Here is a 124164-nt window from a genome sequence, read left to right as displayed (position 1 = left end):
CCCTACAGCCTGGCTACAGAGCCGTGACGGCTTCACCACCACCCTGGGGCAGCAGCACCCTATGGATGGGGACAACACCCCCAGGTGACCCTGGCTGGAGGCCCCAAGGTGGTCCCTGTCCCTGTCCCCAACCCCAGTAGAGGGAGGGGGTGCAGCGCAGCCCCCCAAGCCGGCTCTGAGCCAGCTCTGTCCACCTGGGGACAGACAACTGATGGCAAATCTGCAAAGGGCCACATTTGTGATAGCGGGAGGGGGACAAGGGACACAGCTTGGAGGTGACAGCAGTGGCTGCAGTGGCAGCGGGGGCTGCAGTGGCTGCGGCTGCGGCGGCGGCTCTGCTCGACGCCAGCCGCTGTTGTTCCTCTGCAAAGGTTGAGCAAACAGCAGCGCTCACAGAATCGATGCGCAGCCGAGCCCCCGGCTGTTTGCTCTGGCAGTGTGACGCGGGGAGGTGAGTGGGCGATGCCGGGGGGCCCTGATCGATGCTGCGGGGCACAGGTTCAGCCTGGGGGGTGGATGTTCCCCCCCTCCCTGCCTGCTGCTCACTGGGGAGCTCATTAAGGGGATTTGGGAAAGGGTGAGGGCAGCCAGGCCAGGCCAGGGGCTTTCGTAGGGCTCAGCGCTGCTCCGTGCCTCAGTTTCCCATCCCAACACTGTGGCAGGGCGGGACCTGCTCTGCAGCTGCGCCACAGATGCTGCCCGTAGGACCACGCATCGCTGGGGGGGACATGGTGTCTTGGGGACACTGTGCCCGGGTGGCACCCTGGCACCTGCTGCCCAGCCCCTGCTGAGCAACAGTAATTAGGACTCAGAGCCTGAAATAACTAACGAACCCGACGTTGGCCCACACGGACGAGCTTAGGGAGGGAGCTGGTGTTGGCAAGCTGTCCCTGATGATTTTGGGTGCTGTCCTGCAAAATCATGCCGTGTCCTCAGGGTGGGGCCCAGGAGGGGCTGTGGGAGGGAGACACCCAGCTGTGGGCAGTGAGGGCAGGGCTGGGCCCTCAGCCCCTGGCCGGGGCTGGCAGGACCCCCCAGGGCAATGGGAGCCTGGGCTGCACAGGCTGGGGCATTGCTGGGAAGGCGGCCAGGTCCGCTGAGCTCCCACCTGGGGCTTCCCCTGCTGGTTCCCACTGCCTTGATGGCATCCACCCATCATTCCATCCATCCATCCATCCATCCATCCATCCATCCATCCATCCTTCCATCCACCCATCCATCCATCCATCCATCCATCCATCCATCCTTCCTTCCATCCATCCACCCATCATTCCATCCATCCATCCATCCATCCATCCATCCATCCTTCCATCCATCCATCCATTCCTGCATCCAGTAGCCCCCCCCGGCAGGACCCGGTGGCCCCTCCTGTGCAGGCTGTGCCCCGCTCTCAAGGGAGGACACCAGCCCCTCCAGCCACACAGCCTCCAGCCCCGCGTCCCCTCCATCCCTGAGACAGGGCACCACGGCCGCCTCGCCAGGAGGCAGATCATTAAAAGGAGGCATTCCCAAGGAGTTTTCCAGGCTGTTTGTGCCCGGGGAGAGGTGGCGCCAGCACAGGTCAGCGCGGCCCCATGGACCCATCCTGAGGTGGAGATGGTCCCGGCAGGAGCCAACACCTGCCTCTTGGTGCCAGGCTGGGGAGAAAAGGGGTCAAACCCTCCAGGGCTGGAGGTGCCTCTGGCCAGGGCTGGGCTGGGAGGTGTCCGGTGCCCCGCTTGCTGTGATGAGTGTGTCAGGGCTCAGCGGGGTGGCAGGGACGTGCCACTCAACACCCAGCCCAGGAGATGAGGGACACCTGGGGACAGGGCTGCAGGACAGAGGCAAGGGCGAGGCGGGTCCCAGCACCCGCCACAACAGGGGCAGATGGTGCTCCTGGTTGGCTGCCTGCCCACTGGCTGGTTGGCTGGCTGGCTCTTTGGGTAGCTGGCTGGTGGCCAGATGGCTAGCTGGCTGGTTGGACACATGGATAGCTCATTGGCCAGTCGGCCAGTTGCCTGCCTGGCTAGCCACATAGCTAGATGGCTAGTTGGATGCTTGGGCAGCTCCTCGGCCAGTTGCCTGCCTGGCTAGCTGCACAGCTAGATGGCTGGTTGGCTGGCTGGCAGGTAGATGACTGGTCAGCTGCTTGGCTGACTGGTTGGCCAACCAGCTGGTTGGCTGGTTGGTAGAAGGCTAGGTGGTGGGTTGACTGACTGGCTGGCTGGTTGGTTGGCTAGCTGGCCAGCTGTCTGGTTGATTGCCTGGCTGGCTTGTTAGCTAGATGGCTGGCTGGCTGGCCAGTTGACCAACAGGCTGTTTGGCTAGCTGGTTGATTGGCTGGCCAGTTGACCAGTTGGCTGGTGGAGGGCCAGTTGACCCAGGGGGTTTGCTGGCTGGCCAGCAGCAGACTGATTGGCTAGCTGGCCAGCTGGGTTAGACCTGGCCTCGGGGACAGGGACATGCCAGCACCCCCAGCCCAACGGCAGGCACCATCCCTTGCCCAGTGAGGGGAGCCCAGCTGCAGGCAGGGGGACAAGGTGGGGGCGGCACATCCCCCCTGTCCCTGTCCCCATCACGCTGCCTCTCATTACGGACACGGCAGGGCCGCCACCCTCCCGCCGTGCAGCAATTAAGGGCTGCCAACACGGCTACTTAATTAGAGCTGGGCTGATGGGGTGGGCTGGTGAGTGATGGGAAGTGGCTGCTCGCCTGGCAGCCGGGTCCAGCCATGGGGCCACTGGACAGAGGGGACAGGCTCGGGGACGTGGGGTGGGGATTAGCGGGCACTTGGGCTGCTGGCACCTGCGGGGCTGTCCCCAGGGCGCCCCACGGCTGGCAGGGATGGCGTGTGACACAGCTGGGGGATGCGCAGTGACACTGGGTGACAACCCACGGGATGTGCAGGGGGTGGCACTGGGGTGTACCCTGTGCAGTGACAGTGTGTGACACCCCAGGCCATGCCGTGACAATAACACCCGGTGACACCCCGTGGGCCACGCGGCGACAGCGACACTGGGTGATACGCTGCGGGACAGCAGTGACAGTGACACTGCGTGACACCCCGTGGGCCATGCAGTGACACAGCGCTGTGTGACATCCCGTGCACCAGGCACTGATGGTGACTCTGTGTGACAACCCACGGGACCTGCAGTGACACTGTGTGGCACCCAGCGGCCCCGCGGTGACAATGACACCCTGTGCACTGCGCGGTGACAGTGACACCGTGTGACACCCCAGGGAGCAACAGTGACACTGTGTGATACCGCAGGGCTGCGCAGCAGCACCAGGTGACACGAATGGGACTGTGCAGCCATGATGACATGGTGTGACACCCCAGGGGCCGTGCAGTGACAGTGACACCGTGCCACACCCCAGGGACCGTGCAGGGACAGGAACACCTGTGACACCAGGGGCCATGCAGGTCCCTGCTGGGGGTCCCTCCCTCGTGGGTATTGGGGCCCCCACCCAGCCCATACCTGGGGACAGTCCCCACTGCGGATGTCACCCTGTGCCTGCGGAGGGAGGACCTGCCAGGTCCAGGACACCTGCACCCCCCCACCTGCCCGGTGGGTGCCCCGTGATGGGTGCTGGGGAGGGGGTGCACCAGGGAAGGGGTGCTCTGGGGAGGGGGTGCCCAGGAGAAGGTGTACACTGAGGAGGGGGTGCTCCAGGGAAGGGGTGCACAGGAAAAGGGGTGCACTGGAGAAGAGGGTGCTCTGGGGTGGGGGGGTGCTCCGGGAAGGGGGTGCACCAGAAAAGGGGTGCTCCAGGGAGGGGGTGCACTGGGGAGAGGGTGCACCAGGAGGGAGTGCTCTGTGGAAGGGGGGCTCCAGGAAGGGGGTGCACCGGTGAAGGGGTTATTCTGGGGAGGGGGGGCACCAGGAAAGGGGGGCTCTGAGGAAGGGTGTGCTTCAAGGAAGGAGGTGCTCTGGGAAGGGGGTGCTGCAGGGTCGGGGTGCAGCAGGACAGGGTGCTCCAGGAGTGGGGTGCTCCATGGAAGGGGTGTTCCAGGGAGGGGCTTCACTGGGGAAGGGATGCCCTAGGGAAGGGGTGCTCCAGGAATGGGGTGCGCAGGAGAAAGGGTGCGCTGGGGAGGGGATGCACAGGAGAGGAGCAGCCGTCTGTCACGAGCCCCCAGCAGCCGCAGCGGAATTGATCCGGCCGCCAATTTGCAGCAGTTAAATATTTGGGTTGCGCGCGGCCGGGCCGGCTCCTGCTCAAACAGCCCTCGGTGAGAGGAGACGGATGGGCCACGGCGAGCCGCTGCTCCAGACACGGCCCGATCGATGGCGGGAGGCGCAGCGAGAAGGGGCGGCCTCAGCACATGGGGCTGGGGGGATGCAGCGGCGATAGGGGATGCGGCACAGAGCCCTCGGGCCTCCGCTGGCACCCGCGGGCCACTTGGAGCCCATGTGGCGGCAGCATCCGTGTCACAAGTGCAGGGGTCTCAGCCAGGGGGTCCCTGCTGGGGCCGGACAGGCGCTGCCCTTCAGGCCCCCTCCACGGCCATCGATTGAGCTATCGAGGCCACCCAGCAGCCTGCGGAGCAGAGCCATCAGGCACCCGCTGGGTACAGCTGCGGGCTGAGCCAGGTGGCCACCGGCATGGACACAGCGGGTCCTGCCAGCGGGTCCCCAAGGGGGGTTGGCTGGGGACTGCCCGGGAGCGGGACCCAGGCAGGTCTGCAGGTGCCATGGCCAGGTACCAGGGGGCACCCACGGGAGGCACTTGGTGGCCAAGCACCAGGCTGAGGAGCCTTTCCCGGGTGGGTGCCAACACCCAGGCACGCAGCCCACCCATGGGCTCACCCCCAGCTCAGCCCAGGACACTGGGCACCCCCAAACCAGGCACCCCAAGGCCACACCGGCCCCACGGCCAGAGCTGTGGGGAGCCCTGCGCCTCGCCACCCCCCTGAAATCACTCACCCCCCGGGCCCTGCTAAACTCGTTAGTGGCCGGCAAACGTCAGCAGGGCAGGAGCAAAGCGCCAAACGTGATTACAGCGCCCGTCTCACTTTCTCCTTCCCCCCCCCGGCCTCATCGCAGCCCCATTTATCGCGGTGGCGAGCCAGGAGGGAGGAAGGCAATCAGCGCTTATCTCGGGCTGAGGCTGTCCTGCTCCAGCCCTGATTTATGGCTGGCTGCGAGGGGCTCCCGGCACCACCACCGCAATTAAGGGAGCATTAAAAAGCAGGGGAGGGAACCGGCAGGGGGTTATCGCTTGTGTACGGCTCCTCCAGCACTGCCTGGAAAGTTGGAGTACCCAGGGTGGGTGCCCCAGCTCGGGGATGTTCTCCTGGGGCTCCCCAAGGGCCACGGGGTCCCCCTGGGTGAGTGAGACACGGGACCCTCGGGCGCAGGGCTGGGTCAGAGAGGGTGGGAAGGGTGCCTGGGGAGCAGGGCTGGGACACCCTGGGAAAGGTCCCCCACAGGCTGGAGCTGGGGCCAGCGAGGACCCTGCCTCGCTCTGCGGCATCCCTGCCTGCTGGGCCAGTAGCCCAAGCACCCCAGAGGGCCCCAGGGACCACCCACCTTTGTCAAAACGCCAGGACAGGGGGGTGGCAGCAGGACAAGGGGGTGGCAGCAGGACAAGGCTGCCCCGGGGTTAAAGCGCTGGCCACAGAAAACCACAGCGAGTCCAAGGATCACATCCTGGGAAGCCAGACCCGCACCGTGGGGTGCCCGGAGCCGGCAGGAAGCCACGGCCCCCCACAACGAAGCTCACGGCAGGAGCCGACGCCCCAAGAAGCTCCCTGGGAGCAGCTGAGGGATATGTACTGGGGAAGAAGCACGCTCGGCAGCTCTGCTTGCGTGCAGTGAACTTTACAGAGCGCAGCCGTGCCCCGGCATAGAAACGACCTGGGAGCCGGGCAGGAAAGAGCAGCGCTCACAGCCTGCAGGTTGCAGAGCCGCAGGGAGCCGGCTGCTGCTTAGCACTTTATTAAAACAAACGTGAAGAGCCAGCACCCGCTTCGCCCCAACTCGTGCTCTCCCACAGGGAAACTGCTGCCAAAAGAAAACTCAAACAGCAGTAAATGAGTTTCAGCGAGGCAGGTCCTGGGTCTCAGCCTGCCCCGGGGATGTAGCAGACCCTCAGATCCAAAGCCAAGGGTGACCCACAGGTGTTGATCACAGAAAGAGGGTGCAGGAGTGAGGGCGAGCAGCCAGCTGAACCCCTAACCCATGGGAAATGAGGTGCTGTCTGTCCCTGGCCAGACAGATTTAACACATTTCCATTAAATCAACATGAAAGAAAGGAAAATTCCATATCTAAATTCATATTAGCCAGGGCTGTGAGGGATCAACCTGGGGACAATGGGCTCACAGCAACAGGACTCGAGAGGTCACCCCTGTGAAGAGATTGTCCTGGAAGGCATTAAAGAGCCTAAATTCACTGTAGTCCCACTGTACGTACCCACGGGGGACAGAAGGCCTCGTCCCCTCCACGGGCCGCAGCCACGCAAGGGGAACATCCCACCCCATGGGCACAGCTGGGGGGTAAGAACCTGAGCAGGAAGAAAGGAGAGGGGAGATGATGCCAGAAAAAGCCCCACTACATTCACCTTGGGGAGTCGGCAAGGAGACGCTTCGTCCCGCTGTCTGCATTCAGCTGGCAAAGCTCATTAAAAGAGGTGGCCTTTCACTGCCCTTTTCAAACCTGGAAATTCAGGCCTCTTCCATGACAAAAAGGAAAAGGTGAATTAAGAGATGAAATGCCGGAGGAGAAGGTACACCAGCCCTCCGAGCCCGACTACAACCGTGCCTGCCGCCAGCCGTGCCCAGAGGAAATCCAGGGAAGCCTCGAGGTGGGCATGCAGGCTCAGGACCTGCCGGCGCGTGCTCTCCCACTCCCCGGAGTTGTCAATGACGTGAGTCGCTAACTTGCGCTTCTTGTCCAGCGGCAGCTGGGAGGCGATGCGAGCTTCTGCCTCGGCCTGGGACAGCCCGTTCCTCTTCCTCAGCCGGGACAGCTGCGTCGGCGGGTCACTGCCAGGACGGGAGAGAAGGGGGGGTTTGCCTGCCCTCCTTGGCACAAGGGGGAATGACTGGGGTAAAGTTGGGGGCAGAGATGGTCCCTGCTTCATTTTGGGACCAGCGCAGGCATCCTGCCCTCGGATCAGCAGAGCCACCCCTGCAGCGCTGCCCACGGCGTGTTGTGGGTGTTCCCACAGCCCGTAACACCGGGACAGTGCCCCAAACCCTGCCCCAGCCAACGGAAGGCCCAAAGACAGCGATTTCCCCCGTACAACAGTGCCGGGCTTCAGGGACACCTCAGCAAGGAGCCCCTCGTGCACTGGGATAAAGGAAGGTGTTGCCCTCCCACCTACAGAAAAGAGGCGGTGCTGTCGAGAGGCTCCGCACCAGGGCTGCGGCCAAATCCCCCCCAGAGCCGGAGGGACGTGACGGTCCCCTCCAGCCTCCAAGAGAGGTGGCAGAGTCCCAGCCCTCACGGCACTTACCAATAAACCAAGACTGTGTATTTCATAAACTTGGTCAATCTGTTGGTCTCAAAGAGCAGAGGGATGTCGAGGATCACGTAGCGGCAGCCTGCAGGAATGACCAAGCCCCCACCCAAAGGGAACAGTCACTCGGATTCCCAACCCCCTCGTGCCACACACACACCGTGGCCACAGCGGCTCCAGCAAAGCGATGGGAGAGCTCTCAGCTCCACGGCTGAGCCGAGGGCCCTCCTCCCTCTCGTGAGCAGGAAATGGTTTTGTTCCAGGCTTCCAGAGAAAAAATTAAAAACAAAAAAACAGAAAAACCCTAACCTGGATGATCTCAGATCAAAGGTGAAGCTGGAGAAATATAATGAGGAGCTCAAACAAGAAGCCCAAGTGAAAGCGCCTGTGCCTGGCTGGCGAGAGCGGCAGTCACGCCGCCGCTGGTGGCCTCTCCAGGGGAGCAGAGCCCACAGCAGAGCTTGCTCTGTTCTCTCACCTGTCCCACGCTGCCGTCATTTGACGCTTCCCAGCTCAGTTTGGTTTCCTTTATGGAAAGCTTTGGCTAAACACTTCTATTTTTCCAAAGAAATCCCTGCAGACCTCTCAGAGCTGGGACACTGAAACATGGGGGTGCCTGCAGGCACAGCCCCAGGGCCTGACCTCACCAAACCTGGCCAGGTTTGGTTAAAAATTGTTGTCACCAGGTGGAGCAGGTGGCGGAGGAGAGCTCATAACCACCAGCCGCCCTCCTCCCAGACCCTGCAGCCCACCCCAGGCTCTCCACGTGCCCCCACCCTTCGCAAGCACCAACTGCCCCGGCAGACAGCAGCGTCTGGGGACATGGGGGTACGCTCTGGCGAGCCTGGGGGAGCGGCAGGGGGTAGGGAAAGCTCTAAGTCAGGGCCTCACTCCCCTGTGTGTCCCCCAGCTTCAGGGACACCTCCAGTTTTGCTGGTGTCCCCCCTCTTTATAACCTGAACCCCACAGCTGAGCTGGCCATGGCAATAAAAGCCTTGACAAAGACATCATCAGCCAATATGCCACCATTTTACCAGCATCTCCACCCAGAGAGACTTCTTGCGGCCCTACGGTTTGATCGATAAGAGCTTTCCTTACACAGCGATCCTTAGAGACAACATCCAGCTATCCCAAATCATTAAAACCTGACTAATGAGGACAAAGCAGCCTGCTGAAGACACACAGAGCTCTCGCCAGGGGCAGGACGGCATCCGCCTCCCGAGGCCACAGCCCCAAGTACAAGACTCCATCTCTGGCTCCCGGCTTTCCTGCCTGTTGCTTCCTTTGTGCTTTCTCCTCCTCCTCACCCCACAGCAGAGAACGGCCCCCGCAGTGCCCCAGCACAGGCCTATTCAGCTGTCACAAGGCTCAGCTTTGATAAGCTCCACGAAACCAGACTGACTCTATTAAGAGATCCTTCTGTCTACACGGAGACCTCCAAAACAGCTGGTGATCTTATCTGGCATTTGAGTAGACCAAGTTTGACAGCTGTATTTGTTATATTTATCAGGGGAAAAAGCGGGACTTTGGAAACCACAGCTGTCAGCCCATTTCTCACCTTATCGAGACTGAAAGGGCTCCACAGCTTTCATTGAAGCCGGGGAAGGTTGGGGGCAGAGAATATTTGGCCATTTCAGAAGGTGTGACATTATCTAGCACGTAATCTCAGAAGAGGCCTCACAATGCTCTTCTCAGGCCCTACAGATGTACTTTAAACCCCAGAAGAAGGAGGTGGTGAAGGGCAGCAGCGAAAGGCAGGAAGGAATCCTCCAAACGCCAGGACGAAAGGCCACGGGTGGCAGAGCACAAAGGCCGCCAGGCAGCGTCGTTCCCCTTCTTCCCCGTCCCTCTCCCCACTCAGAACCAAAGGCCCCGCAGGCAGGGACAGCTCCTGCCTGAGCAGGAGTCCCGTGTGCTGGGACAGGGCCTCTTACCTAGCACAAAGTGCTTCAAGATCTGCTTCAGCATCTCCTTCTGGATCTCCGGGTGGGTGATGGAGTTCAGCAGCTGCCGTTTCTCCGGGTGGGAGAAGATAATGTTTGCTAGAGCCTCACGATTTATCTCTCCGTTCTCCAAGAGGATCTCGGTGCCAAAGTAACGCACGATCTGCTGATAGGCCTTGAAGCGGGGCTGCACCACTGATAACGTTAAACAGCCGGAGGTTAGAGCCAGCTCTGCAGCACAGTCGGTGTTTGCATCAGCGATCGGCCTCAAATGAGTTTTGTTCATTAAATAACCGAGCTTGATTCTCCTCGGCGGGCAGCACATCTGCCTGCCAGCACAGGCTGAAGCGAGAGCGGCGCGGCTCAGCGCTGCAGCCCGGCAGACACCTGGCGTCGGTGCTGCAGGAAAGCAGCTGCAGAAAACCCGCTCAGGCCAAGGTCCCTTCGAGGGCTGACGCCCGGGTGATCGAAGCATCCTGCAAACATTAATTCAGCGCCACAACCCTCCCTCGGGCGTGCTGCTGCTCGGGGTTAGAAGTCAGCCGGCGGGCGGGGGCACTTGCTGACAGCTCCCAGCCGAGGTGCGGGCAGGAGCGGTGCTGAGCCCGTTCCCACTGCCTGCAGGGCCAGGAGCCGGGCAGGCAGATCCTAAAGGGACCAGGGCAGCGCCAGCTTTATTTTAGCTGGAAACTTCAGCACTGGGTGACTACAGCCTGGCTGCTACAAGCTGGCTCTGACTGCTACTACGGCTTTTTACTGTCCTTTGCCTCTGTCACCAAGTTCTTCATGAGAATGAACACAGAAACCTTCCGAGATCAGTTCCCAACAGGTATGTGCAGGGACTCTGACGTTACATGAGCGTGTCATTTTAAAGCCACCAAAAAATCACTAACAAGCAGTAATAAAACCATAATTAAGATCAAGCTGAGCCTAACCACAGAGAATGACAGACCGTATATAATTTTTTCTCCAAAATCCAGGAACATTGCCACAGGTTGTAACCTCAGGCCAACCTAATAAAAGTCTTTAAGACCAATTTCTTTCTCCTGTGGAATTTCACATCGAGGCAGTTTCAGGATGGGTAAAATCCATAGAGTAAACAAACACATATAAAAAAGGAATTGGAGAAAAATGAAGTGATTGGTAGAAAACTGACACTGAGTATCTGCAGTGTTTTCCTATGGTCTCTGAGGGCTTTTAGCACCTCCAGCAAATTTTCTGCACCTTGAGGGGAATTACAGTGCAATAAAACGTTAAGAGCATCACAGCTTTGCACGGCTACAGGGTAAGGTCTTCACCAAACAGCAAAGTGCAGGCACTTCCGAATGACACTGCCTGCACCACTGCTCAGCTGCAGACCCGAAACCTGCTGCATACGAAATCAGCAGCCCCTCCTGGAGCAAGCGCTGCTCTCCTCGTTATCCCGGTGGCACGGAGGGATTGACATCTTGTGCCGCATCGCACAGGTAATCAGGGCGAGCAGGGTCTGCTCCAGTCCTGCTGAGGCAACAGATCTGGATTTCTGGGTCTTTTCTGTAGCCAGGGCAGCACATTCTGGGAGCAGCGAGAGGCAGGTGTGCTCTGCAGACGCACAGGCTGAATTCCCTCTGATCCGGGATAGCTGCAGCCTCTTTTTCCTAAGTGCATTAAGGCACAAGTAATTTTGTGGACCAATCTCTCAGTATTACCCAGCAAGCCACAGCCAGCACGGAGGGAAATTCTCTTCTGTCAGTGATCCCACCAAACATAACCAAATTACAGGATGGGCGTCCTGGGGCTTAGCAGGGACACGAGATCAGCCGAGGGAACCCGCTTCACAGAGAACCGTATTTATTTTGCCCGGAGTTGGCTTTCAAAGCCGGCAAGCATTGCACTCCAGGAGAGGGAAACTCAGGGCAAGATCTCCCCACAGTGTTTATTAGGACATGATTTTATTTTTTTCTTTATTAGAAATATATCCTAGTTCAAGCGAGACGATGAGGCTCCACGCAGCCTCATCGGCTGGGGAACTGAGGGAAACACTTCTGTAACGGAGCCAGAGCACCCTCTGCCGTCTGCGCTTCCCCGCATCAATCCCAGTCGTCAGGGGAAACTCGGGGAGAAAGATCAACTATGCAGAACTCACCCTCTCTGGCAATAACATCGGCATCAATCACAGCACAGCCCAGTTCCCGGAGTACGGCCACCACCGTGCTCTTCCCCGACGCGATTCCACCCGAGAGTCCGACCAGGAACATTGTGCTCTGAAATGGAAAGAAAAGAGCTGGAAAACAGGCCAGGACAGGGCTGTTTTGTTCATGCTGTGCACATCAAATGTTTATCCTAAACAGACAACTCCATTCAAAGCTCATTTTCAAATGTTTTCAGGGCATCACCGAGACATTAGCACGATTTTGGCACCGCTCTGAGCTGGCTACCCCTGTTTTACAGGCTGAAAGACAGCAGTGGGTTAAATGAGGCTTCCCTGGACCCTGCTCACTCTGGATGTGCAACTTGAGCCAGCCCTAAATTCCTCCAGCTGGTTTAGCTGCAGCTCCACACAACTCACTCCCCTTTAGCATCTGCACCCATCAAGCCGCAGGCTCACCTGCAGCACCCTAAATCAGAGGAAATTTCTGGCAGGGTTGCCAAGCATCAGTGGCAAAGGGGAAGAATTCAGACAACATCTCAGCCTGGACCAAGAAACACCAGGGCAGAGAGGGAAAAACCTGCTTGATCCCTACAGCTGGGGCGTGAGAGGAGATAAGCTACCTCTGACACAACTGGGATGCAAAGCACACAAGGCAGTAAGGAAACTGCATCCCTGTGCTACCTGGAAGCCAGCACGGTCAGCGGCAGCCCAAGAGACACGAGAAATCAGGGCTCTGAGCAGCAGACTTGTGCCTGTTAGCTTGAACACAGAGTCTGTGCTTGCCGATGAACTCGAGGCTGGGAGGGCACCGGTAACCCCCCGACCCCGAGCAGACAAATTCTCTCCCAGTTTCTGCACTGAGATCTCTCCCCACTCAGTCCAAACCCTGCAGCCCTCTAGACCCCCTTGCGCCCTTTCAAAACCAAAACGCTCAGCGATGCAGAGGCAGCTCTGGGTGGGAGCAGGGACTCCTGTGAGCAAGCTGGTATCTGCATCCCCAAAAAGGCAACAGCCACAGCACGTGGGGAACAGACCCCAGCGTCCCCTCTCCAGCCCCCATGGACCAACACCAGCCGCAGCCAAGGGTGCTCAGGGCTTTGTGCAGCCCAGTCCTGCAGATCCCTGAGGCCCCAACTTTGCTGTCACCTTGTCCAGGGTGACACCACCCTCACAGGATAAGCCTGAACCACCCAAGCCCCAGCTTGTGGCTGTTGCCCCTTGCATCTGAGAAGAAACTGGCTCCATCATCTTTGGCCAAGAGCCACAGGCTGCTGGTAGACACCCCACAGCTTCCTCTTGCCCAGGGAAAGGGAGACCCAGCTCCCACTGCCACTCCCAGTGAGCCACGCACCCCAAAACCCAACGATCTCAGCAACCATCACTCTGCCTAACCTGGTTCTGACACCTCTCTCCAGACACCACGAGAGGTGGCCACCAGCTCCCAAAAAGCTCTGCACACACAGCAACCAGGCACCTACTGCCCACACCGTCCCTCACCAACAGGGACCAGCCGCCTTGCACCCAAGGGCAGCAGTCAGGAACACGGGCCTGCAGGACGGCTGAAGGTGCATGAAAACACAGCACTGCTTCCTTTTTCTTAGAAAAAAAAAAAGACAGTTTTGTCATAACTTGGTCCTACAAACAAGACGCAGACCCACAGTCTGGGGGTGAGGAGCGGGGGGATTAAGTCCTTTGGCAGCTGGAGGCAATTCAGCAGAAGCAGGAGTGAGAGCAAAAGCCAGCAGCGTCGCAAAGCGACTTTTCCTCATGGCTGCCGAGAGCCGACGCCAGCCCGCAGCAGCGCCACGTGCTCTTTTCCCTTTCAAGACACCAGGAGAACAGATGGGGTTAACTCGAGCAACAACAAGGGGGAATTCAAAGGGAATCAGAAAGGGCACTTATAATAAACATCAGTGCTTTGTGGGAGGCTGACATATATCCCAGACTTTGCTGCCAAGTCAGTACTCGGTCCCCACAGGAAGCATTTCCCAACACTACAGTGGGCTCGGCACAACAGAGGGGCTGTTTATTTATGGCAGCAGGTTAATATCCTGCCCTCCCTGTCAGGATTTTATCCGCCCTCCGCAACAGCCTACAAGGGCTAACGCTGCATGAGGAGAACCAGGCCTTCGGTGCTGCCTTGCAGGGGCACAGGCTCTGCTCATGTGTTTTTTTAAAATTCATTAAAATCTCTCCTGCCCAAGTAGAGTAAATACAGGGTTTTAACTGCAGTAACCCCGACACTCTGGCCTCCAGCCTCAGCTGGGACTCGGTCCCAAAAAACCTGCTATTTCTGTCCCTCTGGTACATACCTCTGCAGGCAGGCAGCTTGCTGGGAGAATTACGGCAGGGGTAAAAGTGCACTTGGAAGAGTTACTCTAGTAACCACATCCAAACGGGGTTTGAAAACACTTGTGCTGTCACAGGGCCTGTACAGATATAAGATCCACAGTTCAAGGTATAAATATTTAACAAGCTTGGGTTTGAACTGTACACAAGGGTAGAGAGTCCAGCCTGTTCCTGCAGATGTTACAGGCAGGAGCCAGAACCAGTTTTTCCCCAAATACACCATTTGTTGGTGTATTTGGTCTGTGCCAACTAAATCAAGCAGGGGGGAAAGCTGAAACATGAGCCACAGAGGCTAGTCAGGCTGGAAAACTCCAGTTATTCCTGCTGTGAGGAACGGTGCCCTGGGAGATGTAACCCAGAGCCATGAGGAAGTGGCTTTTAAAGACTGAGGTGCCCAAATTTTCCCTGTATCTTGACTCCTTCGGTTTCTGGGCACAGCACAAGTCAGTCGCCTCAAGCCACACACCCAGCGTGCCACGGGCCAAAAGGCATCCTCCAGCGCCATGCTACACACCCAGTCCTGCTCCTTGCTCCCATCCTTGACTCTGACGGGGCCTGGCACACTGACAGACTGGTGTTTGGCTTGAGGGGGCTGCAATGAGAAAAAAAAATAATCATAAAATACATCGCTAGCCTGGTGGGGAAAAACCCACGAGCACAACTGCCACCATGCCCCAGCCCCCGGGCCCTTTGGCTGGTACCGGCTGTGCTGACAGTTCCTGCCGGGCTGGGCCCTGGCTGAGTAACGGCGCTTTCCTGGCGGTCCCGAGCCCAGGCCCGGCCGTGGCCACCCCGCGGCCTCCCCAAACCCGGCGGGTCCCCGTAGCTCCTGCCCAGGGCCTGGGACACGGTCAGGCCGGGCGGGTCAGGCCGGGCCACGCCGGGCGGCGGACCAGGGCCGGGCAGGCCCCGGAGGGACCCCCCGCACCGGGCCGGGCCTGGCCGCCGCCCGCGGGGTGCGAGGGCCGGAGCGGGTCCCCTCACGGGGCCCTCACCCACTCACCCGCCGACCGGCTTCAGCGCGGCGCAGGGTCCCGCGCGCCTATTGGCTGGTGGGAAGACGGGTCCCTCTCCCAGCCAACCGGCGCCGCCCTCCTTGGGCTCGCCCCGCCCCCTCGGGCAGGAAGCGGGTGGCGGCGCCGACACCGCGGTCCTGCAGGGGAACGGGCGACGGGGGAGACGGGCCGCGGCTCTCCGGCGCGGCGGGTGGCCCCGCGCGGCTGCCGCGGTGCGGCCGAGCCCTCCGGCCCCCGGAGCCCCGCCCCGGGGCGCCCCCAGAGCCCGACGGGAACTGTAGTCCCGGCCGCGGCGCGGCCCGGCCCCCGCCTGCCCGCGCAGACTACCGGTCCCGGCATGCCCCGCGGCCCGCCGCCCAATCGCGGCGCGCTTTGGTGCGGGGGCGCGGCAGGCGCCGAGGCCCCGTTTCAAGATGGCGGACGACAGCGAGACAGCAGTGAGGCGGCCACCGGCGAGGCCTCCGCGGCCGCCGGCGGAGGAGAACGACCACGAGCACTGCAGCGACTGCGAGAACGAGGCGGAGCGCGGCTCCAACCGGGGGTGAGCGGCGGCCGGGGCGGCCCGTCGCGGCGGCGGCCGGGCCCATTGAGGAGGGCAGCGGCCGGGAAGTGAGCGGTGCCCCGCCCCGCGTGCGCGCTGATTGGCCGGCAGGCGGCGCCCCGCGCGACGATTGGTCGAGCCGGCCGTCAGTCTGCCGGGGGGCGGTCCGCTGGCTGCCTTTCTCGGCAGTTGTGGGAGCGTGTCCTGGAGCGGAGCGGGGTCGGGCCCGTCCGTGGCGCGGATGGGGAGCGGCCTCCGCGGTGTGTGCGGGGCCGCCAGAAAGGGGCCGCCAGGGCCTTTCCCCCCCCCGAAATGAGCCCGATCCGCAGCTTTTATTGTCCCCGTGTTACGCTGTGTCTCCCCGCGTTCCCCCCGTGCTCCAGCGCCAGCCCCGTCCTTGTGCCATCTCCGGCACCGCGGTGGCGTCCGGGGCGGTGGCTCGGTTGGGCGCCTTACCCTGCTCCCCAGAGCCTGTGGCCTCCGGTGGCCGTCCCTGCGCCCTGGGAGAAGCCCGGGGTTCCTCACACCCGTCCCGTTGTTTCCCTAAACACGGCCCCGGGTTTGGTGAAGCTCAGCTGGCGCTGCCTTGTGGTTTGAGGAGAGTGGCGTCCAGAGGTGTGAGATGCTGAAATGGCCACAGTTGGGCTGGGAGCGAGCGCACGCGGGGAGGCAGGTCCCTGTCTAGGTGGGGAAGCTCTGAAGTCCCTAACGTAGTACCCGCGTTACTCACAGCCTTAATTAATAAGGCGCAGAGCTGCCTCGCCATGCCTGTGGGTTGCAGGAGAGGCTTTGTCCTCGTTCCCGCTGGCTTTGCATGCAGTAGGGCACGTCAGCGTGTGGCTCGTGCCACGTCGTGTCTTTCCAGAGGTTTCCAGCGGTTTTGCACCTTGTGCTTCACACACCGGAGCCTCGCTGGGCTCCTCTTCCCCCTCACCCTGCATTCCCAGCCCTGCAAGGCTGTTGGCTTGAAGAGCTTTTCTCCGTCCGTCGGCAGCTCTCTGTAGGCAATCCCGCCTGTCCAGTAATTGAAGTGAATAAAAGGTCATGCAAGAAATATCACTGAGGGTTTTTTTATGACAGCACAGATGCCTGTTTATATTTTATTTGCCTCCTGGGTGTGGCACCGTGTCTCACTTTAATAGGTTTAGCCGTGCTTGGGGAGATTTTTCTTTTCTTTCCCTCTGACATGATTAGGTTTGTGGAAAGCAGAGCAAAGCAGACGGGAGATGTGGTGCTTAATCACCGTTATTTCCCAGCCCATGGGTTCAGCCTGCCCTTTGCCAGGAAAAGGTGTGTCCTTGAGGCCTCTTCAGATCCTAGTGCGGGCATTGCATCTCCTGCAACCCTGAGGAGCTAAAAGTCACCTGCCCTGACTAGGGCGAGCGTTGAAGTGCAACAGGATAACCAGGCAACCTGGGAAATGACCAGGAACAAATAGAGACTTCAGATCACTTGGGAAATAACATTAAAAGTGTGGAAGATGGGCACAGCGATAATGAGCACAAACCAGGGAGGGTTTGGGGCTCTCTGGCAAACCTCCTGCACCACCCCCTGCAAACCTAGTGGGGGATCAAACTAGGAGAGAAAAGACCCAGCAGTAGGAAAAGTGGTGGTTTTTTTTCCTGATGCACATCGGTTCCCTTGATTTTGTACCGTCACCTTACACTGGGATGTGGGAGTGTTTCTGGTTACCCCAGCAGAACTGTCCCCCAAAATTAGGCAGGGGAAGTGCTTTGAGCGGCCAGGGTTTGCAGAGCGCTGCTTGGAGTCCTGCCTCTGCCCAGTTCATGTTGGAGAGTCGCTGGATCCTGGCTCTGAGATTTAAAACATAAAAATGTTACTTAGGGAGAGCAATACTTCCTTTCCTTTTAAGGACAGGAAAGGGGAGTTGAGTTTCCTCCGCCTCAGTCCAGTGTCAGCACTGGGAAGTGGCTGCTCCGCTCTCCACTGCGGCCGTCCAAGTTGATTTCCCCAAGAAAAAATCCCACTTTTGTATTTGTTGCGATTTCCTTTATGTGGAGAGGGCTTCTGTCATGCCTCCAGTGTCAGCAGAGGATTTATTCCCCTTGTAGATAAAAGACAGAGGAGAGGCCGGGACACCAGCACGAGCTCTGCTCTCCAGAGCTGCTGATAGCCCGGTGGCATTTGTGGGTTCAGGGGCAGCAAGTGGTGGTGGTGAGACCAAGGATTCGAGTGTCCCCACCCTGTGAAACGTCTCTGTCATTGGCAAAACCACCCAGGGAAGCTGTTTTGGGTGGAGAATCCTGTGGCACAAATTGTGTTGTTGGTGAATGGGGTGTGGGGAAAGCAAAGGGGCTCTTCTTGGTGGGCCAGCGGGCAGCTGCCTGGTTTGGCAATCGCTGCCTGCACTTACACCGTGGGAGCACGTTCCTGGGACAGGCGCTGTGCTCTGACGTGCCACATCTAGTTGTAGGTATCGCATGGAGCACAGTAATGGCACCTGTGCTTCGGGACCTGGGCTCTGCCATCTGCAGAGCCTCCTCGCTCCGGCCCCTGATGAGATTAGAGCCTAAGTACCGGGCCCGATTAACCCCGGGTTTGGTAGAAGGATTTTCCAGTACCTAAATACAGAGCAGGGGCCTACTGTGTCTCATCTGGCACCTTTCAGACCAGGAAGCAAGGCTGTGTGGTGGAGGAAGTGCAAACCACACAACCCTCTGTCTGAATCCGTGTTTCCAGCTGGGTTTTGAGGACGAACCAGCAGTATTTGGTACTGTGTGCTGCCTTAGGTGTGAGACAGTCTGAGAGACCGAGTGCAACGTTTCGATTTGGGTAACAAAAAACGCTTTTTGATTGCTGCAATACATATGCTGTGGGAAATAACTCCCAGTCCCTGCTGTCAAAATCCCCCCACATGCCCACCCAGAGCTTCCCACTGGGTTTTGGGAGCCAAGGGAGCCGGCCCCATCTGGAGTTGTCCTCCCTTGTGCTTTCCTCCCTCACCTCACAAAAATAAAGCTCTCAGGTCTGGGAATACAGTGGAAGTGTGTGTGGATCCAGGTGATAGATAAGTGGGTGCTGAGCACCGGTTTGTTACTGGATACATCTGGTGTTTCCCAGCCTTCAGGGGGGCTGAGCTGGTGGAGGACAGTCAGTCTGAGCGGGCCTCACCTTGAACAAGCCCATCTGGTTTATTTAGGTACTTCGAAAAGTCTGTTTTTGAGATTGCTCAGGTTATGGGTATTTCTAGTGTTGGTTCCTTTCCATCGCACTCGAGGAGCTGTCCGGTAGCGGGGCAGGGGGATTGCAGCAATAGGTAATGGCCGCGACGGACAACGACGCCTTTCCCGGGAGAAGAGAAAAGCATTTTCCTTCATCAGAAAACGGACCATTGTGATCCTGAGGGTAATTGGAAGATGTTTCGAATAGCACAGCCAATGCGCCCTCTTCCACCCTCTTTATCTCTCAAAGCAGCTCGGGCTGGAAAGGAGATAGGGGAGGAAAAATGCATAAAGCATTTAGTTGGGAAGGCTGCGGGCTGTCGGGCAGGAGCTGGCCTGGCGGTTAACCCTTCCTGTGGGGTGAAACAGGCTTCAGCCCTCGCAGCTTCATGGGTCGCATCGACTCTGGTAGCTGGGATTTCGGTCTTTTAACCTTGATCTTTTGCCACCTGGCACCTACTTCTTCACCTAGCACGTCCTCATGCGCGGCGGCGACGGCACCAGCATGTGGGCCGACCTCTGCAAGAACGGCCAGGTAAGGGCTGGCCATCCTAACTACCAGCCCCCCTGCGGGGACGGTAGATGTCACTGCCCCCCCAGCACCGGAGAAGGGCGCTGGGTGCTTCCTCAGGGTGCCCCGTCCTTTTCCCAGCCCCAGGGATGCACCCCCTGGGTGCTCCATCCTTCTCCTGGCCCCAGAGGTGAACCCTCAGTATGCCACATCCTTCTCCCAGTGCTGATGATGAGCTCTGGGTGCTTCCCCCGGGGAGCCCCGTCCTTTTCCCAGCCCCAGGGATGCACCCCAGGGTGCCACATCCTTCTCCAGTGGCAGTGATGGGCGCTGGGTGCATCCCCAGGGTGCCCTGTCCTGCTCCCAGCTCCAGAGATGCATCCACGGCATGGCCCATCCTTCTGCCAGCCCTGGAGATTTGCCCCCAAGAGGCTCTGTGTTTTTCCCAGTAGCGATGATGGGCCCTGAGTGTGTTCCTGGGGTGCCCCATCCAACTCCCAGCCCCAAAGATGCACCCCAGGGGTGCCCCATCCTTCCTCCAGTAGCAGTTTTGGGCTCCGGGTGCACCCCCGGGGTGCCCCATCTTGCTCCCGTGCCCAGAGATGCTCCCCCGGGTACCCCGTCCCTCTCCCAGCACTGGGGGCACACGCTGCCACCACAGCCAGGCTGCCCTGCCATGTCCCCAAGGGTCCCCTTGGTCCTTTCCTTGGCCCCACAGACGTGCCCTGTCATGCCTCTGGGGTGCCTTGGGGTGTCCCCACAGTGTCCCCAGGGTGTCCTGCCCTCCCCGGCGGGGACAAGGCTCCTCCACAGGGGACAGTCCCTGGAGGGGGCAGCTTCTGCCCCAATTGTGGGGTGCAGCCCCCCCGGCCCAGAGCCAGTCCTGCTGCCGCTGGGTGAGGAGACATGTCCTCATCCCGTCCGGGCTGCGAGGGGACACCATGGGGGGACACCCCGAGGCTGGCTCCGTCCCTGTCCCCCGCCCCACTCCGGCATCCCCCCCAGACCCCGTCCATCTGAAAATCCTCCCAATCCCGAGACCCTCCATCCCCGCTGTTTTCGGGTGATGTCCATAGCGCTGCCCCTTTCTCACACTGTGTCCCCCCAGCCATGACCTGAGGCCCAAGACGTGGTCGTGACCCCCAAAACGTCACCTGAGCTCAGTTCCCTTGGGTGTCACCACAACCGGCATCCTCACCGGGATTCATCCCACCCCGCTCCCACTTCCCGTCTTCTCCCGGCATCCAGCCCTGTGGTGCATCCTTATCCTGAGGATGTACGACACCAAATGAACCCAAACTTGCGTTATCAACCCCCAAAAACAGCTGGGGGGGGGCGGGAATTGGGAGTCCTGTCACGGCCACAGCACTTCACCCCTCGGCTCTTAAAACCCCTGAGCCGGGAGGGCAGCAGAGGCAGAAGCCGCTCAGCTTTTTTTCTCCATCCAAACAGTTTAATTTTTTTTTTTTTTTTTTTTTTTTGTGTCCCCCACTCCAGTCCCAAATTTTGGAGGGTCCTGGCGACGCTTGGCACCCCTGGCTCTTTCTCCCAAGCAGCATCTGTGTAACTCCAGACTGAGCATCCCCAAAAAACCACCTCAACCCCTTATTCCTCCACAAAAGTATTTTTGGGGACCCCCCCAAACCTTCCTGCCTTCTCCTGCCCTCCACTGAGCTCTGACCCCCCCAGCCTGGTGGGGGATTGATGCACCCGGACGCTCCTGGATGAATTTCCAGAAGCTACGGAGCCCCTCGACAAGAGGAACTGCACTTGGTCGGGCGCGCGATGCAGCTTAATTAACTGGTTGTTAATTACTAACGAGGTATCGCCGCTCCAATATTTATAAAGAAGCGGCTCGGGAGGCAGGGGAGCGTTTCAGCGGGCTGGCTCCAGCGGGAGAGTTTCAAAAAGGTACCCCAAAAATACCCCCAAAAATGAGAAATTTGGGTTAATTAGGGATTTGTTACCAAAAATGCTCCATCCCTGGCAAAGCTGGGGGGTCGGGGGTTGCCGGGGTGTTTCCTGGTAGACAGGGGTCGATGCCAGCCTCCTCCTAGGGAATTATAACTCGGGGGTGTCCGTCTGACCCCCCCACTTTCCTCTGGGCGCTGCTGGTTCTGGGCACAGCCCCTCACCCTGCATCGGGGCTGGAGTTAATGAGAGCCAGGGGAGCCCCGGCGCTGGGAGGGAGCTGCTCCTGGTGGTTAATTAGCATTAATTATTCTTATTTGTATTAGCCCATAGACAGGCGAGTGGGGCAGCGGGGTGGGGGCGGGTGCTGGACGGTTGGACGGACGGACGGACGGGGTCGGAACGGGGCGGTTCTGGGGTCCCCGTGGTGGGGGTGACTGTGGCCCCGGCTGCCTCGTGTAGCCAAAGGCCTGGGGAGGGGCACAGCCCCGGGGGGGTCCCTGTGGTTGGGGGCCTGGGGACAGTCCCCAGGGGGGACCCCCTTGCTGGGGGGGGATTCTGGGGGCACCCAGTGTTGTGCCTGGGGGCCCAGGGGGCCACCTGCTACTGCCCCCAAGGGTGCTGGGGGGCACCCACCGCCATGCCCAGAGGGGTCCGAAGGGGGGCACCCACTGCTGCGCCTGGGGGTGCTGGGAGGGCACCCGGCATATGTCTGGGGGTGCTGGGGGGCGCCCGCCACTACACTTGGGGGTGCTGGGCAGCGCCCACAGCCACACATTGGGGTCCTGGGCCACGGTGGCCGTGGCACGTGGGGCACATGGTGTCCCCGAGGCACCGAGCGTCACCGCGAGCAGCTCAGCCCCGCTGCCCCCCGTCCCCCTGCCAGCCCAGGGCCCTGGGGCGCAGCCGGCCACGTCAGGGACCATCCCAGTGACCCCAGGGCTGGTGACACCCCCCAGCAGTGTCACCGGGGTCAGTGACAGCGGCTGCAGCAGAGCCAGCTGCGGGGGCTGGGGGCCATGTCCCCCCCATGGTTCCCACCCCCCGGGGCTGCGCCGGGCTGTGGCACGGAGAAACTGAGGCACAGAGCAGCACGAGGGGGATGAGACCATCCGAGGGGGGGACTTGGTGGCAGCCCCCACTTCCTCTGCCACCGTGGTGCCGGGAGCGGCTCAGGCCAGCCTGGCGCTGCCATTTGTCTTCCCTGGTTAGCGCGAAGGGCTGGCGGGCACGTGGTGACGAGGCAGCTCCTTAACGAGGGAAGATGGATGGCACTGGGCGGCTCTGGCTGCAGGGGGAGGGACACGATGGCAGCAGAGCCCGGCACCAAAAAGCTTCCCCTCGTTCTCCCTCCCCCCTGCTTCTTCCTCCCTCCTCTTCCTCAGCATGACCCTCTGTGAGGCAACACCCCCCGGAGACTGGGACACTGTGACCCCCTGAGATTCACCGGGTGTCCTCCCCCAGGGATGGGGACCCTCGTGGTGGCGGGTTATACACAGGGTGAATATTAACAGGGTGATAGTGTTGGTGATGGCACGAGGGATACGGCTGCGTGGGTGAGAGCACGGGACCACCTGCTGGGACATCGGTAGGTTCCAGAGTTAACAGTGTCTGAGCACGCCATCGCAGGCTGCCTGTCGGCTCGGGGAGATGAGGAGAGGACCCTCCCCACCCAGCGTGAGCCAATTAAGAGCCCATTGTTGTCGGTTGTAATTAGGAGCATCTTCTCCCCAGCGCGTCGCTTTTGCATTTATTTCATTTGGGATTTTACCTGCCAGCTTGTCGCTGTCACCCAGCGCTGCGCGATCTCCCGGCAAGGCGCCGGCGGAGATTTGATTACCCAAATAATTCTGCAGTGGCAGCAGGCTCCAGCCACGGAGCTTCTTTGCCAGGCAGTTACGGCACCTCCGGCTCTGCCGGCACCTCCCGGCCTTGTCCTCTGGCACGGAGGAAATATTTCTCGGGGGGAGCATCCCGCCCCCCAGCAGGCCGGGATCAGGGTGCAGAGCGAGGCTTGTTTTGGGGGGATTTGAGCTCAGCCTCGCTACACGCTCATGGCCCACAGGGAGCTCATGGGAAGACGTGCAGGAGAATCAGGTTGGTTGGGGCCGGGCTGGGCTTGGAGACGCAGTCCTGTGTCCGAGCCGGGGTCCCACATCTGAGCCACGGTCCTGTGTCCGAGTCCAGAGTCGGGGTCCCAGCTCTGAGCCACGGTCCCGCAGCTGCACTAGGTCAGGGTCCCGTGTCCGAGCCGGGGTCCCACATCCAAACCCGGAGATGGGGTCCCGTGTCTCAGCCGTGGTGCTGCATCCGAACCCAGGGTCGGGGTCCCGTGTCAGAGCTGTGGACTCACATCCAAACCCGAGACGGGGTCCCGTGCCTGAGCTGTGGGCCCGTGGCTGAATCTGAAACCGCGGCTCCATGTCTGAGCTGGGTCCCACATCCCCATCGGGAGACGGGATCCCGTGCCTGAGCTGTGGTGCTGCACCCCAGTCCGGAGCCGTGGTTCCGTGTCCGTGCCGGGGTCCCCCCCGTGCAGACCCAGAGCTGGGGCCCCGCCTCCGAGTCGTGGTGCCACACCCGAGCCTGGGCCTGTGGCCCCAAACCCAGCGCCAGGGCCCCAGCTCGGAGCCTGCCCGGTCAGGGAGAGGCTCCGGGCGGTGCTGGGGGCAGCCCCCTCCATCCGGGGTGCGTCACCCGTGGGGGGGGTCAGGGCACCCCACGCTGCCCCGGAGCTGGCGGGCGCTCTCCCTGGCTGCGGCTGAGCCGGGACCCCGGGTGTCCCGTGGGACCCGGGGCAGAGCCGTGCCCTGAGCCGGGTAACGCGGGTGTCCCCTGCGCAGGTGCGGGCCAGCGCCATCGCGCAGGACGCCGACCAGAACTACGACTACGCCAGCAACAGCGTCATCCTGCACCTGGACGCGGGGGACGAGGTCTTCATCAAGCTGGACGGGGGCAAAGCCCACGGCGGCAACAACAACAAGTACAGCACCTTCTCCGGCTTCATCATCTACTCGGACTGAACCCGCACCCACAGCGTCGCCCCACGGCCCCCCGGCCCCACGGCATCGCCCCATAGACCTCCAGCCCCACGGTATCCCCCAAAGACCGCCCAGCCCCACAGCGTCCCCCCACTGCCGCCCAGCCCTAGAGCCTCCCCTTTGCTACTGTCCAGCCCCACGGCATCCCCCCACAGCGATCCAGGCCATGTGCGGTGCCCCAAACCCCCCCTTTCCCATTAGCTCACCCCACAGCTGCTAATTCAAGGCTGGGGGCCCGCAGGGGGCTGGGGACCAGCAAGAGGCTGGGGGACCCCCCTGCACTGCCCCACTGCGCCCCCATCCCCTGGCTGTGCTCCCCGCTTGGCCCCGTGGTGCCCCACTCCTCGCTGCCCCCCCACGCTCGGGGCAGTGCCGGGGCCGGGGGTCCCTGCTGGCGTGTATATATGTACAGGACGCGCAGATGTCTATACGGGTGCCCCCCCTGTCCAGCCCCGTGCTGGGGGGCTGCGCTGGGGCAGGGGGGAGATGCCTTGCTGCCTGACCCAGGGCTACCCCATGGTAAAGCAGAGCTGTGACCTCTCCCCGTCTGCTGTCTGTGTCCCCGCGTGGGGCAGAGCCAACATCCCCCAGCCCAGGGACAGGGTCCACCTGCCACCCCCCCAGTCGACCCCGCTTGGCTTCCTGAACTGGCCCGGCCGGGGGTGCCAGGAGAGGCTCCCCTGTCCCCAAGCGCTGGCGTCTTCTCTGCCACCTCCAGTGCAGACAGTGGGGGTGCCACCGCCACCATGTCCCTGACCCAGAGCCCAGGTGGCCCCATGAGGGGTGTCCCCTCAGGTACATGCGTCCTCACTGCAGGGGGGGGGGACGTGGTCCGTCCCTGCAGAGCCATGAGGACCCTCCGGCACGGTCACCTGTCACCGCTGCTTCGGCACAGGCAGGACGCCGCCCAATTCGAGGTGACAGCACGTGCCTGGGGCCACCAGCCGCCTCCTGAGCCCCTGCGGTGGGGTCAGAGGACAGGAGCCGCTGGGGCCCCCTGGGTGGCCCTGGGGACAGGGTGCACGGGTGGGTGGGTGTCCCCCGGCGGTACCGGGGCTCGTTTCTCAGCACCAATTCCCCGGGAGCAGCAGCGGCCGGGCAGCGGGAGCTGCTCAGGGCCGGGGCTGTCAGCTCGGAGCTGGGAGGAGAAGGCTGCCGCTGCGGCTCGCTGTGGCTGGCAGCAGGCGGCGACCCCGCGCCCCTCAGCCCTGCCGGGCCCTTGGCTGGGCTCTCTCCGCTGGACAGCGCTCGGGCCGCCGGTTCTCCCGGCCGCAGGGGGCCGCCACGGCCGGGACGGCGACGGGGAAGGGGGAAAGATGGCGGCCAGGTCGGGGCCGCGGGACTACCGCTCCCATGGTGCAGCGCGCCGGGCGGACAGCCAATGGGAGGGCAAGGCGGGAAGAGCGGCCAATGAGGAGCGAGGGCGGGAAGAACGGCCAATGAGGAGCGAGGGCGTGAAGACCGGCCAATGAGGAGCGAGGGCGTGAAGAGCGGCCAATGAGGAGCGAGGGCGGGGCCTGCGCGGCCGTTGGCAGCGGAGCGGCGGGAGGGTCCGTTGAGGCGTTGGGTGCGCGGGGGGGAGGAGCGGGAGCGCGGGGGGCAGGTCTGGGGCCCTGGGGGCGGGTCTGGGGCCCTGGGGTGGGCGGGCCGGGGCTCGGAGGGGTGGGGAGGGCTGGGAGTGCCTGCGGGGCCGGGGGAGGCGGTGTGGGGGGCCGGGGGCCTTAGGAAGGGCCTTGGGTGGGCAGAACGAGGGGCCCGAGGGAGGCTGGGGGGGCTCGAAGGTGGCAGCGTGGAGGGGGGGGCGGGCTACAGAGGCCCGAAGGGGAGGGGGTGGGACGGCGTCCCTGGAGGGGGCGGGCAGGGCTGTGGGAGGGGGTTGTGGGGGCCTGAAGGGGGTGTGGGGCCGTGAGAGGGGCTGCAGGGACCAGAGGGGGGTGTAGGCCGGGGGGGACGGGGCTGAAGGGGTCGGGCCGTGGGCGGGTGTTAACGGCAGCTCTGGGGGCACCAGCGGGGCTCAGGACAGGGAGGGGGTGCGAGGCCTTGCCCAGCTGTGGGCTCCCCTCCACCCCCTCAGCCTCAGCTGACCCATTCCCCCCCCACCCCCCACAGTGCGTGAGGCCCTTGGGACGTTGGAGCCCGGTGCCGTTGTTCTCCAGGCAGTGCCGCGCCCCCATCGCAGCACCCCCCTGTCACCATGATGCTGGGGCCCCCGCCCCAGGAGGGCTCTGTGGCTGTTGTGGTGCGTGTGCGGCCCCGCGCTTCCTGTGAGCGAGAGCGGGCCGCACGCCCCGTCCTGCATGTCGTTGACCAGCACATCCTCGTCTTCAACCCTGAAGAGCACAGTGGCCCCCCCAGCAGTGTGCTGCCCACTCACGGGCCCAAGCACCACAGCAAGGACCTGAAGTTTGTCTTTGACCGAGTTTTTGGGGAGGGGGCCACGCAGGAGGAGGTGTTCCAGCACACCACCCACGCGTTGTTGGACAGCGTCCTCAATGGCTACAACTGCTCCGGTAAGACCCGGAGGGTCCTCCTTTGATCAGAAACCCAGAATAATCCAGGATAATAAAGATCTTGAAGCTCCTCCTGTCCAACCACAAACTTCACACTGACCGTTCCCGACTCCACCAGATCCCTCAGTGCTGGCTCAGCCCGACTCTTCAACCCCTCTAGGGATGGGGACTCCCCCCCTGCCCTGGGCAGCCCATTCCAACGCCCAACAGCCCCTTCTGCAAAGAAAAACTTCTAAAATCCAGTCTAAAATCCTTGCAGGAGCTCCTGTCCCATCTGCTCCCAGGCAGGGTGGACTCAGTGGAGCTGTTCATTTATTGTGGAAGCCCTAAGCAGCTGGGGATATGAGGGTACACAACAGCAACACACAAACATGCAGCCTGAAACTTGGTGCTGGCACCAAGCTGGTGTAACTGTGAGTGTGATCGGGACAGGGACGATCCTGACATGGAAATGTCGAATCTCCCCCTGGGGAGCAATGAGGAGAAGCAAAACCTGAATAAGAGCAACTTCTGGAGTCACAGCATGGTTTGGTTGGAAGGAACCTTGAAAGATAATCCAGTCCAACCGTCCTGCGATGGGCAGGGACATGTGTCACTAAATCTGGTTGCCCAAAGCCCCGTCCAACCTGGCCTTGAACCCTGCCGGGGGGGGGCAGCCACAGCTTCTCTGAGCAGCCTGTGCCAGGGCCTCACCCCCCTCACAGGGAAGAATTTCTGCCTTAGATCTCATCTAAATCTCCCCTCTGTCAGTTAAAAACCGTTGCCCCTTGTCCTGTCACTGCAGGCCCTGGTAAAAAGTCTTTCTCCGACTTTCCTACAAGCCTCTTTCTATACATTGAGAGGCCTCAGTAAGGTCTCCCCGAGCCTCCTCCTCTCCAGGCTGAGCACCCCCAGCTCTCAGCCTCTCCCCGCAGCAGCGCTGTCCCAGCCCTCAGACCGTTCCCGTGGCCTCTGGCCCCGCTCCCACAGGTCCATGTCTGTCCTGTGCTGGGGACCCCAGAGCTGGACGCAGGGCTCCAGGGGGAAAAGGATTTGTGGGGAGGAAATGGTGAGGAGGGACCTGGCTGGGCTGGAAAAGCAGGAACAGTGGGAGGATGAAGACAGAGGAGTGCAAAGTCTCCCAAGTTGGGTCTGGGGCTGCATCTGCAGGGACATTTCTAGCTCAGACAGAGATGTAGGTAGACTGGATGCAGGTAGAGTTGAGGATTTCCAAAGGAGGGCCCCAGAGATGAGCCAAGGGCTGGACAGAGAGGGGAGACTGAAGGAGATGGGTCTCTTCTCCCTGGAGAGGAGAAGAGTCCGGGGCGAACCTCATCCGTTTTTGAGGACTTAAAGGGCAGCTTTGGAGAGGATGGGGGCTCTCTGGTCACAAGTTGAAGACAAGGGGCAGCAGGGACATGTTGAACCAGGAGAGGTTTCATCTCAGTAGAAGACATTTTTTACAGTGAGGACATTCACTGGCACAGCCTCCCCAGGGGCATAGTGGAGTCCCAAGGGCTGGGGGTGTTCAAGATGCCATTGGACAGGGTGCAAGATGATCTCATCTGGGCTCCCCTTCCCACAAAAGCTCAGACCAGACGATCTCTCCAGGTTCCTCACAGCCTGGGTGTGCTGTGGTTCTGTGATGCTGGGGGCCACAGCGGTGCTGGAGGGGATGGAGGTGGGCGTTGGGGCAGAAATGAGGCTGGGCAGGTGCTTTCCAGGCATTCTGAGGGACAAGGATGACATGCTCTCCGCTCTGCTAGGGTGGGAAGGATGGCGAGAAATCAGGTGGATCTGTGGCGCAAAGAGCCCCTTGCTTTTGCCATCCCTTCGCAGCCCGAATCGCGGTGAGGGGCAGAGCTTTGGGAGGATGCTGGGTTTGGGAGCGGGATCTGGGGTGAAGCAGACACATCTTGGGGTGCTTTGGGGTTTGCCGTGCCCCTTGTGAGCATGCCGCAGGCTGGCAGCTCTGTAAAGCCAGGTCTGAAAGCTCCTTGCTGGGTCTGAAAGCTCCTCGCCTGCCGCCGCAGCCCCCCGTGCTGTTGGCAGGCTGTCAGCAGACGAGCGGCTTAACGAGCACATCACTTGTGTGAGGCAGCACCGTGCGGGAGAGGCTGCTCTCCTGTCTAATCATGTGCCGGGCCGGGCACTGGGACCGGAGGATGCTATTCCTGGCTCTCCGGCATGCTCTGCGAGCTGCTGAAGGCTGCCTCTGTCACTGTGCCCACCTGGCAGGCACGTCTCGTGTCTCTATCTGCATAAAATAACTCCAGGATCCTCAAACGAGAGTTGCCAAGCCCCGAGTGCTGCTATTGGGGGGACGGGCTGAGGCTCTCTGGGTTAGTGTGTCCTGCTCTGATGGTGACGCTTCAAAGAGTGTTGAAAGGGGGGGTGGGGGGGTGAGATGAATTACCAGGTCTGGAAGAAGAAACGCCTTCTGGGGAGAGGTGGGGGAATGGGGCTGCTCGGCTTGTTAAAAAGAAGGTTCAGGGGTGACTGGAGCATCCAAGCACGTGATGGTTTGGGGACTCGTTCTGTCTCTGCTAAATGAGAGAGGCTGCAGTGAGAAAAAAAACTGCACTGAGGGGTCGAGTGGCAAACGTGGAGGGGAACTGGCTTTGGCTTGTCTCTGCAAAGGCTGTGAGCAGCCCCCGCCGCAGGGGTTGCTGCGGGAAGCTCTCCTCTCCGGCAAGGAGTGCACTTTCCGCCGCTCCTGTTAATTAACGATCGTTGCAACCCTCCACCCTTTCTCTTCCCAGTGTTTGCCTACGGTGCGACAGGAGCAGGGAAAACCTACACCATGCTGGGCTCGGAGGAAAGCCCTGGCATCATGTACCTCACCATGGTGGAGCTGTACAAGAGGATCGAGGCCAGGCAAGAGGAGAAGAGCTGTGAGGTGCTCGTCTCCTACCAGGAGGTACGCCGCGTCCGAGCCGGGTCCCCTCCTGCCTCCGGGTCACCGTGACTGGGACCTGGGGTTGATCCAGACCCTGCAGTGCCACACTCAGGGTACCCGCTGCACTGACAGCTGTGCCCGGTGTCCCCAGGGCAGCCTTAGAGCCTGGCTGGAAGCAGGCTCACCCACCCAGTTTGGAGAACTGGTGCTGCTGGTTTCTCCCACCTGGAGCCTGGGGCATTTTCTGCTCCTTGCCGTGGTCCCCGAGCGACGAGGGCTTCCTGGCTTTGGAGGAGTGGTGGCGCGGTGACTTGCCAGTGAAGCCCTCCCAAGCTCTCCTCTGCATTGAGAGCCCCCTCAGCTGCTCTTGGTGTAACGAGGCCCCAGAGGTGGTATCGGGGGGACACCAGGTTGTGCGTGACACTGGGGCACAAAGTTCCTCTCCCTGCTCCCCGTTGGGTAACCAAACCTCAGCCTTCCGTGGCGTTCCCTGCTCCAGGTGTACAACGAACAGATTCATGACCTGCTGGAGCCCAAGGGCCCTCTGGCCATCCGGGAGGATCCTGAGAAAGGAGTCGTGGTTCAGGGTCTCTCCTTCCACCAGGTGGGTAGAGAAATGGGCACAAGGTCTGGGCACCGCTGCGCCTGCACCAGTTCTGACAGCGGATGCGTGTCCCGGGGCCGTGGGGGGTGTGAGGGCGCGGGGGTGCCATCTGCGCGGCTCCTGGCGGACAGCAAACGCCACCCTGAGCTGAGACGAGCCCCGCGGAGCTGCAGGATGCCTCAGCCTACGCCGCCGTGGCTGCTGGGTGCTGGGTTGTCTCGGTGCTTGCGTACGGGCTGCGCTGACGCCCGCCCTCTGCCCGTTCTCTCCCAGCCCGCGTCGGCAGAGCAGCTGCTGGAGATGTTGGCCAACGGCAACAGGAACCGGACGCAGCATCCCACCGACGCCAACAGCACCTCCTCCCGCTCGCACGCCATCTTCCAGGTGAGGGCTGCGGGTTGCAGTGTCGCTCGGGATTTGTGCTGAGAAGGGGGCGAGGGAGCCAGCCTGTGCCAGGACCCGGGGTTCCTGCCCCTGCTCCTGCTGTGCCACAGGAAAAATCGGTGGGTCCTGGCCCTGAGAAGAGAGGTGTGGGTCTGGGCAGGCCAGTAGCCAGCGCTGCAGCAGGACAGCACACACTGGTCACGCTGGTGGCCACGTCTCCCAGACAGCCCCAGACTCCCAGCTTGGTGTTAGGGGTCCCAAGGGCTGAAATTTCCCTTTGTGCTTTTGTCTCTTGTCAACTCAGCGTGTGGGAGCCGCACCTAAAACCTTCCTCAGAGCAAAGGGGCCGCGTATCGCTGGCTCCTGCTTGTGCCTCCCCCCAGGTGCCGCAGGCAGGCAGTCTGCTCCGTCGTGTCTCCCCCGGCTCTGAGCCGGGAATTCCGCTCCCCCGGGGCTCTGTGAATTTGCTCCCCGGTTTCTCGGTGCTCTCCTACACAAACCTGCCAGTTGATTTCAATTCCAGCCAGGCCCTTCCCCGAATTAGCAGGGCCGTCACGGCTGCGTGGGGAGACAGAGGGCTCTGACTGCAATTTCATTCTGAACCTGGTGCCTTGCCCGTTGCTGCTTGCAGGGGGAAGTCCAGGTGTCTGGATGCTTTCCCAGCCGGGCTTGTCACTGGGTGCTGGATTCCCGCCTGCCGTGAATCCATGAGCTGTGCTGGAACTCTGCCCTGCCCGGCAGGCAAACCACAGTCTGGTGAGGATGCAGGACCGGTTACCAGCCTCCAGCATCTATCTCTGTGGCACCTCCAGGCCATGCAGGAGCCGCTCCTGGGGGGCTGAGGGGGTTCCAGGGCGGTGGGGGAAGTGTTTGCTCCTCCTGGGAGATCTTGAGAGATGCTGAAGGGGAAGTTACGGAGCAGTGCTGTGGGTGAGTCTCAGTGGCTGTGTCCCTCCTCGCCTGCACCAGCTGGGAACTGGGCTGGGCACCGCCAGCCCTGCTTGGATGCCTCCCTGGGGCACTGCGAGGCCGTGTCTGGGGGCTTGCAGCCCCCACTGGCATCTGAGATTTCTGGAAAAACCCACAGTCGGAGTCAGGGCTGGGGCTGCCACCGTGCATGAGCACATCCTGGATGATGCCAGGGCTTTGGGTTGGGGTGTTGCCCTTTGGGGACGCGACCAGCTGTACCCCACTCGCTCAGCAAGTGCAGGAGACGCTGATTATTTTCCGCAGCTCTGTCCTGTCTTGCGAGATCCCTTCCGTGGCTTTGCTGCTCAAGTCATCGCCGAGTTTTTGCTTGTCTTCTCAGCATGCCGGGCCCCTCCTTTCCTGCCGCTCGATCTCACGCCTGCGTGATCCGCTCCGCCATCGTTTCACAAACATTGAAACCGGTGATGCTGGCTCCAACCAGCAGCCCCACGAGCCTGGTGGAGCTGCAGCCTCACCCACCTCTGTCCTCGCAGATCTACGTGAAGCAGCAGGACTGCACTGGCGGCCTCGCTGGCGACCTGCGAGTGGCCAAGATGAGCCTGATCGACCTGGCAGGCTCGGAGCGAGCTTCGGTCGCCAACACCAAGGGAGAGCGGCTCCGGGAGGGCGCCAACATCAACCGCTCGCTGCTGGCCCTCATCAACGTCATCAACGCATTGGCTGAGGCAAAGGTAACGCTGCTCCTCGCGTGGCCCCGCCGGGGTGGGCGGGTGAGCGCGGTGTCCTCCAGGGATGGTTCTGCCCGCGCGGTGAGGGTGGCAGCCTGGGCTGGGCTCCGAGAGGTGCCGTGGGATGAGGGTGGCCGCGCCCTTGCGGCACAGATTTGGAGCTGAGCAGAGCCTTGATCTCTCGGTACAGAGCAGGAAAAGCCACATCCCGTACCGGGACAGCAAGCTCACACGCCTGCTGAAGGACTCCATCGGCGGCCACTGCCGCACCATCATGATCGCCGCCGTGAGTCCCTCCGTCCTGGCCTACGAGGACACCTACAACACCCTCAAGTACGCCGGCCGGGCCAAGGAGATCAAGGTGTCGGTGAGGATCTGGCGTTGCGGCGGTGATCTGCTCTGTGTTTGGGAGCGGCTGGGGATGGCTGGGAAGGAGCCTGGTTTGTGGTGGGGGAGGTTAGTGGGTGCCTCCCTTATCCAGCTTGAGTTTTCCAGCCCTGGGGGTGCTGCTCTGGGCAGACAGCAGCGGATGAAGCTGCAGACGGTGTGTGCCCTGTCTTCGTGTAAAGCTCCTCAGCCCAGCACCCAGAAAGGCTTGTGACTGCGGCAGCAGGTCCCTGAGCACAGCTCCTGTCCACTGCAGCCACCCTGGGGCTCCCTGGGGAGCCTGGAGGAGGCTGAGCAGCTCCAGCACTGGGAGAGAGGTACGTGCAGCCCCAGTGCTGCTTTAACCTCTGCCTTGGCCCTGTCTCTGCAGCTGAAGAGCAACGTGACCAGCTCTGACGGCCACGTTAGTAAATACGCCGTCACCTGCGAGCGGCTGAGAGCGGAGGTGAGATGCTGGCGGGGAGGGGAGGGCTCTCGCTTTAGCTGTGGTTTGCTGGGGACATGGAGCTCTGAGCTCCTGGGCTCGTGAAACCATCTGAGCAAGAGCTGATCCTTCCTCGCAGGTGGCAGATCTGCGGGCGAAGCTCCGGGTCTATGAGGACGCTGCCCGGGAGTCACAGAACCAGGCTCTGGCGCCGCTGGCTCCCTCCGGCTTCCCAGAGGGGCTGCCCAGGTGAGGCTGGTGGGGAGCAGGGACAGAGCTTGGTGGGACCTCCTGGTGTGCCCCGAGCCTGTGGGGTTTTAGTGCTGGTCAGAGCCCAGGTGTCCATTAGAAAGCAGAGGAGCTTCTTTACTGGTGTGCACGTCACCTCGACTGGGCTCGGGGGCAGTTATGAGCGTGGCAGAGCACAGTGCACAAAGCTGGGCTGCAAAGGCCTAATCCTCTTCTCCTTGATCCATCCCAAAACTTCTTGGGCAAAGTGACAGCTTCCCCAGAGGATCTTCTCTGGCTCAGTGGCTGCTTCTCTGCCTTCTGCAGGTTGGAGGAAGCTGTCCCACAGACCAGCATGGCTCAGAGGGGCAGTGATGGAGAGCAGCAGGAGCTGGGAGCTGGACAGTCTGTTGGGATGCCAATGGAGCTGGAGGAGGAGGTGAGAGAAGGGGTGGTGTGATGAGTGGGGCCTGGTGGGGGGCTCACATACCCTCGTGGGGTACCCTGGGCGCGCTGGGAGAGGGCAGGAACTCACCCGGTCCACGGGCTCCTGGCTCAGCGTGTGGGGGGCTGTGGACTGCTGGCAAAACCCCTTAACTTCCCAGCTAACGGGGAATTTGGGGAACAAACTCAGCTCAGAGATGGGCTAATGCTGCGCTTTTGGGTGATTGCTCCAGGCTCCAGAGGAAAGGCCTCCCAGCAGCCCCAGAGCAGCCCACCAGACAGACGTCCAGCTGGAAGGGAAGACACCAAGGTGCCTTCTGCAGGGGTTGTCTGGCAGCCGGGCAGAGACGTGAGTGTCCTCGTGTCGTTCCCACATGTTGCTTCCTCATGTTTGCCTGCGGAGGACGGGCTGCCCACCCTCCTGTTGCATCCTGTAGCCATCCTAAGGGCTGTCCAGAAGGACGTGGGACCAGGTCTTTGTCTGCAGATGACAGCCGGCCCTGTAAAATAAGGGATTTGGCTCCTGGAGATCTAATCCCATGGGATAGTCTCTCCTGGAAATGCAGCAGTGAAGGTTTCCAGGCACAGCCACCGTGTGAGCCGTCAGTGCGCGTTGTTAGTCCTGAAATTACCTCTGCGAAGTCTTTCCTCTTGCCGCTGCTCCCCCGGGCCCTGCCCTGGCAGGGCTCCCGTGGCACCATCTGCTGATGTCTCTGCCCCAAGCATCTTGGCAGAATGAACCTCTTTGGAAAGGCCTCTTGAGGGAGGCTGGCCTTGACGTGTGCCTGGATCTGTCTGCCTCTGCCGGAGCTGACAAGTGTCTGAAGCCCGGCAGAGCCTGCAGGTGCCGTTTTGTCCCTGTAACTAACAGGTAAACACACAACTCACAGCTCGGGTTGTCCAGGAAGAGATTTACAACTTGGGTATCTCTCGACTTCAGTTTGCCTCTCTTGCCCCAAAACTCTGCTAACAGGCTCTGCCCCGCCCAAGGAGGTGTCTCAGAGGTGATGCTGGTGCTGCTGGGCCTCCGTTACTGGTGACGCTGGCTCACGCTCGCCTGCTAACTGGTTCTTGGGTCTGTCTCTCTCTGTCCCAGGCTCCTGGCTGCCGTCCTGAACGTTGCCCGAAAGCAATACGCCCTCCTGAAGGCTGCCGCCCTCCTCACTCCTGCCATGGTCTCCGAATTTGAGGACCTGGAGCGCCTGGTCAGTCAGGAGGCTGGTGTAAGCGGGGAGCAAGCCACGTCTGCAAAGGGAGCCGCAGAGATCGGCGGGGCCAGCCCTGCCCAGAGGATGCAGCAGGGCTGTGAGGGTGAGAAGCTGGGGCCGTCGGTGCTGCCCCCTCTCTTTTGTCTCGGTGTGCGCTGGAGGAGCCGGTGGCGGGGGGGCAGCTCCCAGCTGTGGGCACAGGGCAGGGAGATGAGTTTCTCCTGACTCCTCCTGACGTGGCACCCAGCGGGTTCTGCCCAGAGCGGCTGCAGCCTCGCTTTGTAGAGCGACTGGGGCTGGCCAGCACCGCCGGGAGCCCGGGGCACGGCCGGAGCCAGGAGCAGCCCTTGTCTCCGGGGAGCTCAGCACGTGTGTGCGAGTCAGCATAAACGTGAGGGATATTTCTGCTCCTGGAGACCAAAACAGCAGTTCTGATCCTCATTTGTCCTCCTCTTGTTTACTCCTCCATGGAACATTTGTCCCAGCCAGCCTGGCTGTAGCCTCCCAGCCGGCAGCCTGCATCTGACCAGGGCTGAGCTCTCCCTCCTCATCCTCAGGGCCGATGCACGATGCCCATAGCGAAGCCGTGGGCTCTGCAGACCCTGTGTTCCGGGCACAGACCGGGCGTTGCCGCAGGGCACTTGCTTTGGGCCCAGCCTGATGCCTTTAGGATTAGTTGTGCTGGCTCTTTTCCTCTCGGTTTAAGGTGGTTGGATGGAAACACCCGCTGGCAAACGGCTGCTGTAGGGCTCGCTGGGCTGACCTCCGCCGAGCTGTGACGGGGGGCTGTGAGGGGGATGCCCCGGGCTTTGCGGGTGCCTGGGAACTGCAGACAAGGAGGTGACTCTGTTTCTTCTCTGCTCCTTCAGCCCAGGTGTCTGTCGCCGTGCCCAGCACCCCCGGGATGAGTGGCACCGTGCAGCGCTTGCAGGACCTCGCTGCCCCCTGCAGCCCCACGTCGGTGGCTCCTGGCCCGATTAAGAGGAGGGGGACTACAACAAGTCACATGTCCCCGGTGTCATCGGCTGCCCAAAACCGCCGCACGCTGCCTGCTGTGCCCGTTCACAACCTGAACGAGACTTTTGAGGTCTCCAACAGCAGTGGTTCACCCAGCGTGGCCGAGGCAGCTGCCTCCAGCCTGCCAGAATTCTCCATTTGGGAGAGCGTCCAGAGCCACCTAAACAAGCAGGACGGCCCCGTCGTGCCCCAGTAAGTGCTGGCCTGGGGGGGTTAACTGTGGTTTTGGGGCTCCCCCCTCCACGATCTTGCTGTCTGGGTGAATCCTCCGTGGATCGCTGCAGCTCTGCTAAGGGGGGAGACTGGGCAGAAAACACTCAGCCTGCAGACAGGCAGCCAGCGGTCCGAGCTCGTGTGTGAATCGCTGTCAAAGATATAAAAAACATTCCAAGGAAATCTATTTCTCCCTTTGGGGCCCTTCTGGAGCCCCGCGTGCTGGCTGGGAAGCAGGTGGGGCCTCACCTCTGCTCCCAGAGAGGTTGGAGCGAGGGTTGGGACTGCACACTCTGGGGTTTTGCGTTTTATTGTTTAGTTGGTAGTTTTGGGGTTTTTTTTATTGCCGGTGCTTCAAAGGGGCTCTGGATTTTCCAAAGCTCTGTGAATCTGTGAGAGCATCCAAAGGCAGAGATGGGCATGGCCTTGGTAACGCAGGACACCCCGAGGTCTCCCCGTCTCCTCCTGCAGCTCTAGGAAATGGTTCCTACCGAGGGAACTGGGGACACTGAGGTCCAGGGGAACAGCCCGAGCACCTCAGGGAGCAGCAGTAGCCAGGCGGCTGACGCCTCCTGTGCCGCTCTCCTGAGGATTTACCCCTCTTGGAACGGTTTTCCCCTACAAAACCGGGCAGGTTTCCTGTGACTCCTGTTCCCTGCGGGCGGATGGTGTTGGCCTGGCTGCCTCGCAGCCTCACGAGAGCGGGCACTAACTCCCTTCTCCTTGGCCGCAGAGCCTGTGCCCCGGTGTCTGCCGTGAAGGGTTCCTCCATCCCCAGGCCCTCCGTGGTCTCCAAAGCCCCTGCGCAGAAGCGGAGGCGAGTGGAGAGGTGAGGCAGCCGCCGGCCCCCCGTGCCCCAGAGCGCCCCGCGCAGGCAGCAAGGGCTGGCAGCTGCCTGGGGCTCGAGCCCCCGTCCCTGCCTGCGTCGGCCCCACCTCACCTGTGACACGTGGGGACGCGGGGGGGCTCCGCCCTGAGCCTCGCGGGTTTAAAACGGCCCCTTTCTCTTCACAGCGCTGCTCCCCCCACCCTGGGTGGGCTCCAGAGCTGCAGCACCCCGAGATCTGCGCAGCCCTCCCGCGCCCCTCCGCTCCCGGGCAGGCGCCTGGGGAAACCCTCTGCCCGCAGCACCACGGGCTGCAAGAGCGTTCCCTGCGGCAGGGCAGGCACCAAGCGGGCGCTGGACCAGCCCCCTTCCGGGTCAGGTGAGGAAAATACCTCGAACTGGGAGGTTTGCTGCTGGTGGAAGATGCTCTTTGGGGTTTGCTGCTTCCTGGCTGTAGCCAGAGCCTCGGGGAAGGCTGGTGGGTGCTTGGGGAGGGGCAGAAAGGAGGAGGGGGCTGGCAGCACCTGGATCTCTGTCGGGGCCGGGGGGGACGGGACCTGGGTTTGCTGCTTTTACCCAGCAGCTGCCTAATGCACTTCCCTCCTCTTTCCATCCTCAGAGCATCCTGCGGGCCCTCTCTCCTGGAAGGGCAGCAGAAGGACCACCAAAGAGCTCGTGGCCCTGGGCAGTGCCCCCCCTGCTCCCACCCCCCAGCCAATGAAGCTCTTATGCTGATGGCTCCTGCACCCAGGATCCCCGGCAGTGTCCCAACCCAGGTGCCAAACTTCTTCCTTTCTCTCGTAGCCCTGTCCCACCCTTCCTGCAGCCACACAACAATTCCTGCAGCCCTTCTTGTACCCCTGCAGTCACCCCCAGCCCCCTCCTGTTCACCGTCCCAGTTACGTCCCCTGTCGTATCATACTAAGAAATAACATGTATTTTTAATAAACCTTTTTCGTTTCCAACCAGAGGGGAGAGGGGAGACGTGCGGCTGTTTCTTCTCGCCTCCCCCTCGCCCAGGGAGCTGGGATGGGGAAGCAGCTCCCGTCTGAGCGGGCCTGGAAAAGGCCCTTGCTCGTGGGGGTGGGCTCTGTCGGGGCTTCCCCCATCTCCCATCATCCCCGGGACCCCGTGGGTGCCTTCTGCCCCCTCTGCTGTGCCCGGGGGGCTCTGGGGCGCTCGCTCCGTGTCCCAGAGTGCCGGCAAGCACCGGCTGCTGCTGCTTTGCGGGGCGAAAAGTGTTTCTGCTAAAACCCCATGGCCACCATCCCTGTCTCCGTGTGACGCTGGGGGCTCCTGGCTCCAGCCGCCTGCACAGCAGAGAGCTCCCCGCATCCCTACCTGGGGACCACACCTGTCCCCCGACACCCCTGCGACCCCCTTTCCTGCCGTGCCAGGGCACGTCTGGCCACGGGCACATCTGCTTGCCTGCCCCAGCTCCTCGTAGCCACCCCCAGAGGTGACCAAGCGTGGTGGGAGCAGGACGGGGAGGGAGGACCCAGCTGCGGGTGTGCTGCTGTCCCACAGGGACCGGGGTCACCGGCTCCTTCTGCACTACTTCCCTGCCTGGCAGCGGCTGATCTCGCCTTTGTCTTCTCAGAGCGAGGAAGCTTCTAATTAACACTTGCAGCCCGCTCCCAGTTCGTTTGTCTCATTAAGGGGGGCCGGGGAGGAGGAGGGGGAGAGCCCAGCTCTGCCTGCCAGCAGGGACAGCTTTCTGTGCTTTGATCCCGGCCGGCAGGAGCTGGGAGAAAATCAACCTCTGGGGAGCGGCGCGGGGGCTGGCGAGGACCCCGCCGCGCCCCCAGCCCCGTCCTGCCCCGCCAGGACTGTGCACGCCAGGGGACTTCAGAGAGTCCCGGGGGACGGAGGAGCCCTGTCACCAGGGGCTGTCACCCAGCACACGTTCCCAGGGCTGCCACTCTTCCGGGAGGCCAAGTGTCACTTGCGGGGTACATCGGGGCCCCAAGCCGGGCGTTCCTGTGGGCAAACCCCTGCCCGCCGCTGGTGACAGCGGCCCAGGACAGCTGGGGGACACGGGCCTGCCTGGGGGCGAGGAGCTTCTGGGGATTCGAGGGGGATGTGGCAGCAAGCGGTTGTCTCGGAGCGCCGCCCGAGTGCCCCCAGTCGCACCAGTATGAGCCCGCCCTGGCCCTGGGTGCCCACAGGTCACACCCGTGGGGCCACGGCTGTTGCCACGACACTTTCCAAGTGGCCGCGGTCGGTGGCCCGGCGACGGTGGCCGCGGTCCAGCGGGGCCTGGCGGCGTGTCCCCGTCCCCGAGCGGGCGGGGAGCCTTTCCCGGCCATCGGCTGCCATCTAGCTGCCAGCCGGCGGGAGCTGTCCCCCGCCCTGGCCCCGCTCCAGCCCCTCCTGGGACCCCCCCGGCTTCATCCAGCCGCCTCTTGGGGCCCCCACCCCGATGCCCCCACGAGTCCCTCGCGGTCCCCAAGCCCCCCGGCCCCCGCCGGCGCTGTCCCCGAGGCCTGGCCATGTCCCGCTGTGTGGCTCAGGGCTGGCGGTGGCCCCGTGCCCCTGGCTCTGTCCCCCCGCGTTTCCCGGCAGCGCCGGGCCCCGGCACAAAGAGACCCCGCGGGGGGGCCGGGCCCGCCGGCTCCGGCCCCGCACGAAGCCCCTTTCAGCCGCCCGGGGAGGGGTCCCGGCCCTCCCTCCTCCCCCCGCCGCCCCCGGCGGGCAAAAGCCCCCCCAAACTCAGCGCACAGGTGACGGGGACGCGGCCGCGCACCCACAGCAGCGGCTGGGGCAGGATCCGGCCCCCCCGAGCTGGGAAGGGGGGACCCGGCGCCCTGAGCCCCGGCCGGGCTCCGGCAGGACCAGGCGGCGCTTGACAGAGCCAGCGGGGGGGAAGGACTTGGGAGGCGTCAGGCTCTAATTAGCAGCCGGCCTTAATGAGCAGCCGGCCTTAATGAGCCGCCTGCCCGCGCTGCCAGACGGCCCGCACAGAGCCTCCGCCCAGGGGAGCCGGGGCCGGGCGGCGGGTGCGGAGCCGCTTGTGCCGGGGCTGGGCCCGGGGGGGCGAAACGGGGAGCGGGCGGGGTGTGAGTCGTGAGAGAGACAGAGAGTGTGCGTGCGTGCGTGCGTGCGTGCGTGTGTGTGTGCGTGTGTGTGCGTGTGTCTGTGTCTGTGTGTGTGTGTGTGTGCGCACATGGGCATGGGGGGATGGAGACGTGTGTGCGTGTGGACGTGTGTGTGCACCCAGCACCCACAGCGCCCTGGGCCCCCGCACCCAGCACCCCTGGGCCCCCACGGCCGTGCCCCCAGCACCCACGCCGCCCCGGCGGAATGTATCCCGCGCCCACGGAGCCCTGCAGCGCTGCCCCCAGCTCCCGCGGTGCCCACGGCCTCGCACCCCGCCTCGCACCCAGCACCCACCCGCCGGCTGCCCCACGGGTGCCCACGGCCACGGCTCTGCCTCCCAGCCTGGCGTGTGCCCCAGCCCCCCCAGTGCCCGCCGCGGGGGCAGGGGGCCGTGCTGCGGTGCCCGGGCTGGCTGCCAGGGCACAGCCCCCCCCTGCTGCTGTGCCGGGACTTGGGCTCCCTGCCCGGTGGCCAGTGACGGGGGGGCCCCCGGGCTGCACAAAACCCCCGGGCCGGGCCCATCACGCCCCCCCCTTCGGCATGGAGAGCCAGCGGCTCTCCTCCTACGGCCGCCGCATCGGCCCCGCCGCCCCGGGCTACCGGGGGCTTCCCGCCAGCCCCCCCGCCCGGCTCCGGGCTCCCCGCAGCGCCCAGCTTGGTCCCCGCACGGGTGCCCGCCTGGGGCTGGGCAGGATGGACTTCTCGCTGGCCGCAGCGCTCAACTCGGAGTTCAGGGAGACGCGCACCAACGAGAAGGTGGAGATGATGGAGCTCAACGACCGCTTTGCCAGCTACATCGAGAAGGTCCGGCTGCTGGAGCAGCAGAACAAGGTGCTGGTGGTGGAGCTGCACCAGGCGCGGGAGCAGGAACCCTCCCGTCTGCCCGACGTCTACCAGGAGGAGCTGCGTGACCTGCGGTGCCACGTGGAGCAGTTGGCCACCGCCAAGGCCCGTCTGGAGATCGAGAAGGAGAACCTCGCTGAGGACCTCGGCAGCCTCCAGCAGAAGTAAGGCTCTGCCCCGCTTGGGGTAGCCCTGGGGCCCAAGGTGGCGACCATGACCAGGGTGGGGATGGGGAGCAGGGTGGGGATGGGGAGCAAGGGGGCCACCAGCAGCACGATGGCCTCAGGGACCAAGGTGGCCCCCAGGATGGTGATCACAGTCATCTGGGGACCAGGGCGGTGGCAAGGACCAGGGTGACAGCAGGTATCCCCAGGTTGGCCACTGAGACAGAGACCAGGGTGGCCACCAGGACCAGGGTAGCCCTGGGGACCGGGCAGTGGTGGGCACCAGGGTGGTGACGGGGCCGCGGGTGGCAACAGGGACCAGGGTGACCCTGGGAACAGCGCAGGACGGTGGCGGGGGGTGTGGGATGGGCACGTGCTCCGACACAGGGTGTGGGTGCTGGGAGCGCAGGGCCGTGTCGGCCCGGGGGGTCCATCCCTGGGGCTCAGGGTGACGAGGAGCAGCGCCTAATGAGTAGCAGCAATACCGAGTAGCAGCGCCCAACGAGTACTGCGCCTAACGAGGAGCGATGCTGAGGGGAACGGTGCTGAGTGAGTAACGGTGCCTCTGCTCCGGCGCAGGCTGCAGGACGAGGCGACCCTGCGGCTGGAGGCCGAGAGCGACCTGGCTGCCTACAGGCAGGTGAGGGCAGGGGCTGGACCCTGCGTCCCCCGTCCTGCAGCCCAGGGGCTCAGCCCCCAGCTCAGCCTCCCGCGGGGACGGGCAGGGGTGGGCAGGAGCGGGCAGTGGGGGGCTGGGGTGCCTTGGGGTGGGCAGAACGGGGCAGCACGGGGCAGGGCCGGGCAGCTCGGGAGGGAGCAGGCCCTGGGGACGGTCCCTCCTCTCCCCCCGCGGCGGCAGGACGTGGACGCCGCTGCCTTGGCTCGCCTGGCCCTGGAGCGGCGGGTGGGGACGCTGCAGGACGAGATCGCCTTCCTCCGCAAGGCCCACGAGGAGGTAACCCCGCGCGGGGGGCTGGGGGGGAGTCCCGGGGCTCGCCGGGGCCGGGCTGAGCCCCGCTGTCCCCCCAGGAGCTGCGGGAGCTGCAGGAGCAGCTGGCCCGGCAGCGGGTGCACGTCGAGGTGGACGCGAGCAAGCCGGACCTGACGGCCACCCTGCGCGACATCCGCAGCCGCTACGAGGCCGCGGCCGCCAGCAACGTCCGGGAGGCCGAGGAGTGGTACAAGTCCAAGGTGCGGCGGAGCCGGTCGCCCGGCGGGGGGGCCTGGCTGTCCCCTCCCGAGCGTCACCTCCTCGGGGCTGGGCGGCGCCGCCTGGGGGTGGCGCGTGGGGTTTGGGATCCCCGCTGCCCCCGCCCGTGTCCCGTGTCCGGGCCTGGTCCCCGCGGGGAGCGGGGACGTGTCCCCCTGCGGAGTGACACGGGCACGGTCCCTGAGGCGTGTTCCCAGTGACGGGGCCCACAGGCACTGTCCCGCAGGAGCAGGGACACGTTCCCGGTGGCTTCCACAGGCACCATCCCTCCCACCTGCACGGCGGGGATGTGTCCCCAGCAGCACCTGCCGTCAGGGACGTGTCCCATGTCCGCTGTCCCGTCGCCTCAAGGGAGCAGGGACACGTCTCCACGACATGTGCCATCAGCCACGTGCCCCACGTGCGCCGTCCCTTCCACCCAACACCGCGTGCCACCGGGGGCACGTCCCGTGTGAGCTGTCCCTTCCTCCCATGGCAGCAGGGATGTGTCCCCACCACAGGCGCTGCTGGGGCCACGGCCTCCCGGGAGCTGGGATGTCCCTGGGACACGCGCCTTTGGGGATGTCCCGCCTGTCCCCAACGGCTGCAGGAACAGGGACATGTCCCCAGGCCCACACCAAGGGCGTGTCCCGTGTGCACTGTCTCCTCCTGCCCCAGCAGCAGGGACACGTCCCCCGTGTCACGGGGCTCTGGGGACACGTCCCGTGAGCACCGTCCCACCACCCTGCCGGGTCGGGGATGTGTCTGTGTGCCACGTGCTGGTGGGGCCACGTCCCTGCAGTGGAGCAGAGCAGGGCTGTGTCCCCACGCCATGTGCCACCGGGACACATCCCACGGCACGTGTCCCCCCCCAGTTCACAGACCTGACGGCCGCGGCCGCCCGGCACGCAGAGGCCCTGCGCGCCGCCAAGCAGGAGGCCAACGAGTACCGGCGCCAGCTCCAGGCCCTCACCTGCGACCTGGAGGCTCTGCGGGGTGCGGTAGGTGACAGCTGCGGGGAGCGGGCGGGGGACACGGCATCGGGGGGCTGCCACCGCCACCGGGCTCCCTGGCACGGCGCTGGGGACCCCCACCCGCTGCTGGGGGAACGGCTGGTCCCCAGGGGTGGGAGGTGGATGGGCACCGCGGAGAGCCACCAGCTCCCGGGAGAAGGCGGCGGTGGAGGGTGTCCTGTCCCCTCGGGGTCCCCCAGAACGAGTCCCTGGAGAGGCAGCTGCGGGAGCTGGAGGAGCGCTACGCCCTGGAGACGGCCGGCTACCAGGACACGGTGGCACGGCTGGAGGAGGACACCCGCAGCCTCAAGGAGGAGATGGCCCGGCACCTGCAGGACTACCAGGAGCTGCTCAGCGTCAAGCTGGCCCTCGACATCGAGATCGCCACGTACCGCAAACTGCTGGAGGGCGAGGAGAGCAGGTGATGGCAGAGCGGGGGCTTCATCCTGCCCCTGCCCCTTCCCCGGCCGTGTCCCAAACCATCCCCAAAGCCTCGTGGTCCCCTCGGGGGTGTCGGACTGTCCCCAGCCCTCCTGCCCCAGCCCCAGGCGGGGCCGAGCTGGTGTGCAGGGCGGCAGCAGGACCCCGATGCTCTTCCCAACACCCCGCGTCGCTCCTGCAGGATCACCATCCCCGTGCAGAGCTTCTCCAACCTGCAGATCCGAGGTGAGGCCGTGGCCACGCGTGGGGTGGGGGTGGGATGGTGGCACAAGCAGGGGTGGCTTCTAGGGGTCAGCGGGAGGAGACGCTGTCTCAACCATCCCTGCCCCATCCGGAGGGACCGGGAGCTTTTCCTCCAAACCTCAAGGAATGAGGACTCCTGGGTTCTCCCAAGATGGGGGGAGGAGTGAGCCATGGCCACATCCCAGAGCCGAGCATGTCCCCAGGCCAGTGATGTCCCTAAGGCTGAATGACCACCATGTCCCCAAGGACAGCCCTGTCCCCAAGGCCAATCACACCCTAAAGCCACCCGTGTCCCCCCGGCCAACCACATTCCCAAGGCCAATCATGTCCACGATGCCGTGTCCCCAAGGCTAATCACTCCCCAAAGCCGGCCACATCCCCGGTGCCAGCCACATGCCAAGGCCAAGAATGTCACCAGTCACGTCCCCAAGGCCAATCGCATCCCCGAGGCCCACAGTGTCCCTGAGGCTGGTCACATCCCTGGGGCCAGCGTCCCCTGGCTCAGGGTTCTCCAGCCCAACCTGTTCCCTTTGGGCCCCCCCACCCTGAGTGGGGCTGGAGGAGCCATTCCTGGGCACTGGGTCACCCCCGTGTCCTGCCCCTGTCCCCTAGAGACCAGCCTGGACCCTAAATCCGTGTCTGAAGCCCGCGTGAAGAGGAGCATTGTGGTCAAAACTGTGGAGACCAAGGATGGAGAGGTGCGAAGTCCTCATCCGTGACACCCACGCTGCCTCCCCTCCACCCCCCCTCCCCACGGGGTGTCCCCAAGGGGGTCACTCATCATGCACGTGGGGCCACCACCCTTCAGCCCAGGAGCAGCCCAGGCAGGGAACCAGTGACCCCGGTGCCCTGAGAGCACGGCACGAACCGGCTCTGGGCCACGGTGGGGCTGAGCCTGGCAGCTCGTAGAGAAAACCATCCCCCGTCCCTGTCCCCAAGGTCGTTCAGAGCCCAGACAGGCTCAGCCCGGGAGGAGAGCCCAAGCCCGGGGTGATGGTCGCTCTCCCTCTGCCTCCAGGTGATCAAGGAGTCCAAGCAGGAGCACAAGGAGGAGCCGTAGGGCGGAGGAGCCGCAGCAGCCACACGCTTGTAGCTGTAGCCCCGTAGGTCCTGTCCGATGCTGCAAGGGAGCCCGCGGCCGGGCACCAGTCACGGGAGGAGCCGGCGGTGCCTCGGGGGGTCACCTCCCCGCACCCACCCCGCTGACACCCTGTTGGGGGCTGGCTGCCAGCAGAGCGCCCGTTCAGGCGGGCACAGCGCGGGGAGGGGATGGGCAATACCCGGGGCAGGCGAGCGGCGCCGGGCAGAGCCGAGCTCCCTCGCCAGGACGCTGCCACGGCCCCACAGCACGGAGGAGCCGGCGGTTTCGGGGCCGTGCCCGCGCTCATCCTGGGTCTCCAGTGCCCAGGAGAGAGGCCCTCCTGTTGCCATCTCTGTGTGCCAGTCGGACAAGACAACGGTGCCAAGAGCACCTCTCCCTGCACCCCACCTTGCTGCCCTCCCCCTGGTCTGGGAGGCCACCCCAGATCTCCCCAGTGTACCCAGGCCCTGAGCACCCTTGGGGTGGGGGGCCTGCAGGGTGCAAGGAACCGGCAGCTGAGGGACATTTCCCCGTCACCAAGCATCACGTGGGCTTAGCCCAGAGGCAGGGGCAGGAGGAAGGAGGATGGGGAGGCAGGTGCTGTCAGGACGGCATCCAAGAGTGATGAGATGGGGATAACGAGGGGTTCCTGGGGACACTGGGGTGTCCAGGGTGGTTTGTGGGGCCGGAGCAGTGGTGGGCACAGGAGGCTGGGTGGCCTCGAGGACTTCTCCTGGCACAGAGCCATGGGCCTGTCCTGGCCCCCCCTGAGTGTCCGCCACCAAGGTGTCCCCATCACCGTGTGGGGACAAAGAGTCCCGAGGGGCTCGTGGCGAGGGGTGACCCACGGTCGGGTGCCTGGGCCCTCGCCTGGGGGGGTCCCACACAGGTGAAAATGGAGAGGAGGGGAGTGCAGAGGAGACGGAGGAGGGTGTCAGGGCACCCACGGGTGCTCTCACAGTGAGAGGTGCCTCCCGCCACCCAGGAGCGATGGGGGAGGACGGACGGAGCCATCCCCGACCTGCTTGTCCCGCCAGGGGGACCGGGGCTGCCCTGGTGACAGTCGCTGCCATGCGAGGAGCCCAAGCTCCCCCCAGCACGGGCATTCGAGATGGGGCTGGAAGAAATCCCTTGTCCCTGGGCTCCACGTGGCCCTGTCCCCCTGCCCCCCTCTGTCCTCCGGTGCTCCCCCCGCACCAGCACGTGCCACCGGCCCACCCAGGGCCGTGGCCCAGCCCGGTGCTCACCCGCAGCCCCCGTCCCCTCCTTCGATTTAGCTACAGACCATGAGCGGAACCTGCCTTGATGCCACCTCACGTAGGAGCAACAGCCCAGCAGCACTCCTTGTACCCCGCAAGCCCCTTGGGACGAGCACAGGGGGTGCCACTGGGCTGCCACCCCCCTTGTCCCCTCTGTCCCCCCGTGCTTTGCAGCTCCTGACTCCAGAAGGGCCGTTCCCAGGGGCAGGAGATGTTACAGGAGAGCCGGGTGCTGCCCGGGTTTGGCATCCAGGGTGGGATGGCAGCGGCCCGGGGGACTCGGTCCCCCTCGAGCAGCCTCGGGCTGGTGCTTTGCAGCCCACGTTGCTACTGAATTAATGCACTAACACCTGCGGCAGCTTGAGGTGAGAAATAAAGCTAAAACGCGAGTGTGGTGCTTCCAAGGTCGCGCCTGCAACCTGCCTCTCCGCAGGCAGTGCCGGGGGTCTCCTTTACTGCATTTCTCCTGAGTCTTCTCACTAAACCACAGTTATTTTGCCTTTCCCCAAGTGATGGGGATGCTGCGGGCTGCTCCCATCCTTGACATAGGACGTGAGTGCAAGCGCTGGGCCTGGGCACTGCTGAAAGCGCCGGGCCTGTTCCCACCAGAGCTGGAACCGTTGTGTCAGGGCTGCTCCTGCATCAGCATCCTCCATCCTGACCCCGGGTAACTCCAGCACCTTCTTGTTTCATTTAAGCCTTCAACTCTTGGCTTTCTGCAAGTCCTCGGCTTTGCAAGTGTTACCCAAAGGCAAGAGGAATCGCACCCACAACAGGCTGCAGGGACACAGGTGTCCCCAAGACAGAAGCCACAAAGCCCAACATTCCAGTACCAGGCCCAGAGGTGAATCTGAAGCCTGCAATCAGGTGCCCAGTGGTTTCCACAGAGAAGGTGGGAGAGGGATGGGAATAGTCTGCCAGGGCGAGGGGGTGCCCTTTTGCTCCACTAGACGGGTTTGGAACAAAATGGACCCGTTGTTGCTGAGATGATTTCAAGGCAATCTTGTGGCAGGCGCATCCGCCAGTGCAAGTGGAGCTTCGTGGCTGCTGAAGTGTGGCAGCTTCTGGCTGGCTTTGTTTTCAAGGTCTCACGGTAGGTGAGACCTTTGGCCAATGGGAGCCGCTACTGACTACAGGTCAGATTCGGTCTGGGTGTCAATGGAGATCCCTGGGGGAGCCATCTGGAGCTCGTCCCCTGAAGCAGCACCTTGCGGTCGAGGACTCTCCCCTTGGGCCAGGACGCTGCCCAAGGAAACTCCTCGAGGGCCCTTGGGTCGGGACGCTGCCCTGAGCAGGTCCTCGAGGGTGAGAGCCCTCACTTGTCAGGTGAGTGACAGAGCGTTTGGGGTTGCCGTTAAACCCCAGGGAGTGAGGCTTTGTAAAGTGTTTTGGGCTGCTATTAAACCCCAGAACGTTGTTCTGTTCTCCTCCCGCAGACATTCGAATCGGTAATTTACAGAGAGCCGGTTGGCTGTTACTAATAATAAAATTTTTATTTTTTATATTGGTGGCTGGTTGCTTGTTTGGGAGCCTCCGTAACAAGTCTGAGCAACGTAACACACACGGGGCTGCTCAGCACCCTTGGGAGAAGCTTGAGAACCCTCCCAGAGTAGAACTGCAAGGGAGCTCGGGGGGCAGGTGCTGAGCTGTGCCATCCGAGGGCCTCTCTGGGCTCCAGCCAAAACAGAAGTGCAACTCCATTTAGACACACTATTAGGCAGCTCTGCAGAGTTTCTTTGTTGGACTGATGCCTGTCAGTTCCTTCTGCATTTCAATTTGTGTGGAATTTTGGCAAACCAGATAGAGTTTGAGATCACTGGACCATGAGGTGACAGGATCTCTGAGGTTGAGCCCGTGCCCTGCTGTTTGAGGTAAAATAATAATAAAATACCTGGTTCGATCAGTCCCAGATACACCACCCTGCACAGCACCTCCACCTCCATCAGCCCATTCTACCTCCAGCGGCTGCACGGATAAACACGAAGTGTCACTGGTTACATTTCTTAAATCCCCTCAGTGACAATGGTCAGTGATGACAAAGGGAAGGGATAATTTGGGGTCTGGTTTCTCCTCCAAAATACCAGCCAATTTTTTCTTTCCCTTGGTTGTTCTCCTCATCTAAGAGATTCTCACAGAGTTCTGTGAGGACACCCTGCCCCAGAGACCACAGCACAGTCCTCTCGGTAACTGACCTTTATTTGTGCAGAACTATTGCTCTGGGTGGCTCCCAGGAGCAGGGAAATGTACAGCAATGCTCCAGAAATAGCCCATTGCTCCGTTTCACACAATGATGCCAAAGCCAAGCGTCGAGCCTCTTTTCCACTCTGTCTCTGCACCACCCTGGTGCTTCTGCTCCTTCAGTTGACCCGGTAACATTTCCTCAGCTCCATCACTCTCCTGTCCTCCTCGGCTTCCCTTTGCAAGCTGCTGTCCATGAGGGGGGCTTCCCTCTCTGCTCCACAGCCAGCTGGGCTGCTGGGATGGCCAGCGGTGCCGTAACCCCCACTCATGTTCCGCAGCTTCCTCAACAAATCCCTGCTGCTCTCCTTCTCGGACTCGCTCAGAAGATCCACGTTTAACCCGAAGCGCTTGGTGCCCGAAAGGCTCTGTAAGATCTGAAGGACGGCATCTCTGTCTTCGTGACAGATGTTCTCTGCCAGCACCGTAAGGAATTCACCCAGGAGGCCAAAGCCCAAGTCAGCCTGAAAAATTCTGCCCAAGGCCTCCCCTCCGAGTTCAAGCAAAAACTGGTATTTTTCTCTTCCGCTTTTTAAGCATCTGCGCCAATCTCTGTAAAATTCGGCAGAGGTTCTGGGCAGTTGATCCAGTTCCTGAAAGAAAAAATAGGAATCCAGTTCATTTTGGTTTGTTCCCACTTGAAAATTCGTATCCTCCCCCAGCCCCAAACAACCTGTGGATGTCACAAAGGACTGCAGAAAGCTTGTGAGGTGGCAAAACATGAAGACAAGAAATTCCAGGTTCCTCAAGCCCCCTAGAAACCAGAGAACTTTGGGGGAAAATAAGGGAAGAATGGATGAGACATGAAACCTGGTGCAGATGAACACAGAGCAGTAGTGGAGTAACCCCAACCCTGACCAGAACCAGACATGCTGCCCAGCCTGGACCCACCGTCACTGCTCGGGAAGGGGTCTCCTGGAGATCGGCGTAGTTCAGTGAAAACCTCTGCTCCACCTCGAGCACTGTGCGGCAAATCAAAGGAGTGAGGAGAAAAAAGACAGGAGATGTAAACCCCAGACAAGATGCAGATGGCCCTGACACACCGTCTCGTAACAGGCTGCATTGGCGGGGATCTGTGGCAGAGCTGGCACTGAAAGGGGGCACAAAGCTCCGCGTGGCACCTCCAGATAAAGGGAAATCCTGTTTTATACACGATGGAATTGAACTGCTGAACTCATCACCGCTGCCTTAACTGACGCACAGACTTGAAGGAGGGTTAAAATGTTTGGGCTTTTCCACAGAGAGCGAGGACAAGGCACAGCAACATCAGGCTGGGCCTAAACACAAACCGGAGCAGCTCCGCAGATCAGAGCCCAAGTACTAATGGGATTCGGAACAGAATTTGCTCTGGGCAGATCATTGCTCAGTCCACGAAAACACAAAGCTGCCTGGAAGAGCTGCAGAAAGATCTCATAATAAACAGGCCAGTGAAATTCGGTGTCAAAAAAACCCACGAGAAACATCCCTGGGAAACATCCCCAGTTCCACGTCCAGTGGCCAGGACTCAGCAGCGTGGGCAGAGTCCACGGGAGGGGGCAGGACCGATGCCACTCAAACCACGAATGACCTGGGTAGAAAATGTTTAGTAACTGTTTCCCACAGCTGAAGAACTAAGGAGCATCCAGGGAACTCATCAGGCAGCAGGTTTAAAACAAATCAGCACTTTTCCATATGATGCAGAACTAAACCATGGGGTGAGAGAGAACTGGCCACGCTCACAGCTCTGCGGTCTGTGGCGATTAAATGTGATGACCCAGATGCACGGCCCGGGCTCTCTGTCTCTAACTGCAGCCAGCTGGAAGAGTGCGGTCGAGGGAGGGCACTCTTCCCCAAGAATGTGGTACTGGCCACCAGCAGAGGTGGGGTACTGGGAGCTCTGGTCTGACACTGTGCAGCTGGTCTTAGATTCCCCAGGGCTGAAGCAGATTCTTCTTGGAGCAGCTGATGCAAGCTCTTGTCAGAAAGTAGGGGCCAGGAGTGACCCCTGTGGTTATCTAAACACCCACGTGCTTGGGGCCTTTGAGGGCTTGCTCACATGTAGAGATATTTAGGAAGAACTCTCGCATTTTAAAATAATCCCCAAATTACTCCGGAGCAATTTTGATACGTGGACAAAGTCACAGGAAGTGTGTCCCTCACCTGGGGTATTTCCACGTCGCTGGCTTGCGGGGCCTTGGCACGGACTGCACAGGGATTCCACAGCACATTCCTCCTCTTACCCATCTTGTCCTTTTTCTCTAGAGGCTTCAGGTGTGATGCCAGCACGATGTTCCTGCAGGCAACAAGGGGATGGGATACTTGGCAACATCAAATAATGTGGGGCTTTGAGCTGCTTCTCTGAGGCAATTTCTGAGTTTAGGCCGTATGTATCATCCAGAGGGACCTGGACAGGCTGAAGGAGTGGACCTATGTGAACCTCATCAACTTCAACAGGGCCAAGCGCAACGTCCTGGGCCTGGGCTGGGGCAATCCCCACTACCAGAACAGACTCAGGGATGGAGGGACCGGGAGCAGCGCTGCAGAGAAGGACTTGGGGGTACTGGTGGCTGAAAGATTGACCATGACCTGGCAATGTGTGCCTGCAGCCCAGAAAGCCAACCGTGTCCTGGGCTTCACCCAGAGCAGCAGTGTGGCCAGCAGGTCAGGCGAGGGGATGCTGCCCCTCTGCTCCGCTCTTGTGAGACCCCCCTGGAGCCCTGCGTCCAGCTCTGGGGTCCCCAGCACAGGACAGACATGGACCTGTGGGAGCGGGGCCAGAGGCCACGGGAACGGTCTGAGGGCTGGGACAGCGCTGCTGCGGGGAGAGGCTGAGAGCTGGGGGTGCTCAGCCTGGAGAGGAGGAGGCTCCGGGAGACCTTACTGAGGCCTCTCAATGTATAGAAAGAGGCTTGTAGGAAAGTCGGAGAAAGACTTTTTACCAGGGCCTGCAGTGACAGGACAAGGGGCAACGGCTTTTAACTGACAGAGGGCAGGTTTAGACTGGACGTAAGGCAGGAATTCTTCCCTGTGAGGGGGGTGAGGCCCTGGCACAGGCTGCCCAGAGCAGCTGTGGCTGCCCCCTCCCTGGCAGGGTTCAAGGCCAGGTTGGACGGGGCTTTGGGCAACCTGGGCTAGTGGAAGGTGTCCCTGCCCGGGGCAGGGGGTGGCACTGGATGGGCTTTAAGGTCCCTTCCAACCCAAACCATCCTGTGATTCTGCGATTCTATCAAACAAGATGGGGATTCAAATGAGATCATGAAGCATCAGAGATGGGTCAGAGGAAAACAGAAGATTTTTCAAGCAGGGGGCACTTGACAGGCACATCCTCCTCACAAACTCAGTGTTAATCCAGTCGTCAGGACCAACGGGGCAGGAATTTCCCTGTAGGCTGCAAGCACCATGGTTCCTCCCCAGCACGGGGACTGGCTCGCTTCCCAGGAGCTGGGCATTTCCACCAACAGTTCCTCTAGAGCCAGAGCCTCGAGAACTGGCAGGATCTTGGGTCCTCCTGCCTTTTTCTTACGGTACACTGAATTTTCTGTGGCTTTGGGACTTCCAGAGGAAAGACCCTAAATTCTTACAGCAGCCAGGGACCGTTTGGCAGCTTGCAGCGTGCCGGGCAGGTACGTTCTGTGGATTCACTTGAATGGGCATCTTATTACACTGACATCTGCAACGAACTACAGCAGCCCAGAGTCGGTGGCTCTGGTGGTTCCTCTCATCCCATGGGATGAATCCCTGCAGTTGGTCATCCCAGTAACGGGCAGGAGATCTCTGAAGGGGTCCAGCTCTCTGCTCCTGTGCTAGTGTGGGCTACACGAGCGAAGACACTGCCCCACAGAGAGAAGCTGCTCCGTTCCCTCCCTCAGATTACTTCTGCTGTTACCAATACACCGATAAAACAGCTTAAAATCCCTCAAAGATCCCTTTATAGGGACTGGCAAGAAAGTTGGGGGAGAAAAAAGCATTTTAAGGTGTTTTTCTGCCTTTCAGGGATCAGACGATATGACTGAGTGCAGACAGAGATGAAGCCGTGGATGGAATCTGATCCCGTATGTGTTTACCAAGGGGCGGTCAAAGTCCTTTGTAGGATCCCCCCACAAACCTGTCTGTGGATGTTGAGGGACAGGGACTTCCCCAGACGGATCTAGAGGTGGATCCGGGACTTGGGTGGGTGTTGGGAGTGCCCTGCGCTGCTTCTGCGAGGCATCCCTGCCATCCCTGGGCCACACACCAGCTCCCAAACCACTTGGACAAAGCACTGACGGGTTTGGGAGCACGAACATGCCGGGCGGGGTGTGCGGGGACAGGCGTCACCCTCTGCTGCGCCTCCACCATGGCACGGGGCGTGCGGGGAGGAGAGGGAGCGCCGGGCAGGCCGGCGGGGCTTGGGGGGTGGGTGTTGTGCCCGGGAACGGGGAGAGAGGACGACAGAGTGGCGGGAAGGGGACAGCGCGGGTCCCACTGCTGCTCCACAGCTTGGCCCCCGTGAGGACCTCCCCTGGAGCTGGCTGTTCGGGGCAGAACAGCTGAGATCTCACCCCACACACGTCAGCCTGATGATTTTAGGGGGGAAAATCCTAAACAAGGCTGAGTTTCTGTCCCACCCGGACCCTGTGTCACGGGGCTGTGGCCTTTTTGGGAATCCTAAAGCTGGGTTTGCTGCCCCGCCAAGCCAAGCTCGTGGTGACCCCGAGCAGAAAGCACAGATAATCAGCTCAACCCCCTCTCAGAGCAAAGTCTGAGCTCAAAACCCACCAGGGTCCCAGAACCGGAGCTCCAAAATAAAGAGCTCCAACCCCCCGCTGTGAGGCTGGAGCCCCCAGCACCAAGCAAGGCTTCGCTGTGGACGAAGCCCTTTGGGGTGGGGAAGCACCTGAAGCCCCCGCCCCGCCCCGGGCATCCCCCGTCGGACCTGAACTCCTCGTAGGAGGGGACGCGCTGGCGCACGGCCCGCAGCTTGGCCTCGTTCTCCCTCTCCCGCCTCTCGTCGGCCGCCACCGCCGCCCGCAGCTCCCGCTCCAGCGCCGCGGGGTCGAGGGCTCCGTCCGCCTCCATCCCGGCCCCGCCGCCAGGCAGGAGAGCGGGCGGGCGGCTCTGGGGACCCTCAGGGGACCCCGCTCCTGTCGTGACAGCCCTGCCGGGGCTGGCCTTGGGGACCCCCCTCCTGTCACAACAGTCCTGCCAGGACTGGCCCCGGGGACCCGCTCCCGTCGCGACACCCCCACTCGTATCGTGACAGGCCCGCCAGGGCTGGCCTTGGGGACTCCACTGCTATCGTGAGAGCCCTGCCGGGCCGCGCACGTGGATGGCAGCCGGGAACCTCACGCCGATCGCGACAGCCCCGCCGGGCCCCGACACGCCGCCGGCCCCCGGGGCCGCTCTCTCTGTCGCGACAGCCCCGCCGCCCCCCGCCGAGCTCCCGCCGCCGCGCGCGGCCGCTCCTCCCGTCGCCATAGCGACCGGGCACGGCCCGCGAGGCCCCGGCGCGGCTGCCCCGGCCGCGCCTGACAGAACCGGCCCCGCCGCCCCGCGCGGCCCCGCCCGCCCCGCGGCCACCGAAACCTCGCCGAGAGCGTCGGCGGCTTCGCCCGGCCCGCCCGGCCCTTCCCCCGCGGGCGCGGCGCTGACAGCGGGCACGGGGGATTCTGTCGCGACAGGCGGCGCGGGCAGCCCGGGGGCCTTCCGCGGCGGTGTCGGCGGCGCCGGCGGCGAGGGCAGCGCGGCGGGTGAGAGCGGGGCCGGGGCCGGGGGGCAGGCCCGGGGGTGCCGGGGAGGGGGCGGTGAAGACGGGGGGTGCTCGGCGGGCAGGGCGGGGCCCTCGGGGCGGTGCAGGGCTCCGGGGGGCGGCGGGCGGGCCTGGGGCGTCGCGCACGGTGCAGGCCGGGATCGGGGCCGGGAGTCCCGGTGCGGCGCAGTGCTGGGTGCGGGGGGTGGCTCGGGCAGATCCCTGAGTGCGTGGGGCGGAGTCTACAGCCTCCTGCGACCCCCTCCCGGCCCCCAGCATGGACACCGACCTGTACGACGAGTTTGGGAACTACATCGGGCCGGAGCTGGACTCGGACGATGACGACGACGAGTTGGGCAGAGAGTCTAAAGATCTGGATGAGGTGAGCGGTGCGGATGGGTGGAGGGGCAGCATCCTGAGGAGCTGGCACGGGCCTCGTCCTGCCCCGTAACCCCCACGGGAGCAGGGGCTGAGCACTGTGGTCGTCACAAGCTGCCGGTGATGGCTCTTCCCTGCTGGGTTCTGCTTTGCCGGTGCAATTTGACTCCTGAGGATCAGAGCGGATTTGGTTTTTAGAGGATTCTGTGTCTGTGATAAAGGGAAAGTTCCTCCTTGAATCATGGTTAGAACTGGGAGCTTCTGTAGCTCAGGCTGTATTTGGCTTTTTCTGTGTTCAGTCAGATGGAGGATCCGCAGCCAGTCAGTGAGGTCGTCAGGCCTTGAGTAACATGTGCTGGTGCTGCAGCAGTATTGCCAGGAGCTCGATTCCTCGGTGGTGGGGGCAGAGCAAGACTCCACAGACACCAGAGGGGAGTGGTGGGGGCAGGGCGGGCAGCAGAGGCTGCTGTACCACGGTGGAGAAAGCATCGTAGGGCCGGGAGAGCCCCTTCTAGTTCCTGCAGTTTGTCTGAAAGTGGCGTCTGCGTGTGCCCGGGTTGTGTTGTGCACGAGTGTGGTTCCGTTGTGGATAGGAGCAAGGGTCGGGAGTTGCTGCCTGTTGAGGTGTCTCTGCAAATCCTCTTGCTGTTCATTCTCAGCAGGAAGAGGTGTGTTGCTTACAGAGAGCACCTCTGGCAGCTGCTCTGCAGCTGGGTGTGAGGTTCCAGGGCCGCGCTGGTGGTTCCCTGGCTGGGTCCGTAGCTCTTGTTCCACGTTCGATGCCAGGCCTGTACTTTGTGGTGTGACTGGTGTTTGCAAAGCACTTTGGTGCTGGCAGCAGCTAAATGTGAGAGTTGGTTGCAGCTTGAGGATGATGACGATGATGACGATATGGGGGACCACGACGAGGACCACCCTGGGATGGAGGTGGTGCTGCATGAGGATAAGAAATACTATCCCACCGCCGAGGAAGTCTACGGGCCTGAAGTGGAGACGATAGTGCAAGAGGAAGACACGCAGCCTCTCACTGGTAAGTGGTGATGAAGTTGGGTATGGAGGGAGGGGAAGGCTCTTAATGGATCCTTGGAAAAGGGAAAATAACATTCCCCTCTGTTCTCCCCATTGTTTTTGATGTCCCTTTCGAGTTCCCTCTCAGCCCCAGGAACGTGTAGACTCTTGTTCATTTAGTGGAGTGCAGATTCTGGCACTCGGGGTTATTACAACTGCCAAACTAGCTTCTGAAAAACAGATATCAGCAGATACTGGAAAGATATTTAAGGAGAAATGAAAATGCATGTAAGTCCTCTCATCTGATCCTTCTGTACTAGAGCAGAACAGTTCAGTTGGAAGGGACCTACAACGATCATCTGGTACAACTGCTTTTATAAAGAGTGAAGGGAATCTGTCAGCTTGAAAGCTGTGGTTTTGTCTGCACAAGTCCCTGTTTCCTCTGACCGTTTCTGAGCCTGCGGGGTTCAGGGTCTCTGGTAACAGTGTTTTATTGTTCTCTCTCTTGTTTTCAGAGCCTATTATTAAACCTGTGAAAACCAAGAAATTCTCTCTGATGGAACAGACGTTACCGGTCACTGTCTATGAGATGGAGTAAGTCCTGTGTAGGGGTTTTGAGCGTATACGCTGGCCCAAGCCATCTGTGCTGTAACCCCCTCCCTTTTTGTTGTGTACAGGCAAAGGTGGGGAGGCAGCGTGGTGTGTGCTGTGTGGGGGAGGCAGCTTCTGGGGGGCATTAGCTTTGTTTCTTACTGACACCAGCAACGGAACTGAGTGCAGCCGTTTCCCAGATTTTGAACCAAAAACAAGAGGAGGAAAATACAACGCTAACCACTTTACAAGTATTTTCCCTCCACAGTATGCAGCACAGTGCATCGTTTTTCTGAAACGGGATGTAAATCTTACCCCAACAGCTGATATAAAGCTTGGTAATTGGGATCCCTTGTGGGGCAGATGTGCTGAAGGCAAGTTTTTCTAACTGGCTCAAGAAATATTCATATGGCCAGTGTGTGGCACACCTCATGTTGGGGCATTTTGGGTTGATCCCAGTGACCGTTGCCTTACTGCTGTCCCAAGTTAATTCCCATCTATGCTGGAAGAGTTTTCAGAGGGAATTTCTGTGCTGCTGGTGTATGTAGGTCAGCGTAACGCTGCAGCTGAGCTGCACTCTGCTGCTCTTGATGGTGTCTCTGGCTGTGTCCTGCAGAGCAGCCCCTGGGACACCAGAGTTGGGGAAAACCTGGAAAAAAATCCAAACGAATTTAAAAGTCGGGTTATAGTATCTCATGGAACTTTAGTGAGGCATAAAACCTGTTGTGTACTGTCTCTGATAAAAATACATAATCTTAGCATCGACATCTACATTTTGTTGATGGTGGAAGGGCTCTTTATCCCTGCGTGTGTAGTGTTTTTGCATGTTGTCTTCTATTTGACGATGAACAGATTGAGCTGCGTGAGTGTCCTGTTAGGCTCATCTTTCCATACGCCGTTTCGTGGCTAGTTTTAATAGTAGTCCTCAAGTGTAGATCCCAGAGCCAGATGCATTCCCTGTGTGCCAGACCCCCATGTGAGCAGTCCCTCTGGGTATCATCAAGGATCTTGTTATTTTCCAGCAACAGAATTTCCCTGGGGTTTGTATTCGTTGGTTACTTGGATGCCCAGGACCTTTTTGGAATGGCAGCTTCTCGAGGCTGTCCCCTGGTACTGTGTGTGCCGTGTCCATTCATGGGATCATTGAATTCCAGCTTGGAAGGGACCTCAAGGACCATGTGGTCCAACCTTTCCTGGCAAAAGCACAGCCTACGCAGTGGTAGTGGTAAGCACCCTGGTTGGACAGATTTTTGATCGAGCTCGGTACAACCCAAAGAGCCTGCTGGGTCTTATTTTTCTAGGCAGTCCGTGTTGCTCTTAGTCCATGCCCTGTACTCTTCATGATCTACCGCCTCCCTGATCCCCGTGATCCCGGATCTCTCTGCTCCTTCTGTCTGTAATGAATTGCTCTTTGTCCTGCTTGTTGATATAAATGGTTTGGATGGGGCTGAGAGAAATTCCTTGTGGGACTCAGCCAGAAACCTGCAAGCTTGGTATTGATTTCCCATTAAACCTTATTTTAAGACGGATAAGCAAGCTTTTAATCAGTATTATTATTGATTTTTGTATTTTTTAGCTCTTAATCAAAATGTTGTACGTTAAGAAGTCTACTGCATCAGTGAAAATTAAATCTTTTTAAACAGGAGATTATTTGACAGCACTTATCTTCTGCAGGCCCGTAGCAATGGATACGTGTTTTATAGCCTCCCATTACTGTTTAGGGAAGTTGGTAATTTAGGACCTCAGTTATATTCTGGCCAGGTTCCATGCAGAAGGGATCGGGCCATCATTACCCAGCTCAGTTGCTGATTCTAAAACCATGTAAATTCCATTGCTGTTTCCTTGAGGCCCTGGGAACATCACTGTTTTAAGACCTGAAAATCAGAATTAATGGTCTGCGGGTCCCCATGGCCGCCTCTTCAAACTGTGTGGGGTGTGTGTTATCCAGCTCTGTGATTTACTTGAGTGCCTGCCACTATTTGAGTGGAAGGATTTCATCGTCTGAGTACATGGATGTGACTTTTGCTCTAATACTGACTAGAAGAGAAGAAAAATATTCAATAATATTCCATCGCTGGCAGTTTTACCAGCTCCGTATTCTCCCACCCACTGCCATCTGTCTAGGACTCCAACTCTCTTGTCCTCCCCATCTGGAAAGTGGGATTCTTCCTCCGCAGGGCATTGGCAGAATGAGAGTTTGGAGAGGATTCAGGGGGCACCTTGGATAGACAGTGTAACTGAAACGGCACCTACTTTTCTTAGGCACAGCAGAAGCCTCCAACAGTCTTTTGTGTTTCGTTCCTGCAGTTTCCTGGCAGATCTGATGGACAACTCGGAGCTAATTCGAAATGTGACTCTGTGTGGGCACCTTCACCACGGCAAGGTAGTGTGAATATCCCACATCTATCGGGTAGTAGTAATGATCTGTTTGTTGCCTCCTTTTACCGTTGCTCCTGAGCCCTCGACCTCTCCAGCAGCAGTCTCTTTCTGCTCCTCTTGCTAATGCTTATTTGTGGGTTTTCTTTCAGCCACGTGGAAAGAATAACGTGCCCAACGTTCTCTGTACTGCTACTGGAGGGATGGGATTGTATTTGTCTTTCTCTGTCTGAACGTAGTCCCTTCCTTTCTCTTGTGCTCTGATGTTTTTCAGACTTGTTTTGTTGACTGCCTGATAGAACAGACACACCCAGAAATCCGGAAGCGCTACGACCAGGACGTAAGTGAGCTTTTGGAGTATTCTGCCCTGGGGAACGTGGGTTGGATTTTACACTTGGAGCGTGACTGTACGTGTGGAAAATGCAGTTTTAGTGATTAGAACGTAGGATTGGAAATCCAGAGCTCAGTCCTGATTCTGTCTCTGTCATTCACCTGCCACCTGAACCATCTGTAAAGAGTTATGGTGTCCTGCTTCAAACTTAATATTTGATACCAAATGTGACATTCTGACTCTTGTTTTGTCTTTCAGCTTTGTTACACTGATATATTGTTCACTGAGCAAGAGGTGAGTGAGTCTTGTAGAACACACAGTGATTTTTATCCAGCTATCTCATGCTTTACTCACAGTTACTTACTGTAGGCAGTTTCCTGTTCCATTTTAACATCTTTTTGTGCCTTCTGCATTTTGACCTGTTGGAGCGGGTTCAAAGGAGGCCACAAAGATGGTCAGGGGGCCGGAGCACCTCTCCTGTGAGGAGGGGCTGAGAGAGTTGGGGGGTTCAGCTGGAGAAGAGAAGGCTCCGGGGAGACCTTAGAGCGGCCCCCCAGGGCTGAAAGGGGCTGCGGGAAAGGGGGGAGGGACTCTTGATCCAGAGGTGTAAGGACAGGATGAGGGGTAAGTTTTAAACTGACAGAGGGCAGATTTAGATAAGATCTAAGGAAGAAATTCTCCCCTGGGAGGGGGGTGAGGCCCTGGCACAGGCTGCCCAGAGCAGCTGTGGCTGCCCCCTCCCTGGCAGGGTTCAAGGCCAGGTTGGACGGGGCTTTGGGCAACCTGGGCTAGTGGAAGGTGTCCCTGCCCGGGGCAGGGGGTGGCACTGGATGGGCTTTAAGGTCCCTTCCAACCCAAACCAGTCTGTGATTCTGTGATAGTTTTTTTATCAATAAAATGATCTGCTCCTCTTGTTTCCCTCAGTAAGATCCTTGGTCCAACGTTCTTCCATTTCCTGCAACCCTCATGTCCATGTTTGATTTTATTTAGCTGAGATGATAACCTGCGTCATGATGAAAATCTGCACCACAGTTATTCCAGCATATGAGTAACTCCTGTTTCCTTTGAGGGAAAGAAGTGGAAGGGTTTTGCAGTAATGATGGATGGGGAGAAAAACTGATTTCAGAATGAACATATTTGTCCTCTGTTTCCTTTGATGGGAACTCTTAGCTGGGAGCTCTGACTCCTTGTGGTTGGGTGGGAATGGGAATCTGATTTTGTCCTACTCGTTAAATATTGTCGTGACCAGAACAGTCCTGTGAAGTGTTTCTTTCTCTTCATCTTAATGCTCTACTCTATACTCTGGGTGATCAAACCTTCTGCTTTGAGGTATAACTTGAGAGTAGCAGAAGGGCAAAGGCACAGAAGAACACGTGTCTTCTGTCTCGGGTGTTGCAGTTCCTCAGGTGAGACGAGGCGTGGATTGTGCAGTGGGAGCTCACCAGTCTGAGCCAGTATGGATGGAGGAGCTGAGCTGGATACTGCAGCAATCTGAGGTTGTTACTCCCTCCCTGGGAGTAACAGGATGTCCTGAGTGGATGTTTACTTCTTTCCGTCTTCCTCATTTTTCTTTGGTCACCTTGCTGAAGTATTTTTGTTGTAACTGATAATGCTGGTTTCCTGTCTTTCAGAGGGGAGTAGGCATCAAGAGCACACCAGTGACTATTGTTCTGCCCGACACCAAAGGAAAGTCTTTTCTGTTCAACATCATTGACACTCCAGGTGATTGTGTAATCCTGAAAATCCTGTTTTGGGATGCACTTAGCTGAAGGCAGGGTGATGTGTGGGGCAGATCTGTGACCGTGTGAACCAAGATTTCTCTCATTAACCAACCTCTGTGTTCTCTGGCTGGTGCTGCTGGCAGGAGCAGAGCAGTACAAGCACATGCAGTGATGGTTAATGAGGGCATTCAGAGAGCTTTGGTGTTGGATTGCAGGGGATTGGGTAGCATTGGCTCTCAGAAAAACAAAGAATCTACCCCCTGAAACCGCACTGATTCATCTGGAAATGGCACCCAGGTGCATGCAGCCCTGGGAAGTTTTCTTGTGCAAAAACGCTTGTTTTGTTTTGTGGGTTTTGTAGACGATTCCAGCCTAGTCCTGAGCCTTTAGCTAAATTCTTTCTTCTGAAATCACTTCCAGAAGTAACAACTCTGCAGCTGGCTTCTAGTCAGGCTTGTGTTTCTGATTAGGAGGCCTAATTACGGGCTAATGGGGCTGCAGATGTGTTTCACTCAGGTGTATGAGGAGCACATGTAGAATTGGATTTTCCAGGTAACACCTTGCCCAGTGGGGGCCGTGCTTTTCTCAAATGCTGTTGCCCCACCGTGAGACTCTAAGCAAGTTCCCTCAAGCCTCTGACAAGCTTCTGTGAGGGGAGCATAATCACAGATCAACTTGTTGTAAGAAACTAAGGCCAAACTTTAGGAACGAGGGTCTTGGGACACATCTGTTGAGTTACAGCGCGAGATGAGGGAGGTTAGAGCGCAGGAGGAGGCTGGAGGGAGAGGCATCTGTTGTTCTTTGGTGAGAAGTAATCTTCCTCCTTTTCCTGAAGTACTTGCACAGAGCTGTGAGAAAAACAGTAACAAATGTGAGGAAAAGTGCCTGTTAAATGAGTTGTTGTTGTGTTTATTCTCAAAAAATAGCATTAAAGCTGAAGCAGATCCCTCTGCGGAGCTCTGGCAGCTGCTCCCGGGTCCCTGTCTGAGGAGGAAGCCGTCTGTGTTCTGCCTCGCTGCTGCGGAGCAGGGGACGGCTTTCCACCCTCTGTGCTGCTGGTGTCAGGGCTGACTCTGGTTCTCAGCACCATTTTGTGTTGTCAGTTTTTCTGACGAGGTGACAGCTGGCCTTCATATTTCGGATGGCGTTGTACTTTTCACTGATGCAGCCGAGGGGGTGAGTGCCACGTTCTCTCTCCTAGGGGTTAACTTCAAAACCTCTTCCTCTGGAGGGTTTGATCCTGCCTGAAGTGAAGGCCTGGCCCTCAGCTTTGCGGGGTGAAGGATTTTTGAAGGACAGGTGGGGAAGTGAGAGTGTTTTCCAGGCAAAACAGGGAGTCAGGCCTCTGGCTTGTGTGTCCAGGGCTGACGTGATGCGTGTGCCCTGTGGGCTGATTATCTAACTTGTTTGCCTCTCCATCCTCATGGTACCTAAAATTGAGCAGGTTATGTATATCCGAGATGTCCCTGGGGTAGGATTTAGGAATTCAGTTGGGTCAGCACCTACTTCTAAATTTCAGGAGGATTAGCTGATGGCTGAGCTGAGGCTTTCCTACAGAGTTGCAGCCCTGTGCGTAAGGGTCGTTGGTTTGTCTGTCACGCCCCAGAGAGCATTTTGTGGAGGGCTTTCACCGGGGGTGTTTGTGCTCGTGATTCCCTGCAGGTGATGCTGAACACGGAGAGGCTGATCAAGCACGCGGTGCAGGAAAGGCTGGCAGTGACTGTGTGCATCAACAAGATAGACCGACTGATCCTGGAGCTGAAACTGCCCCCTACAGATGCTTATTACAAACTCAGACATATCGTGGATGAAGTTAACGGTCTGATCAGGTATTGGGGCGATGTGTCGTTGGTGCTCGCTGTCCCTGCTCTATTTCGGGTGCTTCCCTCTGTGAGCCCTGTGGATGCCTAAAAACTAATGAGTTTGTTTCTTGATAGAAAATGGGGTGGGAAGAACTGCTGGGAATTCATCTCAGCAATATATTGAGTTAGGCAGGCTTGACTCTTCCTGACACGTTTCATGGGATCAGCTCTTTTTTTCCCCATTAAAAAGTGGGGAAAGTGGCTGTATGACCAGAGCAGGGAACTTCTGTGCTCCCAGATGTCTCAAATGTGCTGAAATTGTCCGGGCTGTATCCCAAATTACAGGTTGAGATGTCTCAAAGCTCTAAAACACCTGTTAAAAAACCAATGGGAACTCGTCCCAACCCCTGAGCAGAGACTCTGGTGCTGGTGGGGTCAAATCTCCCTGCAAGACCCTGCTCAGAGAAGGGAGGGACATCTTCTCCAGCTTTCACAGCAGCAGTGCATTGTTTCTGTGGGTTCTTCTGCATCCAGGTGATCTTCTTAACAGCATTCTGCCCTTGGAGTGGGTGTGAATTTGCACACAAGCTCCCCTGCCTGTCTCTGTTCAGTTGCTGCAGGCAGCTTGGAGCAGGGTAGTTTCTCCTGTCCAGCATGCTTGTGAGTCCGTTAGAACTGTTTCAGTTCAGTTCTATCCCTCCTACATTATTTGCCTTGTATTATCTTTTCCCTTTGCTTAGTTGACCAACTTTGCTGCCTTTTTTTAGGGGAGGAAAAACTCTACCTGACAAAAAATACAAAGCACTTGTGCTGATTAACTTTAGTTCTAGATCTTGAAATATTTCTTTGCAGACTGATGCTTTACAGTTAGTAGTCATAAAATGATTCTGACCCTGAAACGTTGATGGCAAGCACGCTGCAGCCCGTTTTAAGATGCTATTTGGCAATCACTTGCCTATCACATACTGCTGTTTGGTGTGGGAAGTAGATTTAAGTGTCTTCTGTGGTTCATAGCACTGATTTTATTTTTTTTTCTTGTCTCTACAAACTGTCTCCTCTCAGCATGTATTCCACCGATGAGAACCTCGTTCTGTCTCCCCTTCTGGGGAACGTGTGTTTCTCCAGTTCACAGTACAGCATCTGCTTCACGCTGGGATCTTTTGCAAAGATTTATGCAGACACATATGGTGAGGATTATCCAGAAACCTTGTACACTTTAACATCTCATTTCCTAACCTTTTTTGTTGAGGCTTTCTGAGCCGTTCAGCTTTGCCTTTCACTGCACATGTATGGGCAGTGTGCGTGTTCTTGAACTTCAGGGCGCTGAGAGGTGCTGCAGCCCTGGGCCCTGGGTCGTAAAGAGCAAAAAGAGTTCTGACTTGTTTTTAGCTAGATAGTCTCTCCTGATAAATGTTTATTGAGCCAGAAGCCAACATGTGATACGTACGCTTAATCAGAAAAACCAAGTCCTGCTGTGGCAGTTGAAGGCAAGTGTATGTGTTGTGCTTTGCCTCCTTATCACAACAGCTCAGGAGCGAAGCAGTTAAGTTCTGCCTGTCTTTTTGCGAGTCTCCAGAGTCTGAGACTCAGCTGCAGCCAGGCACGAGCTTGGCCCACAAGGTTTTGCACTCTTGCCCTCTTTCTTTTTTAAGAAAGTGCCTTTTCCTGCCTTTGATTTAATTTTCTGTTCCCCAGGTGCCCGCTCAAGGCAATCTGCCACTTGTACAAGCGGGCCTTTTGCTGGCATTAGCCAGCTGTACAGCCAAGGCTTTTGAAGTCTCACGCTGGGGAGTTGGGGGTGATCTGTAGGAGCCGTGAGCAGGGGAGGAAGGATGTAAAGCAGCTGGCCCGGCTCTTGCAGAGAAGTTAGCCAGAGGGAGGGTGAAGTTGTAGAGGTCAGGGACTGAGGTGTCAGACTGTCGTGCGTCCTGGTGAGTTTGGAGAAATAAATGAGCTGCCTGGGCGTCCCAGCGTTAACTTTGTGCCTCTAGGCTGATCCCCCTTCTTCGGGGGAGCGCTGCAGATGCAGGCAGGGGTGGTGGGAGATGTCATCCACGTGGGGCAGACACGAGCTGAGCGGTACTTGGAGTCGGTAATACTCGATTGTGGCCACCAGGGATTTTATGTGCAGCCACCGTACTTCAACTAACATGAGTTATAGTAGTTTAACTGTCAAAACCGCAGCCACCGTGAAATTTCTTATGCTTGCACATCTGCCCACAGCAAAAGCTTGTTTGGAAACTACTGTAAATTATCACCGCTGCCTTATTATTTGTAAATTCACCGTGACAGCCAAGCACTCCACCGTTCCTTCGGCACTTGGGTGTGTGGCTGTGCTCTTAGTGCATCAGCTGAAAAAGAGAAAAGAACCTGGAGATGTTCAGCAAGGCAGAAAATGCTTGCGATCAGCCTGCGGGGTGTGAGCCATCCCAGTACCTTGGCACTACAGCGTCAGGTTGCAGCGTTAACGTTTGGAGAAGGCAGCAGATGTAACTGAGTTCCTGCAGCGTGGCGTCTGGCAGGGCAGCTCTTCTCCGCTTTAACCTTGTGTGTAATTGAGGGAGTTGAAATGTCCCTGAGAAGCAAGTCTGTGACCCCACAGTGTACCTGGGCTGCTGGTGTCGTCCTCAGCGGACTGTTTCCTGCCCCCTCTCTGCCTGCTCTCCCCAGGTCAGGGCTTAACCATTCCAAATTGGGACCAAGCATCGATCTATTAAATCTTCAGGGTTGTTTTAAAGCCAAAACCTAAAGATTTTCAAGGTGAGATAAATGCAGTGACTCTGAGAGACTTTTGTCATTTTGCTTTTTCCCTGTAGGAGATATCAATTATCAGGAGTTTGCGAAGCGGCTGTGGGGTGACATCTACTTCAACCCGAAGACGTAAGAAGCCTGTTTAAACATCTGTTTAGGTTGTTCTCTCTTTTTGCTGTAAAATGTGGACTGGCTGACCACCCGAGGTCCCTTCCAACCTGAGTTGTCCCGTGATGGGCTCGTATCTGGGAGGGGTTGGGTCAGGCCTCCTGCTTGGTGTGAATTCGTGTGGTCCATCCCGAATCCCACAGCAGGGACAGAGCCTCCTCTGGCCTTCGCGTGGAGTCGGCACGACTCCTGTGTGACAGCTTCCCGGAGGCTTGGGAGGGAGAAGGAGATAACCTGGGAAGAGCAGAGGCTGTGTTTGCCGTCGGGGTGCTTGCAGGCTGCAGATGCTCTTCATGTCTCTTCTTTGGTCTCCCATAGCCGCAAGTTCACCAAAAAGGCCCCAACGAGCAGTTCCCAGCGCAGTTTCGTGGAGTTCATTCTGGAGCCCCTGTACAAGATCTTGGCTCAGGTATGTGGGGGTTCATTCTCCTTCCCACAGTTGCAGGTAGGAGCAGCCAAGGGCTGAACACTACCCGGTGGTGTCTGGTGCCTGTGGGACTCGCCTGTCCCATCCTGCGGTGGGATCTCCACAGACGGTGAGCCACTGCTTAACAGCTGCTCCTTGCAAATCTAGCCCTCTGTTTGCACAGTTAATAGAACTGCCTTTGCTCTTTCTAGTGTGCTCTAACATCAGCCAAGGGATAATGTGAAGCAGCCGCCAGTTCTCCTTTGAGCTCTAAACCAGAGCAGGTCAAGAGCCCTGAGGGCGATGGCTGGTGTGTGGAGCTGCACCTGGGAGTTACTGGCCTGGACCCCACAGCAAAGCTGAGAGTGGTGCTGCTTGTCTTGCAGGTGGTGGGGGACGTGGACACGACCCTGCCCAGGACACTGGATGAACTTGGCATCCACCTGACCAACGAGGAATTGAAACTGAACATTCGGCCTCTCCTGCGGCTTGTCTGCAAGAAGTTCTTTGGGGAATTCACAGGTAAATGTTGTTTGTCTTCCCCTCCGTGGTTTTCGCAGTACCCCGGTCTGACATGAGCAGAGTTAAGGGCTGTATTAGAGCCATGGAGTGCTCACTTGCACAGCTCCCTTCTCAGCTTTCCAGATATAAAATACTAAACCTTTTGCCCAATGGACAGCTGGAGACATGGCTCGCATCTTCCCCATTGCTGTGGGGGTGCTGCAGTAGGAATGGCTTTGCCCCGTGTTTATTGGAGCCTGTTTCTTTCCTCTGCACTGCTTAATCCTGTTCTCATGAAGTATTACTCTTCCAGGCTTTGTGGACATGTGTGTGCAGCATATCCCCTCCCCAAAGGTGGGAGCCAAGACGAAAATCGAGCACACCTACACTGGTGGCGTCGACTCTGACCTCGGGGAGGCCATGAGTGAATGTGACCCTGACGTAAGGAAACTCTTCTGCTTGGCTCTGAGTGTCCAGAAGCGGGCAAATACGCTCCTCTCGCTGCCTTGACAGGGCAGCTGCCTCCTAGACAGCCATCTGCACAGATTTGACTTCTAGCATTTTGAAAGCTCTCATCCGATACTGAAACAAATCTCTTCACTTGGAGAAACTTGAGCTGCCTGCCAGGGCAGCCCTTGAGAGAGAGAATTGTTTGACAGTGTTCGGGGAGGAACAGGACTAGGTCAGGACTTCAGAGCACGTGGGAACTGCAGGGTGATTTTGTGTCCTTTTGCTGCCTTTTTGTCCCTTTCCCTTGAAGTTTGTTTCTCTCTCCAAAGTCTGAGAAAGCTGATCTGAACTGTGCTGATAAAAATAACCCCACGTTAGTTAGTCAGCACCTTTCCTATCAAAGCCTTGCAAAAACCTTCCTCCTCCAACAGCTTGTACTGAGCTGTCATTCAGAGCTGTCTAGAGCCACCAACGCCAGCCAGCAGCTAGTGAGGAATTTGCCTGTGACTTTTGCTCTGATGTCTGGAGAGAAAACGAATCTCTTCTGGTAACGGGTTGTGATTACCCACCTAATACTATACAGTGGTGACTGTCACCAGCTCACCGGTTGTGGAGTGACGTGAGAGCTGTGATCCCTGGAGGCTCGGGTCCTCTGCCCTGAGCTGCTTTGCAGGCCAGCAGGTGACATTTCCTCTCCTGGTCTTGTCCCAGCCACGATTTACTGCTCCCCAAGAGGAGGGAGAGAAGCTCCAGAAGAGTCCAGCAAAGTCGTTCCAGGGGTCTCCGTACAGGGCAGGGAGATGTAAGGCTTTCAGGGAAAGGAAATGAAGGGCTTGGCAAGTCAACAGAAGTATTTCTAAATTCCAGCCTGTCAATCCCTTTGTATCCACGAGTCCTGCCAGGTCGGTGTTTCTCGACTGTATTTTGAAAGAGGTTTATTTCCCTTTCCTGGAAAGGGTCCGCTGATGTGTCACACCACGAAAATGTACAGCACGGACGACGGCGTTCAGTTCCACGCCTTTGGCAGAGTGCTCAGCGGGACCATCCACGCTGGGCAGCCAGCTCTTGCAGCGGGAGCCCCGGCCCTGCCTGCGCGGGCCGGGAATTTTCCGCGGCAGCGGCTCTTCCCTGGGAACGGGGGCTGTGCGCGGCCGGACCCTGACCCCCGGCCCCTTCCGAGCGGCTGGAATTTCCCCCGCTGCCAGCAGTGGCCCTTTGTCGGGTGCGGGGTGCCCAGGGGCCGCGCCCACCCGGGCTGTGGAGCGGGTAAACTGAGGCCCGCCGGCACGCGGAACCGCTCCCGAGGGCAGCGGGTGCTGGGGTCTCCGTCCTTGGCACGAGTTCATCGGGGCTCAGCACCGGGACGTGCCGAGGGGGCAAATACCCCCATCTGCGGGGGGCACCAGCAGTGAGTGGGGCTGTGCTGACCCCTCCGTCGTCCCCGTCTCTCCCCAGCCCCCGGGACTGGGCACGGGCTCCCCGTGTCCCTGTCCCCATCGCGCTCCCGGCGTCCCCATCCCCCGTTCTGCTCCCCGGGCCCTCAGACTTGTCCTGCTCCCCGTATTCCCACCCCCTTCCCACTGTCCCTGTCCCCATCCCGCTCCCCGGGCCCCCGTCCTGATGTCCCCACCCCACTCTGCTTTCCGTGTCCCTGTCCCCGCCCCTGTCCCTGTCCTGCTCCCACTGTCCGTGTGTCCCCCCCCCGCTCTCAGTCTCCGTCCCCGTCCTGTTCCGGAGGGGACCCAGCTCCGCCGCTCCCCGCGGCCATCGCAGGTGTCACCGCACGTGTCCCTCTGGCCCAGCCCCCTCCGCACGGGGGCTCCCCGGGCCGTTCCCCCCCCGATTCCAGGGCCCCACGCGTGACCCCGCCCGTGTAACCGCCCCCCCCAGCCCCCGTCCCCGCCGGCACGGGCCGCCCGCCTTTGCGCATGCGCCCCCCGCCCGGGCCCGGCGGCCCCGCCGCGGCGGCGCGTGTGGGGAGGGGGCGGCCCCGAGCGGGAGCGGGGCCGAGGCGGCCGCGGGCGCTGAGCGGACCGGGCCGCGGCGGGCTGGGGAGAGACGGGCCCCTGGCGGCGCGGAGCGAATGCGCAGGCTGCTCCGCGTCCGTCCTCCTCCCTCCGGTCGGCGGCAAAAGCTCCTCACGAGTGCGGTCCTGAGGATTAACGCTGAGGCGGAGAGGTCTGGCTGCAGGGATTTCCCGTGTGTCGGTGCAGCTGGGACCCGCCGTGGCCCGGGGCTTCCGACCAGGCTGCGGCCGAGGAGGCGGCGAGGTGAGGGGCTGAGGGCGCGGAGCAGAAGCCCAGGTGAGCTGGGGTGGGTGCTGTGCTGCGAGCAGGCTGCTGCTCCGGGCCGGCTCTGCCGGCGGGGGGCTCTGCCCTGGGAGTGTTTCTGTGGCTCCTTGTAAGCAAACGATCCCTTTGCCGTGTATCTCTTGAGAAGCGGTACCTTGGCTGACGTTTCTGGGTTGGAATGGCCAAGGATGGGGCAAAACCGAGCAAGGAGCATCATTTCGTACGTGTGACACGTAGGTCGAGGGTTTGCGTTTACATCACACGAAACTTGTCTCTGTTTTTTCAGCTGTGTTGAAAACGTGTTCAGCTGCTGTTTGCTGAGGCTGCGTGAGTTCATCACCCAGTTTCTCATCCTGGCATTGGCTTTTAAAACTGGATTTATCAAGTTTTAGATCAGTTTAAATCGAGAAAAGTATTAAAAAAATCTTAATGACTGGCCGTACCCTTGTCAGAGGGGCTACCTTTAGTAATTTTAAGACCAGAATCGCAAGTTTGTGTTAACCACTGATGCAGCGGACTATTGAATTATTGCTAATAGACAATATTTTAATTTTAAAAACTCAGGTTTCTTAATTGATGCAACAACATCAAGATTTTTGAGTTTTTTAAAGCAACTCACAGTTCTGAATGCATGACTGTAAGTGAGGAATTGTCATGGAATACCTGTTTTCTGGATGGGTTCCCCTGGTACCTATTCTGAGCCCTTCATTAGTGATTTTTTTTTTCCGGTTATTCACAGCAAACATCCAAGTGATGCAAATATCAGTAAATAAATGAAAAATCAGGGTCACAGACTGAGAGCACGGCGGCTCGCTCTGAATGAGTTAAAGAGCCCCAGAAGGGATGGAAAATGCCCGACAGCGAGGACTTCCAGTGGTCCTGTCCCTCTCTTAACAGGGGGAAGGTTAAAAGAAAACTTGTTCACAGTTTGTGAGGACAAAGGTGTAGCAAGGCAACGATCAGGTGCTAGAGAAGTTGAGACCGATTTTAAGAATTTAGCAAAGGTTTTCGGACAAAGATTTTAGTACATACTGAAGAGTTTTAATTGTAGGCACAGCTTTTGTAAAGAATTTTCTGTGGTTCAGAAGGTAATAGGTTTGGGAATTGCGTTGCTTAGGTGAACCTTTATCTTAAAAGGTCTTTTCTGGCTTTGTATGGTTTTATAGATGACAAAGGCAAGATTCAAGGGCAAAATTCTTCTAAGCTGTGAAATCTAATCACTGGTGGAGAGTTTGCCGTGAATTTTAACACGCAGACTTGTTGACTTAGTAATTTAGTGACTGCCAGCAACTCCTGCGAGTCCAGGAAAAACACAAACTCTCCTGAAACATCACTTTTTGCCAAGCAAAGGGTGAGGTCCGGTGCACTTCTTGCAGTGCCTGCAATTGTACGTGGGTGTAATCCAGCCACTTGGGACCACCAAAGTGCCCCGGACCCGTGCTGTCAGGAGTCGTTTGCATTGGAGGTAGAATGGGCTGATGGAGGTGGAGGTGCTGTGCAGGGTGGTGTATCTGGGACTGATCGAACCAGGTATTTTATTATTATTTTACCTCAAACAGCAGGGCACGGGCTCAACCTCAGAGATCCTGTCACCTCATGGTCCAGTGATCTCAAACTCTATCTGGTTTGCAAAAATTCCACACAAATTGAAATGCAGAAGGAACTGACAGGCATCAGTCCAACAAAGAAACTCTGCAGAGCTGCCTAATAGTGTGTCTAAATGGAGTTGCACTTCTGTTTTGGCTGGAGCCCAGAGAGGCCCTCGGATGGCACAGCTCAGCACCTGCCCCCCGAGCTCCCTTGCAGTTCTACTCTGGGAGGGTTCTCAAGCTTCTCCCAAGGGTGCTGAGCAGCCCCGTGTGTGTTACGTTGCTCAGACTTGTTACGGAGGCTCCCAAACAAGCAACCAGCCACCAATATAAAAAATAAAAATTTTATTATTAGTAACAGCCAACCGTCTCTCTGTAAATTACCGATTCGAATGTCTGCGGGAGGAGAACAGAACAACGTTCTGGGGTTTAATAGCAGCCCAAAACACTTTACAAAGCCTCACTCCCTGGGGTTTAACGGCAACCCCAAACGCTCTGTCACTCACCTGACAAGTGAGGGCTCTCACCCTCGAGGACCTGCTCAGGGCAGCGTCCCGACCCAAGGGCCCTCGAGGAGTTTCCTTGGGCAGCGTCCTGGCCCAAGGGGAGAGTCCTCGACCGCAAGGTGCTGCTTCAGGGGACGAGCTCCAGATGGCTCCCCCAGGGATCTCCATTGACACCCAGACCGAATCTGACCTGTAGTCAGTAGCGGCTCCCATTGGCCAAAGGTCTCACCTACCGTGAGACCTTGAAAACAAAGCCAGCCAGAAGCTGCCACACTTCAGCAGCCACGAAGCTCCACTTGCACTGGCGGATGCGCCTGCCACAAGATTGCCTTGAAATCATCTCAGCAACAACGGTCGGGTCCATTTTGTTCCAAACCCGTCTAGTGGAGCAAAAGGGCACCCCCTCGCCCTGGCAGACTATTCCCATCCCTCTCCCACCTTCTCTGTGGAAACCACTGGGCACCTGATTGCAGGCTTCAGATTCACCTCTGGGCCTGGTACGGGAATGTTGGGCTTTGTGGCTTCTGTCTTGGGGACGCCTGTGTCCCTGCAGCCTGTTGTGGGTGCGATTCCTCTTGCCTTTGGGTAACACTTGCAAAGCCGAGGACTTGCAGAAAGCCAAGAGTTGAAGGCTTAAATGAAACAAGAAGGTGCTGGAGTTACCCGGGGTCAGGATGGAGGATGCTGATGCAGGAGCAGCCCTGACACAACGGTTCCAGCTCTGGTGGGAACAGGCCCGGCGCTTTCAGCAGTGCCCAGGCCCAGCGCTTGCACTCACGTCCTATGTCAAGGATGGGAGCAGCCCGCAGCATCCCCATCACTTGGGGAAAGGCAAAATAACTGTGGTTTAGTGAGAAGACTCAGGAGAAATGCAGTAAAGGAGACCCCCGGCACTGCCTGCGGAGAGGCAGGTTGCAGGCACGACCTTGGAAGCACCACACTCGCGTTTTAGCTTTATTTCTCACCTCAAGCTGCCGCAGGTGTTAGTGCATTAATTCAGTAGCAACGTGGGCTGCAAAGCACCAGCCCGAGGCTGCTCGAGGGGGACCGAGTCCCCCGGGCCGCTGCCATCCCACCCTGGATGCCAAACCCGGGCAGCACCCGGCTCTCCTGTAACATCTCCTGCCCCTGGGAACGGCCCTTCTGGAGTCAGGAGCTGCAAAGCACGGGGGGACAGAGGGGACAAGGGGGGTGGCAGCCCAGTGGCACCCCCTGTGCTCGTCCCAAGGGGCTTGCGGGGTACAAGGAGTGCTGCTGGGCTGTTGCTCCTACGTGAGGTGGCATCAAGGCAGGTTCCGCTCATGGTCTGTAGCTAAATCGAAGGAGGGGACGGGGGCTGCGGGTGAGCACCGGGCTGGGCCACGGCCCTGGGTGGGCCGGTGGCACGTGCTGGTGCGGGGGGAGCACCGGAGGACAGAGGGGGGCAGGGGGACAGGGCCACGTGGAGCCCAGGGACAAGGGATTTCTTCCAGCCCCATCTCGAATGCCCGTGCTGGGGGGAGCTTGGGCTCCTCGCATGGCAGCGACTGTCACCAGGGCAGCCCCGGTCCCCCTGGCGGGACAAGCAGGTCGGGGATGGCTCCGTCCGTCCTCCCCCATCGCTCCTGGGTGGCGGGAGGCACCTCTCACTGTGAGAGCACCCGTGGGTACCCTGACACCCTCCTCCGTCTCCTCTGCACTCCCCTCCTCTCCATTTTCACCTGCGTGGGACCCCCCCAGGCGAGGGCCCAGGCACCCGACCGTGGGTCACCCCTCGCCACGAGCCCCTCGGGACTCTTTGTCCCCACACGGTGATGGGGACACCTTGGTGGCGGACACTCAGGGGGGGCCAGGATAGGCCCATGGCTCTGTGCCAGGAGAAGTCCTCGAGGCCACCCAGCCTCCTGTGCCCACCACTGCTCCGGCCCCACAAACCACCCTGGACACCCCAGTGTCCCCAGGAACCCCTCGTTATCCCCATCTCATCACTCTTGGATGCCGTCCTGACAGCACCTGCCTCCCCATCCTCCTTCCTCCTGCCCCTGCCTCTGGGCTAAGCCCACGTGATGCTTGGTGACGGGGAAATGTCCCTCAGCTGCCGGTTCCTTGCACCCTGCAGGCCCCCCACCCCAAGGGTGCTCAGGGCCTGGGTACACTGGGGAGATCTGGGGTGGCCTCCCAGACCAGGGGGAGGGCAGCAAGGTGGGGTGCAGGGAGAGGTGCTCTTGGCACCGTTGTCTTGTCCGACTGGCACACAGAGATGGCAACAGGAGGGCCTCTCTCCTGGGCACTGGAGACCCAGGATGAGCGCAGGCACGGCCCCGAAACCGCCGGCTCCTCCGTGCTGTGGGGCCGTGGCAGCGTCCTGGCGAGGGAGCTCGGCTCTGCCCGGCGCCGCTCGCCTGCCCCGGGTATTGCCCATCCCCTCCCCGCGCTGTGCCCGCCTGAACGGGCGCTCTGCTGGCAGCCAGCCCCCAACAGGGTGTCAGCGGGGTGGGTGCGGGGAGGTGACCCCCCGAGGCACCGCCGGCTCCTCCCGTGACCGGTGCCCGGCCGCGGGCTCCCTTGCAGCATCGGACAGGACCTACGGGGCTACAGCTACAAGCGTGTGGCTGCTGCGGCTCCTCCGCCCTACGGCTCCTCCTTGTGCTCCTGCTTGGACTCCTTGATCACCTGGAGGCAGAGGGAGAGCGACCATCACCCCGGGCTTGGGCTCTCCTCCCGGGCTGAGCCTGTCTGGGCTCTGAACGACCTTGGGGACAGGGACGGGGGATGGTTTTCTCTACGAGCTGCCAGGCTCAGCCCCACCGTGGCCCAGAGCCGGTTCGTGCCGTGCTCTCAGGGCACCGGGGTCACTGGTTCCCTGCCTGGGCTGCTCCTGGGCTGAAGGGTGGTGGCCCCACGTGCATGATGAGTGACCCCCTTGGGGACACCCCGTGGGGAGGGGGGGTGGAGGGGAGGCAGCGTGGGTGTCACGGATGAGGACTTCGCACCTCTCCATCCTTGGTCTCCACAGTTTTGACCACAATGCTCCTCTTCACGCGGGCTTCAGACACGGATTTAGGGTCCAGGCTGGTCTCTAGGGGACAGGGGCAGGACACGGGGGTGACCCAGTGCCCAGGAATGGCTCCTCCAGCCCCACTCAAGGTGGGGGGGCCCAAAGGGAACAGGTTGGGCTGGAGAACCCTGAGCCAGGGGACGCTGGCCCCAGGGATGTGACCAGCCTCAGGGACACTGTGGGCCTCGGGGATGCGATTGGCCTTGGGGACGTGACTGGTGACATTCTTGGCCTTGGCATGTGGCTGGCACCGGGGATGTGGCCGGCTTTGGGGAGTGATTAGCCTTGGGGACACAGCACCGTGGACATGATTGGCCTTGGGAATGTGGTTGGCCGGGGGGACACGGGTGGCTTTAGGGTGTGATTGGCCTTGGGGACAGGGCTGTCCTTGGGGACATGGTGGTCATTCAGCCTTAGGGACATCACTGGCCTGGGGACATGCTCGGCTCTGGGATGTGGCCATGGCTCACTCCTCCCCCCATCTTGGGAGAACCCAGGAGTCCTCATTCCTTGAGGTTTGGAGGAAAAGCTCCCGGTCCCTCCGGATGGGGCAGGGATGGTTGAGACAGCGTCTCCTCCCGCTGACCCCTAGAAGCCACCCCTGCTTGTGCCACCATCCCACCCCCACCCCACGCGTGGCCACGGCCTCACCTCGGATCTGCAGGTTGGAGAAGCTCTGCACGGGGATGGTGATCCTGCAGGAGCGACGCGGGGTGTTGGGAAGAGCATCGGGGTCCTGCTGCCGCCCTGCACACCAGCTCGGCCCCGCCTGGGGCTGGGGCAGGAGGGCTGGGGACAGTCCGACACCCCCGAGGGGACCACGAGGCTTTGGGGATGGTTTGGGACACGGCCGGGGAAGGGGCAGGGGCAGGACGAAGCCCCCGCTCTGCCATCACCTGCTCTCCTCGCCCTCCAGCAGTTTGCGGTACGTGGCGATCTCGATGTCGAGGGCCAGCTTGACGCTGAGCAGCTCCTGGTAGTCCTGCAGGTGCCGGGCCATCTCCTCCTTGAGGCTGCGGGTGTCCTCCTCCAGCCGTGCCACCGTGTCCTGGTAGCCGGCCGTCTCCAGGGCGTAGCGCTCCTCCAGCTCCCGCAGCTGCCTCTCCAGGGACTCGTTCTGGGGGACCCCGAGGGGACAGGACACCCTCCACCGCCGCCTTCTCCCGGGAGCTGGTGGCTCTCCGCGGTGCCCATCCACCTCCCACCCCTGGGGACCAGCCGTTCCCCCAGCAGCGGGTGGGGGTCCCCAGCGCCGTGCCAGGGAGCCCGGTGGCGGTGGCAGCCCCCCGATGCCGTGTCCCCCGCCCGCTCCCCGCAGCTGTCACCTACCGCGCCCCGCAGAGCCTCCAGGTCGCAGGTGAGGGCCTGGAGCTGGCGCCGGTACTCGTTGGCCTCCTGCTTGGCGGCGCGCAGGGCCTCTGCGTGCCGGGCGGCCGCGGCCGTCAGGTCTGTGAACTGGGGGGGGACACGTGCCGTGGGATGTGTCCCGGTGGCACATGGCGTGGGGACACAGCCCTGCTCTGCTCCACTGCAGGGACGTGGCCCCACCAGCACGTGGCACACAGACACATCCCCGACCCGGCAGGGTGGTGGGACGGTGCTCACGGGACGTGTCCCCAGAGCCCCGTGACACGGGGGACGTGTCCCTGCTGCTGGGGCAGGAGGAGACAGTGCACACGGGACACGCCCTTGGTGTGGGCCTGGGGACATGTCCCTGTTCCTGCAGCCGTTGGGGACAGGCGGGACATCCCCAAAGGCGCGTGTCCCAGGGACATCCCAGCTCCCGGGAGGCCGTGGCCCCAGCAGCGCCTGTGGTGGGGACACATCCCTGCTGCCATGGGAGGAAGGGACAGCTCACACGGGACGTGCCCCCGGTGGCATGCGGTGTTGGGTGGAAGGGACGGCGCACGTGGGGCACGTGGCTGATGGCACGTGTCGTGGAGACGTGTCCCTGCTCCCTTGAGGCGACGGGACAGCGGACATGGGACACGTCCCTGACGGCAGGTGCTGCTGGGGACACGTCCCCGCCGTGCAGGTGGGAGGGATGGTGCCTTTGGAAGCCACCGGGAACGTGTCCCTGCTCCTGCGGGACAGTGCCTGTGGGCCCCGTCACTGGGAACACGCCTCAGGGACCGTGCCCGTGTCACTCCGCAGGGGGACACGTCCCCGCTCCCCGCGGGGACCAGGCCCGGACACGGGACACGGGCGGGGGCAGCGGGGATCCCAAACCCCACGCGCCACCCCCAGGCGGCGCCGCCCAGCCCCGAGGAGGTGACGCTCGGGAGGGGACAGCCAGGCCCCCCCGCCGGGCGACCGGCTCCGCCGCACCTTGGACTTGTACCACTCCTCGGCCTCCCGGACGTTGCTGGCGGCCGCGGCCTCGTAGCGGCTGCGGATGTCGCGCAGGGCGGCCGTCAGGTCCGGCTTGCTCGCGTCCACCTCGACGTGCACCCGCTGCCGGGCCAGCTGCTCCTGCAGCTCCCGCAGCTCCTGGGGGGACAGCGGGGCTCAGCCCGGCCCCAGCGAGCCCCGGGACTCCCCCCCAGCCCCCCGCGCGGGGTTACCTCCTCGTGGGCCTTGCGGAGGAAGGCGATCTCGTCCTGCAGCGTCCCCACCCGCCGCTCCAGGGCCAGGCGAGCCAAGGCAGCGGCGTCCACGTCCTGCCGCCGCGGGGGGAGAGGAGGGACCGTCCCCAGGGCCTGCTCCCTCCCGAGCTGCCCGGCCCTGCCCCGTGCTGCCCCGTTCTGCCCACCCCAAGGCACCCCAGCCCCCCACTGCCCGCTCCTGCCCACCCCTGCCCGTCCCCGCGGGAGGCTGAGCTGGGGGCTGAGCCCCTGGGCTGCAGGACGGGGGACGCAGGGTCCAGCCCCTGCCCTCACCTGCCTGTAGGCAGCCAGGTCGCTCTCGGCCTCCAGCCGCAGGGTCGCCTCGTCCTGCAGCCTGCGCCGGAGCAGAGGCACCGTTACTCACTCAGCACCGTTCCCCTCAGCATCGCTCCTCGTTAGGCGCAGTACTCGTTGGGCGCTGCTACTCGGTATTGCTGCTACTCATTAGGCGCTGCTCCTCGTCACCCTGAGCCCCAGGGATGGACCCCCCGGGCCGACACGGCCCTGCGCTCCCAGCACCCACACCCTGTGTCGGGGCACGTGCCCATCCCACACCCCCCGCCACCGTCCTGCGCTGTTCCCGGGGTCACCCTGGTCCCTGTTGCCACCCGCGGCCCCGTCACCACCCTGGTGCCCACCACTGCCCGGTCCCCAGGGCTACCCTGGTCCTGGTGGCCACCCTGGTCTCTGTCTCAGTGGCCAACCTGGGGATACCTGCTGCCACCCTGGTCCTTGCCACCGCCCTGGTCCCCAGATGACTGTGATCACCATCCTGGGGGCCACCTTGGTCCCTGAGGCCATCGTGCTGCTGGTGGCCCCCTTGCTCCCCATCCCCACCCTGCTCCCCATCCCCACCCTGGTCATGGTCGCCACCTTGGGCCCCAGGGCTACCCCAAGCGGGGCAGAGCCTTACTTCTGCTGGAGGCTGCCGAGGTCCTCGGCGAGGTTCTCCTTCTCGATCTCCAGACGGGCCTTGGCGGTGGCCAACTGCTCCACATGGCGCCGCAGGTCACGCAGCTCCTCCTGGTAGACGTCGGGCAGACGCGAGGGCTCCTGCTCCCGCGCCTGGTGCAGCTCCACCACCAGCACCTTGTTCTGCTGCTCCAGCAGCCGGACCTTCTCGATGTAGCTGGCAAAGCGGTCGTTGAGCTCCATCATCTCCACCTTCTCGTTGGTGCGCGTCTCCCTGAACTCCGAGTTGAGCGCTGCGGCCAGCGAGAAGTCCATCCTGCCCAGCCCCAGGCAGGCACCCGTGCGGGGACCAGGCTGGGCGCTGCGGGGAGCCCGGAGCCGGGCGGGGGGGCTGGCGGGAAGCCCCCGGTAGCCCGGGGCGGCGGGGCCGATGCGGCGGCCGTAGGAGGAGAGCCGCTGGCTCTCCATGCCGAAGGGGGGGGCGTGATGGGCTCGGCCCGGGGGTTTTATGCAGCCCGGGGGCCCCCTCGTCACTGGCCACCGGGCAGGGAGCCCAAGTCCCGGCACAGCAGCAGGGGGGGGCTGTGCCCTGGCAGGCAGCCCGGGCACCGCAGCACGGCCCCCTGCCCCCGCGGCGGGCACTGGGGGGGCTGGGGCACACGCCAGGCTGGGAGGCAGAGCCGTGGCCGTGGGCACCCGTGGGGCAGCCGGCGGGTGGGTGCTGGGTGCGAGGCGGGGTGCGAGGCCGTGGGCACCGCGGGAGCTGGGGGCAGCGCTGCAGGGCTCCGTGGGCGCGGGATACATTCCCCTGGGGCGGCGTGGGTGCTGGGGGCACGGCCGTGGGGGCCCAGGGGTGCTGGGTGCGGGGGCCCAGGGCGCTGTGGGTGCTGGGTGCACACACACGTCCACACGCACACACGTCTCCATCCCCCCATGCCCATGTGCGCACACGCACACACACACACACACGCACACAGACACACTCTCTGTCTCTCTCACGACTCACACCCCGCCCGCTCCCCGTTTCGCCCCCCCGGGCCCAGCCCCGGCACAAGCGGCTCCGCACCCGCCGCCCGGCCCCGGCTCCCCTGGGCGGAGGCTCTGTGCGGGCCGTCTGGCAGCGCGGGCAGGCGGCTCATTAAGGCCGGCTGCTCATTAAGGCCGGCTGCTAATTAGAGCCTGACGCCTCCCAAGTCCTTCCCCCCCGCTGGCTCTGTCAAGCGCCGCCTGGTCCTGCCGGAGCCCGGCCGGGGCTCAGGGCGCCGGGTCCCCCCTTCCCAGCTCGGGGGGGCCGGATCCTGCCCCAGCCGCTGCTGTGGGTGCGCGGCCGCGTCCCCGTCACCTGTGCGCTGAGTTTGGGGGGGCTTTTGCCCGCCGGGGGCGGCGGGGGGAGGAGGGAGGGCCGGGACCCCTCCCCGGGCGGCTGAAAGGGGCTTCGTGCGGGGCCGGAGCCGGCGGGCCCGGCCCCCCCGCGGGGTCTCTTTGTGCCGGGGCCCGGCGCTGCCGGGAAACGCGGGGGGACAGAGCCAGGGGCACGGGGCCACCGCCAGCCCTGAGCCACACAGCGGGACATGGCCAGGCCTCGGGGACAGCGCCGGCGGGGGCCGGGGGGCTTGGGGACCGCGAGGGACTCGTGGGGGCATCGGGGTGGGGGCCCCAAGAGGCGGCTGGATGAAGCCGGGGGGGTCCCAGGAGGGGCTGGAGCGGGGCCAGGGCGGGGGACAGCTCCCGCCGGCTGGCAGCTAGATGGCAGCCGATGGCCGGGAAAGGCTCCCCGCCCGCTCGGGGACGGGGACACGCCGCCAGGCCCCGCTGGACCGCGGCCACCGTCGCCGGGCCACCGACCGCGGCCACTTGGAAAGTGTCGTGGCAACAGCCGTGGCCCCACGGGTGTGACCTGTGGGCACCCAGGGCCAGGGCGGGCTCATACTGGTGCGACTGGGGGCACTCGGGCGGCGCTCCGAGACAACCGCTTGCTGCCACATCCCCCTCGAATCCCCAGAAGCTCCTCGCCCCCAGGCAGGCCCGTGTCCCCCAGCTGTCCTGGGCCGCTGTCACCAGCGGCGGGCAGGGGTTTGCCCACAGGAACGCCCGGCTTGGGGCCCCGATGTACCCCGCAAGTGACACTTGGCCTCCCGGAAGAGTGGCAGCCCTGGGAACGTGTGCTGGGTGACAGCCCCTGGTGACAGGGCTCCTCCGTCCCCCGGGACTCTCTGAAGTCCCCTGGCGTGCACAGTCCTGGCGGGGCAGGACGGGGCTGGGGGCGCGGCGGGGTCCTCGCCAGCCCCCGCGCCGCTCCCCAGAGGTTGATTTTCTCCCAGCTCCTGCCGGCCGGGATCAAAGCACAGAAAGCTGTCCCTGCCGGCAGGCAGAGCTGGGCTCTCCCCCTCCTCCTCCCCGGCCCCCCTTAATGAGACAAACGAACTGGGAGCGGGCTGCAAGTGTTAATTAGAAGCTTCCTCGCTCTGAGAAGACAAAGGCGAGATCAGCCGCTGCCAGGCAGGGAAGTAGTGCAGAAGGAGCCGGTGACCCCGGTCCCTGTGGGACAGCAGCACACCCGCAGCTGGGTCCTCCCTCCCCGTCCTGCTCCCACCACGCTTGGTCACCTCTGGGGGTGGCTACGAGGAGCTGGGGCAGGCAAGCAGATGTGCCCGTGGCCAGACGTGCCCTGGCACGGCAGGAAAGGGGGTCGCAGGGGTGTCGGGGGACAGGTGTGGTCCCCAGGCAGGGATGCGGGGAGCTCTCTGCTGTGCAGGCAGCTGGAGCCAGGAGCCCCCAGCGTCACACGGAGACAGGGATGGTGGCCATGGGGTTTTAGCAGAAACACTTTTCGCCCCGCAAAGCAGCAGCAGCCGGTGCTTGCCGGCACTCTGGGACACGGAGCGAGCGCCCCAGAGCCCCCCGGGCACAGCAGAGGGGGCAGAAGGCACCCACGGGGTCCCGGGGATGATGGGAGATGGGGGAAGCCCCGACAGAGCCCACCCCCACGAGCAAGGGCCTTTTCCAGGCCCGCTCAGACGGGAGCTGCTTCCCCATCCCAGCTCCCTGGGCGAGGGGGAGGCGAGAAGAAACAGCCGCACGTCTCCCCTCTCCCCTCTGGTTGGAAACGAAAAAGGTTTATTAAAAATACATGTTATTTCTTAGTATGATACGACAGGGGACGTAACTGGGACGGTGAACAGGAGGGGGCTGGGGGTGACTGCAGGGGTACAAGAAGGGCTGCAGGAATTGTTGTGTGGCTGCAGGAAGGGTGGGACAGGGCTACGAGAGAAAGGAAGAAGTTTGGCACCTGGGTTGGGACACTGCCGGGGATCCTGGGTGCAGGAGCCATCAGCATAAGAGCTTCACTGGCTGGGGGGTGGGAGCAGGGGGGGCACTGCCCAGGGCCACGAGCTCTTTGGTGGTCCTTCTGCTGCCCTTCCAGGAGAGAGGGCCCGCAGGATGCTCTGAGGATGGAAAGAGGAGGGAAGTGCATTAGGCAGCTGCTGGGTAAAAGCAGCAAACCCAGGTCCCGTCCCCCCCCGCCCCGACAGAGATCCAGGTGCTGCCAGCCCCCTCCTCCTTTCTGCCCCTCCCCAAGCACCCACCAGCCTTCCCCGAGGCTCTGGCTACAGCCAGGAAGCAGCAAACCCCAAAGAGCATCTTCCACCAGCAGCAAACCTCCCAGTTCGAGGTATTTTCCTCACCTGACCCGGAAGGGGGCTGGTCCAGCGCCCGCTTGGTGCCTGCCCTGCCGCAGGGAACGCTCTTGCAGCCCGTGGTGCTGCGGGCAGAGGGTTTCCCCAGGCGCCTGCCCGGGAGCGGAGGGGCGCGGGAGGGCTGCGCAGATCTCGGGGTGCTGCAGCTCTGGAGCCCACCCAGGGTGGGGGGAGCAGCGCTGTGGAGAGAAAGGGGCCGTTTTAAACCCGCGAGGCTCAGGGCGGAGCCCCCCCGCGTCCCCACGTGTCACAGGTGAGGTGGGGCCGACGCAGGCAGGGACGGGGGCTCGAGCCCCAGGCAGCTGCCAGCCCTTGCTGCCTGCGCGGGGCGCTCTGGGGCACGGGGGGCCGGCGGCTGCCTCACCTCTCCACTCGCCTCCGCTTCTGCGCAGGGGCTTTGGAGACCACGGAGGGCCTGGGGATGGAGGAACCCTTCACGGCAGACACCGGGGCACAGGCTCTGCGGCCAAGGAGAAGGGAGTTAGTGCCCGCTCTCGTGAGGCTGCGAGGCAGCCAGGCCAACACCATCCGCCCGCAGGGAACAGGAGTCACAGGAAACCTGCCCGGTTTTGTAGGGGAAAACCGTTCCAAGAGGGGTAAATCCTCAGGAGAGCGGCACAGGAGGCGTCAGCCGCCTGGCTACTGCTGCTCCCTGAGGTGCTCGGGCTGTTCCCCTGGACCTCAGTGTCCCCAGTTCCCTCGGTAGGAACCATTTCCTAGAGCTGCAGGAGGAGACGGGGAGACCTCGGGGTGTCCTGCGTTACCAAGGCCATGCCCATCTCTGCCTTTGGATGCTCTCACAGATTCACAGAGCTTTGGAAAATCCAGAGCCCCTTTGAAGCACCAGCAATAAAAAACCCCAAACTACCAACTAAACAATAAAACGCAAAACCCCAGAGTGTGCAGTCCCAACCCTCGCTCCAACCTCTCTGGGAGCAGAGGTGAGGCCCCACCTGCTTCCCAGCCAGCACGCGGGGCTCCAGAAGGGCCCCAAAGGGAGAAATAGATTTCCTTGGAATGTTTTTTATATCTTTGACAGCGATTCACACACGAGCTCGGACCGCTGGCTGCCTGTCTGCAGGCTGAGTGTTTTCTGCCCAGTCTCCCCCCTTAGCAGAGCTGCAGCGATCCACGGAGGATTCACCCAGACAGCAAGATCGTGGAGGGGGGAGCCCCAAAACCACAGTTAACCCCCCCAGGCCAGCACTTACTGGGGCACGACGGGGCCGTCCTGCTTGTTTAGGTGGCTCTGGACGCTCTCCCAAATGGAGAATTCTGGCAGGCTGGAGGCAGCTGCCTCGGCCACGCTGGGTGAACCACTGCTGTTGGAGACCTCAAAAGTCTCGTTCAGGTTGTGAACGGGCACAGCAGGCAGCGTGCGGCGGTTTTGGGCAGCCGATGACACCGGGGACATGTGACTTGTTGTAGTCCCCCTCTTCTTAATCGGGCCAGGAGCCACCGACGTGGGGCTGCAGGGGGCAGCGAGGTCCTGCAAGCGCTGCACGGTGCCACTCATCCCGGGGGTGCTGGGCACGGCGACAGACACCTGGGCTGAAGGAGCAGAGAAGAAACAGAGTCATCTCCTTGTCTGCAGTTCCCAGGCACCCGCAAAGCCCGGGGCATCCCCCTCACAGCCCCCCGTCACAGCTCGGCGGAGGTCAGCCCAGCGAGCCCTACAGCAGCCGTTTGCCAGCGGGTGTTTCCATCAAACCACCTTAAACCGAGAGGAAAAGAGCCAGCACAACTAATCCTAAAGGCATCAGGCTGGGCCCAAAGCAAGTGCCCTGCGGCAACGCCCGGTCTGTGCCCGGAACACAGGGTCTGCAGAGCCCACGGCTTCGCTATGGGCATCGTGCATCGGCCCTGAGGATGAGGAGGGAGAGCTCAGCCCTGGTCAGATGCAGGCTGCCGGCTGGGAGGCTACAGCCAGGCTGGCTGGGACAAATGTTCCATGGAGGAGTAAACAAGAGGAGGACAAATGAGGATCAGAACTGCTGTTTTGGTCTCCAGGAGCAGAAATATCCCTCACGTTTATGCTGACTCGCACACACGTGCTGAGCTCCCCGGAGACAAGGGCTGCTCCTGGCTCCGGCCGTGCCCCGGGCTCCCGGCGGTGCTGGCCAGCCCCAGTCGCTCTACAAAGCGAGGCTGCAGCCGCTCTGGGCAGAACCCGCTGGGTGCCACGTCAGGAGGAGTCAGGAGAAACTCATCTCCCTGCCCTGTGCCCACAGCTGGGAGCTGCCCCCCCGCCACCGGCTCCTCCAGCGCACACCGAGACAAAAGAGAGGGGGCAGCACCGACGGCCCCAGCTTCTCACCCTCACAGCCCTGCTGCATCCTCTGGGCAGGGCTGGCCCCGCCGATCTCTGCGGCTCCCTTTGCAGACGTGGCTTGCTCCCCGCTTACACCAGCCTCCTGACTGACCAGGCGCTCCAGGTCCTCAAATTCGGAGACCATGGCAGGAGTGAGGAGGGCGGCAGCCTTCAGGAGGGCGTATTGCTTTCGGGCAACGTTCAGGACGGCAGCCAGGAGCCTGGGACAGAGAGAGACAGACCCAAGAACCAGTTAGCAGGCGAGCGTGAGCCAGCGTCACCAGTAACGGAGGCCCAGCAGCACCAGCATCACCTCTGAGACACCTCCTTGGGCGGGGCAGAGCCTGTTAGCAGAGTTTGGGGCAAGAGAGGCAAACTGAAGTCGAGAGATACCCAAGTTGTAAATCTCTTCCTGGACAACCCGAGCTGTGAGTTGTGTGTTTACCTGTTAGTTACAGGGACAAAACGGCACCTGCAGGCTCTGCCGGGCTTCAGACACTTGTCAGCTCCGGCAGAGGCAGACAGATCCAGGCACACGTCAAGGCCAGCCTCCCTCAAGAGGCCTTTCCAAAGAGGTTCATTCTGCCAAGATGCTTGGGGCAGAGACATCAGCAGATGGTGCCACGGGAGCCCTGCCAGGGCAGGGCCCGGGGGAGCAGCGGCAAGAGGAAAGACTTTGCAGAGGTAATTTCAGGACTAACAACGCGCACTGACGGCTCACACGGTGGCTGTGCCTGGAAACCTTCACTGCTGCATTTCCAGGAGAGACTATCCCATGGGATTAGATCTCCAGGAGCCAAATCCCTTATTTTACAGGGCCGGCTGTCATCTGCAAACAAAGACCTGGTCCCACGTCCTTCTGGACAGCCCTTAGGATGGCTACAGGATGCAACAGGAGGGTGGGCAGCCCGTCCTCCGCAGGCAAACATGAGGAAGCAACATGTGGGAACGACACGAGGACACTCACGTCTCTGCCCGGCTGCCAGACAACCCCTGCAGAAGGCACCTTGGTGTCTTCCCTTCCAGCTGGACGTCTGTCTGGTGGGCTGCTCTGGGGCTGCTGGGAGGCCTTTCCTCTGGAGCCTGGAGCAATCACCCAAAAGCGCAGCATTAGCCCATCTCTGAGCTGAGTTTGTTCCCCAAATTCCCCGTTAGCTGGGAAGTTAAGGGGTTTTTCCAGCAGTCCACAGCCCCCCACACGCTGAGCCAGGAGCCCGTGGACCGGGTGAGTTCCTGCCCTCTCCCAGCGCGCCCAGGGTACCCCACGAGGGTATGTGAGCCCCCCACCAGGCCCCACTCATCACAGCACCCCTTCTCTCACCTCCTCCTCCAGCTCCATTGGCATCCCAACAGACTGTCCAGCTCCCAGCTCCTGCTGCTCTCCATCACTGCCCCTCTGAGCCACGCTGGTCTGTGGGACAGCTTCCTCCAACCTGCAGAAGGCAGAGAAGCAGCCACTGAGCCAGAGAAGATCCTCTGGGGAAGCTGTCACTTTGCCCAAGAAGTTTTGGGATGGATCAAGGAGAAGAGGATTAGGCCTTTGCAGCCCAGCTTTGTGCACTGTGCTCTGCCACGCTCATAACTGCCCCCGAGCCCAGTCGAGGTGACGTGCACACCAGTAAAGAAGCTCCTCTGCTTTCTAATGGACACCTGGGCTCTGACCAGCACTAAAACCCCACAGGCTCGGGGCACACCAGGAGGTCCCACCAAGCTCTGTCCCTGCTCCCCACCAGCCTCACCTGGGCAGCCCCTCTGGGAAGCCGGAGGGAGCCAGCGGCGCCAGAGCCTGGTTCTGTGACTCCCGGGCAGCGTCCTCATAGACCCGGAGCTTCGCCCGCAGATCTGCCACCTGCGAGGAAGGATCAGCTCTTGCTCAGATGGTTTCACGAGCCCAGGAGCTCAGAGCTCCACGTCCCCAGCAAACCACAGCTAAAGCGAGAGCCCTCCCCTCCCCGCCAGCATCTCACCTCCGCTCTCAGCCGCTCGCAGGTGACGGCGTATTTACTAACGTGGCCGTCAGAGCTGGTCACGTTGCTCTTCAGCTGCAGAGACAGGGCCAAGGCAGAGGTTAAAGCAGCACTGGGGCTGCACGTACCTCTCTCCCAGTGCTGGAGCTGCTCAGCCTCCTCCAGGCTCCCCAGGGAGCCCCAGGGTGGCTGCAGTGGACAGGAGCTGCGCTCAGGGACCTGCTGCCGCAGTCACAAGCCTTTCTGGGTGCTGGGCTGAGGAGCTTTACACGAAGACAGGGCACACACTGTCTGCAGCTTCATCCGCTGCTGTCTGCCCAGAGCGGCACCCCCAGGGCTGGAAAACTCAAGCTGGTTAAGGGAGGAACCCACTAACCTCCCCCCCCACAAACCAGGCTCCTTCCCAGCCATCCCCAGTTGCTCCCAAACACAGAGCAGATCACCGCCGCAACGCCAGATCCTCACCGACACCTTGATCTCCTTGGCCCGGCCGGCGTACTTGAGGGTGTTGTAGGTGTCCTCGTAGGCCAGGACGGAGGGACTCACGGCGGCGATCATGATGGTGCGGCAGTGGCCGCCGATGGAGTCCTTCAGCAGGCGTGTGAGCTTGCTGTCCCGGTACGGGATGTGGCTTTTCCTGCTCTGTACCGAGAGATCAAGGCTCTGCTCAGCTCCAAATCTGTGCCGCAAGGGCGCGGCCACCCTCATCCCACGGCACCTCTCGGAGCCCAGCCCAGGCTGCCACCCTCACCGCGTGGGCAGAACCATCCCCGGAGGACACCGCGCTCACCCGCCCACCCCGGTGGGGCCACGCGAGGAGCAGCGTTACCTTTGCCTCAGCCAAGGCGTTGATGACGTTGATGAGGGCCAGCAGCGAGCGGTTGATGTTGGCGCCCTCCCGGAGCCGCTCTCCCTTGGTGTTGGCGACCGAAGCTCGCTCCGAGCCTGCCAGGTCGATCAGGCTCATCTTGGCCACTCGCAGGTCGCCAGCGAGGCCGCCAGTGCAGTCCTGCTGCTTCACGTAGATCTGCGAGGACAGAGGTGGGTGAGGCTGCAGCTCCACCAGGCTCGTGGGGCTGCTGGTTGGAGCCAGCATCACCGGTTTCAATGTTTGTGAAACGATGGCGGAGCGGATCACGCAGGCGTGAGATTGAGCGGCAGGAAAGGAGGGGCCCGGCATGCTGAGAAGACAAGCAAAAACTCGGCGATGACTTGAGCAGCAAAGCCACGGAAGGGATCTCGCAAGACGGGACAGAGCTGCGGAAAATAATCAGCGTCTCCTGCACTTGGTGAGCGAGTGGGGTACAGCTGGTCGCGTCCCCAAAGGGCAACACCCCAACCCAAAGCCCTGGCATCATCCAGGATGTGCTCATGCACGGTGGCAGCCCCAGCCCTGACTCCAACTGTGGGTTTTTCCAGAAATCTCAGATGCCAGTGGGGGCTGCAAGCCCCCAGACACAGCCTCGCAGTGCCCCAGGGAGGCATCCAAGCAGGGCTGGCGGTGCCCAGCCCAGTTCCCAGCTGGTGCAGGCGAGGAGGGACACAGCCACTGAGACTCACCCACAGCACTGCTCCGTAACTTCCCCTTCAGCATCTCTCAAGATCTCCCAGGAGGAGCAAACACTTCCCCCACCGCCCTGGAACCCCCTCAGCCCCCCAGGAGCGGCTCCTGCATGGCCTGGAGGTGCCACAGAGATAGATGCTGGAGGCTGGTAACCGGTCCTGCATCCTCACCAGACTGTGGTTTGCCTGCCGGGCAGGGCAGAGTTCCAGCACAGCTCATGGATTCACGGCAGGCGGGAATCCAGCACCCAGTGACAAGCCCGGCTGGGAAAGCATCCAGACACCTGGACTTCCCCCTGCAAGCAGCAACGGGCAAGGCACCAGGTTCAGAATGAAATTGCAGTCAGAGCCCTCTGTCTCCCCACGCAGCCGTGACGGCCCTGCTAATTCGGGGAAGGGCCTGGCTGGAATTGAAATCAACTGGCAGGTTTGTGTAGGAGAGCACCGAGAAACCGGGGAGCAAATTCACAGAGCCCCGGGGGAGCGGAATTCCCGGCTCAGAGCCGGGGGAGACACGACGGAGCAGACTGCCTGCCTGCGGCACCTGGGGGGAGGCACAAGCAGGAGCCAGCGATACGCAGCCCCTTTGCTCTGAGGAAGGTTTTAGGTGCAGCTCCCACACGCTGAGTTGACAAGAGACAAAAGCACAAAGGGAAATTTCAGCCCTTGGGACCCCTAACACCAAGCTGGGAGTCTGGGGCTGTCTGGGAGACGTGGCCACCAGCGTGACCAGTGTGTGCTGTCCTGGTGCAGCGCTGGCTACTGGCCTGCCCAGACCCACACCTCTCTTCTCAGGGCCAGGACCCACCGATTTTTCCTGTGGCACAGCAGGAGCAGGGGCAGGAACCCCGGGTCCTGGCACAGGCTGGCTCCCTCGCCCCCTTCTCAGCACAAATCCCGAGCGACACTGCAACCCGCAGCCCTCACCTGGAAGATGGCGTGCGAGCGGGAGGAGGTGCTGTTGGCGTCGGTGGGATGCTGCGTCCGGTTCCTGTTGCCGTTGGCCAACATCTCCAGCAGCTGCTCTGCCGACGCGGGCTGGGAGAGAACGGGCAGAGGGCGGGCGTCAGCGCAGCCCGTACGCAAGCACCGAGACAACCCAGCACCCAGCAGCCACGGCGGCGTAGGCTGAGGCATCCTGCAGCTCCGCGGGGCTCGTCTCAGCTCAGGGTGGCGTTTGCTGTCCGCCAGGAGCCGCGCAGATGGCACCCCCGCGCCCTCACACCCCCCACGGCCCCGGGACACGCATCCGCTGTCAGAACTGGTGCAGGCGCAGCGGTGCCCAGACCTTGTGCCCATTTCTCTACCCACCTGGTGGAAGGAGAGACCCTGAACCACGACTCCTTTCTCAGGATCCTCCCGGATGGCCAGAGGGCCCTTGGGCTCCAGCAGGTCATGAATCTGTTCGTTGTACACCTGGAGCAGGGAACGCCACGGAAGGCTGAGGTTTGGTTACCCAACGGGGAGCAGGGAGAGGAACTTTGTGCCCCAGTGTCACGCACAACCTGGTGTCCCCCCGATGCCACCTCTGGGGCCTCGTTACACCAAGAGCAGCTGAGGGGGCTCTCAATGCAGAGGAGAGCTTGGGAGGGCTTCACTGGCAAGTCACCGCGCCACCACTCCTCCAAAGCCAGGAAGCCCTCGTCGCTCGGGGACCACGGCAAGGAGCAGAAAATGCCCCAGGCTCCAGGTGGGAGAAACCAGCAGCACCAGTTCTCCAAACTGGGTGGGTGAGCCTGCTTCCAGCCAGGCTCTAAGGCTGCCCTGGGGACACCGGGCACAGCTGTCAGTGCAGCGGGTACCCTGAGTGTGGCACTGCAGGGTCTGGATCAACCCCAGGTCCCAGTGACGGTGACCCGGAGACAGGAGGGGACCCGGCTCGGACGCGGCGTACCTCCTGGTAGGAGATGAGCACCTCACAGCTCTTCTCCTCTTGCCTGGCCTCGATCCTCTTGTACAGCTCCACCATGGTGAGGTACATGATGCCAGGGCTTTCCTCCGAGCCCAGCATGGTGTAGGTTTTCCCTGCTCCTGTCGCACCGTAGGCAAACACTGGGAAGAGAAAGGGTGGAGGGTTGCAACGATCGTTAATTAACAGGAGCGGCGGAAAGTGCACTCCTTGCCGGAGAGGAGAGCTTCCCGCAGCAACCCCTGTGGCGGGGGCTGCTCACAGCCTTTGCAGAGACAAGCCAAAGCCAATTCCCCTCCGCGTTTGCCACTCGACCCCTCAGTGCCGTTTTTTTTCTCACTGCAGCCTCTCTCATTTAGCAGAGACAGAACGAGTCCCCAAACCATCACGTGCTTGGATGCTCCAGTCACCCCTGAACTTTCTTTTTAACAAGCCGAGCAGCCCCATTCCCCCACCTCTCCCCAGAAGGCGTTTCTTCTTCCAGACCTGGTAATTCATCTCACCCCCCCACCCCCCCTTTCAACACTCTTTGAAGCGTCACCATCAGAGCAGCACACACTAACCCAGAGAGCCTCAGCCCGTCCCCCCAATAGCAGCACTCGGGGCTTGGCAACTCTCGTTTGAGGATCCTGGAGTTATTTTATGCAGATAGAGACACGAGACGTGCCTGCCAGGTGGGCACAGTGACAGAGGCAGCCTTCAGCAGCTCGCAGAGCATGCCGGAGAGCCAGGAATAGCATCCTCCGGTCCCAGTGCCCGGCCCGGCACATGATTAGACAGGAGAGCAGCCTCTCCCGCACGGTGCTGCCTCACACAAGTGATGTGCTCGTTAAGCCGCTCGTCTGCTGACAGCCTGCCAACAGCACGGGGGGCTGCGGCGGCAGGCGAGGAGCTTTCAGACCCAGCAAGGAGCTTTCAGACCTGGCTTTACAGAGCTGCCAGCCTGCGGCATGCTCACAAGGGGCACGGCAAACCCCAAAGCACCCCAAGATGTGTCTGCTTCACCCCAGATCCCGCTCCCAAACCCAGCATCCTCCCAAAGCTCTGCCCCTCACCGCGATTCGGGCTGCGAAGGGATGGCAAAAGCAAGGGGCTCTTTGCGCCACAGATCCACCTGATTTCTCGCCATCCTTCCCACCCTAGCAGAGCGGAGAGCATGTCATCCTTGTCCCTCAGAATGCCTGGAAAGCACCTGCCCAGCCTCATTTCTGCCCCAACGCCCACCTCCATCCCCTCCAGCACCGCTGTGGCCCCCAGCATCACAGAACCACAGCACACCCAGGCTGTGAGGAACCTGGAGAGATCGTCTGGTCTGAGCTTTTGTGGGAAGGGGAGCCCAGATGAGATCATCTTGCACCCTGTCCAATGGCATCTTGAACACCCCCAGCCCTTGGGACTCCACTATGCCCCTGGGGAGGCTGTGCCAGTGAATGTCCTCACTGTAAAAAATGTCTTCTACTGAGATGAAACCTCTCCTGGTTCAACATGTCCCTGCTGCCCCTTGTCTTCAACTTGTGACCAGAGAGCCCCCATCCTCTCCAAAGCTGCCCTTTAAGTCCTCAAAAACGGATGAGGTTCGCCCCGGACTCTTCTCCTCTCCAGGGAGAAGAGACCCATCTCCTTCAGTCTCCCCTCTCTGTCCAGCCCTTGGCTCATCTCTGGGGCCCTCCTTTGGAAATCCTCAACTCTACCTGCATCCAGTCTACCTACATCTCTGTCTGAGCTAGAAATGTCCCTGCAGATGCAGCCCCAGACCCAACTTGGGAGACTTTGCACTCCTCTGTCTTCATCCTCCCACTGTTCCTGCTTTTCCAGCCCAGCCAGGTCCCTCCTCACCATTTCCTCCCCACAAATCCTTTTCCCCCTGGAGCCCTGCGTCCAGCTCTGGGGTCCCCAGCACAGGACAGACATGGACCTGTGGGAGCGGGGCCAGAGGCCACGGGAACGGTCTGAGGGCTGGGACAGCGCTGCTGCGGGGAGAGGCTGAGAGCTGGGGGTGCTCAGCCTGGAGAGGAGGAGGCTCGGGGAGACCTTACTGAGGCCTCTCAATGTATAGAAAGAGGCTTGTAGGAAAGTCGGAGAAAGACTTTTTACCAGGGCCTGCAGTGACAGGACAAGGGGCAACGGCTTTTAACTGACAGAGGGGACATTTAGATGAGATCTAAGGCAGAAATTCTTCCCTGTGAGGGGGGTGAGGCCCTGGCACAGGCTGCCCAGAAAAGCTGTGGCTGCCCCCACCCTGGCAGGGTTCAAGGCCAGGTTGGACGGGGCTTTGGGCAACCAGATTTAGTGACACATGTCCCTGCCCATCGCAGGAGGGTTGGACTGGATTATCTTTCAAGGTTCCTTCCAACCCAAACCATCCTGTGACTCCAGAAGTTGCTCTTATTCAGGTTTTGCTTCTCCTCATTGCTCCCCAGGGGGAGATTCGACATTTCCATGTCAGGATCGTCCCTGTCCCGATCACACTCACAGTCACACCAGCTTGGTGCCAGCACCAAGTTTCAGGCTGCATGTTTGTGTGTTGCTGTTGTGTACCCTCATATCCCCAGCTGCTTAGGGCTTCCACAATAAATGAACAGCTCCACTGAGTCCACCCTGCCTGGGAGCAGATGGGACAGGAGCTCCTGCAAGGATTTTAGACGTTTTTCTTTGCAGAAGGGGCTGTTGGGCGTTGGAATGGGCTGCCCAGGGCAGGGGGGGAGTCCCCATCCCTAGAGGGGTTGAAGAGTCGGGCTGAGCCAGCACTGAGGGATCTGGTGGAGTCGGGAACGGTCAGTGTGAAGTTTGTGGTTGGACAGGAGGAGCTTCAAGATCTTTATTATCCTGGATTATTCTGGGTTTCTGATCAAAGGAGGACCCTCCGGGTCTTACCGGAGCAGTTGTAGCCATTGAGGACGCTGTCCAACAACGCGTGGGTGGTGTGCTGGAACACCTCCTCCTGCGTGGCCCCCTCCCCAAAAACTCGGTCAAAGACAAACTTCAGGTCCTTGCTGTGGTGCTTGGGCCCGTGAGTGGGCAGCACACTGCTGGGGGGGCCACTGTGCTCTTCAGGGTTGAAGACGAGGATGTGCTGGTCAACGACATGCAGGACGGGGCGTGCGGCCCGCTCTCGCTCACAGGAAGCGCGGGGCCGCACACGCACCACAACAGCCACAGAGCCCTCCTGGGGCGGGGGCCCCAGCATCATGGTGACAGGGGGGTGCTGCGATGGGGGCGCGGCACTGCCTGGAGAACAACGGCACCGGGCTCCAACGTCCCAAGGGCCTCACGCACTGTGGGGGGTGGGGGGGGAATGGGTCAGCTGAGGCTGAGGGGGTGGAGGGGAGCCCACAGCTGGGCAAGGCCTCGCACCCCCTCCCTGTCCTGACCCCCGCTGGTGCCCCCAGAGCTGCCGTTAACACCCGCCCACGGCCCGACCCCTTCAGCCCCGTCCCCCCCGGCCTACACCCCCCTCTGGTCCCTGCAGCCCCTCTCACGGCCCCACACCCCCTTCAGGCCCCCACAACCCCCTCCCACAGCCCTGCCCGCCCCCTCCAGGGACGCCGTCCCACCCCCTCCCCTTCGGGCCTCTGTAGCCCGCCCCCCCCTCCACGCTGCCACCTTCGAGCCCCCCCAGCCTCCCTCGGGCCCCTCGTTCTGCCCACCCAAGGCCCTTCCTAAGGCCCCCGGCCCCCCACACCGCCTCCCCCGGCCCCGCAGGCACTCCCAGCCCTCCCCACCCCTCCGAGCCCCGGCCCGCCCACCCCAGGGCCCCAGACCCGCCCCCAGGGCCCCAGACCTGCCCCCAGGGCCCCAGACCCGCCCCCAGGGCCCCAGACCTGCCCCCAGGGCCCCAGACCTGCCCCCCGCGCTCCCGCTCCTCCCCCTCGCACACCCAACGCCTCAACGGACCCTCCCGCCGCTCCGCTGCCAACGGCCGCGCAGGCCCCGCCCTCGCTCCTCATTGGCCGCTCTTCACGCCCTCGCTCCTCATTGGCCGCTCTTCACGCCCTCGCTCCTCATTGGCCGATCTTCCCGCCCTCGCTCCTCATTGGCCGCTCTTCCCGCCTCGCCCTCCCATTGGCTGTCCGTCCGGCGCGCTGCACCATGGGAGCGGTAGTCCCGCGGCCCCGACCTGGCCGCCATCTTTCCCCCCTCCCAGTCGCCGTCCCGGCCGTGGCGGCCCCCTGCGGCCGGGAGAACCGGCGGCCCGAGCGCTGTCCAGCGGAGAGAGCCCAGCCAAGGGCCCGGCAGGGCTGAGGGGCGCGGGGTCGCCGCCTGCTGCCAGCCACAGCGAGCCGCAGCGGCAGCCTTCTCCTCCCAGCTCTGAGCTGACAGCCCCGGCCCTGAGCAGCTCCCGCTGCCCGGCCGCTGCTGCTCCCGGGGAATTGGTGCTGAGAAACGAGCCCCGGTACCGCCGGGGGACACACACCCACCCGTGCACCCTGTCCCCAGGGCCACCCAGGGGGCCCCAGCGGCTCCTGTCCTCTGACCCCACCGCAGGGGCTCATCGAATTGGGCGGCGTCCTGCTGATACAAGGAAATGATCCCGTGCTTTGAAACTGATTTACTTATAACAGCTTAGAGCAACTTAAAATAATTTCTGAATATTGCTTAAGAATCCTGCTTGCCCTGACTGTTCTGTTGAAGCTTACCAAGGGCTACTCTGTGCATCTAAACAAAGCATTTTCTGTGGAAACTTACCAAGAACTACTATGTTTGGCAAAAATAGGAGCCATGTCCTTGGAAAGCAGATGGGTTCTGACAAGTTGAGTCTTTGTAGTGCGTAGACAGCCACGTATCGGCAGTAGAAACTGATCTACTGGTGCTTTTAGGTAAGATAGAGTTGGTAAACCAGCTGAAAACCACTCTTGTTGTTCAAGATATTGGCTGAGAGAATCTGCATATGCTCCAAGGAAAAGTACAAGGTGAGGAGGACTGTGAGCCTTCCTCCAACAGACCCCAGAGACACCCACCAGGAGGCAATGGGCAGAGAACATCAACTGCTGACACCAGCATCTAGAGCTAACCCAGCCTCACTCATGCACATGGATATTTGTATTGTGTAATCCAATGAATATGGATATCCACACTTGGTAAGTTTTTGGTAAAATGTGCTGTGGGGGTGCAAGCTTTGCAGAGAAATCCCCTTGCACCCCGGCCGGAGTAAACATACAAACATACCTGCTGTGTAACTCTACTCCAGTTGTAGAGTCTGTTTCTATGAATCGCTGCCTGCACCGAAGCAGCGGTGACAGGTGACCGTGTCAGAGGGTCCTCATGGCTCTGCAGGGCTGGACCACGTCCCCCCCCCCTGCAGTCTGGACGCATGTACCTGAGGGGACACCCCTCATGGGGCCATCTGGGCTCTGGGTCAGGGACATGGTGGCGGTGGCACCCCCACTGTCTGCACTGGAGGTGGCAGAGAAGACGCCAGCGCTTGGGGACAGGGGAGCCTCTCCCGGCACCCCCGGCCGGGCCAGTTCAGGAAGCCAAGCGGGGTCGATTGGGGGGGTGGCAGGTGGACCCTGTCCCTGGGCTGGGGGATGTTGGCTCTGCCCCACGCGGGGACACAGACAGCAGACGGGGAGAGGTCACAGCTCTGCTTTACCATGGGGTAGCCCTGGGGTCAGGCAGCAAGGCATCTCCCCCCTGCCCCAGCGCAGCCCCCCAGCACGGGGCTGGACAGGGGGGGCACCCGTATAGACATCTGCGCGTCCTGTACATATATACACGCCAGCAGGGACCCCCGGCCCCGGCACTGCCCCGAGCGTGGGGAGGCAGCGAGGAGTGGGGCACCACGGGGCCAAGCGGGGAGCACAGCCAGGGGATGGGGGCGCAGTGGGGCAGCGCAGGGGGGTCCCCCAGCCTCTTGCTGGTCCCCAGCCCCCTGCGGGACCCCAGCCTTGAATTAGCAGCTGTGGGGTGAGCTAATGGGAAAGGGGGGGTTTGGGGCACCGCACATGGCCTGGATCGCTGTGGGGGGATGCCGTGGGGCTGGACAGTAGCAAAGGGGAGGCTCTAGGGCTGGGCGGCAGTGGGGGGACGCTGTGGGGCTGGGCGGTCTTTGGGGGATACCGTGGGGCTGGAGGTCTATGGGGCGATGCCGTGGGGCCGGGGGGCCGTGGGGCGACGCTGTGGGTGCGGGTTCAGTCCGAGTAGATGATGAAGCCGGAGAAGGTGCTGTACTTGTTGTTGTTGCCGCCGTGGGCTTTGCCCCCGTCCAGCTTGATGAAGACCTCGTCCCCCGCGTCCAGGTGCAGGATGACGCTGTTGCTGGCGTAGTCGTAGTTCTGGTCGGCGTCCTGCGCGATGGCGCTGGCCCGCACCTGCGCAGGGGACACCCGCGTTACCCGGCTCAGGGCACGGCTCTGCCCCGGGTCCCACGGGACACCCAGGGTCCCGGCTCAGCCGCAGCCAGGGAGAGCGCCCGCCAGCTCCGGGGCAGCGTGGGGTGCCCTGACCCCCCCCACGGGTGACGCACCCCGGATGGAGGGGGCTGCCCCCAGCACCGCCCGGAGCCTCTCCCTGACCGGGCAGGCTCCGAGCTGGGGCCCTGGCGCTGGGTTTGGGGCCACAGGCCCAGGCTCGGGTGTGGCACCACGACTCGGAGGCGGGGCCCCAGCCCTGGGTCTGCACGGGGGGGACCCCGGCACGGACACGGAACCACGGCTCCGGACTGGGGTGCAGCACCACAGCTCAGGCACGGGATCCCGTCTCCCGATGGGGATGTGGGACCCAGCTCAGACATGGAGCCGCGGTTTCAGATTCAGCCACGGGCCCACAGCTCAGGCACGGGACCCCGTCTCGGGTTTGGATGTGAGTCCACAGCTCTGACACGGGACCCCGACCCTGGGTTCGGATGCAGCACCACGGCTGAGACACGGGACCCCATCTCCGGGTTTGGATGTGGGACCCCGGCTCGGACACGGGACCCTGACCTAGTGCAGCTGCGGGACCGTGGCTCAGAGCTGGGACCCCGACTCTGGACTCGGACACAGGACCGTGGCTCAGATGTGGGACCCCGGCTCGGACACAGGACTGCGTCTCCAAGCCCAGCCCCGCCCCAACCAACCTGATTCTCCTGCACGTCTTCCCATGAGCTCCCTGTGGACCATGAGCGTGTAGCGAGGCTGAGCTCAAATCCCCCCAAAACAAGCCTCGCTCTTCACCCTGATCCCGGCCTGCTGGGGGGCGGGATGCTCCCCCCGAGAAATATTTCCTCCGTGCCAGAGGACAAGGCCGGGAGGTGCCGGCAGAGCCGGAGGTGCCGTAACTGCCTGGCAAAGAAGCTCCGTGGCTGGAGCCTGCTGCCACTGCAGAATTATTTGGGTAATCAAATCTCCGCCGGCGCCTTGCCGGGAGATCGCGCAGCGCTGGGTGACAGCGACAAGCCGGCAGGTAAAATCCCAAATGAAATAAATGCAAAAGCGACTCGCTGGGGAGAAGATGCTCCTAATTACAACCGACAACAATGGGCTCTTAATTGGCTCACGCTGGGTGGGGAGGGTCCTCTCCTCATCTCCCCGAGCCGACAGGCAGCCTGCGATGGCGTGCTCAGACACTGTTAACTCTGGAACCTACCGATGTCCCAGCAGGTGGTCCCGTGCTCTCACCCACGCAGCCGTATCCCTCGTGCCATCACCAACACTATCACCCTGTTAATATTCACCCTGTGTATAACCCGCCACCACGAGGGTCCCCATCCCTGGGGGAGGACACCCGGTGAATCTCAGGGGGTCACAGTGTCCCAATCTCTGGGGGGTGTTGCCTCACAGAGGGTCATGCTGAGGAAGAGGAGGGAGGAAGAAGCAGGGGGGAGGGAGAACGAGGGGAAGCTTTTTGGTGCCGGGCTCTGCTGCCATCGTGTCCCTCCCCCTGCAGCCAGAGCCGCCCAGTGCCATCCATCTTCCCTCGTTAAGGAGCTGCCTCGTCACCACGTGCCCGCCAGCCCTTCGCGCTAACCAGGGAAGACAAATGGCAGCGCCAGGCTGGCCTGAGCCGCTCCCGGCACCACGGTGGCAGAGGAAGTGGGGGCTGCCACCAAGTCCCCCCCTCGGATGGTCTCATCCCCCTCGTGCTGCTCTGTGCCTCAGTTTCTCCGTGCCACAGCCCGGCGCAGCCCCGGGGGGTGGGAATCTTGGGGGGGACATGGCCCCCAGCCCCCGCAGCTGGCTCTGCTGCAGCCGCTGTCACTGACCCCGGTGACACTGCTGGGGGGTGTCACCAGCCCTGGGGTCACTGGGATGGTCCCCGACGTGGCCGGCTGCGCCCCAGGGCCCTGGGCTGGCAGGGGGACGGGGGGCAGCGGGGCTGAGCTGCTCGCGGTGACGCTCGGTGCCTCGGGGACACCATGTGCCCCACGTGCCACGGCCACCGTGGCCCAGGACCCCAATGTGTGGCTGTGGGCGCTCCCCAGCACCCCCAAGTGTAGTGGCGGGCGCCCCCCAGCACCCCCAGACATATGCCGGGTGCCCTCCCAGCACCCCCAGGCGCAGCAGTGGGTGCCCCCCTTTGGACCCCTCTGGGCATGGCGGTGGGTGCCCCCCAGCACCCTTGGGGGCAGTAGCAGGTGGCCCCCTGGGCCCCCAGGCACAACACTGGGTGCCCCCAGAATCCCCCCCCAGCAAGGGGGTCCCCCCTGGGGACTGTCCCCAGGCCCCCAACCACAGGGACCCCCCCGGGGCTGTGCCCCTCCCCAGGCCTTTGGCTACACGAGGCAGCCGGGGCCACAGTCACCCCCACCACGGGGACCCCAGAACCGCCTCGTTCCGACCCCGTCCGTCCGTCCGTCCAACCGTCCAGCACCCGCCCCCACCCCGCTGCCCCACTCGCCTGTCTATGGGCTAATACAAATAAGAATAATTAATGCTAGTTAACCACCAGGAGCAGCTCCCTCCCAGCGCCGGGGCTCCCCTGGCTCTCATTAACTCCAGCCCCGATGCAGGGTGAGGGGCTGTGCCCAGAACCAGCAGCGCCCAGAGGAAAGTGGGGGGGTCAGACGGACACCCCCGAGTTATAATTCCCTAGGACGAGGCTGGCATCGACCCCTGTCTACCAGGAAACACCCCGGCAACCCCCGACCCCCCAGCTTTGCAAGGGATGGAGCATTTTTGGTAACAAATCCCTAATTAACCCAATTTTCTCATTTTTGGGGGTATTTTTGGGGTACCTTTTTGAAACTCTCCCGCTGGAGCCAGCCCACTGAAACGCTCCCCTGCCTCCCGAGCCGCTTCTTTATAAATATTGGAGCGGCGATACCTCGTTAGTAATTAACAACCAGTTAATTAAGCTGCATCGCGCGCCCGACCAAGTGCAGTTCCTCTTGTCGAGGGGCTCCGTAGCTTCTGGAAATTCATCCAGGAGCGTCCGGGTGCATCAATCCCCCACCAGGCTGGGGGGGTCAGAGCTCAGTGGAGGGCAGGAGAAGGCAGGAAGGTTTGGGGGGGGTCCTCAAAAATACTTTTGTGGAGGAATAAGGGGTTGAGGTGTTTTTTTGGGGGTGCTCAGTCCGGAGTTACACAGATGCTGCTTGGGAGAAAGAGCCAGGGGTGCCAAGCGTCGCCAGGACCCTCCAAAATTTGGGACTGGAGTGGGGGGGACACAAAAAAAAAATAATAAAATTAAACTGTTTGGATGGAGAAAAAAAGCTGAGCGGCTTCTGCCTCTGCTGCCCTCCCGGCTCAGGCGTTTTAAGAGCCGAGGGGTGAAGTGCTGTGGCCGTGACAGGACTCCCAATTCCCCACCCCCCCCCCCAGCTGTTTTTGGGGGTTGATAACGCAAGTTTGGGTTCATTTGGTGTCGTACATCCTCAGGATAAGGATGCACCACAGGGCTGGATGCCGGGAGAAGACGGGAAGTGGGAGCGGGGTGGGATGAATCCCGGTGAGGGTGCCGGTTGTGGTGACACCCAAGGGAACTGAGCTCAGGTGACGTTTTGGGGGTCACGACCACGTCTTGGGCCTCAGGTCATGGCTGGGGGGGACACAGTGTGAGAAAGGGGCAGCGCTATGGACATCACCCGAAAACAGCGGGGATGGAGGGTCTCGGGATTGGGAGGATTTTCAGATGGACGGGGTCTGGGGGGGATGCCGGAGTGGGGCGGGGGACAGGGACGGAGCCAGCCTCGGGGTGTCCCCCCATGGTGTCCCCTCGCAGCCCGGACGGGATGAGGACATGTCTCCTCACCCAGCGGCAGCAGGACTGGCTCTGGGCCGGGGGGGCTGCACCCCACAATTGGGGCAGAAGCTGCCCCCTCCAGGGACTGTCCCCTGTGGAGGAGCCTTGTCCCCGCTGGGGAGGGCAGGACACCCTGGGGACACTGTGGGGACACCCCAAGGCACCCCAGAGGCATGACAGGGCACGTCTGTGGGGCCAAGGAAAGGACCAAGGGGACCCTTGGGGACATGGCAGGGCAGCCTGGCTGTGGTGGCAGCGTGTGCCCCCAGTGCTGGGAGAGGGACGGGGTACCCGGGGGAGCATCTCTGGGCATGGGAGCAAGATGGGGCACCCCGGGGGTGCACCCGGAGCCCAAAACTGCTACTGGAGGAAGGATGGGGCACCCCTGGGGTGCATCTTTGGGGCTGGGAGTTGGATGGGGCACCCCAGGAACACACTCAGGGCCCATCATCGCTACTGGGAAAAACACAGAGCCTCTTGGGGGCAAATCTCCAGGGCTGGCAGAAGGATGGGCCATGCCGTGGATGCATCTCTGGAGCTGGGAGCAGGACAGGGCACCCTGGGGATGCACCCAGCGCCCATCACTGCCACTGGAGAAGGATGTGGCACCCTGGGGTGCATCCCTGGGGCTGGGAAAAGGACGGGGCTCCCCGGGGGAAGCACCCAGAGCTCATCATCAGCACTGGGAGAAGGATGTGACATACTGAGGGTTCACCTCTGGGGCCAGGAGAAGGATGTGGCATCCTGGGGTGCATCCCTGGGGCTGGGAAAAGGACGGGGCACCCTGAGGAAGCACCCAGCGCCCTTCTCCGGTGCTGGGGGGGCAGTGACATCTCCCGTCCCCGCAGGGGGGCTGGTAGCTGGGATGGCCAGCCCTTACCTGGCCGTTCTTGCAGAGGTCGGCCCACATGCCTGTGCCGTCGCCGCCGCGCATGAGGACGTGCTAGGTGAAGAAGTAGGTGCCAGGTGGCAAAAGATCAAGGCTAAAAGACCGAAATCCCAGCTACCAGAGTCGATGCGACCCATGAAGCTGCAAGGGCTGAAGCCGGTTTCACCCCACAGGAAGGGTTAACCGCCAGGCCAGCTCCTGCGCGACAGCCCGCAGCCTTCCCAGCTAAATGCTTTATGCATTTTTCCTCCCCTATCTCCTTTCCAGCCCGAGCTGCTTTGAGAGATAAAGAGGGTGGAAGAGGGCGCATTGGCTGTGCTATTCGAAACATCTTCCAATTACCCTCAGGATCACAATGGTCCGTTTTCTGACGAAGGAAAATGCTTTTCTCTTCTCCCGGGAAAGGCATCGTTGTCCGTCGCGGCCATTACCTATTGCTGCAATCCCCCTGCCCCGCTACCGGACAGCTCCTCGAGTGCGATGGAAAGGAACCAACACTAGAAATACCCATAACCTGAGCAATCTCAAAAACAGACTTTTGGAAGTACCTAAATAAACCAGATGGGCTTGTTCAAGGTGAGGCCCGCTCAGACTGACTGTCCTCCACCAGCTCAGCCCCCCTGAAACACCAGATGTATCTCTGCAAACCCTGGCCGCTCAAAGCACTTCCCCTGCCTAATTTTGGGGGACAGTTCTGCTGGGGTAACCAGAAACACTCCCACATCCCAGTGTAAGGTGACGGTACAAAATCAAGGGAACCGATGTGCATCAGGAAAAAAACCCACCACTTTTCCTACTGCTGGGTCTTTTCTCTCCTAGTTTGATCCCCCACTAGGTTTGCGGGGGGTGGTGCAGGAGGTTTGCCAGAGAGCCCCAAACCCTCCCTGGTTTGTGCTCATTATCGCTGTGCCCATCTTCCACACTTTTAATGTTATTTCCCAAGTGATCTGAACTCTCTAAGTATATTTGTTCCTGGTCATTTCCCAGGTTGCCTGGTTATCCTGTTGCACTTCAACGCTCGCCCTAGTCAGGGCAGGTGACTTTTAGCTCCTCAGGGTTGCAGGAGATGCAATGCCCGCACTAGGATCTGAAGAGGCCTCAAGGACACACCTTTTCCTGGCAAAGGGCAGGCTGAACCCATGGGCTGGGAAATAACGGTGATTAAGCACCACATCTCCCGTCTGCTTTGCTCTGCTTTCCACAAACCTAATCATGTCAGAGGGAAAGAAAAGAAAAATCTCCCCAAGCACGGCTAAACCTATTAAAGTGAGACACGGTGCCACACCCAGGAGGCAAATAAAATATAAACAGGCATCTGTGCTGTCATAAAAAAACCCTCAGTGATATTTCTTGCATGACCTTTTATTCACTTCAATTACTGGACAGGCGGGATTGCCTACAGAGAGCTGCCGACGGACGGAGAAAAGCTCTTCAAGCCAACAGCCTTGCAGGGCTGGGAATGCAGGGTGAGGGGGAAGAGGAGCCCAGCGAGGCTCCGGTGTGTGAAGCACAAGGTGCAAAACCGCTGGAAACCTCTGGAAAGACACGACGTGGCACGAGCCACACGCTGACGTGCCCTACTGCATGCAAAGCCAGCGGGAACGAGGACAAAGCCTCTCCTGCAACCCACAGGCATGGCGAGGCAGCTCTGCGCCTTATTAATTAAGGCCGTGAGTAACGCGGGTACTACGTTAGGGACTTCAGAGCTTCCCCACCTAGACAGGGACCTGCCTCCCCGCGTGCGCTCGCTCCCAGCCCAACTGTGGCCATTTCAGCATCTCACACCTCTGGACGCCACTCTCCTCAAACCACAAGGCAGCGCCAGCTGAGCTTCACCAAACCCGGGGCCGTGTTTAGGGAAACAACGGGACGGGTGTGAGGAACCCCGGGCTTCTCCCAGGGCGCAGGGACGGCCACCGGAGGCCACAGGCTCTGGGGAGCAGGGTAAGGCGCCCAACCGAGCCACCGCCCCGGACGCCACCGCGGTGCCGGAGATGGCACAAGGACGGGGCTGGCGCTGGAGCACGGGGGGAACGCGGGGAGACACAGCGTAACACGGGGACAATAAAAGCTGCGGATCGGGCTCATTTCGGGGGGGGGAAAGGCCCTGGCGGCCCCTTTCTGGCGGCCCCGCACACACCGCGGAGGCCGCTCCCCATCCGCGCCACGGACGGGCCCGACCCCGCTCCGCTCCAGGACACGCTCCCACAACTGCCGAGAAAGGCAGCCAGCGGACCGCCCCCCGGCAGACTGACGGCCGGCTCGACCAATCGTCGCGCGGGGCGCCGCCTGCCGGCCAATCAGCGCGCACGCGGGGCGGGGCACCGCTCACTTCCCGGCCGCTGCCCTCCTCAATGGGCCCGGCCGCCGCCGCGACGGGCCGCCCCGGCCGCCGCTCACCCCCGGTTGGAGCCGCGCTCCGCCTCGTTCTCGCTGTCGCTGCAGTGCTCGTGGTCGTTCTCCTCCGCCGGCGGCCGCGGAGGCCTCGCCGGTGGCCGCCTCACTGCTGTCTCGCTGTCGTCCGCCATCTTCAAACGGGGCCTCGGCGCCTGCCGCGCCCCCGCACCAAAGCGCGCCGCGATTGGGCGGCGGGCCGCGGGGCATGCCGGGACCGGTAGTCTGCGCGGGCAGGCGGGGGCCGGGCCGCGCCGCGGCCGGGACTACAGTTCCCGTCGGGCTCTGGGGGCGCCCCGGGGCGGGGCTCCGGGGGCCGGAGGGCTCGGCCGCACCGCGGCAGCCGCGCGGGGCCACCCGCCGCGCCGGAGAGCCGCGGCCCGTCTCCCCCGTCGCCCGTTCCCCTGCAGGACCGCGGTGTCGGCGCCGCCACCCGCTTCCTGCCCGAGGGGGCGGGGCGAGCCCAAGGAGGGCGGCGCCGGTTGGCTGGGAGAGGGACCCGTCTTCCCACCAGCCAATAGGCGCGCGGGACCCTGCGCCGCGCTGAAGCCGGTCGGCGGGTGAGTGGGTGAGGGCCCCGTGAGGGGACCCGCTCCGGCCCTCGCACCCCGCGGGCGGCGGCCAGGCCCGGCCCGGTGCGGGGGGTCCCTCCGGGGCCTGCCCGGCCCTGGTCCGCCGCCCGGCGTGGCCCGGCCTGACCCGCCCGGCCTGACCGTGTCCCAGGCCCTGGGCAGGAGCTACGGGGACCCGCCGGGTTTGGGGAGGCCGCGGGGTGGCCACGGCCGGGCCTGGGCTCGGGACCGCCAGGAAAGCGCCGTTACTCAGCCAGGGCCCAGCCCGGCAGGAACTGTCAGCACAGCCGGTACCAGCCAAAGGGCCCGGGGGCTGGGACATGGTGGCAGTTGTGCTCGTGGGTTTTTCCCCACCAGGCTAGCGATGTATTTTATGATTATTTTTTTTTCTCATTGCAGCCCCCTCAAGCCAAACACCAGTCTGTCAGTGTGCCAGGCCCCGTCAGAGTCAAGGATGGGAGCAAGGAGCAGGACTGGGTGTGTAGCATGGCGCTGGAGGATGCCTTTTGGCCCGTGGCACGCTGGGTGTGTGGCTTGAGGCGACTGACTTGTGCTGTGCCCAGAAACCGAAGGAGTCAAGATACAGGGAAAATTTGGGCACCTCAGTCTTTAAAAGCCACTTCCTCATGGCTCTGGGTTACATCTCCCAGGGCACCGTTCCTCACAGCAGGAATTAACTGGAGTTTTCCAGCCTGACTAGCCTCTGTGGCTCATGTTTCAGCTTTCCCCCCTGCTTGATTTAGTTGGCACAGACCAAATACACCAACAAATGGTGTATTTGGGGAAAAAACGGTTCTGGCTCCTGCCTGTAACATCTGCAGGAACAGGCTGGACTCTCTACCCTTGTGTACAGTTCAAACCCAAGCTTGTTAAATATTTATACCTTGAACTGTGGATCTTATATCTGTACAGGCCCTGTGACGGCACAAGTGTTTTCAAACCCCGTTCGGATGTGGTTTCTAGAGTAACTCTTCCAAGTGCACTTTTACCCCTGCCGTAATTCTCCCAGCAAGCTGCCTGCCTGCAGAGGTATGTACCAGAGGGACAGAAATAGCAGGTTTTTTGGGACCGAGTCCCAGCTGAGGCTGGAGGCCAGAGTGTCGGGGTTACTGCAGTTAAAACCCTGTATTTACTCTACTTGGGCAGGAGAGATTTTAATGAATTTTAAAAAAACACATGAGCAGAGCCTGTGCCCCTGCAAGGCAGCACCGAAGGCCTGGTTCTCCTCATGCAGCGTTAGCCCTTGTAGGCTGTTGCGGAGGGCGGATAAAATCCTGACAGGGAGGGCAGGATATTAACCTGCTGCCATAAATAAACAGCCCCTCTGTTGTGCCGAGCCCACTGTAGTGTTGGGAAATGCTCCCTGTGGGGACCGAGTACTGACTTGGCAGCAAAGTCTGGGATATATGTCAGCCTCCCACAAAGCACTGATGTTTATTATAAGTGCCCTTTCTGATTCCCTTTGAATTCCCCCTTGTTGTTGCTCGAGTTAACCCCATCTGTTCTCCTGGTGTCTTGAAAGGGAAAAGAGCACGTGGCGCTGCTGCGGGCTGGCGTCGGCTCTCGGCAGCCATGAGGAAAAGTCGCTTTGCGACGCTGCTGGCTTTTGCTCTCACTCCTGCTTCTGCTGAATTGCCTCCAGCTGCCAAAGGACTTAATCCCCCCGCTCCTCACCCCCAGACTGTGGGTCTGCGTCTTGTTTGTAGGACCAAGTTATGACAAAACTGTCTTTTTTTTTTTTCTAAGAAAAAGGAAGCAGTGCTGTGTTTTCATGCACCTTCAGCCGTCCTGCAGGCCCGTGTTCCTGACTGCTGCCCTTGGGTGCAAGGCGGCTGGTCCCTGTTGGTGAGGGACGGTGTGGGCAGTAGGTGCCTGGTTGCTGTGTGTGCAGAGCTTTTGGGAGCTGGTGGCCACCTCTCGTGGTGTCTGGAGAGAGGTGTCAGAACCAGGTTAGGCAGAGTGATGGTTGCTGAGATCGTTGGGTTTTGGGGTACGTGGCTCACTGGGAGAGGCAGTGGGAGCTGGGTCTCCCTTTCCCTGGGCAAGAGGAAGCTGTGGGGTGTCTACCAGCAGCCTGTGGCTCTTGGCCAAAGATGATGGAGCCAGTTTCTTCTCAGATGCAAGGGGCAACAGCCACAAGCTGGGGCTTGGGTGGTTCAGGCTTATCCTGTGAGGGTGGTGTCACCCTGGACAAGGTGACAGCAAAGTTGGGGCCTCAGGGATCTGCAGGACTGGGCTGCACAAAGCCCTGAGCACCCTTGGCTGCGGCTGGTGTTGGTCCATGGGGGCTGGAGAGGGGACGCTGGGGTCTGTTCCCCACGTGCTGTGGCTGTTGCCTTTTTGGGGATGCAGATACCAGCTTGCTCACAGGAGTCCCTGCTCCCACCCAGAGCTGCCTCTGCATCGCTGAGCGTTTTGGTTTTGAAAGGGCGCAAGGGGGTCTAGAGGGCTGCAGGGTTTGGACTGAGTGGGGAGAGATCTCAGTGCAGAAACTGGGAGAGAATTTGTCTGCTCGGGGTCAGGGGGTTACCGGTGCCCTCCCAGCCTCGAGTTCATCGGCAAGCACAGACTCTGTGTTCAAGCTAACAGGCACAAGTCTGCTGCTCAGAGCCCTGATTTCTCGTGTCTCTTGGGCTGCCGCTGACCGTGCTGGCTTCCAGGTAGCACAGGGATGCAGTTTCCTTACTGCCTTGTGTGCTTTGCATCCCAGTTGTGTCAGAGGTAGCTTGTCTCCTCTCACGCCCCAGCTGTAGGGATCAAGCAGGTTTTTCCCTCTCTGCCCTGGTGTTTCTTGGTCCAGGCTGAGATGTTGTCTGAATTCTTCCCCTTTGCCACTGATGCTTGGCAACCCTGCCAGAAATTTCCTCTGATTTAGGGTGCTGCAGGTGAGCCTGCGGCTTGATGGGTGCAGATGCTAAAGGGGAGTGAGTTGTGTGGAGCTGCAGCTAAACCAGCTGGAGGAATTTAGGGCTGGCTCAAGTTGCACATCCAGAGTGAGCAGGGTCCAGGGAAGCCTCATTTAACCCACTGCTGTCTTTCAGCCTGTAAAACAGGGGTAGCCAGCTCAGAGCGGTGCCAAAATCGTGCTAATGTCTCGGTGATGCCCTGAAAACATTTGAAAATGAGCTTTGAATGGAGTTGTCTGTTTAGGATAAACATTTGATGTGCACAGCATGAACAAAACAGCCCTGTCCTGGCCTGTTTTCCAGCTCTTTTCTTTCCATTTCAGAGCACAATGTTCCTGGTCGGACTCTCGGGTGGAATCGCGTCGGGGAAGAGCACGGTGGTGGCCGTACTCCGGGAACTGGGCTGTGCTGTGATTGATGCCGATGTTATTGCCAGAGAGGGTGAGTTCTGCATAGTTGATCTTTCTCCCCGAGTTTCCCCTGACGACTGGGATTGATGCGGGGAAGCGCAGACGGCAGAGGGTGCTCTGGCTCCGTTACAGAAGTGTTTCCCTCCGTTCCCCAGCCGATGAAGCTGCGTGGAGCCTCATCGTCTCGCTTGAACTAGGATATATTTCTAATAAAGAAAAAAATAAAATCATGTCCTAATAAACACTGTGGGGAGATCTTGCCCTGAGTTTCCCTCTCCTGGAGTGCAATGCTTGCCGGCTTTGAAAGCCAACTCCGGGCAAAATAAATACGGTTCTCTGTGAAGCGGGTTCCCTCGGCTGATCTCGTGTCCCTGCTAAGCCCCAGGACGCCCATCCTGTAATTTGGTTATGTTTGGTGGGATCACTGACAGAAGAGAATTTCCCTCCGTGCTGGCTGTGGCTTGCTGGGTTATACTGAGAGATTGGTCCACAAAATTACTTGTGCCTTAATGCACTTAGGAAAAAGAGGCTGCAGCTATCCCGGATCAGAGGGAATTCAGCCTGTGCGTCTGCAGAGCACACCTGCCTCTCGCTGCTCCCAGAATGTGCTGCCCTGGCTACAGAAAAGACCCAGAAATCCAGATCTGTTGCCTCAGCAGGACTGGAGCAGACCCTGCTCGCCCTGATTACCTGTGCGATGCGGCACAAGATGTCAATCCCTCCGTGCCACCGGGATAACGAGGAGAGCAGCGCTTGCTCCAGGAGGGGCTGCTGATTTTGTATGCAGCAGGTTTCGGGTCTGCAGCTGAGCAGTGGTGCAGGCAGTGTCATTCGGAAGTGCCTGCACTTTGCTGTTTGGTGAAGACCTTACCCTGTAGCCGTGCAAAGCTGTGATGCTCTTAACATTTTATTGCACTGTAATTCCCCTCAAGGTGCAGAAAATTTGCTGGAGGTGCTAAAAGCCCTCAGAGACCATAGGAAAACACTGCAGATACTCAGTGTCAGTTTTCTACCAATCACTTCATTTTTCTCCAATTCCTTTTTTATATGTGTTTGTTTACTCTATGGATTTTACCCATCCTGAAACTGCCTCGATGTGAAATTCCACAGGAGAAAGAAATTGGTCTTAAAGACTTTTATTAGGTTGGCCTGAGGTTACAACCTGTGGCAATGTTCCTGGATTTTGGAGAAAAAATTATATACGGTCTGTCATTCTCTGTGGTTAGGCTCAGCTTGATCTTAATTACGGTTTTATTACTGCTTGTTAGTGATTTTTTGGTGGCTTTAAAATGACACGCTCATGTAACGTCAGAGTCCCTGCACATACCTGTTGGGAACTGATCTCGGAAGGTTTCTGTGTTCATTCTCATGAAGAACTTGGTGACAGAGGCAAAGGACAGTAAAAAGCCGTAGTAGCAGTCAGAGCCAGCTTGTAGCAGCCAGGCTGTAGTCACCCAGTGCTGAAGTTTCCAGCTAAAATAAAGCTGGCGCTGCCCTGGTCCCTTTAGGATCTGCCTGCCCGGCTCCTGGCCCTGCAGGCAGTGGGAACGGGCTCAGCACCGCTCCTGCCCGCACCTCGGCTGGGAGCTGTCAGCAAGTGCCCCCGCCCGCCGGCTGACTTCTAACCCCGAGCAGCAGCACGCCCGAGGGAGGGTTGTGGCGCTGAATTAATGTTTGCAGGATGCTTCGATCTCCCGGGCGTCAGCCCTCGAAGGGACCTTGGCCTGAGCGGGTTTTCTGCAGCTGCTTTCCTGCAGCACCGACGCCAGGTGTCTGCCGGGCTGCAGCGCTGAGCCGCGCCGCTCTCGCTTCAGCCTGTGCTGGCAGGCAGATGTGCTGCCCGCCGAGGAGAATCAAGCTCGGTTATTTAATGAACAAAACTCATTTGAGGCCGATCGCTGATGCAAACACCGACTGTGCTGCAGAGCTGGCTCTAACCTCCGGCTGTTTAACGTTATCAGTGGTGCAGCCCCGCTTCAAGGCCTATCAGCAGATCGTGCGTTACTTTGGCACCGAGATCCTCTTGGAGAACGGAGAGATAAATCGTGAGGCTCTAGCAAACATTATCTTCTCCCACCCGGAGAAACGGCAGCTGCTGAACTCCATCACCCACCCGGAGATCCAGAAAGAGATGCTGAAGCAGATCTTGAAGCACTTTGTGCTAGGTAAGAGGCCCTGTCCCAGCACACGGGACTCCTGCTCAGGCAGGAGCTGTCCCTGCCTGCGGGGCCTTTGGTTCTGAGTGGGGAGAGGGACGGGGAAGAAGGGGAACGACGCTGCCTGGCGGCCTTTGTGCTCTGCCACCCGTGGCCTTTCGTCCTGGCGTTTGGAGGATTCCTTCCTGCCTTTCGCTGCTGCCCTTCACCACCTCCTTCTTCTGGGGTTTAAAGTACATCTGTAGGGCCTGAGAAGAGCATTGTGAGGCCTCTTCTGAGATTACGTGCTAGATAATGTCACACCTTCTGAAATGGCCAAATATTCTCTGCCCCCAACCTTCCCCGGCTTCAATGAAAGCTGTGGAGCCCTTTCAGTCTCGATAAGGTGAGAAATGGGCTGACAGCTGTGGTTTCCAAAGTCCCGCTTTTTCCCCTGATAAATATAACAAATACAGCTGTCAAACTTGGTCTACTCAAATGCCAGATAAGATCACCAGCTGTTTTGGAGGTCTCCGTGTAGACAGAAGGATCTCTTAATAGAGTCAGTCTGGTTTCGTGGAGCTTATCAAAGCTGAGCCTTGTGACAGCTGAATAGGCCTGTGCTGGGGCACTGCGGGGGCCGTTCTCTGCTGTGGGGTGAGGAGGAGGAGAAAGCACAAAGGAAGCAACAGGCAGGAAAGCCGGGAGCCAGAGATGGAGTCTTGTACTTGGGGCTGTGGCCTCGGGAGGCGGATGCCGTCCTGCCCCTGGCGAGAGCTCTGTGTGTCTTCAGCAGGCTGCTTTGTCCTCATTAGTCAGGTTTTAATGATTTGGGATAGCTGGATGTTGTCTCTAAGGATCGCTGTGTAAGGAAAGCTCTTATCGATCAAACCGTAGGGCCGCAAGAAGTCTCTCTGGGTGGAGATGCTGGTAAAATGGTGGCATATTGGCTGATGATGTCTTTGTCAAGGCTTTTATTGCCATGGCCAGCTCAGCTGTGGGGTTCAGGTTATAAAGAGGGGGGACACCAGCAAAACTGGAGGTGTCCCTGAAGCTGGGGGACACACAGGGGAGTGAGGCCCTGACTTAGAGCTTTCCCTACCCCCTGCCGCTCCCCCAGGCTCGCCAGAGCGTACCCCCATGTCCCCAGACGCTGCTGTCTGCCGGGGCAGTTGGTGCTTGCGAAGGGTGGGGGCACGTGGAGAGCCTGGGGTGGGCTGCAGGGTCTGGGAGGAGGGCGGCTGGCGGTTATGAGCTCTCCTCCGCCACCTGCTCCACCTGGTGACAACAATTTTTAACCAAACCTGGCCAGGTTTGGTGAGGTCAGGCCCTGGGGCTGTGCCTGCAGGCACCCCCATGTTTCAGTGTCCCAGCTCTGAGAGGTCTGCAGGGATTTCTTTGGAAAAATAGAAGTGTTTAGCCAAAGCTTTCCATAAAGGAAACCAAACTGAGCTGGGAAGCGTCAAATGACGGCAGCGTGGGACAGGTGAGAGAACAGAGCAAGCTCTGCTGTGGGCTCTGCTCCCCTGGAGAGGCCACCAGCGGCGGCGTGACTGCCGCTCTCGCCAGCCAGGCACAGGCGCTTTCACTTGGGCTTCTTGTTTCAGCTCCTCATTATATTTCTCCAGCTTCACCTTTGATCTGAGATCATCCAGGTTAGGGTTTTTCTGGTTTTTTGTTTTTAATTTTTTCTCTGGAAGCCTGGAACAAAACCATTTCCTGCTCACGAGAGGGAGGAGGGCCCTCGGCTCAGCCGTGGAGCTGAGAGCTCTCCCATCGCTTTGCTGGAGCAGCTGTGGCCACGGTGTGTGTGCGGCACGAGGGGGTTGGGAATCCGAGTGACTGTTCCCTTTGGGTGGGGCCTTGGTCATTCCTGCAGGCTGCCGCTACGTGATCCTCGACATCCCTCTGCTCTTTGAGACCAACAGATTGACCAAGTTTATGAAATACACAGTCTTGGTTTATTGGTAAGTGCCGTGAGGGCTGGGACTCTGCCACCTCTCTTGGAGGCTGGAGGGGACCGTCACGTCCCTCCGGCTCTGGGGGGGATTTGGCCGCAGCCCTGGTGCGGAGCCTCTCGACAGCACCGCCTCTTTTCTGTAGGTGGGAGGGCAACACCTTCCTTTATCCCAGTGCACGAGGGGCTCCTTGCTGAGGTGTCCCTGAAGCCCGGCACTGTTGTACGGGGGAAATCGCTGTCTTTGGGCCTTCCGTTGGCTGGGGCAGGGTTTGGGGCACTGTCCCGGTGTTACGGGCTGTGGGAACACCCACAACACGCCGTGGGCAGCGCTGCAGGGGTGGCTCTGCTGATCCGAGGGCAGGATGCCTGCGCTGGTCCCAAAATGAAGCAGGGACCATCTCTGCCCCCAACTTTACCCCAGTCATTCCCCCTTGTGCCAAGGAGGGCAGGCAAACCCCCCCTTCTCTCCCGTCCTGGCAGTGACCCGCCGACGCAGCTGTCCCGGCTGAGGAAGAGGAACGGGCTGTCCCAGGCCGAGGCAGAAGCTCGCATCGCCTCCCAGCTGCCGCTGGACAAGAAGCGCAAGTTAGCGACTCACGTCATTGACAACTCCGGGGAGTGGGAGAGCACGCGCCGGCAGGTCCTGAGCCTGCATGCCCACCTCGAGGCTTCCCTGGATTTCCTCTGGGCACGGCTGGCGGCAGGCACGGTTGTAGTCGGGCTCGGAGGGCTGGTGTACCTTCTCCTCCGGCATTTCATCTCTTAATTCACCTTTTCCTTTTTGTCATGGAAGAGGCCTGAATTTCCAGGTTTGAAAAGGGCAGTGAAAGGCCACCTCTTTTAATGAGCTTTGCCAGCTGAATGCAGACAGCGGGACGAAGCGTCTCCTTGCCGACTCCCCAAGGTGAATGTAGTGGGGCTTTTTCTGGCATCATCTCCCCTCTCCTTTCTTCCTGCTCAGGTTCTTACCCCCCAGCTGTGCCCATGGGGTGGGATGTTCCCCTTGCGTGGCTGCGGCCCGTGGGTACGTCCCCCGTGGGTACGTACAGTGGGACTACAGTGAATTTAGGCTCTTTAATGCCTTCCAGGACAATCTCTTCACAGGGGTGACCTCTCGAGTCCTGTTGCTGTGAGCCCATTGTCCCCAGGTTGATCCCTCACAGCCCTGGCTAATATGAATTTAGATATGGAATTTTCCTTTCTTTCATGTTGATTTAATGGAAATGTGTTAAATCTGTCTGGCCAGGGACAGACAGCACCTCATTTCCCATGGGTTAGGGGTTCAGCTGGCTGCTCGCCCTCACTCCTGCACCCTCTTTCTGTGATCAACACCTGTGGGTCACCCTTGGCTTTGGATCTGAGGGTCTGCTACATCCCCGGGGCAGGCTGAGACCCAGGACCTGCCTCGCTGAAACTCATTTACTGCTGTTTGAGTTTTCTTTTGGCAGCAGTTTCCCTGTGGGAGAGCACGAGTTGGGGCGAAGCGGGTGCTGGCTCTTCACGTTTGTTTTAATAAAGTGCTAAGCAGCAGCCGGCTCCCTGCGGCTCTGCAACCTGCAGGCTGTGAGCGCTGCTCTTTCCTGCCCGGCTCCCAGGTCGTTTCTATGCCGGGGCACGGCTGCGCTCTGTAAAGTTCACTGCACGCAAGCAGAGCTGCCGAGCGTGCTTCTTCCCCCGTACATATCCCTCAGCTGCTCCCAGGGAGCTTCTTGGGGCGTCGGCTCCTGCCGTGAGCTTCGTTGTGGGGGGCCGTGGCTTCCTGCCGGCTCCGGGCACCCCACGGTGCGGGTCTGGCTTCCCAGGATGTGATCCTTGGACTCGCTGTGGTTTTCTGTGGCCAGCGCTTTAACCCCGGGGCAGCCTTGTCCTGCTGCCACCCCCTTGTCCTGCTGCCACCCCCCTGTCCTGGCGTTTTGACAAAGGTGGGTGGTCCCTGGGGCCCTCTGGGGTGCTTGGGCTACTGGCCCAGCAGGCAGGGATGCCGCAGAGCGAGGCAGGGTCCTCGCTGGCCCCAGCTCCAGCCTGTGGGGGACCTTTCCCAGGGTGTCCCAGCCCTGCTCCCCAGGCACCCTTCCCACCCTCTCTGACCCAGCCCTGCGCCCGAGGGTCCCGTGTCTCACTCACCCAGGGGGACCCCGTGGCCCTTGGGGAGCCCCAGGAGAACATCCCCGAGCTGGGGCACCCACCCTGGGTACTCCAACTTTCCAGGCAGTGCTGGAGGAGCCGTACACAAGCGATAACCCCCTGCCGGTTCCCTCCCCTGCTTTTTAATGCTCCCTTAATTGCGGTGGTGGTGCCGGGAGCCCCTCGCAGCCAGCCATAAATCAGGGCTGGAGCAGGACAGCCTCAGCCCGAGATAAGCGCTGATTGCCTTCCTCCCTCCTGGCTCGCCACCGCGATAAATGGGGCTGCGATGAGGCCGGGGGGGGGAAGGAGAAAGTGAGACGGGCGCTGTAATCACATTTGGCGCTTTGCTCCTGCCCTGCTGACGTTTGCCGGCCACTAACGAGTTTAGCAGGGCCCGGGGGGTGAGTGATTTCAGGGGGGTGGCGAGGCGCAGGGCTCCCCACAGCTCTGGCCGTGGGGCCGGTGTGGCCTTGGGGTGCCTGGTTTGGGGGTGCCCAGTGTCCTGGGCTGAGCTGGGGGTGAGCCCATGGGTGGGCTGCGTGCCTGGGTGTTGGCACCCACCCGGGAAAGGCTCCTCAGCCTGGTGCTTGGCCACCAAGTGCCTCCCGTGGGTGCCCCCTGGTACCTGGCCATGGCACCTGCAGACCTGCCTGGGTCCCACTCCCGGGCAGTCCCCAGCCAACCCCCCTTGGGGACCCGCTGGCAGGACCCGCTGTGTCCATGCCGGTGGCCACCTGGCTCAGCCCGCAGCTGTACCCCGCCGGTGCCTGATGGCTCTGCTCCGCAGGCTGCTGGGTGGCCTCGATAGCTCAATCGATGGCCGTGGAGGGGGCCTGAAGGGCAGCGCCTGTCCGGCCCCAGCAGGGACCCCCTGGCTGAGACCCCTGCACTTGTGACACGGATGCTGCCGCCACATGGGCTCCAAGTGGCCCGCGGGTGCCAGCGGAGGCCCGAGGGCTCTGTGCCGCATCCCCTATCGCCGCTGCATCCCCCCAGCCCCATGTGCTGAGGCCGCCCCTTCTCGCTGCGCCTCCCGCCATCGATCGGGCCGTGTCTGGAGCAGCGGCTCGCCGTGGCCCATCCGTCTCCTCTCACCGAGGGCTGTTTGAGCAGGAGCCGGCCCGGCCGCGCGCAACCCAAATATTTAACTGCTGCAAATTGGCGGCCGGATCAATTCCGCTGCGGCTGCTGGGGGCTCGTGACAGACGGCTGCTCCTCTCCTGTGCATCCCCTCCCCAGCTCACCCTTTCTCCTGCGCACCCCATTCCTGGAGCACCCCTTCCCTAGGGCATCCCTTCCCCAGTGAAGCCCCTCCCTGGAACACCCCTTCCATGGAGCACCCCACTCCTGGAGCACCCTGTCCTGCTGCACCCCGACCCTGCAGCACCCTCTTCCCAGAGCACCTCCTTCCTTGAAGCACACCCTTCCTCAGAGCCCCCCTTTCCTGGTGCCCCCCTTCACCGGTGCACCCCCTTCCTGGAGCCCCCCTTCCACAGAGCACTCCCTCCTGGTGCACCCTCTCCCCAGTGCACCCCCTCCCTGGAGCACCCCTTTTCTGGTGCACCCCCTTCCCGGAGCACCCCCCCACCCCAGAGCACCCTCTTCTCCAGTGCACCCCTTTTCCTGTGCACCCCTTCCCTGGAGCACCCCCTCCTCAGTGTACACCTTCTCCTGGGCACCCCCTCCCCAGAGCACCCCTTTCCTGGTGCACCCCCTCCCCAGCACCCATCACGGGGCACCCACCGGGCAGGTGGGGGGGTGCAGGTGTCCTGGACCTGGCAGGTCCTCCCTCCGCAGGCACAGGGTGACATCCGCAGTGGGGACTGTCCCCAGGTATGGGCTGGGTGGGGGCCCCAATACCCACGAGGGAGGGACCCCCAGCAGGGACCTGCATGGCCCCTGGTGTCACAGGTGTTCCTGTCCCTGCACGGTCCCTGGGGTGTGGCACGGTGTCACTGTCACTGCACGGCCCCTGGGGTGTCACACCATGTCATCATGGCTGCACAGTCCCATTCGTGTCACCTGGTGCTGCTGCGCAGCCCTGCGGTATCACACAGTGTCACTGTTGCTCCCTGGGGTGTCACACGGTGTCACTGTCACCGCGCAGTGCACAGGGTGTCATTGTCACCGCAGGGCCGCTGGGTGCCACACAGTGTCACTGCAGCTCCCGTGGGTTGTCACACAGAGTCACCATCAGTGCCTGGTGCACGGGATGTCACACAGCGCTGTGTCACTGCATGGCCCACGGGGTGTCGCTGTCGCCGCGTGGCCCACGGGGTGTCACCGGGTGTTATTGTCACGGCATGGCCTGGGGTGTCACACACTGTCACTGCACAGGGTACACCCCAGTGCCACCCCCTGCACATCCCGTGGGTTGTCACCCAGTGTCACTGCGCATCCCCCAGCTGTGTCACACGCCATCCCTGCCAGCCGTGGGGCGCCCTGGGGACAGCCCCGCAGGTGCCAGCAGCCCAAGTGCCCGCTAATCCCCACCCCACGTCCCCGAGCCTGTCCCCTCTGTCCAGTGGCCCCATGGCTGGACCCGGCTGCCAGGCGAGCAGCCACTTCCCATCACTCACCAGCCCACCCCATCAGCCCAGCTCTAATTAAGTAGCCGTGTTGGCAGCCCTTAATTGCTGCACGGCGGGAGGGTGGCGGCCCTGCCGTGTCCGTAATGAGAGGCAGCGTGATGGGGACAGGGACAGGGGGGATGTGCCGCCCCCACCTTGTCCCCCTGCCTGCAGCTGGGCTCCCCTCACTGGGCAAGGGATGGTGCCTGCCGTTGGGCTGGGGGTGCTGGCATGTCCCTGTCCCCGAGGCCAGGTCTAACCCAGCTGGCCAGCTAGCCAATCAGCCTGCTGCTGGCCAGCCAGCAAACCCCCTGGGTCAACTGGCCCTCCACCAGCCAACTGGTCAACTGGCCAGCCAATCAACCAGCTAGCCAAACAGCCTGTTGGTCAACTGGCCAGCCAGCCAGCCATCTAGCTAACAAGCCAGCCAGGCAATCAACCAGACAGCTGGCCAGCTAGCCAACCAACCAGCCAGCCAGTCAGTCAACCCACCACCTAGCCTTCTACCAACCAGCCAACCAGCTGGTTGGCCAGCCAGTCAGCCAAGCAGCTGACCAGTCATCTACCTGCCAGCCAGCCAACCAGCCATCTAGCTGTGCAGCTAGCCAGGCAGGCAACTGGCCGACTGGCCAATGAGCTATCCATGCGTCCAACCAGCCAGCTAGCCATCTGGCCACCAGCCAGCTACCCAAAGAGCCAGCCAGCCAACCAGCCAGTGGGCAGGCAGCCAACCAGGAGCACCATCTGCCCCTGTCGTGGCGGGTGCTGGGACCCGCCTCGCCCTTGCCTCTGTCCTGCAGCCCTGTCCCCAGGTGTCCCTCATCTCCTGGGCTGGGTGTTGAGTGGCACGTCCCTGCCACCCCGCTGAGCCCTGACACACTCATCACAGCAAGCGGGGCACCGGACACCTCCCAGCCCAGCCCTGGCCAGAGGCACCTCCAGCCCTGGAGGGTTTGACCCCTTTTCTCCCCAGCCTGGCACCAAGAGGCAGGTGTTGGCTCCTGCCGGGACCATCTCCACCTCAGGATGGGTCCATGGGGCCGCGCTGACCTGTGCTGGCGCCACCTCTCCCCGGGCACAAACAGCCTGGAAAACTCCTTGGGAATGCCTCCTTTTAATGATCTGCCTCCTGGCGAGGCGGCCGTGGTGCCCTGTCTCAGGGATGGAGGGGACGCGGGGCTGGAGGCTGTGTGGCTGGAGGGGCTGGTGTCCTCCCTTGAGAGCGGGGCACAGCCTGCACAGGAGGGGCCACCGGGTCCTGCCGGGGGAGGCTACTGGATGCAGGAATGGATGGAAGGATGGATGGAAGGATGGATGGATGGATGGAAGGATGGATGGATGGATGGATGGATGGATGGATGGATGGAATGATGGGTGGATGCCATCAAGGCAGTGGGAACCAGCAGGGGAAGCCCCAGGTGGGAGCTCAGCGGACCTGGCCGCCTTCCCAGCAATGCCCCAGCCTGTGCAGCCCAGGCTCCCATTGCCCTGGGGGGTCCTGCCCACCCCGGCCAGGGGCTGAGGGCCCAGCCCTGCCCTCACTGCCCACAGCTGGGTGTCTCCCTCCCACAGCCCCTCCTGGGCCCCACCCTGAGGACACGGCATGATTTTGCAGGACAGCACCCAAAATCATCAGGGACAGCTTGCCAACACCAGCTCCCTCCCTAAGCTCGTCCGTGTGGGCCAACGTCGGGTTCGTTAGTTATTTCAGGCTCTGAGTCCTAATTACTGTTGCTCAGCAGGGGCTGGGCAGCAGGTGCCAGGGTGCCACCTGGGCACAGTGTCCCCAAGACACCATGTCCCCCCCAGCGATGCGTGGTCCTACGGGCAGCATCTGTGGCGCAGCTGCAGAGCAGGTCCCGCCCTGCCACAGTGTTGGGATGGGAAACTGAGGCACGGAGCAGCGCTGAGCCCTACAAAAGCCCCTGGCCTGGCCTGGCTGCGCTCACCCTTTCCCAAATCCCCTTAATGAGCTCCCCAGTGAGCAGCAGGCAGGGAGGGGGGGAACATCCACCCCCCAGGCTGAACCTGTGCCCTGCAGCATCGATGAGGGCCCCCCGGCATCGCCCACTCACCTCCCTGCGTCACACTGCCAGAGTAAACAGCCGGGGGCTCGGCTGCGCATCGATTCTGTGAGAGCTGCTGTTTGCTCAACCTTTGCAGAGGAACAACAGCGGCTGGCGTCGAGCAGAGCCGCAGCCACTGCAGTCCCCGCTGCCACTGCAGCCACTGCTGTCACCTCCAAGCTGTGTCCCTTGTCCCCCTCCTGCTATCACAAATGTGGCCCTTTGCAGATTTGCCATCAGTTGTCTGTCCCCAGGTGGACAGAGCTGGCTCAGAGCCGGCTTGGGGGGCTGCGCTGCACCCCCTCCCTCTACTGGGGTTGGGGACAGGGACAGGGACCGCCTTGGGGCCTCCAGCCAGGGTCACCTGGGGGTGTTGTCCCCATCCATAGGGTGCTGCTGCCCCAGGGTGGTGGTGAAGCCGTCACGGCTCTGTAGCCAGGCTGTAGGGACATGGCCGGGGACGTGGTAGCCTGGGGTGGTGGACCTGTCATTGGTACACAGTGGACTGTGGCAGTAAGGTGGCCTGGGACTGGGACATGATGGCTTGGGGGGGGGGGGGGAAGGTGACCTGGGCTGGCGGCCGTACCATGGGGAGGTGGTGGCCCAGGGTGGTGAGATGTTCCGGTCCGCTTGCCGTGCCGTGGCGACATGCCGGTTCCGGGTAGTGAGATGTTCCAGTCCGCTGGCCGTGCCGTGGCGACGTGCCGGTCCCGGGTGGTGTGATGTTCCGGGCCGCTGGCTGTGCCGTGGCGACGTGGCGGCCCCGGGTGGTGGTGAGATGTTCCGGTCCGCTGGCCGTGCCGTGGCGACGTGCCGGCCCCGGGTGGTGAGATGTTCCGGGCCGCTGGCCGTGCCGTGGCGACGTGCCGGTCCCGGGTAGTGAGATGTTCCGGTCCGCTGGCCGTGCCGTGGCGACGTGCCGGCCCCGGGTGGTGACATCTTCCAGTCCGCTGGCCGTGCCGTGGCGACGTGACGGTCCCGGGTGGTGAGATGTTCCGGGCCGCTGGCCGTTCCGTGGCGACGTGACAGGCCAGGGTGGTGAGATGTTCCGGTTCGCTGGCCATGCCGTGGCGACGTGCCGGCCCCGGGTGGTGAGATATTCCGGGCCGCTGGCCGTGCCGTGGCAACGTGTCGCCCAGGGGGCTGAGATATTCCGGGCAGCTGGCTGTGCCGTGGCGACGTGCCGGCCCAGGGTTGTGAGATGCTCCGGTCCGCTGGCCGTGCCGTGGCGACCTGCCGGCCCCAGGTGCTGAGATGTTCCGGTCCGCTGGCCGTGCCGTGGCGACGTGGCGGTCCCGGGTGGTGGTGAGATATTCCGGTCCGCTGGCCGTGCCGAGGCGACGTGCCGGTTCTGGGTAGTGAGATGTTCCGGTCCGCTGGCCGTGCCGTGGAGACGTGCCGGTCCCGGGTGGTGAGATGTTCCGGTCCGCTGGCCGTGCCGTGGTGACGTGCTGGCCCAGGGTGTTGAGATGTTCTGGGCCACTGACCGTGCCGTGGCGATGTGCCGGTCCCGGGTGGTGAGATGTTCCGGGCCGCTGGCCGTGTTGTGGCGACGTGCTGGCCTCGGGTGGTGAGATGTTCCGGTCTGCTGGCCGTGCCGTGGCGACGTGCCGGTCCTGGGTGGTGAGATGTTCCGGGCCACTGGCCGTGTTGTGGCGACGTGCTGGCCTCGGGTGGTGAGATGTTCTGGTCTGCTGGCCGTGCCGTGGGGACGTGTCGGTCCTGGGTGGTGAGATGTTCCGGGCCGCTGGCCGTGCCGAGGCGACGTGCCGGCCCCGGGTGGTGAGATTATCCGGTCCGTTTGCCGTGCCGTGGCGACGTGCTGGCCCAGGGTGTTGAGATGTTCCGGGCCGCTCGTCGTGCCGTGGCGACGTGATGGCCCAGGGATGTGACATGCTCCGGGCCACTGGTCGTGCCGTGGCGACGTGCCGGTCCCGGGTGGTGAGATATTCCGGTCCGCTGGCCGTGCCGTGGCAACGTGCCGGTCCCAGGTGGTGAGATGTTCCGGGCTGCTGGCGATGCTGTGGCGACGTGCCAGCCCCGGGTGGTGAGATCTTCCGTTTCGCTGGCCGTGCCGTGGCGACGTGCCGGCCCCGGGTGGTGAGATGTTCCGGTCCGCTGGCCGTGCCATGGCGACGTGCCGTCCCAGGGGGCTGAGATATTCCGGACCGCTGGCCGTGCCGTGGCGATGTGCTAGCCCAGGGTGGTGAGATGCTCCGGTCCGCTGGCCGTGCCGTGGCGACGTGCCAGCCCCGGGTGCTGAGATGTTCCGGTCCGCTGGCCGTGCCGTGGCGACGTGCCGGTCCCGGGTGGTGAGATGTTCCGGTCTGCTGGCCGTGCCGTGGCGACGTGCCGGTCCCGGGTGGTGAGATGTTCCGGTCCGCTGGCCGTGCCGTGGTGACGTGCTGGCCCAGGGTGTTGAGATGTTCTGGGCCACTGACCGTGCCGTGGCGATGTGCCGGTCCCGGGTGGTGAGATGTTCCGGGCCGCTGGCCGTGTTGTGGCGACGTGCTGGCCTCGGGTGGTGAGATGTTCCGGTCTGCTGGCCGTGCCGTGGCGACGTGCCGGTCCTGGGTGGTGAGATGTTCCGGGCCGCTGGCCGTGCCGAGGCGACGTGCCGGCCCCGGGTGGTGAGATTATCCGGTCCGTTTGCCGTGCCGTGGCGACGTGCTGGCCCAGGGTGTTGAGATGTTCCGGGCCGCTCGTCGTGCCGTGGCGACGTGATGGCCCAGGGATGTGACATGCTCCGGGCCACTGGTCGTGCCGTGGCGACGTGCCGGTCCCGGGTGGTGAGATATTCCGGTCCGCTGGCCGTGCCGTGGCAACGTGCCGGTCCCAGGTGGTGAGATGTTCCGGGCCGCTGGCCGTGCCGTGGCGACGTGCCAGCCCCGGGTGCTGAGATATTCCGGTCCGCTGTCCGTGCCGTGGCGACGTCCCGGTCCTGGGTGCTGAGATATTCCGGGCCGCTGGCCGTGTCATGGCGACGTGCCGGTCCCGGGTGTAGAGATGTTCCGGGCTACTGGCCGTGCCGTGGCGACGTGCCGGCCCCGGTGGTGAGATGTTCCGGTTCGCCGGCCATGCCGTGGCAACGTGCCGGCCCCGGGTGGTGAGATGTTTCGGGCCGCTGGCCGTGCCGTGGCGACGTGCCGGCCCCGGGTGGTGAGATGTTTCGGGCCGCTGGCCGTGCCGTGGCGACGTGCCGGTCCCGGGTGGTGAGATGTTCCGCGCCGCTGGCTGTGCCGTGGCGACGTGCCAGCCCCGGGTGGTGAGATGTTTCGGGCCGTTGGACGTGCCGAGGCGACGTGCCGGTTCCGGGTGGTGAGATGTTCCGGTCCGCTGGCCGTGCCGTGGCGACGTGCCGGTCCCGGGTGGTGAGATGTTCCAGGCCGCTGGCCGTGCCGTGGCGACGTGCCGGTCCCGGGTGGTGAGATATTCCGGGCCGCTGGCCGTGCCGTGGCGACGTGCCGCCCCAGGGGCTGAGATGTTCCGGGCCGCTGGCCGTGCCGAGGCGACGTGGTGGCCCCGGGTGGTGAGATGTTCCGGGCCGCTGGCGTTGCCGTGGCGACGTGCCGGCCCCGGGTGGTGAGATGTTCGGGTCCGCTGGCCGTGCCGTGGTGACATGCCGGTCCCGGGTGGTGGTGAGATGTTACGGACAGCTGGCCGTGCCGTGGCGACGTGCCGGTCCCGGGTGGTGAGATGTTCTGGGCCGCTGGCGTTGCCGTGGCGGCGTGCCGGCCCAGGGTGGTGAGATGCTCCGGTCCGCTGGCCATGCCGTGGCGACGTGCCAGCCCCGGCTGGTGAGATGTTCCGGTCCGCTGGCCGTGCCGTGGCGACGTGGTGGCCCCAGGTGGTGAGATGTTCTGGGCCGCTGGCGTTGCCGTGGCGACGTGCCGGCCCAGGGTGGTGAGTAGCTCCGGTCCGCTGGCCGTGTCGTGGCGACGTCCCGGTCCCGGGTGCTGAGATATTCCGGGCCGCTGGCCGTGTCGTGGCGACGTGCCGGTCCCGGGTGTAGAGATGTTCCGGGCCGCTGGCCGTGCCGTGGCGACGTGCCAGCCCCGGGTGGTGAGATGTTCCGGTCCGCTGGCCGTGCCGTGGCGACGTCCCGGTCCCGGGTGCTGAGATGTTCCGGGCCGCTGGCCGTGTCGTGGCGACGTGCCGGTTCCGGGTAGTGAGATATTCATGTCCGCTGGCCGTGCCGTGGCGACGTGCCGGCCCTGGCTGTTGAGATGTTCCGGTCCGCTGGCCGTGCCATGGCGACGTGCTGGCCCAGGGTGGTGAGATGTTCCGGTCCGCTGCCCGTGCCGTGGCGACGTGGCGGCCCCGGGTGGTGAGATGTTCCGGGCGGCTGGCCGTGCCATGGCAACGTGTGGCCCAGGGGGCTGAGATATTCTGGGCCGCTGGCTGTGCCGTGGCGACGTGCCAGCCCCGGGTGGTGAGATGTTTCGGGCTGCTGGCCGTGCCGAGGCGACGTGTCGGTTCTGGGTAGTGAGATGTTCCGGACCGCTGGCCGTGCCGTGGCGACTTGCCGGTCCCGGGTGGTGAGATGTTCCGGTCCGCTGGCCGTGCCGTGGCGACGTGCCGGCCCCGGGTGGTGAAATGTTCCGGTCCGCTGGCCGTGCCGTGGCGACGTCCCGGTCCCGGGTGCTGAGATGTTCCGGGCTACTGGACGTGCCGTGGCGACGTGCCGGCCCCGGTGGTGAGATGTTCCGGTTCGCCGGCCATGCCATGGCGACGTGCCGGCCCCAGGTGGTGAGATGTTCCGGTCCGCTGGCCGTGCCGTGGCGACGTGCCGGCCCCGGGTGGTGAGATATTCCGGTCCGCTGGCCGTGCCGTGGCGACGTGCCGGTCTCGGGTGGTGAGATGTTCCGCGCCGCTGTCTGTGCCGTGGCGACGTGCCAGCCCCGGGTGGTGAGATGTTTCGGGCCGTTGGACGTGCCGAGGCGACGTGCCGGTTCCGGGTGGTGAGATGTTCCGGTCCGCTGGCCGTGCTGTGGCGACGTGCCGGTCCCGGGAGGTGAGATATTCCGCGCCGCTGGCCGTGCCATTGCGACGTGGCGGCCCCGGGTGGTGGTGATATGTTCCGGTCCGCTGGCCGTGCCGTGGCGACGTGCCGGACCCGGGTGGTGAAATGTTCCGTTCCACTGGCCGTGCCGTGGCGACGTGCCGGTCCCGGGTGGTGAGATGTTCCGGGCCGCTGGCCGTGCCGTGGCGACGTGCCGGTCCCGGGTGGTGAGATATTCCGGGCCGCTGGCCGTGCCGTGGCGACGTGCCGCCCCAGGGGCTGAGATGTTCCGGGCCGCTGGCCGTGCCGAGGCGACGTGGTGGCCCCGGGTGGTGAGATGTTCCGGGCCGCTGGCGTTGCCGTGGCGACGTGCCGGCCCCGGGTGGTGAGATGTTCGGGTCCGCTGGCGTTGCCGTGGCGACATGCCGGTCCCGGGTGGTGGTGAGATGTTACGGACAGCTGGCCGTGCCGTGGCGACGTGCTGGTCCCGGGTGGTGAGATGCTCCGGTCCGCTGGCCATGCCGTGGCGACGTCCCGGTCCCGGGTGCTGAGATGTTCCGGGCCGCTGGCCGTGTCGTGGCGACGTGCCGGTTCCGGGTAGTGAGATATTCATGTCCGCTGGCCGTGCCGTGGCGACGTGCCGGCCCTGGCTGTTGAGATGTTCCGGTCCGCTGGCCGTGCCGTGGCGACGTGCTGGCCCAGGGTGGTGAGATGTTCCGGTCCGCTGCCCGTGCCGTGGCGACGTGGCGGCCCCGGGTGGTGAGATGTTCCGGGCGGCTGGCCGTGCCATGGCAACGTGTGGCCCAGGGGGCTGAGATATTCTGGGCCGCTGGCTGTGCCGTGGCGACGTGCCAGCCCCGGGTGGTGAGATGTTTCGGGCTGCTGGCCGTGCCGAGGCGACGTGTCGGTTCTGGGTAGTGAGATGTTCCGGACCGCTGGCCGTGCCGTGGCGACTTGCCGGTCCCGGGTGGTGAGATGTTCCGGTCCGCTGGCCGTGCCGTGGTGACGTGCCGGCCCCGGGTGGTGAAATGTTCCGGTCCGCTGGCCGTGCCGTGGCGACGTCCCGGTCCCGGGTGCTGAGATGTTCCGGGCTACTGGACGTGCCGTGGCGACGTGCCGGCCCCGGTGGTGAGATGTTCCGGTTCGCCGGCCATGCCATGGCGACGTGCCGGCCCCGGCTGGTGAGATGTTCCGGTCCGCTGGCCGTGCCGTGGCGACGTGGTGGCCCCGGGTGGTGAGATGTTCTGGGCCGCTGGAGTTGCCGTGGCGACGTGCCGGCCCAGGGTGGTGAGATGCTCCGGTCCGCTGGCCGTGCCGTGGCGACGTCCCGGTCCCGGGTGCTGAGATGTTCCGGGCCGCTGGCCGTGTTGTGGCGACGTGCCGGTCCCGGGTGTAGAGATGTTCCGGGCCGCTGGCCGTGCCGTAGCGACGTGCCAGCCCCGGGTGGTGAGATGTTTCGGGCCGCTGGCCGTGTCGTGGCGACGTGCCGGTCCCGGGTGTAGAGATGTTCCGGGCCGCTGGCCGTGCCGTAGCGACGTGCCAGCCCCGGGTGGTGAGATGTTCCTGTACGCTGGTCGTGCCGTGGCGACGTACCGGTCCCGGTTGGTGAGATGTTCCGCGCCGCTGGCTGTGCCGTGGCGACGTGGCGGCCCCGGGTGGTTGTGAGATGTTCCGGTCCGCTGGCCGTGCCGTGGCGACGTGCCGGCCCCGGGTGGTGAGATGTTCCGGTCCGCTGGCCGTGCCGTGGCGACGTGCCGGTCCCGGGTAGTGAGATGTTCCGGTCCGCTGGCCGTGCCGTGGCGACGTGCCGGCCCCGGGTAGTGAGATGTTCCGGTCCGCTGGCCGTGCCGTGGCGACGTGCCGGTCCCGGATTGTGAGATGTTCCGGGCCGCTGGCCGTGCCGTGGCGACGTGCCGGTCCCGGGTGGTGAGATGTTCCGCGCCGCTGGCCGTGCCGCGGCGACGTGTCGCCCC

At 61.6% G+C, this 124164-nt stretch overlaps 8 protein-coding genes across 15 annotated transcripts; 4 read left to right on the top strand and 4 right to left on the bottom strand.

Annotated features, from left to right (window-relative positions):
• Nucleotides 1–5854: 5854 nt before the first annotated feature.
• LOC141970455 (dephospho-CoA kinase domain-containing protein-like) lies at nt 5855–16853 on the bottom strand. Of its 4 annotated transcripts, XM_074927083.1 has the most exons (7): nt 14871–16852; nt 14382–14459; nt 13831–13947; nt 11513–11630; nt 9379–9582; nt 7442–7529; nt 5855–6968 (listed from the first exon to the last, which is right to left on the bottom strand). In XM_074927083.1, exons 4-7 carry the CDS (start codon nt 11622–11624, stop codon nt 6683–6685), a joined length of 690 nt encoding a protein of 229 aa, XP_074783184.1. In that variant the 5' UTR covers nt 11625–11630; nt 13831–13947; nt 14382–14459; nt 14871–16852; the 3' UTR covers nt 5855–6682. The 4 variants fall into 4 exon arrangements, with proteins under 4 accessions (XP_074783184.1, XP_074783185.1, XP_074783187.1 ...); XM_074927084.1 differs by lacking the exon at nt 13831–13947 and having other exon boundaries at nt 14871–16853; XM_074927086.1 differs by lacking the exons at nt 13831–13947; nt 14871–16852 and adding an exon at nt 14569–14716.
• A 2104-nt stretch (nt 16854–18957) lies between these two features.
• On the top strand, nt 18958–37810 carry LOC141970454 (kinesin-like protein KIF18B). The gene is made up of 17 exons (XM_074927082.1): nt 18958–19141; nt 23872–25619; nt 26179–26579; nt 29321–29478; nt 29957–30061; nt 30335–30445; nt 31909–32106; nt 32294–32470; nt 32861–32935; nt 33054–33163; nt 33470–33581; nt 33820–33935; nt 34683–34897; nt 35664–36003; nt 36758–36853; nt 37039–37229; nt 37470–37810. Exons 3-17 carry the CDS (start codon nt 26264–26266, stop codon nt 37583–37585), a joined length of 2436 nt encoding a protein of 811 aa, XP_074783183.1. The 5' UTR covers nt 18958–19141; nt 23872–25619; nt 26179–26263; the 3' UTR covers nt 37586–37810.
• A 2679-nt stretch (nt 37811–40489) lies between these two features.
• On the top strand, nt 40490–46174 carry LOC141970510 (glial fibrillary acidic protein-like). The gene is made up of 10 exons (XM_074927163.1): nt 40490–40956; nt 41536–41596; nt 41816–41911; nt 41986–42147; nt 43021–43146; nt 43359–43579; nt 43781–43824; nt 44455–44540; nt 44861–44945; nt 45909–46174. Exons 1-9 carry the CDS (start codon nt 40490–40492, stop codon nt 44900–44902), a joined length of 1305 nt encoding a protein of 434 aa, XP_074783264.1. The 3' UTR covers nt 44903–44945; nt 45909–46174.
• A 994-nt stretch (nt 46175–47168) lies between these two features.
• LOC141970420 (dynein axonemal assembly factor 19-like) lies at nt 47169–53859 on the bottom strand. Of its 2 annotated transcripts, none has more exons than XM_074927021.1 (3): nt 53276–53859; nt 50560–50692; nt 47169–49013 (listed from the first exon to the last, which is right to left on the bottom strand). In XM_074927021.1, exons 1-3 carry the CDS (start codon nt 53455–53457, stop codon nt 48540–48542), a joined length of 789 nt encoding a protein of 262 aa, XP_074783122.1. In that variant the 5' UTR covers nt 53458–53859; the 3' UTR covers nt 47169–48539. The 2 variants fall into 2 exon arrangements, with proteins under 2 accessions (XP_074783122.1, XP_074783123.1); XM_074927022.1 differs by having other exon boundaries at nt 53315–53859.
• Nucleotides 53860–54079: 220 nt separating this feature from the next.
• On the top strand, nt 54080–68459 carry LOC141970283 (116 kDa U5 small nuclear ribonucleoprotein component-like). The gene is made up of 16 exons (XM_074926742.1): nt 54080–54128; nt 54404–54509; nt 55370–55535; nt 56029–56107; nt 58412–58487; nt 58755–58820; nt 59070–59105; nt 60443–60539; nt 61617–61708; nt 62195–62361; nt 63397–63521; nt 65151–65214; nt 65572–65662; nt 66046–66181; nt 66474–66601; nt 67567–68459. The coding sequence occupies exons 2-16, from the start codon at nt 54405–54407 to the stop codon at nt 68020–68022; spliced, it is 1884 nt and encodes a 627-aa protein (XP_074782843.1). The 5' UTR covers nt 54080–54128; nt 54404; the 3' UTR covers nt 68023–68459.
• A 3875-nt stretch (nt 68460–72334) lies between these two features.
• LOC141970382 (glial fibrillary acidic protein-like) lies at nt 72335–78019 on the bottom strand. Its single transcript, XM_074926953.1, has 10 exons — nt 77553–78019; nt 76913–76973; nt 76598–76693; nt 76362–76523; nt 75363–75488; nt 74930–75150; nt 74685–74728; nt 73969–74054; nt 73564–73648; nt 72335–72600 (listed from the first exon to the last, which is right to left on the bottom strand). The coding sequence occupies exons 1-9, from the start codon at nt 78017–78019 to the stop codon at nt 73607–73609; spliced, it is 1305 nt and encodes a 434-aa protein (XP_074783054.1). The 3' UTR covers nt 72335–72600; nt 73564–73606.
• A 2637-nt stretch (nt 78020–80656) lies between these two features.
• Nucleotides 80657–102557, bottom strand: LOC141970282 (kinesin-like protein KIF18B). The gene is made up of 17 exons (XM_074926741.1): nt 102450–102557; nt 93686–95310; nt 91874–92274; nt 88985–89142; nt 88402–88506; nt 88018–88128; nt 86357–86554; nt 85993–86169; nt 85528–85602; nt 85300–85409; nt 84882–84993; nt 84528–84643; nt 83567–83781; nt 82461–82800; nt 81614–81709; nt 81238–81428; nt 80657–80997 (listed from the first exon to the last, which is right to left on the bottom strand). The coding sequence occupies exons 3-17, from the start codon at nt 92187–92189 to the stop codon at nt 80882–80884; spliced, it is 2436 nt and encodes an 811-aa protein (XP_074782842.1). The 5' UTR covers nt 92190–92274; nt 93686–95310; nt 102450–102557; the 3' UTR covers nt 80657–80881.
• Nucleotides 102558–102704: 147 nt separating this feature from the next.
• Nucleotides 102705–112007, top strand: LOC141970284 (dephospho-CoA kinase domain-containing protein-like). Of its 4 annotated transcripts, none has more exons than XM_074926744.1 (7): nt 102713–103003; nt 103415–103492; nt 103928–104044; nt 106245–106362; nt 108293–108496; nt 110346–110433; nt 110907–112007. In XM_074926744.1, the coding sequence occupies exons 4-7, from the start codon at nt 106251–106253 to the stop codon at nt 111190–111192; spliced, it is 690 nt and encodes a 229-aa protein (XP_074782845.1). In that variant the 5' UTR covers nt 102713–103003; nt 103415–103492; nt 103928–104044; nt 106245–106250; the 3' UTR covers nt 111193–112007. The 4 variants fall into 4 exon arrangements, with proteins under 4 accessions (XP_074782848.1, XP_074782847.1, XP_074782845.1 ...); XM_074926745.1 differs by lacking the exon at nt 102713–103003 and adding an exon at nt 103010–103305; XM_074926746.1 differs by lacking the exon at nt 103415–103492 and having other exon boundaries at nt 102712–103003.
• Nucleotides 112008–124164: the final 12157 nt, after the last annotated feature.

The sequence above is a fragment of the Athene noctua genome, chromosome 25, assembly GCF_965140245.1.
Source record: "Athene noctua chromosome 25, bAthNoc1.hap1.1, whole genome shotgun sequence".
In the NCBI taxonomy this organism is placed as follows: domain Eukaryota; kingdom Metazoa; phylum Chordata; class Aves; order Strigiformes; family Strigidae; genus Athene; species Athene noctua.
The sequence above is the reverse complement of the archived record's forward strand: the minus strand, read 5'-3'. Positions and strand labels throughout refer to the sequence as shown.

What these genes read in the sequence shown, in the direction of transcription:
- LOC141970455 (XM_074927084.1), bottom strand. Translation starts at nt 11,624, where the DNA reads ATGTTCCTGGTCGGACTCTCGGGTGGAATCGCGTCGGGGAAGAGCACG. An exon ending in CGATGTTATTGCCAGAGAGG is followed by an intron (nt 9,583 to 11,512) that starts GTGAGTTCTGCA and finishes TAACGTTATCAG; the next exon opens with TGGTGCAGCCCCGCTTCAAG. An exon ending in CTTGAAGCACTTTGTGCTAG is followed by an intron (nt 7,530 to 9,378) that starts GTAAGAGGCCCT and finishes TCATTCCTGCAG; the next exon opens with GCTGCCGCTACGTGATCCTC.
- LOC141970454 (XM_074927082.1), top strand. Translation starts at nt 26,264, where the DNA reads ATGATGCTGGGGCCCCCGCCCCAGGAGGGCTCTGTGGCTGTTGTGGTG. An exon ending in GATGCAGCAGGGCTGTGAGG is followed by an intron (nt 34,898 to 35,663) that starts GTGAGAAGCTGG and finishes CTGCTCCTTCAG; the next exon opens with CCCAGGTGTCTGTCGCCGTG. An exon ending in AAGCGGAGGCGAGTGGAGAG is followed by an intron (nt 36,854 to 37,038) that starts GTGAGGCAGCCG and finishes TTCTCTTCACAG; the next exon opens with CGCTGCTCCCCCCACCCTGG.
- LOC141970510 (XM_074927163.1), top strand. Translation starts at nt 40,490, where the DNA reads ATGGAGAGCCAGCGGCTCTCCTCCTACGGCCGCCGCATCGGCCCCGCC. An exon ending in TCCGCAAGGCCCACGAGGAG is followed by an intron (nt 41,912 to 41,985) that starts GTAACCCCGCGC and finishes CTGTCCCCCCAG; the next exon opens with GAGCTGCGGGAGCTGCAGGA. An exon ending in CTCCAACCTGCAGATCCGAG is followed by an intron (nt 43,825 to 44,454) that starts GTGAGGCCGTGG and finishes CCTGTCCCCTAG; the next exon opens with AGACCAGCCTGGACCCTAAA.
- LOC141970420 (XM_074927021.1), bottom strand. Translation starts at nt 53,457, where the DNA reads ATGGAGGCGGACGGAGCCCTCGACCCCGCGGCGCTGGAGCGGGAGCTG. An exon ending in GGGCGGGGCGGGGGCTTCAG is followed by an intron (nt 50,693 to 53,275) that starts GTGCTTCCCCAC and finishes TGTTGCCTGCAG; the next exon opens with GAACATCGTGCTGGCATCAC. An exon ending in GCGACGTGGAAATACCCCAG is followed by an intron (nt 49,014 to 50,559) that starts GTGAGGGACACA and finishes TTTTTCTTTCAG; the next exon opens with GAACTGGATCAACTGCCCAG.
- LOC141970283 (XM_074926742.1), top strand. Translation starts at nt 54,405, where the DNA reads ATGGACACCGACCTGTACGACGAGTTTGGGAACTACATCGGGCCGGAG. An exon ending in GATTTATGCAGACACATATG is followed by an intron (nt 63,522 to 65,150) that starts GTGAGGATTATC and finishes TTTTCCCTGTAG; the next exon opens with GAGATATCAATTATCAGGAG. An exon ending in TGTACAAGATCTTGGCTCAG is followed by an intron (nt 65,663 to 66,045) that starts GTATGTGGGGGT and finishes CTTGTCTTGCAG; the next exon opens with GTGGTGGGGGACGTGGACAC.
- LOC141970382 (XM_074926953.1), bottom strand. Translation starts at nt 78,019, where the DNA reads ATGGAGAGCCAGCGGCTCTCCTCCTACGGCCGCCGCATCGGCCCCGCC. An exon ending in TCCGCAAGGCCCACGAGGAG is followed by an intron (nt 76,524 to 76,597) that starts GTAACCCCGCGC and finishes CTGTCCCCCCAG; the next exon opens with GAGCTGCGGGAGCTGCAGGA. An exon ending in TGGAGGCTCTGCGGGGCGCG is followed by an intron (nt 75,151 to 75,362) that starts GTAGGTGACAGC and finishes GGGGTCCCCCAG; the next exon opens with AACGAGTCCCTGGAGAGGCA.
- LOC141970282 (XM_074926741.1), bottom strand. Translation starts at nt 92,189, where the DNA reads ATGATGCTGGGGCCCCCGCCCCAGGAGGGCTCTGTGGCTGTTGTGGTG. An exon ending in AGGGTCTCTCCTTCCACCAG is followed by an intron (nt 88,129 to 88,401) that starts GTGGGTAGAGAA and finishes GTTCTCTCCCAG; the next exon opens with CCCGCGTCGGCAGAGCAGCT. An exon ending in TTCCCAGAGGGGCTGCCCAG is followed by an intron (nt 84,994 to 85,299) that starts GTGAGGCTGGTG and finishes TGCCTTCTGCAG; the next exon opens with GTTGGAGGAAGCTGTCCCAC.
- LOC141970284 (XM_074926747.1), top strand. Translation starts at nt 106,251, where the DNA reads ATGTTCCTGGTCGGACTCTCGGGTGGAATCGCGTCGGGGAAGAGCACG. An exon ending in CTTGAAGCACTTTGTGCTAG is followed by an intron (nt 108,497 to 110,345) that starts GTAAGAGGCCCT and finishes TCATTCCTGCAG; the next exon opens with GCTGCCGCTACGTGATCCTC. An exon ending in TACACAGTCTTGGTTTATTG is followed by an intron (nt 110,434 to 110,906) that starts GTAAGTGCCGTG and finishes CCGTCCTGGCAG; the next exon opens with TGACCCGCCGACGCAGCTGT.